The 137,865-nt window shown below is 43.5% G+C and overlaps 13 protein-coding genes across 23 annotated transcripts in view; 6 read left to right on the forward strand and 7 right to left on the reverse strand.

Annotated features, from left to right (window-relative positions):
• Window positions 1-4,304: 4,304 nt before the first annotated feature.
• On the forward strand, window positions 4,305-8,796 carry taf5 (TAF5 RNA polymerase II, TATA box binding protein (TBP)-associated factor). Its single transcript, XM_047579613.1, has 11 exons — window positions 4,305-4,746; window positions 5,173-5,404; window positions 5,496-5,811; window positions 5,910-6,073; window positions 6,261-6,396; window positions 6,516-6,636; window positions 6,732-6,861; window positions 7,022-7,186; window positions 7,318-7,495; window positions 8,004-8,181; window positions 8,276-8,796. The coding sequence occupies exons 1-11, from the start codon at window positions 4,329-4,331 to the stop codon at window positions 8,488-8,490; spliced, it is 2,253 nt and encodes a 750-aa protein (XP_047435569.1). The 5' UTR covers window positions 4,305-4,328; the 3' UTR covers window positions 8,491-8,796.
• atp5md (ATP synthase membrane subunit k) lies at window positions 8,795-10,284 on the reverse strand. Its single transcript, XM_047579626.1, has 4 exons — window positions 10,156-10,284; window positions 9,206-9,307; window positions 9,013-9,106; window positions 8,795-8,915 (listed from the first exon to the last, which is right to left on the reverse strand). The coding sequence occupies exons 1-3, from the start codon at window positions 10,267-10,269 to the stop codon at window positions 9,017-9,019; spliced, it is 306 nt and encodes a 101-aa protein (XP_047435582.1). The 5' UTR covers window positions 10,270-10,284; the 3' UTR covers window positions 8,795-8,915; window positions 9,013-9,016.
• A 107-nt stretch (window positions 10,285-10,391) lies between these two features.
• On the forward strand, window positions 10,392-33,932 carry pdcd11 (programmed cell death 11). 2 transcript variants are annotated; one of them, XM_047579606.1, is made up of 36 exons: window positions 10,392-10,435; window positions 10,835-10,957; window positions 11,115-11,261; window positions 11,402-11,566; window positions 11,681-11,842; window positions 11,920-12,040; window positions 12,172-12,347; window positions 12,471-12,575; window positions 12,697-12,909; window positions 13,010-13,134; window positions 13,241-13,301; window positions 13,851-13,997; window positions 14,143-14,394; window positions 14,497-14,622; window positions 14,714-14,908; window positions 15,026-15,196; window positions 15,285-15,498; window positions 15,622-15,771; window positions 15,978-16,090; window positions 16,212-16,702; window positions 17,800-17,862; window positions 18,023-18,119; window positions 18,268-18,357; window positions 18,474-18,576; window positions 18,689-18,866; window positions 29,960-30,016; window positions 30,104-30,226; window positions 30,388-30,510; window positions 30,789-30,957; window positions 31,204-31,335; window positions 31,427-31,573; window positions 31,716-31,966; window positions 32,115-32,283; window positions 32,410-32,563; window positions 33,010-33,175; window positions 33,368-33,932. In XM_047579606.1, the coding sequence occupies exons 2-36, from the start codon at window positions 10,856-10,858 to the stop codon at window positions 33,537-33,539; spliced, it is 5,430 nt and encodes a 1,809-aa protein (XP_047435562.1). In that variant the 5' UTR covers window positions 10,392-10,435; window positions 10,835-10,855; the 3' UTR covers window positions 33,540-33,932. The 2 variants fall into 2 exon arrangements, with proteins under 2 accessions (XP_047435562.1, XP_047435563.1); XM_047579607.1 differs by having other exon boundaries at window positions 31,430-31,573.
• zgc:175214 (uncharacterized protein LOC557610 homolog) lies at window positions 33,924-40,732 on the reverse strand. 2 transcript variants are annotated; one of them, XM_047579625.1, is made up of 7 exons: window positions 40,545-40,732; window positions 39,455-39,631; window positions 37,927-38,080; window positions 36,742-36,784; window positions 36,182-36,223; window positions 35,491-35,573; window positions 33,924-34,778 (listed from the first exon to the last, which is right to left on the reverse strand). In XM_047579625.1, exons 2-7 carry the CDS (start codon window positions 39,477-39,479, stop codon window positions 34,658-34,660), a joined length of 468 nt encoding a protein of 155 aa, XP_047435581.1. In that variant the 5' UTR covers window positions 39,480-39,631; window positions 40,545-40,732; the 3' UTR covers window positions 33,924-34,657. The 2 variants fall into 2 exon arrangements, with proteins under 2 accessions (XP_047435581.1, XP_047435580.1); XM_047579624.1 differs by having other exon boundaries at window positions 39,455-39,816; window positions 40,014-40,732.
• A 1,437-nt stretch (window positions 40,733-42,169) lies between these two features.
• On the reverse strand, window positions 42,170-46,324 carry LOC125004749 (calcium homeostasis modulator protein 1). The gene is made up of 3 exons (XM_047579621.1): window positions 45,441-46,324; window positions 44,252-44,845; window positions 42,170-43,219 (listed from the first exon to the last, which is right to left on the reverse strand). Exons 2-3 carry the CDS (start codon window positions 44,795-44,797, stop codon window positions 42,710-42,712), a joined length of 1,056 nt encoding a protein of 351 aa, XP_047435577.1. The 5' UTR covers window positions 44,798-44,845; window positions 45,441-46,324; the 3' UTR covers window positions 42,170-42,709.
• A 57-nt stretch (window positions 46,325-46,381) lies between these two features.
• LOC125004745 (inositol 1,4,5-trisphosphate receptor-interacting protein) lies at window positions 46,382-50,561 on the forward strand. Of its 2 annotated transcripts, XM_047579615.1 has the most exons (3): window positions 46,382-46,530; window positions 46,814-46,987; window positions 47,060-50,561. In XM_047579615.1, exons 2-3 carry the CDS (start codon window positions 46,823-46,825, stop codon window positions 48,629-48,631), a joined length of 1,737 nt encoding a protein of 578 aa, XP_047435571.1. In that variant the 5' UTR covers window positions 46,382-46,530; window positions 46,814-46,822; the 3' UTR covers window positions 48,632-50,561. The 2 variants fall into 2 exon arrangements, with proteins under 2 accessions (XP_047435571.1, XP_047435570.1); XM_047579614.1 differs by having other exon boundaries at window positions 46,383-46,530; window positions 46,814-50,561.
• A 1,079-nt stretch (window positions 50,562-51,640) lies between these two features.
• LOC125004750 (ras-related protein Rab-40C-like) lies at window positions 51,641-56,608 on the forward strand. Its single transcript, XM_047579622.1, has 6 exons — window positions 51,641-52,345; window positions 52,439-52,499; window positions 52,591-52,651; window positions 52,735-52,812; window positions 53,850-54,072; window positions 54,725-56,608. Exons 1-6 carry the CDS (start codon window positions 52,192-52,194, stop codon window positions 55,024-55,026), a joined length of 879 nt encoding a protein of 292 aa, XP_047435578.1. The 5' UTR covers window positions 51,641-52,191; the 3' UTR covers window positions 55,027-56,608.
• A 147-nt stretch (window positions 56,609-56,755) lies between these two features.
• On the forward strand, window positions 56,756-60,202 carry wfikkn1 (WAP, follistatin/kazal, immunoglobulin, kunitz and netrin domain containing 1). The gene is made up of 2 exons (XM_047579616.1): window positions 56,756-58,147; window positions 58,260-60,202. Exons 1-2 carry the CDS (start codon window positions 57,881-57,883, stop codon window positions 59,775-59,777), a joined length of 1,785 nt encoding a protein of 594 aa, XP_047435572.1. The 5' UTR covers window positions 56,756-57,880; the 3' UTR covers window positions 59,778-60,202.
• Window positions 60,203-60,323: 121 nt separating this feature from the next.
• Window positions 60,324-62,780, reverse strand: mettl26 (methyltransferase like 26). The gene is made up of 6 exons (XM_047579623.1): window positions 62,434-62,780; window positions 62,077-62,239; window positions 61,156-61,215; window positions 60,998-61,065; window positions 60,663-60,741; window positions 60,324-60,551 (listed from the first exon to the last, which is right to left on the reverse strand). The coding sequence occupies exons 1-6, from the start codon at window positions 62,625-62,627 to the stop codon at window positions 60,495-60,497; spliced, it is 621 nt and encodes a 206-aa protein (XP_047435579.1). The 5' UTR covers window positions 62,628-62,780; the 3' UTR covers window positions 60,324-60,494.
• Window positions 62,781-63,227: 447 nt separating this feature from the next.
• Window positions 63,228-80,200, reverse strand: LOC125004739 (girdin-like). 4 transcript variants are annotated; one of them, XM_047579602.1, is made up of 29 exons: window positions 79,801-80,200; window positions 79,628-79,719; window positions 78,045-78,150; window positions 75,759-75,828; window positions 75,341-75,399; window positions 75,166-75,249; window positions 74,866-75,006; window positions 74,469-74,647; window positions 73,435-73,516; window positions 72,612-72,770; window positions 72,290-72,436; window positions 71,963-72,107; window positions 70,891-71,526; window positions 70,603-70,808; window positions 70,334-70,528; window positions 69,499-69,629; window positions 69,255-69,393; window positions 69,004-69,177; window positions 68,663-68,824; window positions 68,260-68,537; window positions 67,917-68,060; window positions 67,623-67,809; window positions 67,333-67,478; window positions 67,024-67,116; window positions 66,356-66,567; window positions 65,683-65,763; window positions 64,902-65,144; window positions 64,714-64,779; window positions 63,228-64,433 (listed from the first exon to the last, which is right to left on the reverse strand). In XM_047579602.1, the coding sequence occupies exons 1-29, from the start codon at window positions 79,861-79,863 to the stop codon at window positions 63,334-63,336; spliced, it is 5,520 nt and encodes a 1,839-aa protein (XP_047435558.1). In that variant the 5' UTR covers window positions 79,864-80,200; the 3' UTR covers window positions 63,228-63,333. The 4 variants fall into 4 exon arrangements, with proteins under 4 accessions (XP_047435558.1, XP_047435557.1, XP_047435559.1 ...); XM_047579601.1 differs by having other exon boundaries at window positions 69,255-69,396; XM_047579603.1 differs by lacking the exon at window positions 65,683-65,763 and having other exon boundaries at window positions 69,255-69,396.
• Window positions 80,201-81,895: 1,695 nt separating this feature from the next.
• On the reverse strand, window positions 81,896-96,150 carry pld5 (phospholipase D family, member 5). Of its 2 annotated transcripts, none has more exons than XM_047579618.1 (10): window positions 95,759-96,150; window positions 88,710-88,846; window positions 87,400-87,577; window positions 87,074-87,182; window positions 86,468-86,595; window positions 85,224-85,421; window positions 84,378-84,529; window positions 84,032-84,197; window positions 83,849-83,939; window positions 81,896-82,704 (listed from the first exon to the last, which is right to left on the reverse strand). In XM_047579618.1, the coding sequence occupies exons 1-10, from the start codon at window positions 95,915-95,917 to the stop codon at window positions 82,442-82,444; spliced, it is 1,581 nt and encodes a 526-aa protein (XP_047435574.1). In that variant the 5' UTR covers window positions 95,918-96,150; the 3' UTR covers window positions 81,896-82,441. The 2 variants fall into 2 exon arrangements, with proteins under 2 accessions (XP_047435574.1, XP_047435575.1); XM_047579619.1 differs by lacking the exon at window positions 95,759-96,150 and adding an exon at window positions 90,700-91,066.
• A 3,888-nt stretch (window positions 96,151-100,038) lies between these two features.
• cep170ab (centrosomal protein 170Ab) lies at window positions 100,039-113,424 on the reverse strand. 4 transcript variants are annotated; one of them, XM_047579609.1, is made up of 19 exons: window positions 113,291-113,424; window positions 111,617-111,762; window positions 111,411-111,500; window positions 110,574-110,652; window positions 110,333-110,391; window positions 109,811-109,982; window positions 109,322-109,459; window positions 108,775-109,197; window positions 108,311-108,681; window positions 108,099-108,221; window positions 107,837-107,969; window positions 106,193-107,662; window positions 105,758-106,001; window positions 105,462-105,570; window positions 105,170-105,331; window positions 104,414-104,502; window positions 103,920-104,013; window positions 103,019-103,070; window positions 100,039-101,808 (listed from the first exon to the last, which is right to left on the reverse strand). In XM_047579609.1, the coding sequence occupies exons 2-19, from the start codon at window positions 111,719-111,721 to the stop codon at window positions 101,546-101,548; spliced, it is 4,176 nt and encodes a 1,391-aa protein (XP_047435565.1). In that variant the 5' UTR covers window positions 111,722-111,762; window positions 113,291-113,424; the 3' UTR covers window positions 100,039-101,545. The 4 variants fall into 4 exon arrangements, with proteins under 4 accessions (XP_047435565.1, XP_047435567.1, XP_047435566.1 ...); XM_047579611.1 differs by having other exon boundaries at window positions 111,617-111,759; window positions 113,291-113,388; XM_047579610.1 differs by having other exon boundaries at window positions 111,617-111,759; window positions 112,978-113,373.
• A 1,941-nt stretch (window positions 113,425-115,365) lies between these two features.
• Window positions 115,366-137,865, forward strand: part of LOC125004742 (B-cell lymphoma/leukemia 11A-like) — a 33,787-nt gene continuing 11,287 nt past the window's right edge. The window contains exons 1-2 of the mRNA XM_047579612.1: window positions 115,366-115,842; window positions 118,580-118,975. Coding sequence (XP_047435568.1) covers window positions 115,788-115,842; window positions 118,580-118,975 — 451 coding nt within the window. The 5' untranslated portion in view covers window positions 115,366-115,787. The remainder of the gene's footprint in view (window positions 115,843-118,579; window positions 118,976-137,865) is intronic.

The raw sequence follows: 137,865 nt of genomic DNA on the forward strand, positions 1-137,865 counted from the left end.
CACCTTAAAGTTTAATCTGTGCAGTAAATGGTAAGTCTTAAAAAAACAGAAGCAGGTAAAATATTGCTGCTCTGTGTACCGCCTCTCGTCAGTGGCATAAAATGGAATGAAGACATGACTCCCCTTTGTTGCAAGCGGCTACTGAAAGAGAGCTCACTTCTTACATCACCGCATTTGCTGTTTCACTTTCACGCCTTACTTTGCACCTGCCTGTCGCCTCTACATGTCACGGGCACAGTATCATCTAATCTTGTCCTCCTGGCTCTCTTTCAACCGTACATCCTCTGACTTTAAGGTACCATCATTTCTGTTTTGTTTTTTTTACCGCTCCCCACACAATGCCCCACCCCACCAGTTACCCTGACCAACTCCCCATCCCAACCACCATGCTGCCTTCCATCTCCATCCTCCCTTTTTCTCTTCTTTCATCCTCTCCTCCCTCCCTTCTTCTTCTCCTCGTTGGGCATTTTCCATCTCCTCATGAATTAATTACTTGTGCCTCTCTGTGTTTTTTTTTCTTCCTTTATATGTGCAGGTAATCGTTACAAATCCTCTCTTTCACATGCTCACTACACGACAGGCTGCTGAGCACATCTGCTGTAAAACAGTATCAAAAAAAACTAAGCAAGGATTAACGGTGAAAGCCAGGGAGGCTCTGAGACTTAAGTTCGAGGGCATTCAAGGTGGAGTTGAATGATGTTTCTTTCATGTAAGAAGATTTTTGAGGGATAATTTATGGGAATGTGAATATAATATTCTTCCATAGATAGTGGATTCCTTTCAGAGGCTCTGACTGCAACATTTCCTGCGACAAGGAAAAACGTGGCATACGTGAAAATGGTCACATAAAAAAAAAAAAAAAAAACCTGTGAAAGCAACTAGAAAGCTGCCACACCCCACCCTGCACTCCCAGGACTACATCACCCTCTGTTTCCTCACAGGAACGCGCACATGCATGATACCCCACAAAGCGACGCTCTTTAGATTAACTGCGTTTACCTTATACACATTTTTTTTGTTAAATCCAATCACCCTAAAGTTTACGCCTGCACGAACATTTCTCTGAAGCCATTGATTTTTATTGTGGAGGGTGGAGGTGCCGCCACTTCTAATTAGCACATCAAATCCCCAGTATTTTTATTAGCGAGGGTTATGGCTTGAGGGAGCAGCACGTCTTTTCCTGCCGTGCATTAACCATGTAAACACACTGCAATGGGCTTTTAATTTAAACTACTGATGCATGTCGGTGGTGTTAGCATTCTGTTGGAGAGTAAACCACAACAGCTGACATGATCATGACATACTGCTTCAAGCCAAAATTGCATTTCAGGACATTTCTGCATTAGATTGAATTGCATAATGCACTTTTTTGTGTGCTGCTGTGCAGCAATATGAATTACGTGCATTAAAGTGTACACTGAAGGATGTCTTTCTCTTTGAGGGTCTGTGTGCGCTCTTACAAATCTGTCTCTGCTGGGGGAAGCCACACCCTGCTGCTCTCCTGACAGAGCAACAGAGGGAGAGGGAGAGGGAGACAGAAATGGGGGATGGTGGGAGAGTCCTCCAGCTTCCACACGCACACACGAACTGAGAAAAATCACCGCTGAGGTGTGAAGGGAGGAAGAAACAGAACACGCGTCTCCTCCATCACCCATTTCATTACCATTAACTGAATTTGAGAGCACTGTATCACTCTGGGGGCAACAGAACGTTGGAAAAGTGGGGCTTTAACTTGATTTTGTTTAAAGAAATACATCTGGGAAAAGAACAAGAAAAATAAGCAACCTTGAAAAGGGGAAAGGGCATACTTTGAAAGAGACGAAAATGACATGGAAATGGAAAGATTCTTTGTTTGGTTGAGATATGCTGGCCAAATGACTCAGGTGGTTAGAAGGCATGTAATAATATTGCTAAAAGTCCTGGGAAAGTCTTTCACGGAAGCAGTAACAATACTCTTTCTGTCAGGCAGTAAAATACTGGTGCCTTATTGTAATAGCATAAGGTCGGGTGATGCAGGTGGCAATGAATGCACCGTAATGTAGCCATCAGATATATATAATTTGAGTAAAGTTTAGTGTAAAGTACAATATGCTCTGGTGTCGGTTATAATGTGCCACCAAATAAACGAGCTGCCATTAAACATTAAAGCAACAATAAGAGATTTTTATTGTATTTCATTGTTCTGCCATTTCAAAATAAAAAACACAAAAATTTTGTGCAGTTATTAAATGCAAAAGCTCATGTCACTGTTCTCCCTTGTACACAAAAACCCTCTCGCAGATCCTACAACAATAGCCTTTAGCCTGACATGCACGTCAGCCCCGATCATCTGCATATCCACAATGACAGGGAGACAAGATGTCAGTTATATTGTTGCCATATTTATACATCAGAGAAGGGAGCACGCTCGCTCCCTAATTAGCAGCTATACAGTGAGCTGGCAGCGACGACCACGCCCTGTTTACATGCATGTCTCCTACATCCACCAACTAACCCCACCCCCATATCCTCACCGCACAGAGGGATGTAGCCGCAGTGTTATACAACGCCCCTCTGCATCTGCCGTGAACCCTTCTTTTGTCCTTACCGCACACCTCAGTCTGCAAGTTCTGCTCAGGTGCTGCTCTCAGGACGTCCAGAGTCGAGGAATACGGCTTTAAGAGCAGATGTGTGCCCCTATACTCAGTATGGAATAGGATGCTAAATATACAGGTTCATGGACAGGTGGAAATACTGATAAACACTGATAATATGGGATATCAATCTGTTGGATGGAGGATTTGAATTTAACTAATGCTGTTAAAGAAAACTATCTGGAAGTAAAATCAAATGAAACACTGTTAAATTCATATTTTCTTGTAACTTTCTCTGTGAAATGAAAGCAGATGCTGTTCTGACCTGAAGGATATGAATGTCTATGACAGTCAGTTTGAAGACAATATTATTTACTGTATGCATGTCCCTCACCATATTTTCTCACTCATCATTTGGCACTGAATATTTATCTAAAAAAAAATAATAAAAACTGTGATATTATGAGGAGAATAGCAGTAAAACAAAGGTGATGAGTCCTGATTTATCTGAGAAGCCTTATAAACTTACCATTTAAGACGACTACAAATTTTTCTAACAAAATAAATAAATAAATCTCTGGGGTGTCCCAGTGAATCAGCGGATACATGTATACCATATACATTAACTTCTCTGTCTGTTTCTAGTGTTGAAATAACTTTAGATTTTACTCCACAGATTATTCAATTAGTTGATCAACAGAACTGTATTATTACTACAAAATTCTCAAGAATTAATATTTTCAGGTGTTAACTATTATTTGGACAAAACGGGAGATACGAAGGCGTGGCACAGGACACTGGGAGTTTCTGATGGGGATCTTTTTCAAATTCGCCTTAGGATAAAACAAAAATTTCAGTCAGAGCAATGTCAGATTCTCCAATAGGTGTGATACTGGGGAACTGGCAGGGTTTGTATGGACGCGAGCTGCCACCACCTGGCACAAAATGGTACAGATCCCTATTATAAATGAAACAGCTTTAAAGTACACAGTGAAATTTGTAAAAGTGTAAATATCCTACATTTAAAATAGAGCTAAAAATATTAACCGGTTAACTGATAAGAACTGCATGAAATGAATTTATAATTGCTCATTTGCTCGATGCTTTGTCTGCAGGGTGGTCTGATTTCTTATTTTCCAACAGAACTTTCCATCACAATATTATAACGAAGGCCCTGTTTACTGAGAATTTTCTGGGCATATGATAAATGTGCCTATACACTGAATTACCCGTTCATCAAGTATACAAATGGATGATCATGTTGGAGGATGTAGTTTGTGGTGCTGTCAAACTAGACTGAATTAAACAATGAAGTGTGTCTGTTACTTTACCCAGCCCAGTAACTAAAATAAGACAGTCAAAATAATCTAAACATGTGTTGGTACAACACAAAACAATTCAATTAGTCAGTTAATACAGTACAGTTGAACCAACAGCTCTCAGTTATTTCAATTGCTAAAAAATCTTCATGAAGCTTACATTTAGTGAAGGACATCAGAATGCATGTGATTTAACTAGTTTACCAAATTAGCTGGTGAGTATGTATAGTTTAAGCGAGAAAACCTGTTTAAAGTATAAAACATAAACCCAGTACTATGATTGATTACTAGAATGGGTGACAATAGATGAGAAAGAGGCGGGACTTCTGCGCCACTCTGGGTGACGGGCACCAGTAAGGACCAATCAGATGAGTAGTTCTAGCACATTCAATGTTTTCCGGTTTTCCGGTACGCACATGCGCAATTCATTTTGAAAATGGCGGCCGTACAAGGCGGACAGAGCGACGCGGTCGAAGAAAAAGACATAAAATCAGAACCAGCAACAGATGGCTTTGGAAATAATAATGCGAACGACGGCAGACTACCCTCGGCGTCCCCCGGCTCCAGCGCTCCGGCTGGAAGCAACAAAACCCCGGCCGAAGCTCCGGAGGACCGGCAGACGCTGCTGGCGGTCTTGCAGTTCCTCAGAAGGAACAAACTGAGCGAGTCCGTCGAAATATTACGTCGTGAAGCGGGTTTACCGGAAGAGTCACTGGACCAGAAAGGAACGGATCCGTCCGGAGCAGGCACGGGAGGTGCTGCGGGCGGTGTGGACGTAGAAGGCGGGGATGCTGGCTCTCTTCTCAGCCGGGTAACCGTCTCTGCCCCGGTCGCAGTTCAGGCGCCAACTAAAGGTAGAGCACAGTGTGTGTACTGTCTTTTTAAAGTTAACAGTGCATCTTTTAAAATCTTTCATTTAACAGTTACACATTCATAGAACTAAAAGTTGCATTATTACATTAATAATGTGCAACATATATAGTTACGTGTAGCAATAAATAAAGTAAAATAAAGTTTTTTCTGATTCTGATTAAAACTATACAATATCAATTGAATATAACAGTGTTTCTAGTCATTCCAATACAACTATTCATTCATAATATTAATAAAAAATAAAAGATCAACACTGATGTGATCTCCAGAGATGCATATTATCATGCATGATCTGTAAAGTTACATATTCTCTGAAGTCATGTTCACAGCTGAGATGGTGTTAAAATGATAAGACCGACCCCAATACACTGTCGATGTAACTGAAAATCTCACCGTGACTTTTCCAGCTACAGCTGGAGAAGATCAGCCGGACGTCAACGTCGTGCTGTCGGCCTACAGCCAGCAAGGAGATCCGGCTCTGTACGAGGTTTACTACAGCGGCCTTAAGAGGTTCATAGAGTCAGTTTTGGATTGTCACAGAGCAGAACTGTCCCAGGTCTTCTACCCGCTGTTCGTCCACATGTATCTGGAACTGGTGTACAACAATCATGAAAGTGAAGCCAAGGCCTTCTTTGAAAAGTGAGTCTCCCTAAACTTTCTCCCAGATATAGACCACAGCATTCTTTCTGCATGCATTAATAAACCACCCTCTTCCGTTTCTCTCAATCAGATTCAGCGGGGACCAGGAGTGCTACTATGAAGACGACTTGCGTGTTCTATCCAGCCTGACGAAGAAGGAACACATGAGAGGCAACGAGACCCTGCTGGACTTCCGCACCAGCAAGTTTGTCCTGCGAATCTCCCGAGACTCCTACCAGCTCCTGAAGAGACACCTGCAGGAGCGCCAGAACAACCAGATCTGGAATATTATCCAAGAGCACCTCTACATCGACATCTTTGATGGCATGCCACGCAGCAAGAGCCAGATCGATGCCATGTCTGGCAGCTTGGCAGGAGAGGCCAAGCGAGAGGCCAATAAGGCAAAGGTGGGGTTCATACACCATACATATACTGCGTTTCTGCCACACTTTTCACAGTCATGTTTTTACAATGCTTGGTCTGACTCTCATTCAACCTGCTGTAGGTTTACTATGGTTTACTGAAAGAACCAGAAATCGAGCTGCCTCTTGACGACGAGGACGAGGAGGCTGAGAATGAGGAGGGTAAACCCAAGAAGAAGAAGCCCAAAAAGGACAGCATGGGTTCCAAGAGCAAGAAGCAGGACCCCAATGCTCCTTCACAGACTAGGTAGGGATTCTTCACACAGCTGTGCACTGCTCGCTAGAATATATACAAAGACGGATCTAGCTCAAACGTTTCAGTATATTTCTGTCGAAAAGCAACTTGTGGCAGTGTCCCTCTCATACAGAGTGGAGTGTGCATCCAGTTATATACAATCCAGCTGATAATAAAATGTGAATTTGTTGTTGCTTAGGATCCCCCTGCCAGAATTAAAGGACTCAGACAAGCTAGACAAGATCATGTACATGAAGGAAGCCACCAAGAGGATCCGTCTGGGACCAGATAACCTCCCCTCCATCTGCTTTTATTCTTTTCTCAACGCGTACCAGGTAAAACATCACGACCACAACAACTCGCTGCATGTTTATTGTGTCGACACATCAGTGCAGCTGGGCAGTTTGCCGTAAAGTCAGCTACAGCAGAACTTATTTCGGATGTTTCTCTGCAGGGCCTGACTGCAGTGGACTTCACTGACGACTCCAGCCTGGTGGCCGGGGGCTTTGCTGACTCCACAGTACGAGTGTGGAGTGTCACGCCAAAAAAGCTGCGCAAGGTCAAGTCTGCAGCAGGTAGAGTACACAGAATGAAGGCATCTTTAGTTGCTATTTCAGTAAGTTTTGTTCATTTGTCCTCGTTTTCACCAAGTGTCCCTTTTTCTCCCAAGACTTGAATCTGATTGACAAAGAGTCAGACGATGTGCTGGAGAGGATCATGGACGAGAAGACAGCCAGCGAGTCCAAGATACTCTACGGACACAGCGGGCCCGTGTATGGCATCAGCTTCAGCCCGGACAGGTAGAACTGGACTTAAACTCAAATGGCCACCATGCATCTGTATGAAAATGCCATGTAGTAGAATTAGAAAAGCTTTAAGTTCTTCTGACTATAATTATTTCTTTCCCCTAACAAATTATTGTTAACACTGTTAAAAAAAAGGACTGTTTTTACTTTTCAGAAACTACTTGCTGTCAAGTTCTGAGGATGGTACAGTCAGGTTATGGAGTCTCCAAACATTTACTTGTTTGGTGGGCTACAAAGGCCACAACTACCCGGTGTGGGACACACAGTTCTCTCCCTACGGATACTATTTTGTCTCTGGGGGCCATGACAGAGTAGCTCGGTAAGAATCTGCAGAATTATTCTCACAGAATCATTGTACACCCTGTTTTCATATGTTTTTTCATGGTGTTGGTACACTGCAGCTCTTACTGGACATTTCTTTCATTGGTCTGTTTGTGGTTATTCCAACAGTTTGTGGGCGACTGATCACTACCAGCCTCTGAGGATGTTTTCTGGTCACCTAGCTGACATCACTTGCACTCGTTTTCACCCCAACGCAAATTACGTGGCCACAGGGTCGTCCGACCGCACCATCCGCCTCTGGGACGTCCTAAATGGAAACTGTGTCCGCATCTTCACTGGTCATAAGGTCAGAATCCTTCTATTTGGAAAAAATAAAATGAGTGTGTCATGTCAGTGCATGACTCTTTGGTTAGGTGGGTCATTTAATAGACAGTTCTGTTTGTTAAGGTTGGATAAGTGGTATAAGTGGTTGCTACAAGATTTAACATATCATTGTTCATTGTGACTCTTAAAGACACTAGCTACATTTAGGTCAGGTTTTGAAACATTTAATCAGAAGAGGGCAGAAAAACAATAAAAAAAAAAAAACATGCCAAGGCAACACCCTGCAGTGAACTAGATGTGGTTTAGGCTGCTCTACTAGTAATGCTATTTAGGGAAGTTTTCTACTTAACGAGGGGTCAGAAATTTTGGAGTGTGTGGTTTAGACAAAAATAAATGCCATTTGAATTCTGTTTAGTTCAGCATGTGTGCACTTTAAAATTCTGTTTAAGACTAGAGGAGGTGCAGGTCACACACACAACTGAATGTTTCTGAGACAACTGCTGATCCAGTCATTTATCTTCATCCTCTAGGGTCCTATCCATGCACTGGCTTTCTCTCCCAATGGAAAGTTCCTGGCCTCGGGAGCCACTGATGGCCGAGTTCTTCTGTGGGACATCGGCCATGGCCTGATGATTGGGGAGCTCAAGGGCCACACAGATACCATCTATTCCCTAAAGTTCAGCAGGGACGGCGAGATCCTTGCCTCTGGTCGGTCTCTCACTGTGCAGTTTCATTAATCTCTTGATGGTGGTTTAAATTATATAAGGTAACAGCAGTGACTAAGTATCATTTTGCTTTCTAGGCTCAATGGACAACACGGTTCGACTGTGGGACGCAATTAAAGCATTTGATGATTTAGAGACGGACGACTTCACGGCAGCTACAGGACACATCCATCTACAAGATAACTCCCAGGAGCTTCTGCTCGGCACCTACATGACTAAATCTACACCCGTTATACACTTACATTTTACTCGGAGGAACCTGCTTCTTGCCGCCGGAGCCTATAATCCTTGAAAGAAAATATCCACATAAGCTTGAAATGATGCAAACCTTTAATCCCTAAACTCCACAAGTGACTCGGGAAGTCTGTGGTACAGTGGGAATAAAACAAAACTGTATTTTTATCAGTTAATATCTGGCTGTGAATAAAATTATGTTAGCCAACTGTCCTGTCTGTCAGACGGACCAGGGCCTAGCAGACGGAGGAGGATTTCTATAAATCACTGCCATGTGTTAAACTTCACTCAGAATGTGGCTGACTTTTCTGTATATTAGTCTTTTATACTGGTACACACTGTAAATAAAACAAAGTGTTTTCTATGTTTGGACATACATTTTCTTTATTAATAACATAGGGAAACCAAACAGACATATTTTATTACAAGCATGTCCAGCTGCTCTATCTCCCAGCTGTTTTTAATGGTGGGTCAAGGGGAAACCTGTAAGAAGAAAAGAAAGTTTTGAGTTAATTGTAGTACAGAGCAATACTCTATTACAGTTTGGAAACAAACAGCGAAGTGGTGTTTATGTGCTTACATCATCACTTGTCTTTGACGGCAGCCTGTTTCTTGGGCTTCAATTTGTAGAAAAGTGCAATGGCTGCTATGGTAGCATATGTGGCCAGAACACACTACAGGGAAAAAAAAATGAGGGCATGAGAAAATCTGAAAAGTATGACATTTTGGGAAGTAGAGGTTTCAGCTGTTGACAGTTTATGAACACAACTCACATTCCTCCTTCCCGTGATTGTGTATGAATTGAAGTACTTGGCAATCCCAGTGAACTGGTGACTTCCAGCGTCGTGGCCACCCATGATGGATAATTTACGGTCCTGCAACAAGAAAATTTGTGAATTAGTCAGTAGCATAAAATATATGAGCGAAATTAGGCTTGACCTTGAAAACAAAATAATTTGAAGCTGCAGCGTTTAATTCTTAGAGTTGCACGTTTACCACGCTCATTGGTATTTTCGAAACTTTTGGTTTTATGTGTGTGTATATATATATATACACACACACACACACACACACACACACATTCTGGCTTTGGGACAGTAATGAATTTTGTTTCGCCCATTTTTTCTGCTTATTCATAGAAGAAATTGTTTATTCACAAGTTACATGGAAAGCAGCGGGCTGTGGCTAAACCGAAATGCCCTTCAGTACATGTGGGACACAATTCAAATGATAAACTTAAAAACACTACTTTAGATACAGGACATTAAGCACACCATTAAGATATTCTTGAACGCAACGCTTATTTTGCAAATGTAAACCTGCCATTGAAGTTAACATTACTAGCAGCGTTAATACACAAGAGTCTGCAACCTGTATAACGTTAGTGGTTAGCTTTACATGCTACCTAGATCAAATGAACGTCAACAACATGCTTTCGCGCCATGTTACACTGTTTTTTTTTCTTTTTCTTTTAAACTGTCATGTACTTTAGTTGCAAATGTTAAGGTTTCATTCGGACATTTAGTCTTTAGCAGCTTGTTGGCTAGCATATCCTGCTTGGACTTAGCTTGTGAGGTTAGCCTCGTAACTAATTCAATGTTTTAGACTATTAACTAAACAGTGAACCGTCACAGAAGCGCTTTGAGGCCAAATTTGACTTGACTGACAATCACTGAGACCAAAGTTAACCTGCTAATTTAAGTCCCAGAGTGTACCGGCTTACCTTTAGCACGACCCTTGCACCAACAGAGTAAGACAGGCAGGTGTCCTTCAGCAGAGGCCGCAATGCTACATTTGCTCGGAAGTTCCGCCTACTCACGGCTATCCAGATGTGCATCGCTATTGGTCCAAATAAATGTCACTCAAATCCAGGGTCAAACACGACCACTGAGTGGCTAATGTTAGTGCCAATCAATGTATCTTCTCTTCGATTGGACAAGCTGTAACCCGCCCACATGAGTTTTTCTTCCGGGTTGAGATCATGGCGTGTTGCTGAACAACATGTGAGTTTTGGGTTTTACACACCGGGGATATAATGAAAGGGAATGTTAATGTCTCTGGTTTTATATTTAAATTCTTGTGTACATGTAGTTATAGACTATCTGGATATGTAATCTATCACGTGGTTAACTTAGGCGTGTTTGTTCTATTCAGCTTTAGGTACTAGTGCCACAATGTGCCACCGTTAGCTCAGTATACGTGTAGGTACATCAGATCGTTTTCAGTAGATTTGGATGGGTTTTCCAGGTTTCTATAATTATATGTTTGGTGCTTTTGCATTAGTAGCTTTATAAGTAACAACTTATAAGGAAGAATCAGCTGTGCCGACTATCTACTCAAATCTAGTCACCACCTATGTTTAGAAGTTATCTGTCGATTGATAGTAGCTTTAATTTTCTTAGACGTCTTAAACAACAACAAACATGGCATCAATGGAGGAGGACTTCCCTCGAGGAGGGACAGCGAAGAAGCCTACTCAAAGTAAAATCGTGGCGCAAAGACCAGAAGTGGACAATCTATTTCAGGTACAGTCTGATCATTGGGAAATTACTTTGTATGACTGTTGCATAAAAAGATCATTTACTGTGTAATCTATTCTTCTTATTTGCTCTAATGTATTACTTAGGGGGACATTTATTTGACATCAGAGGAAAAAAAATAACACACTTTCTTCTTGTGCAGTCAAAAGAACAAACAGAAAATAAGAAAAGAAAGGGGGCTGGCAAAGGTGATGCCAAGAAAGGCAAGAGGCAAAAGACGGATGAAATAAACAAAGTCAGTCTGACACTCAACGCAGCAGCCAAATGTGTGGAAATCCTACATGTCAAGGTAATGCATTTGTCAATAACTAACATGATTTCTAATTAGTGTAAAATAGATTAATTTTTCTCAGTTAAATAATATCACACAGAGGCACTTTTCAACATTTGATCAAGATCTGAAGCGTGTGTCCGTTTTCCTTATCCCAGAATGTCAAGGAGGGTATGCTGATGCTGGGCTGTGTGAAGGAGGTGACAGACTTTGAGGTGACAGTCAGTCTGCCTTGTGGCATGCAAGGCTTCCTCAGCATCAAGAACATCTGCGACTCTTACACCAAGCTCCTCACTGAGCAGCTAGATTCAGGAGATGCAGAGGTAGGCCATGTGTGTAGTAATGATTTGAATATTGTGGATTCTGTGAATTGGGCTTAGCATCCTTTACACATTCCTTTACACCTTCAGAAATATTTCTGTACTTTTACTTCACAGGAGATCTGCTCCTTGCCACACCTCTTCCACACTGGCATGCTGCTGAGATGTGTGGTTGCTCGGTTGGATGTGGCAAAGGGAGGACTGCTTAGCATTCAGCTGTCAGTCAATCCAAAGCTGGTCAACAAGAGTCTCACTTCAAGCTCTCTGAAAGCTGGCATGGTGAGCCTTTAACTAGCAGTCATCACTTTTGAAGCATGAATCAAGCTGCATGATTATAAATGTTACCTGTGATTTAGGTCTTGAGTGGTTTCGTGGAGAGTGTAGAAGATCATGGCTGCATAGTTGACATTGGTATCAGTGGAACCAAAGCCTTCCTGTCCATGAAAGCCATAAAGGCCAAATACAACAATCCTGAAGGTATGAAAAAGAATTCTAGGCATACACTTGTATAGTAAAATGTTGCCGTCACCTGGGTTTTGCATTTGTTTCCAGTTTTTACTTAACACATTTTTGTCACCTGACCATTTGCGTTTTCACTTGGTATCCAGAGTTGAAGGTGGGTCATTACGTGACTTCTCGAGTAGAGGACATAAAGAACGATGGTCGAGTGGTCCACCTCTCTGTGAACACCTCCACCATTTCCCAGGCCTGTGCTGAACCCAAGCAGGGCTGGAACCTCACCAACCTCCTGCCTGGTCTTCTGGTTAAAGCTACCATCAAAAAGGTAGACATCTTTTTCTTCTGTCTTCTGTTGTTATATGAAAATCTCCTTGTGTCCAGATCTGCTCAGTGATGCTCTGTCAATGTCATTATCATGACTCTTAAAGCCTTTGTGTTGGAATTGCAGGTGACCAAACATGGTCTGCTCTTGGACTTCCTGTCCTCCTTCAGTGGCCAGGTGGATTTTCTGCACATGGAGCCAGAACAGGCCGGCTACACCGAAGGGGATCAGGTAAAACTGACCTGACTTGTTCTTTTATTTCAGCTGTCTGTTAACAGACACTTGCCTAAAATGCATCTGTATCAAATCTTGGAAGAATGTTCCCTCTTACTATACGCCTCCATCCACCCAGGTACAAGCATGCGTGCTCTATGTGGAGCCGTCCACCCGTCTAGTAGGACTGAGTTTACGCAGCTACCTCGTTCAGCCCGGGATGACACTCGACCCGATCCCTGCTGGTGGAGACCGAATTGGTGAGGTGGTCAAAGACTGCAAGTTGACCGCTATGCACCACCAGTCTGGAGCCATGCTGGAGATGCCAGACAAAACATTGGCCTTTGTACATGTGAGTGATGCTTTTATGGGGAGATAATTCAAAATAATAAATTCTGTCTGTAAGTAGCTCAACTTTGGATCAATACCATTTTATTGTCCATCCTTGACAGAGGAACCACTTGAAGGAGCCTAATGAGACAGCAAATGAAAACCGATTGTCGGCCATGTCCGAACACACCTGCAGGATCCTGAACTTCAGCCCAATGGACCAAATCCATTTTGTTAGTTTACGAAAGTATGTAGCACTTGCATTATTACAACATTTGTCTTGTGTCACGGCAAACATGGACCTCGCTCTGATAATTATTTGTATTGACACCCTTTTATTGTCTTAATTTCAGGAGCATCATTAAGAAGCCTTTTTACAGATACCAGGATCTTCAGGCAGGTCAGGTTGTAGAGGTGAGACTAAACCACCAACCAACCACTGTCAAACACATGACATGAATTTAACCCTTGTAATGTGTTTGAATGATCAATAGGACGTAGATCTAATTCGAAAGAACAATCTATTTGACTTTAGGCAATAGCAAGTTATTTCTTGACTTTCAGATTAGCAAAAGTATAGGATGTTTTAATTAACACATCATATGTTCATTGTTTAATGTGTACAAAGACCAATATTTAAAAATAATGTGCAGCACTATTTCTTGGCCAAAGTTTTGTTGTCACTCTTTGGTTGCCTTACAACTTAGATTCATTTATGTAGCAAACCATAAATGGACACACACTGGTAAAGGTTTAGGTAGTAAAGTTTTATTTTGTCTGCATAGTGGGACTATAGCTGCTGAAGTTAGACACAGATGTAGAGGAGGTTTACATTGTTTAATATTGGCAATATATCAAAATATATTTGTCTTAAAAACTCAAGAGCAGAGGCCTGTGAAGTGAACCTGAAAGCGAAAATTAAGTTGACTGTCTCACATACCTTCATGTGTCTCTTCCTCTAAGGGGACTGTGTCAGTCCTGCTGAGTCATGGGATGGTGGTGCATATCTCTGACCACATTAAAGGTCTGGTGCCCCGAACACACCTTTCTGACATCGTGCTCAAGAACCCAGAGAAGAAGTACACTGAGGGCATGAAAGTCAAATGTCGGGTCAGTCCTCGTCTGTACTTTGTTTTAAAGCAACTGAAAAAATAATTGGAATGAAATCTACGTTATTCAATTAAACTATATATATATATATATATATATATATTACCTTTCATGTTTGTTGTATTTATTGAACATGTGCCTTCAGGTGCTGACAGTAGACGCGGAGAATAAGAAGCTGTACCTGACCAGAAAGAAGGCCCTGGTTGAAAGCTCCCTGCCTCTGATCCTCAGCTACTCTGATGCCCGACCTGGCCGGGTGTCCCACGGGACCATCGTATGTGTCAAAAATTTTGGCTGCATTGTTCGTTTCTACAACCACGTCAAGGGTCTGGTGCCGCTCAACGAACTCAGCTATGAGCCCGTCCTCAATCCGGAGGAGGTCTTCTACGTTGGACAGGTGAGGAGATCAAACAGCATGGATGGATAGAATACGTTGTTGATGTGTTGGACCAATTCTTTGGCTTGGTGTCTGATTTTGTTGTTTTGTTTGATGATCTAGGTATTAAAGACTAAAGTTCTTCAGTGTAATCCTGAGAAGGCAAAGATGATTCTGTCATTCAAGGCAGCGCTGGAGGGAGAGATTGAGGAAGCTGCCAAGCCTCAGTATGAGTGTGAGGTGGGGAAGGTAAGTTGAAGTCTCTGAGGGTGGGTTTATTTCTTTATCTCTGTGGATCAGATTTTGCTCATCTTTTATCTGTATTTTCTGTTAAATGTAGAGTCTGGAGGCAAAGGTGCTGAAGAAGTCGGTGAATGGTCTAGATGTGGCCATCCTCCCCGATGAGATCCGTGCTGTGCTACCCACGGTGCACCTGTCTGATCACATATCTAACTGCTCTATGCTGTGGGAGAGCCTGCAGGAAGGAGACGTCATCTCAAACCTTATGTGCTTCAACAACAACAAGCAGATTTTTGTATCCTGTTTATTTTGCAACTTTGCTTCATTCAGTGTATACAGTTTGAAATAATCAGTGAATGTACACATCTCCAAAAGCAGGAAAGTTTCTTTCCTTAGCTACTTCTTTTTTAAGACTCTCACCAAGAAACCAACTGTGAGATGGTCGCTGGAAGAAGGAGTGGTCGCCAAAGATTTCTCCGAGATCACAGTTGGACTTCAGCTGGTCGGCTGGATCAAGAACATCATGTCGTATGGCGTCTTCGTAGAGTTCCCATACGGCCTTTTTGGTCTGGCACCCAAATCTGTGAGTAAAGGGCTATCTGTTATAACCAGAAAATCTTGAACAGCCTCCATTTTTTTTTTATAATAAAACTATCCTTTGCTTTTTAAAGGCCATGACGGACAAGTTCATCAGTGATACGACGGCTGCTTTCCAGCTGGGCCAGACAGTCCTGGCTAAAGTCACCAACCTGGATGAAGAGAAGCGGCGATTCTTGGTCACACTGAAGATTTCTGAGGTCATTTCTGCAGAGAGCAACGTTCAGACCAGACTCATCAATGGTCTGCAGGAGAGAAGAGCTGTGTTTGAAATGTTGGCTCTGAGAGGTATGTCTGAATTGCAGACTGTCTGGGACCATATTCATAAAACAGTAACAGATATAACGTTTTGCAGAACATGTGTAACATAAGATCTGTTGTATTCAGTGGCTCTTGCTTCTTTACTTGTAGATAGTGATGAACTGCGCCAGCAGTTGGCTGCTCTGACTGTTGGTCAGAAGCTGATGCTGACTGTGGATACTGTGAAGGACGACGGGGCCACATTTAAGTCTGATGACATGGTCGGTGCCACCATTCAAGCCACTGAGCACCAAATAATGGGTAAGACTCATACAAAATATTGTAAGACTTAAAGGATGTTATTATGAAAGCTTGTGTATTTTAGTGTGTTTTCACACCAGTATTTAGTCTGTTAACAATCGCTGTTTGTAGCTCTATGGTTCCATGAACAAGTGAAATCAGCAGGTCTCTTGTATTGTCTTGAGTTCTCATCAGCAAATATAAACCAATTTGTGGTGCATCCTCAGGCGTCAACCTCACTGCAGGACAGAAAGTAACTGCGGTCATCCTTCATGTTGACATCTTCTCTGCCTGTGTCCATGTTTCCCTCCTCTCCAAGCTGGTGGGGAAAAAGAAATCAGTGAGTGTTATGTGTCTTTATGTGCTATGTGTTTTAAGTAATTTTGGGGATATAACATCCTTGTTTGTAAGTATTCACCCCTGTAATTGTTGTGTTTTTTTTGTTTTTTTTTTCCCCCTAGCTGACTGAAGGATCGAATTACACAGCGATGGTACAGTACGTAGACAAAGAGTTTGCTGTCATCTCACTGGATGATACGGCGCAACTGACAGTGATCCAAGTTACCAGCCACCTAAATGAGATCTTTCCGATGAAGCTGAAGCCGGGCATGCCTTTGGCAGTTGAAGTTATAGAGCCAAGTTGCAAAGAGCTTCAAGGGCTCCCCTTGGTGTCTTGGGACCGCAGTGCATCAAAACGACAGCGCACCACCTCAGAGAACCTGACGGGGTCCAAGGGCCACTGCTTTGGTGAAATCCTACGCGGCAAAGTACGGACCGTGAAGCCGACCTGCATCCAGGTTGTACTAGAAGATGGGAGCACGGGCAGCGTGCACGTATCTGAGGTGTTGGAGGCTGCAGAAGTGTGCCTGGGATCCTTCCCGACGTCTACAGTGAAGGTTGGCAGCGAGGTCACTGCTAGGGTGATCGGAGGAAGAGACGTCTCCAGTCACAGGTAAACGTTGTTTTTGTCCTTCATTTAACGTGTTTGAACAGACCACTGACTGTGTATAAAGTAGAGATCGACCGATGTATCGGCTAGCCAATATATCAGCCCATATGTGGGTACACTGAAGACCCGTGCAGCCCATACATTGCCCCTCCCCCATTAGCAGAGTACGTGCAGCTGGAAAATGCTTGTGCTCTACCTCTGCTTACTGTTCGTTTTGTATGCATAAGACCATAACATGTGTTTTTATTATGTCATTTTTATCATGTAAATGGAGGGAGAAAAATAAGTATCGGCTCCAAATATCATCAGCACGTATTGGCCATCGGTCAAGCCTCATGTAAAAAACAAAAACAAAAAAAAAAACGGTATCAGCCCTAAAATATCCATGTCGGTCCATCTCTAGTATAAAGATAGACAAACACTAGATGACATCACCTGTAGCTTTATCACCTGTTCCTGAATAATGTTTTGAAGCACAGTGTGATGACTTTGGCCATCTCCATTTTCTCAGTGCCTGACTTTGCCTTACTCGTGGCTAATTCAAAACTGGGACAAGAGGTGGAGCACAAGTGCAGCCTTGTGCTTTTCTCAGTATGTGTTTTTGTCTGGATTTGTTCCTGTTCAAAGTACGACCCAAACTCCTGCATGTATTCTTTTATCGAGAATACTTCAGGAGGTAACTTGTCTGGACTTGAGACAACCAGGTATCCCAGTGTGACTCTCTCAGGTGTCATCAAGTTCACTACCGAGAACACAAGTCCAAAGTTTACGTACTTTGTAATGTTAAAGTCCCCTAGGCAGACTGCTGGTGTGTTGTAAAGGCACCCACCTGTCACTCAAAGTAGCCATTCCCTTAATTATTCGTAAGGACGATATACAGCATTTACATAGGCAACGTACAGTATATCGAAATTCACAAACTAGCTACGGAGACTAGTTCTTGTACCAGGCTGTAAAGATGTTTATTTCTGCTGTAGAGTTGCTGTTTAACATGTAGGTCTATAGAGACTGACATCCTCCAGTGGTCATTGTTATTACATAAACGGACAAATGAACACTTTTAATTAGATTATTTGATTAGTACTTTGTTTTTCTTTCAGATTCCTGCCTTTCTCTCATCCCAGATTCAGATACACTGTGTCTGAGCTCACTCTAATACCCAGGTACAGTACAGTACAGTTTATTATACATTGTACTGGCATCATTATCTCGATATACTGCACTATATCTGCATTCTTTTATTTTATTAAAACACAGCACAGTGATTAAACTGGGAAGTGAACTTATTAATATATATTTCTTCTTTCTTTTTTCTCCCTGTAGCAAACTGGATCAGAGTGTAGATTTCAAACCAGTTACAGTGAAAGAAAAACTGAGCAAATATGAGGTCGGGCAAGAACTTACATGCTTTGTATCAAAGGTAAGCTTTGAAGATGGTGTTGATTTTACTGTTTTCTTGAGCACATCACGAAAAAAGTAATATTCATGTTGTAGACACCAGGATTCAAAATTACCATCCAGTCTCTCTACAGTTTAGTTGTTCAGTTATTTTGTGTTTCTGTCTGCAGTTTAATCCAGATAGGAAGTATTTGGAGGTTACCACTGATCCTTGTGTCACCGGGACGGTTGAACTGCTGGCCATGATCACGGATCCTAAAGTAAGCTCATACACTTGCTATGTTTTTTTTTTGTTTTATTTTTTTTCACGCATCAAAATACAAAGGTAAAGACTAAATCTGAAGATGAAATAAGATGATATAAACCTCTTTTTCAGGATGCCAACCACCCAGAGAAGCTGTTCAAGCTGGGCCAAGCAGTCCGTGCTAAAGTGGTAGACGTGAGCTCCAAGCCTCATAGACTTGCGCTCTCGCTCACAGGTAAGAGCAGCTCAGACTGTGTAGTGTTATTATGTCACTTTTGCGTCGCCAACTTCTGTAATATTTCACAGAAAGCAGTTAATCGAAGAGCTGGTTTTCATTTGGTTCCTAGGTGTCCATAAACTAGAGGAAGGCACCACCACTTTGGGAATGGTCACTAATAATCAGATGAAGTCTGGCCTCATGGTCAAACTTCCCTTTGGGGCAATGGGGATTGTTGCCATTACTGACCTCATGGACGCTTACAAGCCAAACCCTCTTGAGTTGTACAAAAAGGATCAGCTGGTCAGGTCAGTAGATCAAATGGGTGATTATTCTTAAAATGCTGAGATGGGATGAATCCACAACTTTCCTCCCTTAAAGCTACTGTTTCCAAACCTTTGTCTCCCCCTTGTGGCAGTCTGGGCTAACTACACCAACATTGTCCACACGTCTGTCTTCCTTTCTACACTCTCCAATCAAACAAATAGCAGTTAGCATCCATCCTCACCATTAGGCACTCTAAATTGTAGTCCTTCCTTCCTGTAAAGTTTCTTTTTGTATCTGGAGCATCAGAAATGTTTCTTGGGCTTCCTACATTGTATTTGACTCTTCCAGAGACAGTTCATTAATTGAAACACAAGAATCTCTTCAGACACTCTGCTTAGCACTGCTTAGTCAGCTTTTCGTGAATTCATTTTGCTTGTTAACAACAATATGGCTTTATGGTATTTGGTATTAAGTACGTGTTAATCCTGTGTTACGCTCTCTGTCTAAACCCTCCTATAGTGTTCACTTCTCCCTGCTCACATCTAGTCTGAACTAGCCGTGACTCTTCGACTCACTTACTGGCTCTACTTGCTTTGTGATATTTAAAATTTTTTTATAAAAAACCTTTTGTTTCAAGACTTTATTATATGTTTACGCAAGTCAATGGTTGAGCTTTTCCTATTATTGGAACAGCATCTGGAAGTCGCACTCATTTCAGCTCTCTGTTAAACCAATATGTTCGCTGTTAATTGAGTTGTATGTGGGCGGTTACAAATCAAATGAAGTAGAAGTTAATTTCAGTTGCAGTCTGTAGTCCTGTCGTAAAGTTCAACCTTTCACCTTATGCAGAATCCAATCAGAGGCAACTAATGGGTGTAATATTAGCAGCCATCACACTTCCATTAGTTTTTGGCAAAATAAAAGCGATATTTCCGAAATTTCAGTGAAATACACTTTATGCTTATCAGAAACGCTTTCTAGTAAAGTCTCGTCTCACGAGATCCCATAATTCTCTTAAATTCACGTCACATGAGACTTCACTTTGAGGAACATGGACACGTGAACCCCTAGGCCGCTTTAATGCATGGGCTTACCTGGGCTGAAGCCCAGGGGCATACCAAGTTCAGGGGCCTATCGATGAGCTGGCAAAGTCGCATTGTTTTGTTACTTGTCAGGTTTTCTGTCAATTACAAATACGCACATTGTGGCTGCTGATTGATCCAAATGAACCCTTCACGAAGACCCACCCCGCAGCCCCCGCTCCCTTTGGTTATTGTTACTATGTGTACCACACCTTGAGTGACAGTTGGAAAATGACGGGGAAAAACTAATTTGAGAGTGGTGCGCATAAAAAAAAAAAAAAAATGGGTCGCAGGAAAGAATCTAGGGAAAAGGAGTTACTGAAGAGCATCCCAAAGCTCACAGGATTTGTTAAACGACCTGCCACGGATGATGGTGGACCCACAAAAACATCAGTATCTCACTCACCTGAGGCAGAAGACGAGGCGGGACTCATGCAGCAGGTAGACATAACGGGAGAGAAAAAGAGAAGAGGAGCAGAGGATGAGGAAGAGGGTGAGGAGGAGAAGATGGAGGAGGAGGGGAAGGAGGAAGAGGAGGCAACAAGCAGTGACTCGGGCCTCTGGGGAAACAATATTGACCGGCAGGCGCGCGCTTTCTGGGCAAAAATGGGGCCAAGGCGTGTCAAAATAAAAGTGCCGACTTTTGTGCATCGGAGTGCATAAACACCAGAGAACATTATTCTCAAGAACACATTTCAACCGTAAAGTGACTCAGATCAAGCATGCAACAAGAGAGAATCAGTAACCTCACACTTGCGTCCATTGAGCACGACATCCTTCATGATTTGGATTTCAAGGACATAATGACCAAAGAAGACCAGACGAAGCACTTCTAAAATGACAATGCTCGGCCCTTTGCTAGCCTCTGCAGGTTTTCAGTTGTTGTGGATGGCTAATTGTTTGATGAAGAATGTTGAAATGTTTAGATATCAGTCAGTTTTATCTTGTGGAACCCAGCATTAAAGGCTATCTTACTATCCATAGTGCTGAGTGTGTGTGTGCAAGTGTATGTGCAGGTGTGTGTGTGCAGGTGTGTGTGTTTATGCAGTCAGGGCCCACCAAAGCCAGAAGAAGCTCATTCTGTTCGGATGGTGTTTTACAAACTTTCACCCATCTTGGTTTTAAATAATCAGCATCTTATCTATCTTATGTATTGCTGTTATACAACGTGCCTTTTGTGTTTCTGTAAGTTAATTAGTAAAAGTATGCTGGTGTTTTCTGGCAAAAGAAGCAAAACTCGCAGTTGTATGTCATGAAAGAAACTGATGCATTTTGTGATGTAGATTGGTACGATGGAGTAGGGCCTACAAAACCTCTCAGTCCCAGGGCCTACCATTAGGTTAAGGCAGCCCTGCTTAATGCACATTACTGCACCTTATTACACACATTACTGTACGTTATTACACGGTACTGCACCTTATTGCACCTTATTTCAACTTATTACACCTTATTGCACACATTACTGCAGCTAATTGCACCTTACTGCACTTTACTGCACCCTAATTCAAATTACTCCACCTTGCTGCACCTTACTGCATCAAATTGCCCCTTATTTCACTGTTGTATATAAGCTAATTTATCTATTTTTTCTCAGAATGTCGATGTTGTATCTGTTTTATTTTGTCTTTTTCCTTTGCATTTTGTTCACTTAGATTTTTCATACATACATTTCATATAATGCATAAATAATTTTTAATAGTTGGATAGTACCATAATTATGGACTTTCATTAAGACAGTAGAATCAGCCATCTTGAATCTTGAATCCTGACCTCACCGGAGCGATCACATGGCCCTGTGTTGCCATGGTGATGATGTCACAGAGTCTCTGTGTTGCCATGGTGATTACGTCACGCAAGTTGTTGTAATGATGTTGTTGTGATGATGTCACAAGATGGGATAGAATCTCCTAAGCCCCGCCCACAATTAGCGGAGATCAAAGGCACAGTTCCTTTGAGATCAAAGGCACTGTGCCTTTGATCTCAGTGTCACCTCACAGAGACCTTAAATAGGAGCCGATTCATCAAAGAGTCATCCGAGATTCACGAGAGATTCACGAGAGATTCACGAGAGATTCACGAGAGATTCACTAGAGATTCACTAGAGATTCATCAGAGATTCATCAGAGATTCATCAGATTCATTAGAGATTCATTAGAGATTCATCAGAGATTTATCAGAGAGAAGAGTTAGATAGTTAAATCGCTTGATCTTCGCTAAAAAAGCAACGCTTTCAAACCCGTCAACCTACACTCAAGATTATGTATCGTAATAAGACACCAACAACAAGTCCAATGGACAGAGGAAACTATTCCCAGACAGAGGTGATCGCACAGATCACTGTGGACACAGTTTATCCGCTGATCGAATCCTTTTTCAGGAACATCACACCAGATCAGTGGGCATGTTTGAGTTTAGGTAAACCAGACGATGTTACCAGTTCTATGCTGGCACAGCTGCTGTCAGACTTGATAGAGCTAATTTCCAGTTCCTTGCTGGAGAAAATCAAAGATAGGCGTCATATTTCTGAGGAAGCTGTCTTGACCAGCGTGGGCGACACACTTCCTCAGACCTTTGCTCAAGTCCTGGACATTAAAGAAGAGGTCCGCTCTGAGAGCTCAGAGGTGTTGACCAGCTTAATTGCCCAAGACGTGGCTGAGAGCATCAACTCCATCCTCTATGCTGGCGTGGACATTGAAGAGCAGGAAGTACGACATGTCACTCCCAAAAGAACAATTAGACGTATGGTTCGCTACATCAGCAAGATGTTGGAAGAATTTATTGCAAAGATGAGGCACAAACCCAGAAAAAATCAGAAGAAAGAGAAGAAAAGTGTGGTCTCCCCACTAGAAGACGTTGACAAAAAGTCAGAAGATCTGGGGTCTACAAAAACTAAAAGCAGCACTCAATCATTGTACACATACACCCAGGAGACAGCCTCCATAGGAGACAAGGAGAGCTGTAAGATTAAAACACCAGAAACTGACACAGACAGAGAGGAGATCCAAGGAGAAGCAGTCCCAGACTCATCTTCTCTCAAGGCTGAAGTAGATGAGAATGAAGCTGCTCAGCCTGGAGATGAAGAGGTCCAGACTCCTAAATCCAGGACATGCAAACTGTCCCTGAAGAGAATGGGGGGCATAATTCAAGGGTTCTTTGTGAAACCTTTATTCAGAAAGCCTCGTGCTGGAGTCACAGTGGCATCAATGCAGTCACCAGATGTCCCACAGCTGAACTCTGTGAAGGTCACTGTGCCTGAGCAGCAGCTTTCAGATGTTGCTGCTGTGGTGCTGGTTGTACCTGAGCAGCAGTTTCAGACAGGCTCTGCTGTGAGGGTGGTTGTACCTGAACATCACATACCAGACGACGGAACACCTCCAGAATGTGGACACCAGGAACCCTCCTCCCTGGAGATCATAGTCGTGGAAGATGAAAATGCTCAGTCTGACGAAGAGACCAAGAGCTTCGCAGTGAGCCAGGCTTCAATTGTTTGCCCAGAGTCCAAGAAGAAACTGTCTTTGAAATTCAAGACTAAGGGCTTCTGTGCTAAAAGGATTTTCAAGGTGCGACCTGCTGTAGTCAGATCACCCTCTATGAAATCATCAAAAGTTGCCTCTACAGATAGAGTTGGGTCTCAGCAGCAGGTCACTACTGTGGTGGTCACTGTTCCTGATGAGCAATTTTCAGAGGCCATGGCTGTGGTGCTCCTAGATCCTGAAGTCAAACCAGCCCAAGACTTTGAGCAGCTGGAAACCTCCTCTCTGGACAGAGTAGTTGAGGACAGCACTGCTCAGTCTGAGGCTGAAGAGGTTCAGGTTCTGAAAGAAACAGGTCCAAAGTCGAAGAAGAAATTGTCTCGGAAAGAAGTTGGAACCATATGTAGAGGCTTGTGTGTGAAACCACTTGCCCAGCTCTCACCAGAGGCCACCACTGTGGAGATCCCAGTACCTCAACACCAGTTACCGAAAGACAAACCAGAAGATGTGGAGTCTAGAAAAACTAAAAGTGACATTCAGTCATTTGACACATACACCCAAGAGACAGCCTCCATAGGAGACAAGGAGAGCTGTAAGACTAATACACCAGAAACCGACACAGACAGAGAGGAGATCCAAGGAGAAGCAGTCCCAGACTGGTCTTCTCTCAAGGCTGAAGTAGATGAGGATGAAGCTGCTCAGCCTGGAGATGAAGAGGTCCAGACTCCTCAATCCAGGACATGCAAACTGTCCCTGAAGAGAATGGGGGGCATAATTCAAGGGTTCTTTGTGAAACCTTTATTCAGAAAGCCTCGTGCTGGAATCACAGTGGCATCAACGCAGTCACCAGATGTCCCACAGCTGAACTCTGTGAAGGTCATTGTGCCTGAGCAGCAGCTTTCAGATGTTGCTGCTGTGGTGCTGGTTGTACCTGAGCAGCAGTTTCAGACAGGCTCTGCTGTGAGGGTGGTTGTACCTGAACATCACATACCAGACGACAAAACACCTCCAGAATGTGGACACCAGGAACCCTCCTCCTTGGAGATCATAGCCGTGGAAGATGAAAACGCTGAGTCTGACGAAGAGACCAAGAGCTTCGCAGTGAGCCAGGCTTCAATTGTTTGCCCAGAGTCCAAGAAGAAACTGTCTTTGAAATTCAAGACTAAGGGCTTTTGTGTTAATAGGATATTCAAGGTGCGACCTGCTGTAGTCAGATCACCCTCTATGAAATCATCAAAAGCTGCCTCTACAGATAGAGTTGGGTCTCAGCAGCAGGTCACGACTGTGGTGGTCACTGTTCCCGATGAGCAATTTTCAGAGGCCATGGCTGTGGTGCTCTTAGATCCTGAAGTCAAACCAGCCCAAGACTTTGAGCAGCTGGAAACCTCCTCTCTGGACAGAGAGGTTGTGGACAGCACTGCTCAGTCTGAGGCTGACGAAGTTCAGGGTCTGAAAGCTACAGGTCCAAAGTCCACAAAGAAATTGACTCATAAAGGAACCATATGTAGAGGCTTTTGTGTGAAACCACCTGCTCAGCTCTCACCAGAGGCCACCACTGTGGAGATCCCTGCACCTCATTACCAGTCACCAAAAAACAAACCAGCCCAAGACTTTGAGCAGCTGGAGACCTCCTCTCTGGACAGAGTAGTTGAGGACAGCATTGCTCACAACGTCCCACAGATCACTGTGGACATGGTTCGTCCACTGATTGAATCCTTTTTCAACGGCATCACACCAGATCAGTGGGCATATTTGAGATTAGGTAAACCAGACGATGTTACCAGTTCTATGCTGGCACAGCTCCTCACAGACTTGATCACGCTAATTTCCAAATTCATCCTGGAGAAAATCAATCAAAGGCGTCATATTTCTGAGGAAGCTGTCTTGATCAGCGTGGGTGACACCCTTCCTCAGACCTTTGCTCAAGTCCTGGACATTAAAGAAGAGGTCCGCTCTGAGAGCTCAGAGGTGTTGACCAGCTTAATTGCCCAAGACGTAGCTGAAAGCGTCAACTCTATCCTCTTTGCTGGCGAGGACACTGAAGAGCAGGAAGTACAACGACACGTCACTCCCAAAAGAAGAATTAGACGTATGGTTCGTTACATCAGCAAGATGTTGGAAGAATTTATTGGGATGATGACACACAAACCTCGAACAAATAAGAAGAAAAAGAAGAAAAGTATGGCCACCCCCCTGGAAGATGAAGACACTGACAAAAAGACAGAAGATCTGGAATCTACACAAACTAAAAGTGGCATTCAATCATTTGATGCATACATCCAGGAGACAGCCTCCATAGGAGACAAGGAGAGCTGCAAGAGCAAAACACCAGAAACTGACACAGACAGAGAGGAGATCCAAGGAGAAGCAGTCCCAGACTGGTCTTCTCTCAAGGCTGAAGTAGATGAGGATGACGTCACTCAGCCTGGAGATGAAGAGGTCCAGACTCCTAAATCCAGGACATGCAAACTGTCCCTGAAGAGAATGGGGGGCATAATTCAAGGGTTCTTTGTGAAACCTTTATTCAGACAGCCTCGTGCTGGAGTCACAGTGGCATCAATGCAGTCACCAGACGTCCCACAGCTGAACTCTGTGAAGGTCATTGTGCCTGAGCAGCAGCTTTCAGATGTTGCTGCTGTGGTGCTGGTTGTACCTGAGCAGCAGTTTCAGACAGGCTCTGCGGTGAGGGTGGTTGTACCTGAACATCACATACCAGACGACAGAACACCTCCAGAATATGGACACCAGGAACCCTCCTCCCTGGAGATCATAGTAGTGGAAGATGAAAACGCTGAGTCTGAAGAAGAGACCAAGAGAATCGCAGTGAGCCAGGCTTCAATTGTTTGCCCAGAGTCCAAGAAGAAACTGTCTTTGAAATTCAAGACTAAGGGCTTCTGTGCTAAAAGGATTTTCAAGGTGCGACCTGCTGTAGTCAGATCACCCTCTATGAAGTCATCAAAAGCTGCCTCTACAGATAGAGTTGGGTCTCAGCAGCAGGTCACTACTGTGGTGGTCACTGTTCCTGATGAGCAATTTTCAGAGGCCATGGCTGTGGTGCTCCTAGATCCTGAAGTCAAACCAGCCCAAGACTTTGAGCAGCTGGAAACCTCCTCTCTGGACAGAGAGGTTGAGGACAGCACTGCTCAGTCTGAGGCTGAAGAAGTTCAGGGTCTGAAAGCAACAGGTCTGAAGTCCAAAAAGAAATTGACTCGTAAAGGAACTAAATGTAGACGCTTGTGTGTAAAACCATCTGCCCAGCTCTCACCAGAGTCCACCACCGTGGAGATCCCTGCACCTCAACGCCAGTCAACGAAAAACAAACCAGCCCAAGACTTTGAGCAGCTGGAGACCTCCTCTCTGGACAGAGTAGTTGAGGACAGCATTGCTCAGTCCATGGTTGAAGAAGTTCAGGATCTGGAGACACATGTTCCAGCCAAACGTCCAAGAAAGAGATGGTCTCTGAAAAGAGTGGGTAACGCATTTAGAGGCTTGTTTGTGAAACCACGTGCTGGAGAGGCATCAACGCAGTCACCAGACGTTACCTCTGCCCGCCTCTCACCAGAGACCCCCACCATGGAAGTGACCAAACGTCACCAGTCACCGAAAGAGAAACGAGCCCAAGACTTAGAGCAGATGAAACCCTCCTCTCTGCAAATTTCAATAGCTGAGGGCGAAAAAGTCCAGGATGTGGAGGAGACACCTACACCAGCGACAACTCCAAGAAAGAGATGGTCTCTGAAAAAACTGGGTAGCACGTTTAGAAGCTTGTTTGTGAGACCATGTGCTGGAGAGGCATCAACCACAGTAACATCTCCAGACGCTACCCCTGCCCGCTTCTCACCAGAGACACCCACCATGGAAGTCACTGAACGTCACCAATCACCAAAAGAGACACCTGGCCCAGACTTTAAGCAGAAGGAGCCCTCCTCTCTGGAGATCCCAGTAGTTGAGGACAACACTGTTCGGTCTGAGCCAAAATTTAACGAGTCCTCAACAGACGAGCAAGAAAGGTGCAAAACGTGTGTCAGCACTTTTGTTGAGTGCCTGGTTTTAAGGGCCTTTGCAAAAGCAAAAATACCATATGATTTCGACCAGTTTGAGCCCATCCGTTGCAGACTGTACATGAAAATCTGGGCTGAATTCCAGCGTGAGAATATTAACATCCCCACAAAAAGGTTCATGAAGCTCGACAAGGCCGTTTGGGAGGACCTGCTCAAAAAGTGGAAGTCTGCAGACGCTATTGTGTTTTTCATGGATCTGGAGCGACCACTAATTGACAAAGTGATTGTGGCTTCTTTCAAAGAGCATCTAATGAAGCCTAAACACAAAACCAGCTGGTTCTTCTGATCTTCAGTTCCCAGATCAGACACACGAGGAGACCTTCTGTTCTAGTGGTTTCTACAAAACACAGACCAATGGAGCAGGAGTTCCCTACATATATTATTATCATTCTTCTTCTTCTTTATTATTATTATTATTATTATTATTGTTATTATTATTATTATTATTGCTACTACTACTATTATTATTACTATTATTATTACCATTATTATTCCATTTAATTGTATTTCCTTCTGTTTAATGTAATTGTATTCCATTTTATCCTATGTCATTAAAAAAAAAACAAAGCATCAAAAAATAACATTTGACTTCTCCAATGTCTCTTCTTTTTTGTTCAAACCTTTTTTTCTGCTAGAAAACACTGTGTTGTTTTCAGGGTTTACTTTCGCGTAGCGTCTACACGAAAGAAAAATGGATGACATACAAATCATTAGCGCCTATAACAGTGTCTTGAATTGACATGTGCAAGATTTGAATGATGACTTTTCCTCGCCCGAATACAGAGAGTCTGTTTTTATTAAGGGAACCACTGTGGAGGATAACATAGCAAATGCAACCTCTGCTTGTTTACCCCTGAAACACACAACTACGTTTTGTATTACCTAGAGGTTAGCATTAGCATTAACATGTGACGAGATTCCCCTCAATAATGATTAACTTATTATGCCTCTACTTTCTCCACAAACTGAAAAGAGCCAAATCCCATCCCAGACCATGTGCTCATTTTACCAGAGGACCACCGACTGTCTTCACTGGCTGCATCACTGTGTGGTGCTGAAGGACACGGCACTGCTTAGTGAACACATTGCCAGTTCCCACCCCTTACATCCCCTTTTCCCTTCCCTCGGGGAAGAGGTACCAGAGCCTCCAGCTCCACCCGACTGTTGAACAGCTTTGTCCACCAGACTACAACCCACCAATCACACAGAGACTCTGCCTCACCTGTCTTCTTAGCACAAAAAAGAAACAAGGACTGTAGCCTGACAATTCTCTGCACCTTACTGCACTTTACCGCACCTTATTAAACCTTATTGTACAAATTACTGCACCTTAATGCACCAGGTTGCACACCTTATTGCCTAGGTGGCTTTAATGCATGGGCTTACCTGGGCTGAAGCCCAGGGGCATACCAATACAGGGGCCTATCGATGAGCTGGCAAAGTCGCATTGTTTTGTTACTTGTCAGGTTTTCTGTCAATTACAAATACGCACACTGTGGCTGCTGATTGATCCAAATGAACCCTTCACTAAGACCCACCCCGCAGTCCCCGCTCCCTTTGGTTACTGTTACTATGTGTACTACATCTTGAGTGACGGTTGGAAAATGACGGGGAAAAACAAATTTGAGAGTGGTGCACATGAAAAAAAAAAAAAAAAAAAAAGTGGTTCGCGAGAAAGAATCTAGGGAAAAGGAGTTACTGAAGAGCATCCCAAAGCTCACAGGATTCTTTAAACGACCTGCCATGGATGATGGTGGACCCACAAAAACATCACTCACCTGTGGCAGAAGACGAGGCGGGACTCGCGCAGCAGGTAGACATAACGGGAGAGGAAAAGAGCTCAATGGACGACATCCTTCATGATTTGGATTTCAAGGACATAATAACCAGGGCATTATCTGCAAAAAAGACCAGACGAGGCACTTCTAAAGAGACAATGCTCGGCCCTTTGTCAGTTTTATCTTGTGGAACCCAGCATTAAAGGCTATCTTACTATCCATAGTGCTGAGTGTGTGTGTGCAGGTGTGTGTCTGTGTGTTTATGCAGTCAGGGCCCACCAAAGCCAGAAGAAGCTCATTTGGTTCGGATGGTGTTTTACAAACTTTCACCCATCTTGGTTTTAAATAATCAGCATCTTATCTATCTTATGTATTGCTGTTATACAAAGTGCCTTTTGTGTTTCTGTAAGTTAATTAGTAAAAGTATGCTGGTGTTTTCTGGCTAAAGAAGCAAAACTCATAGTTGTATGTCGTGAAAGAAACTGATGCATTTTGTGATTTAGATTGGTACGATGGAGTAGGGCCTACAAAACCTCTCAGTCCCTGGGCCTACCATTAGGTTAAGGCAGCCCTGGTGAACCCCTGCGTGATCTGAAGTGTTTCCATTGCACTTTTGCAGTACATCTGAAAAAATGAAAAATGTTTCAGCGATATTTGAGATTTGATTTCTAGGGGTAATGGAAACGCAACAAGAAGTCAATAAAGAATGTAATCATTTTTTGTCTCCTTTTTCCCTTCAGGTGTTACCTTCTAGGTAATGAGAATGGCAAGTGGCAGTTGTCTCTGCGTCCATCCAGGTACGAGATGACATTGTAAAAATTGGAATCGTGACTTTTTGGAGCACAGTCAGACCTCTCATGTTTTATTCATGCAATCTCCCCCAGGCTGAACCCAGTGCAGGCCAAGCAGGCAAAAGACCCAGAAGTGTTGTCTATAGATGAACTGAGGGCTGGCCAGATCATCAGAGGCTACGTCAAGTGTGTGGGAGAGCAGGGGGTTTTCATCAGGTAAAGGAGACAGTCAGTCAGCTCTGGACAGAGTTGAAACTGCTCAGAAACACAGGACCTTCTGCTCCTGACTGCTCTGAGAAATTTACAGCAGGTTCCCTGACACCTCCTTTGACATCCTCTCTTCTTAATCACCCTTATTCTGTGTGTTTTTCCTCCAGGTTGTCAAGAAGCATCACCGGAAGAGCAGAACTGCAGCAGTCTACCAAGTACTTTGTTAACAGCCACAAGGTCCTCTCTGAGCACCTGCTTCCCAACACCCTTCTCACCACCAAAATCCTCAGGTAAAATGTCACACTTAAGCTCAAACTCACCCTTACATATCTTTTATCTTCTCCAAGGAGACACTCTAATTTAGTCTAGTTTAAAGAATTTGACGATAAAAGGCAAAAAGTAAGTTACTGGTATCAGAAATAGATTTGGACAAACGGGAAGAGTGTCGCGGCACAATGCTGATGGGATAAAAATCTGTCCCGATGCAGCTTCAGGTAACATCCATTTATAGAATCCACACCGTCATCATGTTATTTTTAGTCTGCCACTCTCCTCTTCTTGTCCTCAGTATTGATAGAGAGGAGGAGTTTGTCAATCTATCTGTGCTCCCTGCGGACACCGGGAAGCCAGATGTCCTTCCAGAGTGTCTCGGCCTGCCCCTGCGCCTCACCGGGGAGGAGAAGAAGAAATATGACACACAGAAGAGCAAGAAACGTAAACTGTCTGAGAGCGAACAGGTAACAAGATCACTCCAGTTTCCGTTCCCTCCTACATCAAACTTTCTATTAAAAAACTGAACACGTGTAGATGACTGGCTACTCAGCCTGTTAGCTTTTTATTTTTGCTTCAGGTTACTGGAGAAAAAAAATCAATGCCACCATCAGTTATCATTCATCATCCATTTCTCTCACAGTTAGAAATACTGTAGTGTATTTATATGTGCTGCTGTAGTTTCTTATTGTTCTTTAATTTGCCAACAACAGACCCAGGTCCAAAAGAAGAAGAAGAAGAAAGCAACAAAGAAAGCAAAGACTGATGACAGTGACAGTGGCGTGGAGGTGTACTTCAGAGAAGAGGAGGATAAGGAAGTTGAAGAAAAGCCAGGTCCTCCAAAAGTAAGCATCTGATCTATAACTCTTTCTGACCCTGGAAGTGAATTCACCGTCCGCAGCCTGAAAATGTTCATTTTCTCCTCTTAATCTGTAGCAGGCGACATCCAGCTCAGACGGTCCTTCCAGACTACAGGTGGCAGCAGGTTTCTCCTGGGACGTGGGCCTCAGCTCCCTGAAGCCTGCGTCTGCTGCACAGGAGGATGATTCCAGTGATGAAGAGGACCAAGATGGAAGCTCGAAGGTGATGCAACATAAAATAAAATCATACTTATTGATGGAAGACCGTTCAGCATAACAGTTCTTCTCACAAAAGTCCTTGTTGTTTACTTTTATCCAACTATTTTTTTTGCTCTGTCTCATCACTCTTTCCACTAATCTGCCAGGCCCAGAAGAAGACTCGCCATGAGCTGGAGCTGGAGAAGAAGGCAGCGGAGAAGGCCCTGGTACAGCGAGAGGCCGAGCTTATGGACCCGAACCTGCGGCCGCAGGACGCGGCTGCCTTCGAGCGCCTCCTCCTAGCCTCACCCAGCAGCTCGCTGCTTTGGCTCCAGTACATGGCTCACCACCTGCAGGCCACACAGATTGAGCAGGCCCGTGCTGTCGCTGAGAGGGCCCTCAAAACAATCTCCTTCAGGTAATTGCCCAAACAACCAGTAATCACCTTCAGACACCTCATCTAAAACTTAGCTTTGATGTAGCTTCATCAGCTAAAGTTGTTAATCTGTGCAGCTATGTTGGTAAGAGAATTTTTTCTGGATGTTTTCATGTTTGTGAAATCTCAGGGAGGAGCAGGAGAAGCTGAATGTGTGGGTGGCCCTTCTGAACCTGGAGAACATGTACGGCACAGAGGAGAGTCTCAAGAAAGTGTTTGAGCGGGCTGTCCAGTTCTGTGAGCCCATGCCTGTGTACCAGCAGCTGGCTGACATCTACGACAAGTCCGGCAAAACCAAGGTACGACCAGCTGGGAGTTGGACCAAAACTTCTTCTCTCTCTCTCTTTTTTTTATATATATATTTAGGTCATATAACATGTTCTTTAGCCTCTAATATTCTACGTGTAATTTTTGTTGGTATCCAGGAGGCGGAGGGAATATATAAGACGATGGTGAAGCGCTTCCGTCAAAATAAGGCTGTGTGGTTGAGCTACGGGACTTTCCTGCTCCAGCAGGGTCAGAGTGATGCTGCCAGTGCTCTCCTGCAGAGGGCGCTGAAAAGTCTACCCTCCAAAGAAAGTAAGAGAACCTGGTCAAAGAGACATACACTAGTCAGCCACAACATTATGACCACTGACAGAAGAAGTAAATAACATTGAACATCTTGTGACAATTCAGTGTTCTGCTGGGAAACTTTTGGACCTGGCATTCATGTGGATGTTACTTAGACGTGTACCACCCACCTAGACCAGACCAGACACCCCCACCCTCACCCCATAGCAAGATCCCAAACTGATCAAGTATCTGTGGGATGATCCACAGAGGCCCTTCCCCTCAACCCATAGGACCTCAGAAGGCCCACGTCCATTCTCTGATCAGTCACAACTGGTTTGGAGGCACAAAATATAATATAATATAATATAATATACACAGTTTATACAGCATAGACATTCAGATTGCTTCCATGTCCCAGCTGTGTATCTCCACAGGATTTAACCTTTATGCATTGTCATCCCTCCTCTCAGGTGTGGATGTGATCGCCAAGTACGCTCAGCTGGAGTTCCGTTATGGCGACGCAGAGAAAGGTCGCAGCATGTTTGACAAAGTCCTGACAAGCTACCCAAAACGTACCGACCTCTGGTCCATTTTCATCGACATCATGGTCAAACATGGATCACAGAAGGAAGTCAGGTGAGCAAAAGCTCTTTTGCCAGTTTGGATTCTTCCTCACACTTGATACTCGTAACACATTTTATTGCATGCAGTGGAGTTTTCTGGTCATAACCGGGTCAAAACAAGTAGTGTTTCGGTTGGCTTTACATGTAAAGACCAGTTTTCTCATAATAAACATCCTTCGTGGTGTTTTCCATCTTCCTCTTGCAGGGCACTCTTCGACCGAGTGATTCACCTGAGTGTTTCCGTAAAGAAGATCAAGTTTTTCTTCAAGCGCTACCTGGAGTACGAGAAGAAGCACGGCACCCCTCAGAGCATCCAAGCAGTCAAAGAAAAGGCTATGGAGTTTGTGGAAGCTAAAGGCACCGAAGCTGCAAACTAAAGACCAAATATACACAGTCTTATGCACACTCTGTGTATGTGGGTGGACTGCAGTGGGCTCCACTCGATCTGAAGCACGTTTGTGGCTTCAGATGCACCTACTGGACTGTTGAAGCTCAAAGTCTCTGTTTGATGCTGTGATGTTGCAGAACACCACAAACCTTTGTAAAGTAGATTCTATCATCTATAAATGTTAAAAACTAATATTTAACATTTCAACAGCTGACCATTTTTAAACCATTTTGTATGATAAGAGGAAGGAGCTACAAAGAGACAAATCAATGTCACAACTGTTAGTTTACTGTATTTTTTAAACTCCTTCCCTAAAAAACCATGTTTGAAGTTTTTCTATATGTGGTTGAGCTTTCAATAAATCTAACACAAGTACAATACATTACATGAAGCTTTATTTAAAATACAAAATAACAATATATAGGGAGACATTTACATACAATACATACAGGCAAGACTAGTCTATCAGTCTTTTTTTTTTCTTTTTTAAGGAAAAGGGCCTGGGACACACTCTGTAACAACATTGTCTATGTAAGTTATCGGTTGTAATCCAGCTGGTCTTGGTTTCAGCCTTTGGCTGCTGGAGCGGTTCTACATTGGCAGTATTGAAGATGCATGTGTGGCACAGGGGTATAGGGTGATTGACATGGTTTGTGCTGGCTGTATTGGTAACACCCCTGAGATAATAGAGGTATCCATACTGATCCTGTGTTCTCATGTCCTGCTCAATGCCTTTAGTGTTTGTCTCTGGCAGTGCTGCACTAGTCGTCCAGTGACAGTGGCAATGATATCCAGCACTCTAATGCGGCTCCTTTTCCTGCCTTTTTTTGGTGAACAGTGCATCATGGAAGTAGGTTAAGGAGCATTTTTATGAAAAGATCCTATTCATCCACCCTCTCTGACTGATGTGACCAGAATGTGGGTGCTATCAATATGCAATTCACCTCGAGGCATATTGCTCAAATGTTGGCAGCAGCCGTGCCACTGGGGATCATTATCAACATTTCCTGTGAGATGTCTTAAAGATGACCAAAGTTCATCGTCTCTAGTGTATTTAATGTGTGTGTTTTCTTTAAGGGAAGTCCGGTTTCTTTTTCCCCAGCTCTCTCACACCTCCTCAGGGTCCATAGGACCCTCGGCACCCTGGGGCGCGTCTGTGTGGAGCCGGAGGATGGGTTTGTTACACATGGGGCAGACGCTGCGGATCTCCAGCCACTTGAGCAGGCACCTGACAGGACAGAAACAGTAACGACTTAATAATAATACCACTTGACAGGGCACTGATTTGTTATTATTCCGTCTCGTAAACAGGAAGTGTTGAGTGGCAACTTAATTTAAAGGATCAACGTGGTTGGAAGGAGTATAAGGAGTATTCAGCTTGTTGCAATCTGCTAATTCACCACTAGGTGCCCCTATATGCTAGACATTGGTCCTTTAAGATGGGGAATCTTCAAAAACCTCCAAAGTACTCAAACACAAAGTGCACTGCTTCTGCTCAATGATCACTTAAATTGATTAATTACTTAAAATAATAATAATAATAATAATAAACTAAATAATGCTGGCTATAGAGAGCAAATAAAAAGTTATATCATTCTCTGTAGAGAGTGAAAATGTCTTATACAAGCAGCTGCTGGCTAGTTTTGCATATCCTAAGGTGTGAAAATCAAGAACCAGCGTCTCTAAAACGCAGCTCTCATGCCTCATTTGTTTATCATTTAAACAACCCATTGTGGTTTTGCTTGGTTATGCAAACCATAATATTAATAGTATAACTACAGCTTTGTCACAGAACCAGCCAGGATAGGGGAAAATCTAAGTGTTTTCATGTTCCCCCTCATGCCAAACTACAATGAGTTAATGCTGTATTAAGAGTGGTATTAACAGCTGGGAAGCAAATGCTGAACTCAAAAGGCTCGTGTGCTACTGTTTATACTCACTTCTTGTGAAATGCATGTGAGCACGGACACACTCCAAGTTCATCTCGGGTCCTGAATTCTTCCAGACACACTGCACAGGTTTGCTGCACGGACAAAAACAACAGCAGTGAGGTTAGTTAATGTGACACTTTTATGTACTGTTCTTTGGACTTGAATCTCACCACAGCTTTGTAGCTACATCTGAGCAGTAAACTCATTTGAATTCAAAGCAAAGTGTGTCTTAACTGTGTTAGGGCTATTTTAAACTCATATTGAGGGATTGGGCATTTTAAACCAAAATCACACTTAAGCCTTCGTTGAAAAATAAATTTGATTACTGAGAAGAACCTAAGAAAGCAGTCTTTTTTGTAATCACATGAGACACAGAGGAGATCTTTTTATAATGCATTTTGAATGAGTGCAGTTATTCCTGGAGTCCTACTTTCAGCAGACAGTTCTCAAACTGACTTTTTTTTTTTTTTTTTAAAAGAAAAAAAATGTTTTCAGGACATCTCCACTCTGAGTATGTGCAGCATGTTGATCACATGTGAGAGGAGACATTGATTAAATTAACCAGCTGAACACTCCCAGCTTGTAATGGATCATCTGAGCTGGCACGGAAACAGCGTGGGCAACATGAAATGTGCACAGCTGCCGTTGTTTAACACATGCGTGACATGCACAACGTTTTGCAGAAAGAGGAAATACTTACTCCAAGAAGGCTCAGTTTCTTGCTTGCTCCCTTCAACACAACCTATAGAGAGATACATTGATTTGTCAGTGTTATGGTTCTGCTCTCATAGTGCACTGTTGCAGAAAAGCTATAAAAAAACAAACAAAAACACTTTATTTGGGTTCAATGTGTTGACAGCTGCTTTGAAATCTTCTGGGAAAGCGATGCGCCCTCTTTTCTTTCCTACTGCTAGAGAATGTAAGAAGATAAAACTATGCATACATGTAGTGCAAATAGCTGTAGTGTGAGTTCAACCTTCCTCGAGGCTGAAAACATTGTGACCTACTGTCAACACACCGAACTGTCACACCCTGCTACCTGTTCACCACATGAAGCCTTTGCACACTGCAGCTGGATTAGCATTTTAAAACCAGAGTGCAGTTAATGGCACACGGATGGAGTCAAGGTCATCTATAAAGGGCGGTGTTAGGTTTCACACTCGATGAAAGTAGTGTGAAATGCTAAACTAGTATTTATAACGTGCCTCTGAAGCTGGTGTTACATGTTCACCCACAGTGACAGATACTGCAGTGACATACCTCATTGTAGCTGAACTGCTCCCTCGTTCCTTGTTGTTTCAACCTGAGAAAAACAGAGAAGGCAACATCTGTACGGTGCGTGCAACATCAGGAAAAAATTTGAATCTTTTTTTTTTTTGCTCACTTTGTTTCTTTTTAGTGGATTTTCATTGAGTGTTAACTTTTAGTCAAATGGAGCAATCTGTGATGAGGAGATTGTTCCTTGAACTGCTCATATTTCCTAAGACTCCACTACAGTCTGTTTATTCTGCTCGAACTGGCACCAGTCTACATCTGTGGACACTTTGTGGCCAGTAATCATCAATATTTGAGAGAAATCTCGTTGCGAGATTGATTCTTTTATGGAGTTGTTTTTAATCAAAGCTTTTTGAGAGTACATAATGAGCTACTGTTCCATCAAACTCTGTTTCTTTACATTAAGCTGTAAATGCAACACTGACATAATACCACAAGCTGAAACAGAGCAACCTTTATTTGAAATAATGTTTGTGAATTAGAAACTAAGTTGAATATTTCTTTGGTCTAGTCAGCCAGTCACCTAATTTGTTCCAAACTTAGCCTGTGGGCAGTTTGGTGCCGTGCATGTAATGGACACGAAAGCCTTTCACTGCTGAGGATCACTGATCAGAGCCATGAGGGGGAACCAAAACAGCAAAGTTATGGTTGTAAATCAAAACACTGGGCTGAGAGATGCTGAAACACCCTGTGGTACTTGGATAAACGCAAAGATTTTTTGAACCATGTCGTCATTGTTAACATAAAAACATCTAATGCGCCTTAACTGGCTTAATACGTGCAGCAATGTCTCACTACATTTTGACTGTTCTTATTATAAATACTTAAATACCTACAATAATCTAACACTTCACCATATAAAGTCTAACTCTGTCAGCCTACTTTATTTGTTGAAAGGCCTTGCTCTTGCCCCATGGACAAATCATATGCTGTAACACAAAAATTCAGGCATAAATTTGCGGTTTCATATTGTGAACTATATGTCGCAACCTTGACAGCTCTACAGGGCAATGCTCCATAAATCTGCATCGTGATTGCTATATGATTGCCACAGCTTAGTCCCAGCGTAGTTATGGATTTATCTGAACCCTGCTGACACATACTATGATACAATACTTGTTCAAACTCTGAACTACTGGACCGACCATCTCCCAAACCTCGTCCACCTACCTGAAAAGATAGCAGCAGAAGATGAGGCTGAGCATGAAGACAAAAAGGCCAATGCCCAACACAATGACATACACATTGAGCGGGAGGTGATAGATGTCAGACGTCATGCTGCAGTAGTGTTCAGAGCGCTGAGAACCCAAACCACACAGGCATCCTGCCAAGATAAATTTGCAAATACAGATAACAAACTTTGCCACCTTGCAAGGTAAAGAGCCAACTTATTAGCTTAACAATGTTTCAGAACCAGTCCTTGTTTTCATATGCGATCATTAGGAGGCCCATGACACTAAAACATTTCCAATCTCACAATGTTGTTTATTTTCTGTAGTCTTGAGCATGTATGGTTCAAGTCTGTGTGGTTGACACAATTATTACTGAGCAATTTGTGCCGACAGTTGCTTTGTTGTGAGTGCAGACCGCAGTTAGGAAATAAAGCCATTTCCTTTTCTAAGTGATTCGTGATTATTCTTGGAACTCTGTAAACAATATCTTTTGAACAGACAGAATAGACATAGAAAGAGATGACTGATCATTAACCTGCAGAGACACCACAGGCTGTCTACAGACGTATCATAATACATTCCACATTTCAGTTCATCTCCAGATAATCAAAGGTTTTGCTGTCAGCATAAAATACGTGATGAAGACATATATGTATTAATTGGCTGGGTGGAGGTTTGTCTGGGGAGCTGCGACTGGCACCGTGGTGGCAACTGATACGCTCACAGGACTGCGCTTTAATTGGCTGTGAACAAGACAAACATGAAGGACAGACAGCACTTCCGCCACGCCACCATCTGTTCCACAGACTCTATAGAGGTGACTGGTAGAGTGTGAGTGCATCAGTGTGTGTGTGTGTGTGTGTGTGTGTGTGACAGCACTGGGGGATGGAAGGGTAAGGCTGTGTGGTGTCTGTGTAATACGATAGAAATGCGCGCGGCTGCAGGTGGCAGGGAGGTGGGGTGCATTAGGCAGAATGAACTCCAGGGAAGGGGGCCATTTGCTAAAACAATAGCGGAGGAAGCCCCACTTCCACCAACCACATGTGTTCCTATTAATTTGCAGCGAGGATGCTCTTTGCCAGCCTCTAAATGTCCATGTGTCTCTCTTTAGAGTCAGTGAATGGGTACAGCTTGCACACTGTGGGGGGTAAGGGTTGGATAATTTGACGCGGCTGGGGGTTGGGGGATTTACAAGAAGCGGGTGGCGGTGCAGGGGAGATCTGTTGTAGCATAATGAGAGATACAGTTATGAATTAAGTCTGGTCGCACAAGAGTAATTTGGAATAGGAGGTAAAATAGTTTCAAATGTGGTTGACAAAGCTGTCAGAAAGCCTGCGTGCCACTTTAAGTGTCGTCTCAGGCTCCAAAACACAATCTGAGGCCTCCACTCCCTGAGTAACTGACCATTTCATGACCCACTGTGTAGACGTCATTAGCTGGCAGCCAGCGACTAAGTAACTAAGTTTTTGAAGTAAGTACATGTGCTCCCACCTCTGTTTGGAAGATAGAGAAATCCACTCACTTACCGTTACACCATTGGAATGGTTGCATGAAATTTGACTCCCGAGACAGCACCAGTAAATTCAGGCTGGAGACAAGCCAAACTCGTGGGTTGGAGCTTCGGACACTGAATCTGTTTTGGAGCCTTGTGGTTCTCAGTCACCCCGAGCTCGGTCGCTCTTTTGTCGGGGCTGTGCTAGCTCCTGCAAAAACAACCATTAAGATTTTCAGATTTGCTCAGATTCCACAAATCCTCAGGAGGTGTGGTTTTGTTGGCTCAGCAGTCTGTGTTGCCCAGCATCCCTCAAATCTGGATTAACCACTCCGTGTTAAGATGTGGAGATTTGGGCCTAAGGGTTTGGGCCGGGACCTGAGACCTCATGTGCTCCTGGATCCCAGTGGTAATGATGTCATCACAGGAGAGTAGGAGAAGGAGTAGAGACAAAGAAATGTTGTTGTGAATAAATGACTGTTTTTCAGATGCCTCATGCTACGTGCAATTCAGGAGTTATTTATAGAAGCAGAATCTCACTTGATCACAATGTTGTAAACAACCCAGGCTGCTTGTTAACAGGAAATACTTACATTTCCAGCAGAGAGAGGCCTCTTTGACTCCACTTTGTTCCTGCAGTGTCGTCCCTCCACCAAATTCAGTGACATCCAGCGTTCAAAATGACAGTCCTTGCCCAATGAAGGTAATAATCTGACATTAATCTGTGCTTTGTCTTCCTCCTAAAGCTGCTTTTTTAACAGAGGATTGTCACAAGTCTCATCCCCCTCTCGTCTCCTCCGCTGTCTCCTCCTCCAGTCCTCTGATCTCGCAGTTTCCTCCTCAGTGTAGAAGGCGAAGATGTGCTTCCCTCAAAGCCCAAACAAAGTGAGGACAGCTCCATGCAGTCAACAACAGTCCTCTTGCTGGGTTTGGTGTTTTGCTGGCGAGTGTGTATTTGTGTGTCAGTCAGTGGATGTGTGTGTGTATGTGTGTATGTGTGCGTAGAGGGGGGGGGATCCTACTCTCCCTCTAACCATCTGCTGCTTCAATTGAGGAAAGAAAAAAATCAGAGACAAAGGCGCTGTGTGTGCAAGAGTGTGTGTGTCGCATTCAGCCCCTCGCACCTCCAGCTGGCTTTGTCATGGCAGGCTTCCCCTCTTCCTCTTTCAATCCATAATGGTGCTCAGAGTAAGCCTGCAGTTCGCTTTTCCCTTCCTCCCCTAGCTCTTGCTCGGCTCTGGGTTTGTAAACAGATCTCTGCTCATGTGACCATCCGTTTTGCCTCGCAACTCTCCTCTCCCTCAGCCCTCCCTCGCTGCCTCTGTCCTCCAATCTGTAGGCAGAAGGAAGGCAGAATGAGCCAGACACTGACGAATAGGGCGCCTGCAAGCATGCTGATGTGTGTGTGTCTGTATGCGCACGCCCCTGTGCATGTATATGTGAGAAGGAGACAAGAGAGACACTTGCAGCAAAGTCAAGGGAGGCCCCGGACAGCCACATGCGCACGGCTGATGTCCTGACAACCAAAACAAATCCGTTTGTGTGGAGTTGAGGTCAGAAAAGGAACCATCGCTCGCCATTTCTTCCCTTCAAACACTGTATTTTTAGAGTCAGAGCAGAATATCTCTTTGTGTTTGCTTCGTTTGAGCTATATTTATATAAATGTCATGCCACTGCTCTGCAGACAGAGAACAAACAGACAGAAGGAGGACAATGAAGTAGCTCTGCACAAGATAATATTAAAGAATATGGTGGGAAAAAGTGCGAGAGAAAAAAATCACAACCTGGACAAAGACGCTGCCTGCACGTCCACCCCCACACCAGCAGTCCTGGCTGAGGGAGAGAACAGCTGCTGGGCCACTGGGCGAGCTGTGAGACGGTCAAGGGGAGCGCTGCTCCACTAATCCCCCAGGGGCAGGGAGGGAGAGAGGGAGGGCGAGGCTTCAGTGGGATACGTGCCATTTTCATTCACCCTGCACTCCTCGCTCCTCTCTCCCTCCCCCCTGCTCTAGTAATGACCCCAGTACTGAGGAACAGCTGGATTGACTGCACAGATGCACAAATAGAGCCCTGAATAAACTGCATGCTTTGCTGGGTGTCTGCAGGTCTCTGTGCGTGCTGTGGCTACAGGGCTGTGTTGTTGTCGCTGGCATGCGAAGGGTGCTGGTTCTGGTAGCAGCACGCCCCCTTGTGAGATACAATGGGAAAACACCACTGTAGCAGCTTTAGAAATGTTCACAGGTTATACTCATCTCATCTTCCATACCGCTTAATCCCGCACTAAGGTCGCAGGGGTTGCTGGAGCCTATCCCAGCTGGCATCGGGCGAGAGGCAGGGTACACCCTGCCAGTCTATCGCGGGGCCACATGTAAAACATATTGAACAGTTTGTCTTTTTTTTACCAAGAGAACTCCTCATTGTTCGTGAAAAAGATTTTACCAAGCAGTGACCATCAAAAGTAGGGGCCAAGCAGGGAAATCAGAGAGATGCAAATGCTGACCTTGTTTTCTTAATGACATGTAAATCGTTTTAGCTGCCCCAACCTTTCGCTTTTACATGAATCGTAGCTTTCCTGCTTGTCAGTAGAGTAGCACCGAGGGATTATCCGCCCAGAACAGAAAACTGCCTCAATAATGCCATTTGCGCAGGAAGCTCAAGTTCATTATCAGAATACCGTTCATGCCAGGCAAAGCAAAGCTGAATGCACAGAAGTGAGTAAGAGTCATTGCTCATGAGTTCATCTGCCGGAGGAAGGTTGTGTTATGTCAGTCCTGCATTAAAGCAAGGAGCAATTAGTGTGTGTAGCTGATCCTTTACTCTCATGACCCATGTATTTGTCTTATGCTTTGGGAATATTTACAATGGGCCCGCACTTGAGATCAACACAAACATTTATTAGCGTTGCTATCAATGAGAACACTCCAGTGTGCTGTAATAAAACTCTATTATCAGCCCGATACAGCAGCCTATATTAGCAGCAAGCTCAGTCCCCTAGGGAGCAGCGACAAAGTTTTCATTTTTTAAATGAACTGAAACAGTGGCAGATATATAACCAGATATATGTTGACAGCCTCTGTTTTTTGGGGGGATTTTCAAGTATTATGGAGCCTTCAGTCAAACTGCCTCTTGCTCTCTGCATATCATATTTATTCACAAAATAATGTGCATTGAAATGTATCAGAATGCAATATATTGGTAACTAACTTTCACAAAGTCTAAGTAAACACAATAATTAACTGCAGCTCTGAAACACAGTCTGATGGGAGCTTTTCTTTTCCCTTTGAACTCTTCAGACCTTGCTGTAATACACAGCCCATTCCTTTTTCTCCACGTCATGGGTGTGTCCTTTGACAAACCCATTTGCTGCTCCATTGGCGGTCCCATTCATTTTGGCATTGTTTTCCCCGTCTATTTGGTCTTTTCTCAGAGCCAGGGCTGGCTTACAGGCGTGCCAGTTCCACAAAACCTTGTTCATGTCATCCTGTGCCCTGATACCCAAGAGCTTGTCCTCGTCGCTCATCCTGTTGTCGTCGTCGTCGTCGCTGTCGTCCCTGTGGGAGCGTCGGTGGTGGAAGGTCTGCATCTCTCCGCTGACGTTCTGAAAGTACTGCTGGATGCAAACCTTGGCGAAACTCTTGGCGTGCTCCTTGCAGGTCTCGTCGAACATCTTGCGCTCGATGTCGATGTAATGAGACCAGTACTTGGTTTTGAGGAAGGCGGCCTGCGTGAAGCATGGTCGAATGGCCCGGATCAGGAAGGCAGTGAAGGTCATCATGAGCAGAAACATCCATCCACATGCCTGAGAAATATAGACATCATTAAATTTAATATTTGAGTATGGTGTTGCCAGTTGGTTAATCTTAGTTTAATCAAGTCTGTCTATGTTCCACGACATAATGAAGACAGTGAAAGCCATGTTGTCACATGTGATGAAGAAAGCATAGCAGCTTCCTGACAGTTTTCTGGCTCATTAGAACAATCTGTATATCAACAGACGTTTTATGGACATGTTACACTGAAGTCTGTGTAATTAGCCAGCAGATGATCAAAGACCCAAATAACAGCGTGGGTGTCTTTGAAAGGACTAGGTCCCAGTGCCATGAATAATAAATTTGGAGGCTTATCTGTCCCTTTAACAAACGAAAGATTTAGCAAGCTCCAAGACCCAAAGTCTAGGAGATTTACGTTAACTACATTCACCAAGGAACAAAGTGAGGACATTAAAATACTTCAGTAGAACGACATCTAAGAGGTCATGAGAGCCCACAAGGCACATTTTTTATATATTTGAGGAAACTCCACTTGACACAGTTTTAATCCATGGGATTATTCATACTATTTAGGAATGCAGTTACATTTTCTGTCAATTTGAAGATGTAAATGCCAACTCTAAGTTCCTGTGGGGAAACTCCAAATCCCCTATTCTTCATTTGGGTATTGATCGGTTAGTTGAGGGTAGTCATTTATTCAATTTAAGCAAATTCAGCTTTTACAACAGACTGAATCATGCAATCAAATCAACCTGACATACTGACATACAAGTGGTGTCAGACATCTCGCTCAGTAATCTCAGTATTTCCACTGTAGATAATATCAAAAACTGTGAAGGCAGCCAACATGGCGCTGTATCATGCGCAGTAGTCAAATAGAGAGACAAATATTTTCAGATAGTGCCTTACAGTAAACCATGATCCATTTATCCATTTATTTCACAGAAAAAAGACAATGTTTTGTAAAACTGGTGCAAGATAAGACAATATGTCAAATCTAGATAGATAGATAGATTTGGCTGCTTCCTGGTTTCATCACAAAACAATGCTGTAGAAACTACCTGTGATATGCACTTGATGTATCTTGTTGCCGCCATTCTTATTTCCTGATTATCAAACAGTTCTTTGCAGGGAATCTTGGCAAGCATTTTTATCTTCTCTGTCTCGCTCATCCCTTTAAGAAAACTCGTATTCCCAAATCTGTCAAGGTCCAAGTTGACGCTGAACGCACAGAGGAAGCTCTTCCCGTCCATGAGAGTGACCGACACCCACACTGCAGGTGCTATCAGGGATCTCTGTGTGATTGAACAAAACATGTAGCGAAGGACCGTTCGATCCTTTGTCCGTTGGCCAATGGGTCGTTTCCACTCCTCGGCCAGCACTGACACGTTATTGTTCAGTACAAAGCCTATCAAAAAGAACCATATAGGAGGAACAATGAGCAGTCCGATCCCGTAGGTGTAGTTGTATTCTGGCATACAGGGGCAGCTGAACTCAAACACTGAGTACATCTGGGCACTGGCTAGAGCCATGATACCACAGATTCCATTCATAAAAGACTCCTGGTTGGACTGGAGGAACTGGAACATCATACGAAACTTATCCATCTTGTGAGATGTGGTGGACCTTTGCTTTTGCTTCGGATGTGTTTAAATCTGTGAAAAAGTACAGTAAGTAACATGGACAGGGTGGCATAACATGCTTGAGAACCAGTGTGTCTTTTCCTGTTTCTTTTAAGAGTAAGGGCTGCTTTCTGATAGGAAAAACAGGAAGTGTAACTAATGGCTTTATTAATGATTAACAAATGATCTAACTAATATTTTATAAATCAGCTATAAATCATTGAAACTGGAACTACCACTGCCAGCTTATAAAGTATCTATATGGTTGCAGTTAATGGAGTAATTGACTTTGATTAAAGCCCAATACAGAATCCAGTCAAAGGTGATATGTGTTAATAAATCACCAAGTTTGCAATAATTGCCTTTTAGTTGAAACAGAAAGCCTTCACAATGTGAAAAGTTTGGCCGCCAGAGAGTTTTTGATCCCCTGCAGGGAGAAAGTTGTTCTTTACATCAATATTCATTAAAGTTATGTAAATGATTTGTTAATGGCTTATTAACTTTAAATAAGGTATTTACTTTGTCTAAACTAATTTTCATGCAGACCTAGTTCTTAAACATATGATGAAAAGCAGTGATAGAAGAATATAAGTAAAATAAATATAAAATTAAAATCACAGTAACTTACCTTTTTACATAAGAGTTGAGGAACAGAGAAAACGAAACAGTACAAAACTATAAAATGACAATGTCCATAGTAAATAACTTGTAGTTCCTTATGTACGTCACAAACATTGTAGCTCAGACCGAGTGAGAGGCATTTCTCGAACTCTCCGGTGATGTTCAAAGGCGACCAAATCGTCTGTCATCATGCCCCTCCCTTGACAGGCACCTGCGTAGATGTGACAAAAGGTCCTCGTTCAGTCCACGCTTTGTCAGAACTAAACCTGTTACAGCACTCCGAAAACAAACACATTTTACACTACTTTGCATAATTCGCATGAATGCGCATATTGGTTTTTTTTTTTTTTTTTTGTTAAATGTTTTGATGAATGTATTATGTAGCCCTGGGATGCGGTGTTGTCCGTGTGTTACCATAACAACAATCCAGGTATGCAAAAATGTACTCCAACCATTCAAATATGTGTGGCTTTGGCTGGGAAATGTGGCTGTCGTCAGAGAGGTGAAGCGTGAACTAGTTTCCACTTGCTCAGTCACTATCTAATCAATTAAGGGATAATAGATTATCATGTGCAAAGTGTGTCTATTATTAAATGTATAAGGAATTTGTTAATTTATTTCATATGGCTCTTTGAAAACACCTGGACCTGCTGAAAGAAACAGCAGGAAAAACCAGTTATAAACTTGAAAGAGGATAAAAGGCCCTCACTTTTCTTCTTTTATACCTACACACAAATAATTTTCTTCACAGTTTTGGTTTAATCTAAATGTGTACTGATCTCCTTGACTTAGTATTACAAATGTTTCTGTGACTCATCATCGTGGCTCAACTTTTTTTTTTTTTTTTTTTTTTTTTTTTACAGAGGTGCAGTTAAAATTACAGGAAGTCTCTTCTATCTTTTTACGCCTGTGTGCTGCACAGGAAAATGTCATAGCAGAACACATGGGCAGGGTGAGCAGGAAACAAGTCACGAAACGTAACGTACATCTAAAATAGGAAGAGCTCTGGGGCTGTGCAAGGCTGCTCTCTTGTTTCCTCCTTTCTACCTACTCTGCTGAAACATCGCATTCTCGATATAATAAATCACTTATTTTTGGTACGTATCCTTCTTCCTCTCCTTTAAAGTTATGCGTATCAAATTAAGGGCTTCATTTTTATTACAAACACAGAGAGTAATAGGTAATGTGAATCGAGGAAGTCACTTCTCTGTGGCTTTGCAGCCTTGTGAAATTGGCCATTAATTTCTCATGAAATATTTTTGCACGCAATTGGAATTCTTCTTATTATTCTTCTTATTCAAATTTGTGTTTTTCTACATTTATCAGACCGAAAATTCACTTTTTCAATCCACTGAACATCACGGTTTCATCCATTTACAGAAAGTATAGATGATGCAAGACTTCCTGCTGCGAGTGTTTGTGGTGACTCTGGGCATCCTGACGTATCCCAGAGAGGACCCCGGGTTTGAGGAATGGGGCGATATCGACACAGTTGGGGTGCAAGACGAGAGGCTGCTGAGAGGGGAACAGAAAATGGAACAGGAAATTGCACCTGTGAGTGACAAAATGACGCACGCTGACAACATGGGGCCTCAAGATAATTTGAAGTATGTTCCTCACAAACAGAATCAGTCTGATCAACGTGTCACAGAGAAAGATAACATGTCAGATCCGCGTGTCACCGGAGAGAAGACAGGAGACGATCACAAATTACTGCAGGAACATTTAGCTACAACGGATCCAGGACAAGACGGTCAGACTGATGGGTCCTTTAGAGAAAAGCCTGAGAGGGAAATGTTAAGCTCCAGAGAACAAGAAGAGCCTTTTTCACACGTCAAGACATCAGACAATGACACTTCAGAGAAACTTGCAGAGTGGGAGAGAGATTACCTTTGGTACATTTGGAACGCATACTCCATCATTTCTATCATCTGCTTCCTCAAGAAATACCTGAGGAGAAATTCCCAAACGATACAAAACAAACTCAAAGCATCCTCAGTTACGTACACTGTGGATGGCGTTCAGCTTCCGGACAGTCGCACTCTGCAGCAGTTTCATGCTAAATATGTTCGTATCCCATCTGAGAAGAAGTGGAGGGAGGAGGAGTTTTTGGAAGGATTTGCGTATGACCTACTGGAGGCCATGGAGAGCATCTGTGATAAGAATGGCGGTATGATGATTGAGGACTTTCAGATGGGGCAAGACTACAACATCATCGTCCCTTTTACCCCACCTAAGCCATATAGTTTTCAGTGTCAGCTCTGGAACAACCAGCCAAGCGACACGTTGTCAGATATGCAGGTGTGGGGCCAAATAAAGCTGGTGGAAAATAAGAAAATCCCAAATGGCTGCCCCTGTCAGTCAGCTGACATCGATGATGACACCGTCTGCCTGCTGCATGGTGAGAATGAGAAAGTAAAGACAAAAATAACAGATGTTTCTGATGGCCTCCTTTGCTCGAGGGGCACGCCTTTCCTTTCAAAATCACAGGTTACCAGGTGGTTTCAGAGCACCATCAAGGAGGCATGGGCACTGATCTCACATAAATACGAGTTTGAGCTAAACATTCGCTACATTGACGCTCCCGGTTCTCTGGTCATTCGCTTCAGATCAGGAAAGAAGATTAGCTTTACTATGAATCCTGTGGTTAAATTTGACACTAATGCTCATTTCTTCATTACACCTGAGTGCTCGAGCAACACCGACATTTTCTGGACACTCTCCCTGTCTACGTATGAAGACCATCTCTTAGAACACCTCTCTAAACGCCTGCCTGAAAACTCTTGCCACATCCAAACTCTTGAGATTGCATCCTTCCTTCATCAAAAGGAGACGGTGATGTCAGGAAGTAGCGTTCTGAAGGATTTCCATTTCAAGGCTGCGCTAATGCACCTGCTTCTCACCAAAACCCCGTCACAGTGGAAACCAGATGAAGTGGACTGTAGGCTACGCGACTTGCTGGCCTTCATGGAGAGCAGCCTTGAGAAAAAGCTGTTGAACCACGTTCTTATTGGCAACCCTTTGGCTGGGGTTATTGAATTGCCTGCCGAGTTTAAAGCTAAGTCAATGAATCTCTTCCATCCCCTTGTGGTGCACAACTGTATGTACAGGAATGCTGTGAGCCATTTCCAGGAGATGCTTAGAAATGCAGACTTGCTTATACACGATTATGCTGAATGTGCAAACGATTTCATCTAAACTTGTGTACCATTCAGATGGTATTTTACTCATTAGACCACAAGCAGTTGTGCTCTCCTCATATCATGCAACAGAAGACGACCAGAAACAAAGCAAATCCATTTATTAATTTAACATATCATTTCGAAAATACCGCTGTCTGAGGGTCGACCTCCTCATGTCCAGCCTTACTCCTAGCATTCTGGTGTTAATGTATTTAACAAAAAATGTCTCAGTGTCAACTACTTATCAAACCTGCAACATGCTGGATGCGTCCACAGTGGATTTCTGGATCATCTTTAAATCACCAGAGAGGATATTCAACTGACATTTCCTTGCCATGACTCATGCAACTGCAGTTAAGAACACATGTTAACTAAGGCTACAAGTTAAACTCAGCTGTGTTCTAAAGCTGTTTAATAGAATGTGAAGTGTTTCTGTACTTTGGCTGTCCCGTGGTGTAAGTCTTGGAGTCAGTGATTTTGTTTCCTGATGCTTCAATAGGATGAGAAAAAGTCAGTTATACAAAGTGGGCAGATCATGTTACGAATCCTCTCTGTCTCTCTCTCTCTCTTTTATTTTGGTTATCAGGGAGACTTTTATTTCTAATATCTTTAATCAAACTATATCCAAGAATTCCCATTCTTCTGGTGGGAGACAGCAATGTCTGTTATAATATTGAATGCGCCGCATTCTGTAAATGATCTATTAGTTGGTTCTAAATAACCCTCTTTATTTAATAGCTCTTTTGTAGTTTAATTATGGAATCTAAGTTTGATTTATAAACAGTTCCCCAAACCTCTACACAGTGTTGTCATGGCATTATCAGTGAAGTATATAATAGATACAGCATAAGCTTTTCTTAGTTAGTAAATGCTTTGTTTTATAGAGAATAGCAAGTGACCTAGATCATTTTCGCTTTATGTATTCTGTATGTGGTTTCCAACAAAGTTTGTGATCTATTATAGTTCACAAAAGCTTTCATTTCCAGTCCCTTTAAATTTAATTTTATTTCACATTGTTTTCTAGCTCCACTAAACAATGTGTTTTAGTTTTATTTAGTGACATTTATTCTGATTAAACCACTGATAGCCAGTTTCCTTGACAACACGTGTACACTGAAGCACTTAGCTGCTATGATATAATAAAAAAAATCCTTTACACCAAAAGTCGTGTTCCTTTAATTTGGAAATGCAACTTCACCATTGTTGCTACTTACATTGTCCAAAATCTGCAAATGTTTTGGTTCATATCCAGAGCCAATGTTCAAATATTTCTTTTCGCATAGCCACTTTACACAACCTCAGAGGTCTGAAGCACATTTTCTGCCATCAACTGTGATGTTTAGTTTCTAAAAGTTTGATAGTTCAGACATTGCTGAGGGGCTGCCACTTGCTCACACTGATTTGATTTCCTTAATACTGACTGTAGAAGTTTAGCATGTGAACAGGAGACCAGTCATAACGTAAAAGCATACCATCTTGAGGTGTGACTGTGAAAGTTCACTTTGTTGGAGTAATTTCTTATCTGTGCCTTACTCTAGTTTGGGCCGACTTGATAGGAACGAAACAACCTGCCACAGCAGTCAACGGAATATTCATGAACAATTTGAATTTCGAATGAAGCCCATTTTAAACTTTAATAATGTAGGTCAAAAACAGAAAATCCGAAGTCTTACCAAGTTACCTGGGAGATCTACAGTGCATAGGAATGTGGCGCAGGGAGCAGCCAATGTTCAATGACTATTTGTTTATAATTGAAGCAGTATGCTCTGCTATTATCCGATCTATTAATGATGTACTGAAAACAGGAAAGGTCCAGCATTGTGTATTTTGGGTGTTTTGCCAAGAAAGTCTGGCCTATCCTATGTGGCCTATGCATTTTTATTTATTATTGTTTTTACCTTTGCTGTTATTTCTGTCATTTTGATTAATAAAAAAGTTAATAAAAAGTTAAATCACAAAAAAGCAGTATGTATTTCAGTGTGTTGCTGATGGCCAGCTGATCTGCATTGCTCTGGAACACAAACGTTTGTGTAACTGCATTTGTCAAATGAAGTAAGAGGTTATTAACAACTTTGCTCACCTCTTTCTTGAATCTATGATCACTCTTCAGAAGGTACAGAATGTAGTAATGTGGACAAATCAATAAAATAACAAAGCATACAGTACATTAAGAATAGAAAAAACAATAGGAATAGGAATGTGCAGGAGGAACCAAAAAAAGACCATAGGGGCTTGTCAGATGGACTTCCTCAATGACAAACGTTCAGCATAAACAATAAATGAAATAACTCAAAATTCAGAACAGCTAGTGAAGAAAAACAATTCGTGGTTTCAAAAGATGAAAGAAGGTATTTAGAGGACTGGAGAAGATAAAATTAAATATTATGGAAGTGGATGGATTACAAATTTGCAATGCACAATAAAAAGATGTATTGTTTTATATACTGTTAATCTCTCTTTTTTTTTTTTTTTTTTTGCTCCAGCAGCTGCCTCCTGATTTACTCCTCATCCAAACAAGAATATATATAATAATTAAACCTTCTCACCATCCCTATGGGTAAAGGATATTAATATTATAATATAACATTGTCTGTTGTTGATTTGCCCAGAAATGTACCTTACATAGAGTAAGAGCAACGGAATCAAGACTTCTATCGCAGCATTCAATTATATATATATATAAAAAATATATTAGTAATATAATAATGCTTTTCAGTGTTATTAGTCCTATTTGTATCAGTGGTTATAAAATAAATCTAGACATAAAATTACAATAAAACTGAAATTATATAGTTATCTGACTAAAATATTTTTGATATAGCAGATTTATTATTATTATTTGTATTTGTCTCCATTTAATTTCCAAAACGAGATAAACCAAATTAAAAAGGTTACGAAGATTTAGAAATTCAGAAGAAAATAATACATTTAAAAAAACTGAGTAAACATGTTGATGTGAAGCGCTATTTTCGTTTTTTTTTCATGATGCCAGGATGTGACGTAACAACCGACGTCACAGCTAGGAAGTTCCAACGCAGTTTCCCAGTTCACTTGAACGTTGTGTTCGGAAGCTGGATAAAACCTTGTTGCCCTTTTTCTTCATCAACGAAGTGAAACAGTCGCTATTTGTTGGGTACAGTACCGGTATCTGCTGGATTACAGAGCATCGTTTTTCCTTTGCACCCTAAGTTTGTGCTAGAATGTGTTACTGTCGTTTATGTTAGCTGACTAGCTAACAAGACAACTAGCCGCCAAGGTTGTTTTGATTCTTGGTGTGAACACCGACGTTAGATCGACGGTGTGTGGGCTCCGCTTTCAGCGCTAAAACACTGGACGAAACTTCCATTAATTGCTGTGGAATAATAAAATCATTGTATGCGTTAGCAGGGACAACATAAAATAACATTCCATGTGAATCGCGGGTAGCGCACAAGCTAACTAGTTAGCTGACGTTCACGTCAAACGGCAGTCCCCTCGCTTTCTCTGCCACTGTCCTACCGGGGACCGTCTCGTTTGTCTTCTCCTGGATCAGTGAACATTTGGCGAGCTGAAAAAGCTCTCTGTGAACCGGACCCAATGCGCGGGATCATGGGGACTCAGAGTAGCCCTGTCAAGAGTTACGATTATCTCCTTAAATTTCTTCTGGTGGGAGACAGCGATGTCGGGAAGGGAGAAATCCTGGACAGTTTGCAGGACGGATCGGTGGAGTCTCCCTATGCCTACAGCAGCGGTGAATATCCCCCTATTCTCTGCTCTACGGTTGTTTTCACACGAATCAATAGTTTAGATTAACCAACTTTGTGTGGGTTGTTTGTGATCTTAGGGATCGATTACAAGACCACCACAATTTTACTGGATGGGAGAAGAGTGAAACTGGAGTTATGGTAAGATTGTGTACTAATATGTAATAATATAGTCAATAGTCACTGTAATAATCAACAGATAAATGTATATGTTTGTCTGTCTCTTTAACAGGGACACATCAGGGCAAGGCAGATTCTGCACCATCTTCAGATCTTATTCTCGTGGAGCACAGGTGACTCTTAAAGGGGTTTAATCATGTCCTCTCACTGTGAAGGTCTTAGGTTTTAGGTTAACTTGGTTGTTTTCATTCCACAGGGCATCCTGCTTGTGTATGACATCACTAACGGCTGGTCGTTTGACGGCATCGACCGTTGGATCCGGGAAATTGATGAGGTAATCCCCTTCAGCATATGCCTGCACCCTTCGCACCACAGCGTTAAATTGCGGCTTCACATGCGTTTTGAGCCACAACTTGAGATCCGATCATGATCAGATTCGTGCTCTGTGTACAGCCACGCACCAACATCATTTGGGGACAGCTTAATTAGGCTTATGCAGCAGGAAATTTGAATCCAGGTAACAGACTGTATCAATACTGCATATCCCTTTCCAGAGTGTGATATCAGCCAGCTGTTCTGTCCTTGCTAATTTATAAGGCTCGATTATAAATTACAGATAGATAAAATAGGTAGCGTAGCTCGAGTGAAAATGAAAAAAACAACAACATTTACTTAGGAGATAGTGGGAAAAGCTTTTATTTTAGGTCAGTACTCATAACGTATGGTATTACGTTGAAGCCATTATGGTTGTATGCATTTTGAAGCAAAATATAATTTCTAACAGTAAATTACAGGCTTGCAGCTTGAGTGGTATACTGTATGACTTTGTATTGGGACTTGTACACAAGAAGGATTCACTGTTTAACTCTGTTATTATAAGATCAGCAGAGGGTAACAGAAGTCAATAACTTCACATAGTGCAAAACAGCAACTTAAAAAGTAAATAAGACTTATTTAATGTCATGGTTGTCTTACTTACAGTGATGGAGGCTGTATAAATAGGGTGATGCATCTTCAAATGCTATATTTTTCCGAGCTAATTTGTAGCCACAGGTCTTGTGGCAGCTTGCTGGCTTTGATAGTCTACCATCAACTGCCTGAGATCACCATAACTTACGGAGGGCAGTTATACGACCTACTCGCATCTGGTCCCTGTGTGATTTTATCACTCATGATACATATTAATCGCAGTTTTGAACAGGGCAACAGAAACAATAAGAACCACTTGAAGATGGGGTATATCTTGTGTCTGTATCATCCGAAACCAAGAAAGAACATGTATTTCTAATTCTGGCACAGAATCAAAGACTTTGCCAAGTTACAGCTTGGTAACTTGATGTCACAGCTATATTATATATGTCTTTCCATCAGCATGCACCAGGTGTGCCCAGGATTCTTGTTGGAAACCGGCTTCACTTGGCTTTTAAGCGGCAAGTGCCAACGGAGCAGGCGAGGGCTTATGCAGAAAAGAACAGCATGACTTTCTTCGAGGTCAGTCCGCTCTGCAACTTCAACGTCATAGAGTCCTTCACGGAGCTTTCACGCATTGTGCTGATGAGACATGGGATGGAGAAATTCTGGAGGCCCAACAGAGGTGAGCTGGTTTCCACCTGATTCACTCAAACAGCCTTAGACAAGGTCAGCTGACAAACAAAATGTTTGCAGAAAGATTCTGTTTTGTTTGTTGAGACTTTCACTATCAAGTTTAAATAGACTGCAACCTGTTTGCTCAAGCTGCAATGGCAGTTTGATTAGTCATGTGGCACTAACAATAACCTTTAAATGCCTCCTGCCACCCTGCGTAGATATGAACAGAATTCCATTTGTACATTTAATTAAGTGCGAATTTCCCGAAACAGGGTGCCAGTAATGTTGGAGCTATTTTCACTGGCAGTCATCTCCAGTGTCTATTTGGTTTCTGTGAGGATTCACTACTCTTGTTAATAATGTAATATCTTTTTGCTGTTCAGTTGCGGTTTCAAGGTACACAACATAGAAATTCACAATTTTTTTTTTACCTTGTTCTCAGAATCCAAAAAATAAATTCCACACGAAACCCGTCCTCTGTATCTATTTTCTTGAATAACTTTTACCTTTCAGTTTTTTTGCGAAAGACAAAAAAAAATATTCCAAAAATGTAAGAACCGTAGTCTCATGAAACACACATTTGTCACACAGGCGCGTGTTACATCAGCTTGTTCAGCACGCTTAATTAAACTGATGACACGTCTTTTCTTGCTCCACAGTCTTCAGCCTCCAGGACCTGTGCTGCCGCTCTATAGTCTCCTGCACACCTGTCCACCTCATCGACAAACTGCCCCTCCCCGTGGCGATCAAGTCCCACCTCAAGTCTTTCTCCATGGCAAACGGCATGAATGCAGTCATGATGCACGGACGCTCTTACTCGGTGGCCAACAGCGCAGCCTCGGGGGGTAGCGGCGGCGGGAGCAAAGCCAACAGTCTGAAGCGCTCAAAGTCCTTCAGGCCTCCACAGAGCCCGCCAAAGGACTCTTCGTCGTCCTCCAAGGGGAACTGTAAGATATCATAGTGAAGGGCGCGGACTGGTGGTTGCCTCCGTAGGGGGAATGTTAAAGGTGTGCTCCAAGAGGTCACAAGGCCAGCGGAGAGCATGCAGGGCTGCAAGCAATCTTCATCAGCCACGGATAGCTGTGAACTCATTTTGACCTTCGGGAACCAACTTGGGTGGTTGAATTGGTTTCTGTTCTCTTTGCGCTTGCTGGTGCCATCTTGTGGATGTTCGTTTACCTGTACTCTTTACTACAGAGGCTCACTGTGATCAAGTAGAACAAGCTTTCCCTGGGACCAACACATGTGAATCAAGGGTTGCTACCCGCTAACACTACAAATGAGTGGAGGGACGATAACTAACTTTTATTCGGAAAAAGATTGTTTACTGGTATTTAAAGTTGGACTTGAAGTTGTAAATATACTGTATGTGGTGTTGTGTTTGGTGGTTGTCTTGAGGGAGAGGCGCTTCTCATCCGTGTTTTGTCTTGAATGTTTTGGGAGACCTGCTTTGGCGTTGTGTGTTTTTCACTCACATTGAAACATTCTCCTTGCACCCTCAAGAGTGGCGAGCTAGTGATTCAAAACTCAGTTAAGTTCAGTTTTAAATGAGACTGGTTTAAATTGAATGTAATGAGAAGAGCAGAGCTGATGTTATTTCCCGGACGGAAAGACACCTTCAGGAGCTAGGCCCTTCTCCGTCTGTGAAACTGTCCAGAAACGCCAGGCCAAGTTTGTCTTGGGTGCTTGACGCCCAGTAGTACCCCTAGATTTCCCCCCAAATGAATTCACCTTCCATCTCCATCCATCAGTCAGACATCTGTTGACTTACTCTGCCTCGACGTATTCTTCGTTGCGTAAACCCTCCAGAGCATGATGAGTTTTTTTTGTTTTTTTTAATTTGTGGCAATGAACCAATTGTTCGGTGCTGATGAGAAAACCTTGTACAAACACATGTACAGATTGTTTTTGGCATTTTGCCCTCACAATGAATATTGATGGTGGATTATTTTAATTGGTTGCCTTTGGGATATTCTATGTATTTATGAATGTAAAACAATATTCATCTGCTATTCTTCTGTGGCCACGCAGTAATACGAGAGACTGTAATAATCGGAGGTTGAAAGCTATCAGGTACATCTGATTTTGTAGTAATTTTATTCGGATTCGCTGCTTGTTTGAGTATTTGTACTTAAGTTTATCCCGGCCTTTTTAAAAAACTGTGTAACAGGAGGGGCGACAAGAACCATAAGACAAAGTCATGTAATCAAAATATTGTTTCAGTGATTGAATAATGAACTGCAAAACGTTATTCTGATCTTCATTCATATTTTTGTTCCACCTCTGATGTCCCTCTGATATTCCCTCTGTGTGTATTTAATAAGGTCATAGAAGGCATAAGAAATTGGTGCATGTTTCCATGGCGCCTGTTTTATGTGTTGTATTGAGACCAGAACAATAGGCTAACACAACTCTCCGGTGAACATTTAAAGCACTATTTGTAAACGTTGGATGATTGTTGCTGTCAGAGCTGTGTTTCTAAAGGGTTGGATACGGCATTGTCATTTTGTCTCATCCATCAAAATAAATGGTGAAACTACAAACTAGTCTTTTATTTTCCCCAACGTCTGCGCTAGATTACAATATATTTGTTCGTTTAAATTTACCAAGGTCATTGTGCCAGTAATTTTTTTGTTCCTTTTGTCCGGTCCGGGGCCGCCGGTGCTGAGGCTCAATAAAGCCCGTGGGGGTGCTGAATTGATTATGTGCTCCCTCGGTATTGGCCAGATTTTGGATAACGGGCAACATCGCCGCAGCGCATGAATGCGGCGCGGTCAGAAGTCACCCAAAGGTTGCAGGGTCACCTCCGATGAAAAGATGAGGGGAGCTGCTTCTCATCGCCTCCGAGTTGAGCCGGGACAAAGATGAGTCGCACATTGTTGAAAATGTGGCGCTTTACGTCTTCCCACCTGACCGTGGCATCTCTGAGCGCTGCGTGAATGAGGGACGGTGGTAAATTGACCCACGTCTAGACAAGGAGGACGTAAACAACATGTTTTGCGAGACGAGCCGTGGCACGCCCCGTGTTTGGGGTTTGCGCTTTACGCGTTTACGTCCCGGACGACTTTTTATTTTATTTTACTTTTCACCCTTTGAGTTGTGCACCAAAAACGTGTGCAAAACATCCAAAAGTACTATAACCTGTCCCCAAATTTAAGTCACAACCAACAGCTATTTGCAAGAAAGCAGCACGCAGCCTTATTTATGAATGACACCTCTATAAATGCTGTCTGGACGCATTTAACATTGGATTTCTCACCGGAACGTGTAGCTCCGTGCGCAAGGTTGTTGAGACAGCTTGCAACCACTGCCCCACGTTTTCTTTGATGTTTTTACAATGTTTGTCCAGTTGCTTAGCGCATGGTGCTGCTTCATAAAAGTTTCAGACACTGGACGACCATGGGGGCGGTCAGAGTGGGCTGCCCTTTCCACCTCCATTCACACTCTGAAAGGCTAATGTTGCGTCTTTCTTTCCCATTGTGCAGTTTTCGTTCGCTTATTTCGCCCGTCCGAGGATGTCGACTTTGCTTACTCTTGCAGGAGTTTTGATAACCAAGGCGGATATTTCATGCACCTCGGAAGATTTGGTTTACTTAATACCGGAATATATTTTGTTCACTAAATGTCCAGTGCACGGGAGCTCGTCTTGATCGCTGGACATACAGCCTTTCTCTCTGCGCACAGCAAACGGACGCTTATGTTTGGGCACGAAACCGAGGGACCTGTTTGAAAAGCGACAATAGGCGTCTTCCTTTTCTGAAGGACCCAAAGAGGAATGGAATTACTCGGTGGGCGACTCACACAAAAGAGCAACAATGTATAAAATCCCCCCACTACTCTTGGAGTGTAAACATACAAAGGGTACAAATTGGCATAACGCGCACGGCTCAAATAAACCACCGTTCGGATGGACACGGGCGTATTTGTTGGTGCTCCTGGTTTGCGATTTACTCGAACTTTCTTTGTGTGCAAGTGTGGCAGGGCCCGATGTTAAGCACGAGGGACTTTGTCCTAACAAGTTGAACTCCAATCTGTGGGTTGATGCGCAAAGCACCTGTGAGAGGGAATGCAGCGTAGACGAGGTGAGACAATTGTTAATAACGCACCAATGAACAATCAAACGTGCATATTTATATATATTTAAATAATTTGTTCTTTTTAAGAAACTGATCTTGTATGTTTGTGTGTGCTCAGGACTGTGCTGATTTTGAGAAATGCTGCACCAACGTGTGTGGCCTCTACAGCTGTGTCGCTGCCCGTTTCTCTGATGGCACCCCTGCCGGGCCAGGTGGGCAGGGTGGAGGCGACGGAGATGCTGCCCCCACCTCCACAGCTACATGTGAGGGCTTTATCTGCAGCCAGCAGGGAGCCACCTGCGACATCTGGGACGGACAGCCCATCTGCAAGTGCCAGGACCGGTGTGAGAAAGAGCCCAACTTCACCTGTGCATCGGACGGCCTCACATATTTCAACCGCTGCTACATGGACGCAGAAGCCTGCATCAGGGGCGTCACTATAACGGTGGTCCCCTGCCGCTTCTACCTTGCTGGGCCCCACACCAGTCCACTGCCTCAAGACACTACAGTTAACCCCACCCCAACATCCTCCCAAGAGGACCCCTTGCCTCCCACGCTGTACTCCAACCCTCGCCACCAGTCCATCTATGTCGGAGGCACAGTCAGTTTCCACTGCGATGTCATTGGGGTGCCCAGACCTGATGTAACGTGGGAAAAGCAGAGTGAGCGACGAGAACGGTTGGTCATGAGGCCCGACCAGATGTATGGCAATGTGGTCATCACCAACATTGGACAGCTGGTCATTTACAACGCCCAGGTGTGGGACACAGGTATCTACACTTGTATTGCACGGAATACCGCTGGAGTTCTTCATGCAGACTACCCTCTGTCTGTAATTCGCCGCGCTGGCGATGATTTCTCTGAAGATCCTGAGATCCCCATGGGTCGGCCATTTTCACCAGCAGACTGCCTGGTTGAGGTAGACTTGAGAGTGTGCAGTGCGGAGCGTCATGTTGACTGGTATTATGACAGCAAGTTGGGCTCCTGCATGACGTTTAACAGCGGAGGATGCGATGACAGCCGCAACCGATTCGAGACCTACGAGGAATGTAAGGCCTCGTGTCAGAGAGAGGGGATGGGGATCTGCCTCCTACCTGCTGTTCAGGGCCCCTGCAAATCTTGGGAGGCGCGCTGGGCCTGGAATTCTGTAATGAAGCAGTGCCAAGCGTTTGCCTATGGCGGCTGCCAAGGTAATGCCAACAGCTTCCGCACTAAAAAGGAGTGTGAGGCAAACTGCCCGCAAGCCAAAAAGAAACCTTGCAGGACCTGTCGGGTGAAGGGGAAAATGGTGCCCAACTTGTGCCGCAGTGACTTTGCTATTGTGGGCCGGCTGACAGAGCTGGTTGAGGACCTGGACTCTGGGTTGGCCCGGTTTAGCTTGGAAGAAGTCCTGAGAGATGAAAAGATGGGCCTTACTTTCTTTAATACCAAACACCTAGAGGTGACGATTGCCAAGATAGACTGGAGCTGTCCCTGCCCCAACATCACCATGGAGGAGAACCCTTTGCTGGTGATGGGTGTGGTACAGGATGGCATTGCCATCATCCAATCAGACAGTTATGTCAGAGCCATAACTGAGCGCAGACTCAAGAAGCTGCGAGATGTTCTGAACAAAAAGACTTGCGAGGCAGTGTAAAGCTATCAGGACCTTTGGACACATTTCAAACTACAAACAACAGACTTTAATAAAAGAACTCAGATTTAATATTCCTTTGCATCAAAACACAATACGGCATGTCAGCGAAGCTATAAGAGATCATTTCTATGTATTCATTTCAGCGCAAGTTTAAATGCATTCCAGGTGTGTCAGGAGCCCATTTATAGCTGAATAATGTTTTAAAATAAGTTTAAATATTGATTTCTTTTAACATGTACTCGGTACGTTTGTACTGTGAAAAATATGACAGCAGCCTGCAAAAGCTGTAGATAAAGAAACATTACTAGGTCTTTAATACATGTATTTTTTCAATGAAATGTAAAATATATTCTCGCTTAATTGTCTCCCTCTGCAAAGCACTTCTGCTAACTTAGCTTCATGAATAAAAAATGAAATGAATAGATGACTGAATAGAAGACTATTCATTCATGAATTGTAGAACACGGGCAACATTTCAGAGTGCCTGATTAATTTTCCTCATGTGTGCAATACGGTAGGTAAATAGTGTATTAATTAAAGTACAAATCAGATGAAATCTTATTTTATTGCCAGTTTGTATAACAATATGGAGAAAACATTATTCTCTGTTCGAATTATTTTATTAAAAATGTATCTGGGCTTCACGTTTAAGTTAAGGCGCTTCCATCATCCAGCTCCAAAGCGGTTCTTTGTTCAGAAAAGGTACATGATGATACTTTACACCAAACTCTCCTTCCTGAACACAAGACATTTGTTGTTTGCTGGCATGTCGACCTAAGAGAGAAAATATTCCATCAGTGAACCCACACGCTCTCATAGCTGCACTGTTTCTGGTCCTTTTGAAATTAAATAGGAGTTGTCCACTAATATGTGCTCATTACTTACCATTTTCTCCAGAAATAAACCATTTCTTTGTGCTATAGAATTGAGGAGCGAGATATCCCTGAGGCCCCAGTCTGGGTTCCTGCAACATAAAGCAATAACTAAAATCTTTTGCTTTTATTACGTAGCAGACAGAAACATGCAAAACCACTTTTCTTTATAGTGTGTACTTAAAGTATTAGCGTCACACATCATTAAAAAAATAAATCATTAGAAAAATAAAGGAAGGTTTAAAGATTTTCAATAGCTATGACGGCACAGTTATATAACACTTTTTCATTAAAGAATTAACAAAGCATAGGACGTGTGAAAGAGTCATAAAACATGGAGCATTTTACCTCTGCCGTAGGCTGTAGTCAAAGTCAACATTACTTTGAGGAGTGATCTGACCATTCACTGCGTAGGGCTGTGAGAAATAATAAATTGTGTGTGATTATGAGTATGTGATGAATGTGTAAAGTAAATGTTCAGGGCATTAAATGGTCTTTTCACTCACCCCATATGTCATTAGGAGACCCTGCGGCTTCAACACTGCTCCGGCGCCTTTGAATAAACCCTGGAAGAAAGCACAAAGCTCAGAGCCAGGCCACTACTGAAGCATTGTTGTTCTTGGTGTCTTTAATGAATTGAAAGACGTGATACTGAAAAGAACCACAGCTTAGACTTACACTTTAAAGATCCATGAGAAATGAAATGACTTCATCACAGTAGCTTAGTTGCATATAATAGTAACACTCTTAAAAGCCACAAGATAAAATAACATTAGATGTTAAAATGTATGCACTGAAAATATAAGTGTAACATCAAGTCAGACTAGGGCGATGAAAAATAATATTGCTCTATCAAAATAAGAAATTATTTTTTAGCAGTGTAAGTCAGATAAAGCATTTAATTACTCACAGCAGGTTATATTGTGCAGTAGTGGTGCGTACATTATAACCAACGAAATACATGAACAAACTGTGATAAACTGGGCCATGACTCCAAAGGGCACTAAGCAGTCACACGCCTCAGTAGTTTTCAAAGGACTTTGCAGTCTGCACATGCATAAGTCAGCCACAACATTAAGACCACCTGCATCAAATTATAGAGGTCTGTTCTGACTCCTCAGGGAATGTGTGCGGGCCTTCTGAGCTCGTAGTGGGAGCCTTTAGGTCAGCCTGGGAACTGAGAAGTTTAGAGCTCGGCTCTGTTGGAGTTCGGGCACATTGCCCTATAGGGGGTGGCTGCTGACATCGGGGAGTGTCGTTGCTGTGCGGTGAGGATGCCCGGTCAGCAGGAACGTTCAGGTGGGTGGTACGTGTGACAGCAACACCCACATAAATGATCAATGTTATTCACTTCACCTGTCTGTGTCAGTGGTCTTAATGCTGTGGCTGATCGGTGCATGCGTATCTAAAACTAGCAGCCGACCCACCTCCGTACAAGCCAGGGGGGAAATGTGGATCATGTTGATGTTGAGCACCAGGTCGAGGCTCTCTGGCTGGATCCCTCCCCAGTACTGATGGGGCTGAGAAGCGTCCAGGTGGATGGCTGGCTTCACATTGGGCAGCTGGTAGTGAGCTCTGTACGCTTCTATGCTGAGAATGGAAACAAAAGGTGTTATTGTTAATGCAGGCAGCACTCAACAAAACAAGCCTGACCTGCACAGTGATTACCTGCATCAGTAGCATTGTCTTCTCAATAAAGTTACACTGCCACTTCATTGTTATTACCGATATCTCGCTTATGAGCTGTTGATATGCAAATAGTGATGCACGCAACCTGTTTTTACCTGGCCAGAGACTGGCGGTCATACTCGGAGGGCTGCCAGGTTATATTCCGCAAGGCCTGAGCGAAGTGTGTGACATGCTGTCCGGTCCCGGAGGAGATCTCCAGAGCCTGCAGGGCTCTCCCGGTGTTCACACTCTCCCGGAGCACCGCCAGGATGGGCTCCTTGTTCCTCTCCGCGGCGGCGGCGTTCAGCATCGTGCCAAACCCCGAGAACAACTGTCGACTTATCCGGTACAGCTTATGAAACAGCTCCAGCACATCCGAACAGCGTAGGCGAAAAACTGAGTCACTCACCACCCCCGAATGTTTTGCTTTATCGACTCAAAAAAATCGACCCGTTTCCGCATTTTCTCACGTGACTATATTCGCGTCCAATGAGAATACGGGGCGGGCCCAAGCGAAATAAACTGCACACTATACACAGTTTCTTTATTTTTCCTATTTTACAAGATATACACATCTTTATTCTCACATACGAACATCACAGTCAAATATAAGAGACACAGAAACAATACGGTTTTGTATTTAGTGAAGGAGCATAAATAAAACCACGAAAAGGAACAAAATGTTTCTGCAAATGCAAATATATACATAACACAAGATTGTCAGAGCTGCAAATTAAAGGTGAGCAGCACCAGTCTAATTATTAATGGGAAACGGAAGAGATCCATCTACATATAATTTAATTATATTAAACATCACTGTGCAAAATCAGAACAAGGATGGAAATCAATACTGTATGGATCTGGATCCATTGCTCAGGTGCTAAAGCAGAGTGGAAAAAACACAACTTTCAGTAGAAATGTACACTCAAGCAGAGGTCCGCTTTATTTTAGATATGTGTATTTATAGATGTATATACATCATATGTCTCTTTGTAAATATAGATATATGGTCCCTTTCATACAAGTGTGAGTGCCTTGTCCTTCCCTTGAAACCCATCTGCATCTTCTGCACCTTGACTCTGCTGGTTTTCCACATTGAGCAGTGTCTGTGGTGCGTGCTCAGCAGATTCCTGGCTCTCAAGTGGACAGTTTTGCAGCAGAGACGGATTCGGGGAGAGGGAGGTCTGGCTGGTGTCAAGCACATCCAGACCAGTTGTGGCAGGGGCCACAGACTCACTGAAGATTGTGTTTGAGAAGACAGTGTTAAAAGTGAACGAGGAGCCAAAAAGGGACTCCTGCACAGGGGGTTTGGTGCTGTCTGTTGGAACAACAAGCGCTGGGTCTCTTGGAGGTTTGACAGGTGGCATTGTCTCAGGTTCACTGTTGTTTGTGTCTGGTTCTGGCTGTTGTTGCTGACTCGCCGTGTCCTCCTGATTATTGCTCTCCTCTGAAACCTGGACAGGGAGTGGATCAGCCTTGACCCTGCAGTCGCTGCTCAAACTGGAGCGTCGGGATGAGCCCTCTGCTGTAGAAATGACACTGCTAGCGCGGGGGAGGCTTTTAGGGGACTTAGGTACTTTCAACCTCTTGTCTTTGTCCTGAGGAGTGGAAAAGCAATTGAGGCAGCCAGACATTGATGAGGACTTACCCTGAACATACAGCACTGTGATTGGTGAACACGCAGAGGCTCGTGTAACTTCAGTTTCCTTAGCAATTGATTTTGAATTTATCCCATTGAGCCCTTGGTTAATTTTCGCTGTGCCTCCTGAATCTGATGATCGACGAGTAACCTTTGCTATCGACCCCTTTCGTATGCTTTTAGTACCCCTGGTGAGCCAGAACTCCTGAGACAGTGCAGCGTCTTTCTGTTTAGGTGTAGGCTGGACATCTAAAATATGTCTGTTGGTAGTAGGCATTGTGGAGGATTTCTCTTTGTGCTGCTGCTGCTTTGTGCTATGCTGAGGAGTGGAGGTATCACTGGGTGCCTGATAGGAGGAGCGTCGTGACGGTGGCTGCTGGACGGGGCTGCTGCCGTTTGACCACGGCTCATTTTCCATGCTCAGGCTGAACTCACCGCTGCTCTCACTTTGGGCCCGACTCTGGACCCCATTAACTCCTGCAAAGAGATTACAACACAGTAGTACCGTATAGACAAATACAATTCTTCAATCATGAAAACTTCTGTAGCTTATTATTATATTAATAACATGATATTCTAAATGGCCAACAGGGGGCAGCAGACTTGAGCCTTAGTGATGTGGGCCTTGGTGATCAGCGTAGAGATTAATATGAAACAAGGTCATGTTTGCGATTTGATGGATTTATTCTAATTCCTGAGCTGGTTATACATCTGCATGCTTGCCGAATCCTCTAAACGAGAATCCAGAAGGTTTTACCGTGATTTTGCAGCTCGTCATTGTCCTCAAATCCACACGGCACAATCCTATCGTTTGAATCCTTGTCTGCGGGGCATAAAAAGAGAAATCACTGAGTCGTTACAGGAGATTAACACTTTTCAGAACTTCGAGTTTCTAATAAGGAACACAGAGTCAGTGTTGTAGTGTTGTATCATGGATGACTCTACCTGTCACACAGAGCTCAGAAACATCTGGAACAGTGTCAGTGATGTGGCTGGTGGGATGGCCAGATGTCAGAGTGGTGGGATGATGAAGGTGGAGGATGGATAAGATGGAGGTGGTAAGAGATGAGGTCAGTGGGTGTTTTTTGCCCTCATCCACATCAGCCTCTGATCCTTCCAGCTGCTCTGAACTCTCAGCCCATTGGTGGGCCTTAAATGGGACCGGGGGACAGGATAAGCTGCTCAAGGCTACATGGGTGGATGAAGGAATGGAAGGAGCAGGAAGTGGATGAAGGATAGTGATAGACATGTGAAATGACTGCAGGAATTACAAGGGCTTTGTTTTGAGTAGTTTGGTCATTGTGACAGAGGCAGATAGCCTATACTCATTATATTATTATATTATACTGAATCTGGATCCGTCCTGCTCCTGGCAGGACACAGCTTCTGCAGCACCAGTGTCTTCCTGCAATGCAGCATTTCTTTGACCTCTATAGTTCTAATAAAAAAAAGCTCACACGGTTTAAGTTTAGCAACACAAAAAAATAGTTCTGTAGATGCAACGAATAAGTTAGTGTCGTGAGATGAGTTTGCCACTGATGGAGACACTGCTAGCATATTATTCTTAGTGATTTTGCATCTTTCTGACCGAAAAGAATCCCACTCATGCTAGTCTTATGTTAGCATTATGGAATTTACATCAAAATAATTAATCATGTTGGTGCGAGTGAAAAAAAAAAGACAAGAGTTAAGATGGGACCAGATACTGGGCCACAGTCTTTCTTACACATAGAACGACGGAAGAGGGACTTGACTTTGTCTCTGTCCTTCAGCCTGTTCCTCATACGGGGAAACATTTTCAGAGTGGCTTTTTAACATCAAGCGCGTTCACATGTAGACAGAAATGATGGGAGAGAGGGGATTGATGCAAGCAGAGAGTACGGGAAGCAAGGGAGAGAGAGGAAGGAGGGAAAAGACAAGGGAAAAAGGGAGGCAAGGGCATAGAGAGGAAGGAAATAAATACATAGAGACAAGGATAAGACACAGTGAAGACATACTGAGGATTGTTCACACATCTCATGTACCAGGAAGAATGATTCTTTGGACATGGCACACATTTGCTTGAATTTAAACACATTAAGACATGCTTCTGATGCTTCTGACACAAAAACTTTAAAGAATACTATTTTTCTTTCCTGTAGTCAAACACATTTCAAGCAGCTAAATTATCCCAAGTAATAAAACAGTGTGGAGGTTGTGGACGATGGACAAACAAACAATAACGGCTGTAAACAGTTTTGAAACAGGCTGACTATAAACTGATGTGAGTTATCACATCTTCTTTAAAAATGCAGAGGTAGAGTGGGTGGTTTTGTCAAATCTCAGGAAGGTGACTATTGGTTCATCCATGCCTCTTTGTACACTTGATCTGTGTGTGAATTTGCGAAGGATATACTCACTGCTGCTACGCCGGGGTGAGACGACATCACCTGCTGCGGTGGAGGTTGAGCCTCCGTAGCCATCTGAGCTGATGAAGGAACTGTTGTCGTGAGATGAGAGGCGGGACACGGGAACGCCTGAGTGTGTGGGGGTGGGTGGGCGATCAAGTCCATGGTCACGGCTATTGGATTTCATCAGCTTCTTCAACTTTAGAGTTATCCAGTTTCCACGTCTGTGGAAGAGCAATTATACAAGAGGAATGACCAGAAATATATATACGTATAGGAGGGGAAAAGTGGTCAAAGTGGAGTGGGAATCAAGCAGTAAGATGAGCTAGAACCGTTCAGTGTTCTGTGTTCCATTGTCTGAAAGGAAACCTGAAGCAGTTATCCTCAATACTCCTCTGTTAATAAAGAACTACTATATCTGAAATGTAGTGACAAGCGCATGAAGGAAATTTGCAATTCCCTTAAGTTTTATGGGGAGTTTTGGCTTCAGGTTTGGTTTTCAGTTCAGCCCCAAACAGTATACCAACTAGTAAGTAAGAAAACCCTTGATAAGCATTTTCAAATGAATGCATTGTTCCCTTCAAAAACAGAGTGAATAAAAGTTGGAAATACAGCCATATATAGATGAATACTAAAGTTGTTGTGTAACTGGTAAATATGAAATTAAAATGATAACTTACCTGCGTGGAGGCGAGGGCTCATAAAACTTATACTGGTCCATTATCTTTTCCTCCAGTTTCTCCTTCTGCCTCCTCAAATCATTAAGCTTGTCACTGAAGCGAGAAGAGTAAAGAGAGAAGATGGACAGATCCTAATTAAAACTTTGGGCCTGCTTGTGAGCAGGGTGTTTAGTGTCCTCAGCAGTGTAGAGTACTGTTTGTACTTATCAGGCACTGAGCCTTTATGCATTAAGAAAATACTGTAACATGTTCTAAATCGACAGATAAGACCAGATTGAATTTAACATTATCTTGTCACGGTGTGCTTACATATACTGTCGCTCCTCAACATGAAACAGATCCTTGCTTTCCATTGTCTGCTCCAGCAGGGTCCGGTTCTGTAGCATCAAGGTTTCAATCTGGCAGAGCAGGTGGCGATTTTCCTCCTCAAGGTTGCCCTTCAACTGGCCCAGCAACTAGATATCACATAAACATGGAGGCATACATTCACATGTTCCAACATATATTTAAATTAAATAAATCTCAATCATGAAAACACAAAGCTACAATACAATGCATACATTCAGTTAATTAAGACTGTCCACTCTGCACATCCATACCTCACACTGGTTGGTGAGTTTGGTGGAGGTAATGTCCATCTGCTGAAACTCCTTTTTGAGCTTGGAAAAGTCAGCCTCCAGCCAGGTGTGCTCCAGCTTGGCCTCATTCAGCTGGCTCTTGAGCTGCTTGTGATCTGCTGTCAGCGCCTCGTTGTCGTTAACAAGCTGACGGTGTGTCTGGTTCAGCCTTAAAGACACGTCCAGTGATAATCATGCTCTTCTCTAAGCCATGGGTGATCTTGGTGTGTGCTGGTATGTTCGTATGTTGTCCAGTGTGTGTACGTGCTTCCTCACCAGTCCTTCTCGTCGCGGAGCCTGCAGCATTCGGCAGCAGTCGTCCTGTGCTGTTCTTTCTCCAGGGCCATCCTCATCTGCTCCTCCTTCAGTGCTTTCTCCAGGTCTTCTAGCTTGGTCCGCTGCTGCAGCAGGCTGTTGTATCTAAATGTAACAGAATACAAGGACACACATGAACTAGCAGACATTTTGTATGACATTACATAACCGCACCTGCATAGAGGCTTTGAATTGACCCTTGGGCATCTTTTAGTTTCAGTGCTTTCATCGTTCACTCACCCTCATAACTAGTAAGTGAGTGGATTTACGAAATTTACAAAAAAAGCCTCCTTGTCTCCCCCACCTGTCCTGCAGTGTACGATGCTCCAGTTCCAGGGTGCGGTGGGCGTTTTTCAAACAGCCATGTTTACCCATCAGAGTTTCATACTCCATGGCTTGCCGCTCATGCAGAACTGCCAGGCGTTCGTGATCTCGCAATAGCTGCTCGTGAACCCCACGCAGTTCTTCGCGTTCGCGTGTGGCGCTGTCCCGCTCACTTTCTGTCCCAGCCTGCTGCTGCTGCAGCAGAGCGTTCTGGGCCATGAGGGAGGCGCTCTGTGAATTCAGAGTAGACTTCTCCACCTTGAAGGCCAAGAAATGACTGTGTCATGCGTGTGCCGATAGGACAATTAGAGGCTCACAGGAGAATGTTAGAGGAGGCGTTAAGTGAAGGTTATTTTAGAAACTGCTGTGCATTGTAATGTCACCTGCAGGTTAGCGTTCTGTGTCTGCAGGGCTGTGTTGTTCTCCTGCAGTGAGGCAGCCTGCCTCTGCAGGGCAAGAATCTGAGCCTGCTGGCTGTCAGACTGACTTTCCAGCTGTTTTAGTTGGGCCTGCACAGCCTGACGCTCTGCCTCCAGTGTCGCATTCTGCACAAGGAGATGAGAAAGGAGAGTGGAGGGGAGGAGAGGAGAGGAGAGGAGAGGGAAGTCTAGTTAGCTTTAGAATAATCTATTTCGAACATTATGTCTGTTCTGTTCTGTAAAAGGACCCACAAAATTATTAAATACCACAACATCGTACAGGTCATCAGATGATTGCTACTAACATTTCTCTCCACTTCAATAAGGTGGTCTTTGAGCTTCAGTAGTTCCTTGGTCGCCTCTTGGCTTTCACGCAGCCATTCGCTAACAGTTTTGCCTGTCTCGCTTGGAGGGGTGGAGCCTGATGTTGTGGACTCCTCCTCCAGCCTCTGTTGCAAGGCCTCAAAGCTCAGCTTCACCTGGTGGAAAGGGATCAAAAAGATGGATCTCGGAACCCAACGGACAGAGCAAACATTAACCTCGTGATATGACTTACCGCCTTCAGCTCCTGGCGAAGCCGCTGGTTCACGGATGAGGATTCCTGCAGACGGGCTTCCAGAGCAGCCATCTTGTCATCTTTAATCTGCAGAGACTTTTTAAGAGATTTCTCCAACTCGGACTCCAACATCTTAAACCTGCTGCAGAGAGAAAAAAGAGGAAGAAAAGAAAATCCTCCTTAGTTGTGACATTCTCTTGAGTTGTTACGGGACAGAAAGAAGGATCTCTAAGAATGTATGAACCTGTTGTCTGGCGTCTCTTCTTCAGTTGGCTGTCCACTCTCCTGGTTCAGAACCTTCATCTCCAGTTCATGTGCAAGCCTCTCCAGTTCATTATCTCTCTGCTGGGTCTTCAGCTTCTCACTCACCAACTCCTACAATGGGACAGAATATTCAGGTCATACTAAATCCAGAGTAGCAACGACTTGAGGAATGACAGTGTCATTAAATTGGTCCACCTTTATACTGAAATATCTTTGCATGTATTGCCACAAAATACAGCACATATATCCATACTCTCCACTAAACTGTTATTATCCAATAGTACCAAACTTATTTTGTCTAATCGTCATGCCTACACACCGATGGCTAAAACATTAGCATTTGCCTCAAAGCACCGTCATGCCTAACAATATTCTCATGAAGCATTTTATTGAAAGTTTAATTGTTCTAATTGTTGGATTAATCTTAATTAATGAATGTTAAAACAGTACGACAGTAAGGAAATGCTAAGCAAATGTTGATGTTAAGTGTAGAAGTCTGTATTTTAAAAGCACCTTTTCAAAACGTTTAGGCCCAAATTATTCCCATACCTCAATATGTAAGCTTAAAAAAAAAGAGGACTATTGCTTTAGTGACATTTGGTGATGATAGAACATAAACCTGAACGAGACCTACCACCATTCAGGTGGTCCAAAAAAAAACTTTTCTTCATGTTGTTACTTTAATTTAAAAAACAAATATTAATTTTCAGCGTGTGTTTAAATATTTGATTTAGACCAATATACACATGGAATTCACACGCAGTAATAAAATAACGGACAAATTAAAACAGATTATATATTTGGTCAGTCCTGACCTCTCTGAGTGTTGCCAGTGTCTTCTGGTCGATAGCAGATTGCTTGGTCAGTTCTCTGTTATCTCTCTCCAGGCCTTTGACCCTCTCAGCAGTTTCTCTTAACCCCTCCACCTCCTTCACTAGAAAACGCATCTCCCTTTCCAAGCTTGCCATGCAGACATTACTGCTGTCTAAGTTGGCTTCCTGGATTTCAGCCTGGAACAGAGGAAGGTAAAATAACTGTAATTTTATTCAAGCGCAACTGAAAACTAGAAAACAAGGTTACCTACCTGCTGCCGGAGACGTCGATTCTCTTTCTCCAGCTGCCTCTTGTCTCTCTCCAGCGTGGTGGTTTCATGCTCCAGGCCTTGCTTCTCTGTTTCTAGTTGCTCCAGACGTCTTGCGGATATCCGAAGTTCCTCTAAGGTGGCTTGCAAACTGTGGTTCTCTGCTTCCAGCTCCTGAACTTCTGCCTCCAGACGCTGGACTTTTCGCTCTTAAGAGATGAAAGAGGATAGTTAGGAATTACTGCATTACGTGACTGCATATAAAATGTTTAATTGATGCACAGAACCCACCAGTGTTGTCGAGGGAAGCCTGTAGATGCTGATTAACTGTGTCCAGGGTCCTGCACTTGGCCTCCAGTCGCTGTGTGTGCTTGCTGGCATAGGAGGTACGTGTTGGCAGACCTGTGAAGACGCTTTCATGGCAGGGACTGCTGCTCCTTGAGCCAGGAGAGTGAACACAAGATCCGACAAAACAATGGAGCCTATTGTGATTGTTTTCTAAGACCTCCAGATCAGACATAATGTCTTTGAAAGAGTCTCCACTGCCTCCATCCTCGAGCTGTCCTTTCTCCTGAATATGAAGGTCTGGATTATCTGTGAGGAGGATCTCACTCTGGGCTCTTTTTTCTGTATGAAGCTGCTGATGGCAGACTGAATCTCCATTCACGATCTGCTGAGTTGCTGTGCTGAGGGGGAACACATCAGTGTGATTTTCTGTGGAGATGTGAAACACTGGGGACTGATCTGTTGATGAAGTACAGTGGTTGGGGCTGCACACTGCCTGGTGGATATGTTTGGTTTGTGTGCTGTTGTTAATTGTAGCCCTGAGCTCCTCGATGGTCCTCAGGAGGCTTTGGTTCTCCTTCTCCAGCTTCAGCATCCGACTACGGGTCCTCTCACTGACCTCCTCGCTCAGAGTCTGCTGGCCTTTAGACAAACACACAATTGCGGATAAGTTTCGACCAATGACAAGTTTAGTTTTGGGAGAACAGGAATATTTAGAAACACAGTAAGTATTCTTATTTCTCTGATAATCCTGAAATTAAAATGATGATCATTTTATATATTAGACTGGTACGTTTTTACTTAAATCAGGTGTATATAGGAGAACTTTTAAAGTGTATTTTCCTTCATTTGATTGTTTCTGATTCTATGTAGACAAACCTAGACTAATTATGACATTAAACTATAACATTAATCACATTAAAAGCATCTTTGGAGTCATGGTCTCTTTAAGTAATTCTAATAGCTAAAAGCAATCACGCATGCACGTACATCATTTACAGACTCATTTCCTTATCTACCCACTTTTAGCTACCATTAACATTGCCTCCCATTACTTCATCATAAAAACAGTTGTTACCCTCAGAGTTTTCTGTGGTCTTAGCAAGTTGCTCTAACTCCCAGCCCAGATGTTGCGACTCCTCCATGCTCCTCCTCTGCGCCAAACACAAACCCAGATTCTCCTCCTGCAGCTCCTCAATGCGCCTCCTGTCGGCCTCTCGTTCCTAATGGGAAAACACAAAGTGTCAAAGCACAGGCTGACCATTAAATTGAAAAGAGGGATCTGATGCTGAATTCTATGTTGCAGCTACATCTCAAGCAATCTGTGTTTCTGAAAGAGGGTTAATACCAAACAGCATGAAAATAACTGAACAAAAAAAAAAAAAAAGACGTAGAGACGTTTGACCTGTTCCATGTCATGGACGCGGGCATTCAGCAGCAGACTGTGTTTCTCCAGTTGATGGATTTTATCTGAGCGAGCCCTCCAGCCTTCCAGCTGATCTTGCAATACCTCCTTGGTCTCCTGGAGCACCCTGTTATCCTCCTTTAGCTCCTAAGACACAAAATCTAAAAGTTATTACGCTGCATTTTTGTTACGGTGCATCAAGTTTAATAATCTTATAACCCGTGAATATTTAAAATCTCAACATTTGTTTGTAGTTCAAAGCAAATGTGATTAAAACTCATGTCTCAAAAAATCACTGGTAAAATATTTGTCGGGCATGGACCTCCACTTTGGCCTTGTAGAACTCTATCTTGTGCAGTTGCTCCCTGTAGCGTCCCACTTCGCTCTCCAGCTTGTCCGCCTTGATGGCTCTCTCTCTCAGGGCATCCAGCTCGTCACGGTACGTTCGGGCTGCGCGCGCATCCACGAGCAGCTGGGAGTTCTGTTGAAGGTACGGACAGAGGCGTTTCATTCGTAGCATACCTATGTCTGCAGTGGGAAACCTCTTCCACCAAATTGTCTCTCACTGTTATTGCGTTTAAAATATTTAAAGCTGCACATCAGCGTCTGCATATTAAACAATGGACAAAATAGAAAACCATAGTTCCTCTTAGGTCTACTGTACTCATTAGTGTCTTTAATCTCATTGCTTTGGTTTAATGGGCTGCATTTCTAGATTTATTTATACAAGCTGTAAAAGTGTGAGGTTGCCAAAAACACAGATGTTGCTCCCAGCAAAGAAAAGAGAAAGAGTACAGATCTTAGCAGACACCTAAATGATAAATAAATACATTCTGATGTTGCTCAGAGTATGTTGTTGTTGATAACATGACTTGTTCTATTGCCCCCACAAGGATAAAATGCGGCCATCTAAGCCACATGTCAAAAACTAAAAATACAAGCAGGGATCTCCTGTTCAAACAAATCCATATGAGGTTTAGTTGTATCTCTGAGTCTGTGTCCAGAGGTTTAATTTTGCTGTTATTAAGCACTGCCCTGCAGCAAAGTGCGGTGTTCATTAATCTGCATAAGCTGCAGAGAGGTCAGGAGGTTACTGTGTGTCGCCATCACGATGATCTGCAGTGTGTTCTTCTCTGATTTCAGACCTCCTGCTGGATCCTCTTCAGCTCTGCCTCCGTGTTCTCCAGTTCGTGTCTGCTGTCCAGCATCTGCTCACTCTTCTCCTCTCTTGGGTCAGATGAGCCGTGCAGAGAAACAATCAGGTGGATAGGTCAGCTTGCATTACTACATTTCATCACTTGGATCAAAATTTAAAAACATAATTAGACCCTCATTAACACTAACACTTTATTGACACAAAGGTGATTAAGCACCTTTTAATTCTCATTCCCAAGCACGGTTAAGAAAACAGATGTGCCTTATCATACACAAACAGCATCCCATACTATGGTTTTTGTGAATAAGAGAACAGTTTAAGGCCTGGGCCATTCAACGGTTCAAACTCAAGCTGTGCCCGATGGCTTTATGTGATATTGTGTTTGCTCAGATGCAGCAGTGTGTGAACCTGAACATTACAACCGAGGACAATACAGCAGAGAAGAAGGGATGGAGAGGAAGGATGGATGTATGATCGCAAATGGATGGCTATATGTGTGTGTGTGTGTGTGTGTGTGTATGTGTGGTAAATGCAGAGCAAATGTGGGTCAGTGGTAGTGCACAGCCATGGAACCTGCCAAGCTGTAGCGGGCAGGCTGTAATGTGGGCCAAACTCTGTGGGACATCGCTTATCCTGTAGAATCTCTTTCTCTCTAGCTCCATAGAGGAGAGGCATTCATCACCATCTACTACCCTAAACAACAATTAACTCAACCATCCTTTTATCATGGGAGTAAAGGAACTCAGGCGTAACTCTGCAGCCTCTATCATGATCTCACTTGTTCTTGACTCAGTTAAGTATAATTGTAACATGAAAAGGTGTTTTTGGTCCCATTTTATTTGTATACGTCACAATGCAGCAATTTCATATGCATCAGTATGTGTGCTGTGAGACACCGTTCACTGCGCACTGACATTTAATAAAGTGAAATATTCCTGCTCTCCTGTGTGTGTAACATATGGCTTTAGCAAAAAATAAATAAACTATAGTTTAGTTTTTTTTTTTTTTCATCTAGGTACTCACAGCTCTTGTCTAAGTCGCCTGATCTTTGCCTTGGAGTCAGCCAACTCTACCGCTAGATGTTGCTGCGTCCCCACCTGCTGCTGCTGCATGCTGGGAGAGTAGCTACCGGACTGCGGGCTGGAGGGGCTACAGAGCCAGCTAACAACACCGTCTTTTTCCTGCATTAGCTCTGCTATAGTCTGCAGGAAGAAAGGGATAAGCAGGTTAGGCATCAGAGTTTCAGAGAACTCATATTCAGCTTAATATCTTTGTCCTTAGTTTAAAATGTAAAAAAAGAAAGAATTTCCTGTAAAAAGATTTCAATTTTGCATCCAAAATTCAACTATGTGAACAAAACATGGACATGTTTAGCAAATTTAAAGAAAATATGCTGTATTTACACATATAATACAAATACCTCCAGGTGTGTGTCCCTCTGGTCTAGCAGGTGCTGCAGGTGTGTAGCCATGCTCCTTGCTACTGCCTCCATGTCATCTGGGTGCACCTCACTGGAATCCAACCACTGAAGGTCCAGCAAGTTCTCCTGACTGTGGGTCAACTGGGAAGGTCAGGACAGTCAGCATGGTGTCACAAAGAAGGATTCAATATCAACCGAAACAACACATGGATTTGTTTGGGTTGATATTGAAACATAGTATGGATTTACTGTACAACAGTGCCGCGGCATTCAAAGCACGGGTCACATAAAGTCAGATACCTCCTGAATGTGTGCAGCTATTGCAGCCTTTGTGTCAAAATCAAGCGTCTGGATCCTCTCGATGTACTCCTCTTTCTTCTCACACTGCAAGTAAGCAACAACGCACAGAAATTTGGCACAGCACCAAACACACTATAAATGAATGTGTTGAGGTTGAATGTCAGTCAGCATTTACCTGGACTGCACATCCCAGCAATAATAGCAACATTTTCCTCATTTCATCCAGACTTTGTTCTACAGAGAGTTAAAAAAAATAAATAGTTAATGACCTGAAATGTGATCTATTGGACTGAAGTCTAAAGCACTATTGGCACAGATTTAAACTGGATAGAGTGCTGGCTGGTGAATTTGGGTCACCACTTGGCAAAGCTGTGTCATCACAAGCCAGTGTGGTTATCAGACTGATAGTGTGCAATTGAATTAGAATGGTTTTGCAGTTTTCTCCACTCAATTAAAATCTCAATAGTATATTGCAAGGGTATTTTTTTTTATCTTATCTTTTTTATCATTTTAGATCTAGCAAGCACATGACACTAAGTCTGTAAACATGTTCTAATATTTCAACAGAAGAGAGTTGTATCAAAAGAGTATACCACAGTACGGAGTCCTGACAAGCAGCAACACGTTGGGCAAAGGAATCATGATCAATTGTCTCAGATTATGCTGCAAGAAAAGATAAAGAGAAAAAAGAGATGGGTTGAGAAAAACAAGATAAGTACTTTTTTGTTGTTGCAAAAGTGGAACACAGACAGAACTCTTCTTGCAGTCTAGTCAAAGTGCCTGAGTCGTCAGGAACGTATGTATGTACAGCACATAGCAGCTGCTTAAACACATGAATAGAAACGCAGCCAACGAATGCTCTGAATGGGTAGATGGCAGAGCCAGTTTCCCTGGTGCAGCGGTGAAATCATCCAAAACTGTTCGCCGCAGTCTTGTTTCAGGCTTCATTCATGTATGTGCAACGTGCGTGTGTGCAGTGTCATAGGGATTGTTATTAAATCCTCACGGTCAACAGTGAGTTACTAGTGTAGAGCGTAGACAAGCAAAAGTGGAGTGGAGTTTAGCCTCATAAAAGCGAGTCACAGCTTTTAGTAGCAGCGACTGTGGTCCTTTAAGTAAAGTTCAGCTGAATAGAAATTCATTTCTATGTGTAATAATAGAGTGCAAGACTGACATTCTTCTTTTAGTCTACAACTTTCTTCTTTGCCTTATTTAGCTGCGTTCAAAAAGATAGATACAAACACGCAATGACTTGAAGTTATAAATAAATAAGGCTTTGGTGCTGCATTGTAGAACTGACAGTGTTTTTACACAGGATGACTGAGAAGGCTCAGGGGTGCATGGTGGTTAACCATGCTAGAGAGGTAGTTAGATTGAAACAGTTAGCTTTGACCTTAACTGGAAAATCTTTTGAATGGATTGCTGGGGATGTTGCACTGACTTCCTGTGTATTGATGATCCCCTGACCTCCCTCCAGTTCCACCAGCGGATGAGAAACAAATCCAGTAATTCTAACATTAGTTGTTTGGATTCACACTGTTTTTTGAAGGCTACCATGGCCTCGAGGATAAAAAATACTGACAATACATTATCGCTACACTTTGCACATCTGAAATTGTTTGGTGAATATTCATGAAATGTTGTTGGTCCCCAGGCCCTTTTATGATCGCTTGACTTTTTATTTATAACCTTCATAGGGTCAAAAATGTCATTTGTCTAGAGCAGGGGTTTCTAACTCATTTCAGTTCAGGGGCCACATTCAGGCCTATGTGATCTCAAGGGGGCCGGACGAGTAACTTAACAGTGTAGTAACCTATAAATAACAACTCCAAATATTTCCCTTTGTTGAAGTGCAAATATGAACATTCTGAAAGTGTTTATATTTAATCAACCACACTATTACGAGACATGTAATAAGCAACCACATTTCTTACGAAAAAGAACTGTAAGTTCTGTTAAGCTCTGGATCTCAGTACTGTGTTATGTCCACAACTCTTACTAAAACTGTGTGAAACCTGAAGCATCCCATGGGCCAGATTAGTTATGTTGTTTGACACCCATTCTTCTCTAGTTAGTAGCTTTAAATTCCACTTTACGTCAATACGGTAGACATGCTACCTGCAACACCTTAGATTTTTAGCCTTGTCACTGAGAGTATGGTCACACACAGATATTTGCATTTGACTCAAAGTCCCCCCTGTTTGTCAGCCAGTGGAGCAGTCAAGTCCTTCAGCTGACCTTAGAGAATAAAAATAACAACAGTGAACTGCAGCAGTTCAACAGCCGCCCTACATGTAGACTACTTGGTTAATGAGAATCATTTTAACAAGGCCAAAATCAAGACCTGCAGTCTGCCACAAAGATAAGCCTGAAAGCAATCAATTGTTTCTCTTTCCATTCCATTATGACCACAGCGTACTGGTACCACAATTAAAAGAAGCCACAGCTCTTTCACTGTGCTCATCTGTGGAACTTGATTGTCCTCTGTGAAATGAATTATTTGTTCTTAATTACTTACTGTGACACAGAAAGAAATCTAAGATTTCAGCACCGCTGGTGTCTGACCAAGAATCTTGTGACTTTATGTGTCAGTCCAAAGCTCTGTCTGTCTGCCTGTCTGCTGGGCTCTAACCTCATTGCTGTGCTGATTACACAGATGTTCACATGGCCGATATTTAGGCCATGCATCTTAAGAAGAACTAGTTCATTTGCTGGGACACAAGTGCTACCAAGTGATGCAGTGTGTGCGTGTATAATGGGAAGTTGAAGTAGAACTCGGTATATCATAATCCGATGTAAAGAGAGAATCGAGAGCTTAGCAGCTTGTAGGTTTCATACGACATACATCATGTGATATTGCTGAGAAATCCAAAACTCACCAGATAATACGCTCTGATTCTCTGGACCAGAAGGTTTAGGTTCTGGATCCTCTGACTCGGATCCCTGCTCGCTTTGTTTGCACCCTCTGGAGCAGCTGAGGGATTTCTGCAAATGAGAAACAGCATAAAGGCATTTTACTTGACGTTTCTACCATTCCCAAACAAACAAATGGCTGTCACTGGAACAGAGGGGAGAGGAAGCCGCAAGCTGCTAAAGGTCTTGGCTCAGAGATCGGCATGAAAACATGTCTGAGGTCGCTATTCATTCCTAACTTTAGCCCGCCTGACGTCATTTCTTTCAGCCACCAAACGGGAGTGTTTTTGAGCCAAATGGGGTGGCATTAGACTTTTCTCCCCAAAGAAATGCTTTAGCTGGATTCTTGGACTGTTGGCTGGAGTCTACTGTAGTCTGGGGTTGAACTGTCAAAGCGTTATCACTCATGGACTTCAGTGCTGTTAAATAGGTCAGACTTCACCTCGGTGCTCAAGACAGGACGCTTGATGTGCATAGACAAGAGCTTGTAGCAAACAGATTGAGGACGGGATGGACCAAATTTCAAAATTAATTATTCCTCACCTGGGGAAAAACTTGAGAGACGTAATAGAAGAAAAAGTTTGCCCTGTGCATCCTTTTTAAATTTTTTTTTTGTCTGCCCATTTCCCACTCAGCCCTATTTTCCTATTTGTCCCATTCTGGTACTCTTCTTCCCTCCCATCTGTGTCCCACTGGCTCTAAACGCCAGGCCCTAATCCCAGAGGGTCTCCCAATCCAGGAGATTATCCCGCCTCTTCCCCTCTGTGAGCGCAACATTGCTTTGTGTTTAGTTATTGTGAGTCTGGAGGGGGTAAGTGGGATTGGTGTAGGGTTGAGGTGGCCAGACAGAATTATCCACAAGTGCACTGGGTCATCACTTTTTCCTGGTCCTTTGCAACTCTTCAGTTTCAATCTCCTGTCGGTATCTGAAGAATTATTTTTTCTAGCATGAAGACTCAATGCGTGAACTCCATTGGTCTGTGTTTCTTAAGGATGAGGGTAATTCCTTCAGAACATACGGCAACCAAATGATAATCTTTTAAGTAGCATCTTGACAGTATCTATGATGCCCTGCATGTTTGGGCAGATTTTTTTTTACCTCCAAACTGGTGTCCCTGCAAGCATCCACACATAGTTTTTATGCAAATTCAAAGATTTTTGTGGAGAAAACTTAACCTGCAAGCAATGGAGAAGTTGCATTTAAAGTCTGCTGCAGACTACAAAGAGCCCTTTTAGTGCTGCAGAGTGACAAAGCCGGTACTGTTGGTGGCTGGGTAAGAATGATACTGTATCAGCGGCTGCTATCGATGGCATGAGGTGAGAAAGACACTGACTATGATTTCTGTCTCAACCATGCACACATGTCCAGGTAAATGTCACCATCCAGCACAACTTAATAACAAACGCAGCATTAAATCTCTAACAGACAAAAGCTTCAAAACACAAGCAGTTAATCTGCACATCCATCTGCTCACAACCTAGACTGGCAAATGTGTGACAAACAAACCGCTGGCTGCAAGAATCAAACCGACAAAAAAAAGTGACTTACATCTGAGTCATGATCTCATTTAAAAAGACTCCATCCAGCAATTCAGAAAAATCCAAGTGCGTGCCCCCATCATTTGGCACAAACGTCTTCACCTGGACAACAAAGACAATACAGGATGTGAGGTTGATGTCAAGGTTTCTCTGGCAGGAAATCGAGTCTTCTGCATTACTCACCCAAGTGACAAGTGGGCTGAGCATGAACTGATCCAGGCAGGGCAGAAAAACTCCACTTTCCATCGTTACCACAGTTGTGAGGGACTGTTGTCAACAGATCATCCAGGCTGTTTTAGTAAGAGGAAAGACTGGCCTCAGTAATACATTCCCTTACGTGAGTGGGGGTGAGTCTTGCAGAAGTGCACCGTTCAAGCCGTCCCATCCATCCCATCCGGACCAGTTGAGACTGTCCTCCTGATACTGCGGTTTTCGGAGACGAGGTGTTTTTCCCTCAGACGCTCATCAGATCAGGCAGTTTAAATGTCGCCAAAACACTGTTCAAACATATCCGCATTTTGTCCCGCAACACTACAAACACATCCTCCGTGGTCCTCTCTGCTGCAAAGGCATCTGCCGTCAATCCTCCCAAGCCCTCCCCTTCCTCCCCCTCCTCCTCCTCCTCGTCCTCCCACCAGCCTCCCTGCTCGTCACACGGATTGAGCTCGCTCTGAAGTATCAGTTAGTTTGAAACGGATAAGATAGCAGTATTATTGCCACATCCTCAACAACAACTACACATAGTAATAACCTCTCCCTTTGGATTTGCAGTTTGAAGCCACTGCGGCAGAAGCACTAATAGAGCGATCCGAAATAGCTTTCTCTCTAATCTGTTACCATGGTGACGACGCACCCACCCCTTCCCCATAATTAACAGCTTTTTTTTTTTACATGACAACAGAAGTTTCAGCGTTAGTCACCGAGAGGACAGGTCATAACAAAACAACGTAAAGAACGGTGGCAACGAGTCTTAACGTGTGTTGATATGTTTTACCTATTATATTTATTTTCTTTCGTTTTAAATGACCTAATCAACCACGTGTTTAATCTTAGGGACAGCTGTTGGTCTCTAAATGTTAATTAACCGTCTCATGCAGAAAGGTAGCCATAAAATGAATGATGCTCTTAAATTAGAATGCAAAACCTCCAAAATCACAAACTTTGACAGAGAGAGGAGAACTTGTGATGGTACAATAGTACCACCTCGTGGTAAAAAGTGGGAGTAAACCAAATGCTGTCAATTGACCATCTTGTAACAATTCAATGTTCTGCAGGGAAACGTTTGGATCTCACATTCATGTAGATGTTACTTAGACATGTACCATCCACCTAGATCAGACCAGACACCCCCACCTCATAGCAATGACACTCCTTGATGGCAGCAGCCATCCTCAGAAGGATGCAGCCTGACACAGATACACACACATAATAACATTTAGGAACAACAAAAAAAAATAAAAATAATAATAATAAAAAACAAACAAACATGGAGAACAGTACAGGGTGTTGACTTGGCCTCCATATTCACAGTCAGTTCAGTTTATTCTCAAACTGATCAAGTATCTGTGGGATGATCCACAGAGGCTCCTACCCTCAACCCATAAGACTCAAAGGCCCCCACTAACACATTGTGTTTCACCCAGTGGTGTCCTGTTACCAGACACCACAGGACACCCTCAGAAGGTCCATGTCCATTCTCTGAAGAGTCACAACCATTCTGGAGGCACAAAGGAGACCTACACAATATTAGGAAGGTGGTCATAATGTTATGCCTGTTTGTGTATAGTATGTCTTTATACAAATTATATATTTATCAACATTAATATCATTATTATGTTTAATATGATATTATCTAAATTGAATGTCATTTTCTGCTCAGCCATAAAATGGTATTTTAGGAAGCAAATTAGACTTTTTTTCCCCAAAGAAAAGTTGTGCAAAAGTCAGTTTTGTAATAAATCAAAGTATATTAGCTGCCATAAATGACATTTATGTAATGCACATAGTGAACCCTTTACAAGTCTTTAATTACACAAAGACTTGATTTGAATCAGCTCAAGTGTGGCCTCCTCAGCAAAGAAACTAGCAGCTTGTTAGTGGTGTTAATGGTTGATTGGCACTTCACCAATCAGTGCTAATGTCGCACAGTAAATAAGGAGGTAAATTAATAGTCCTGAAAGTCTTACTGTTACATGTGTCTGAATCGCCTGACCATGATTTATTAGTATTTGTCTACTGATCTATACTCTTCAGCATGCTGAAATAACCACTACACAGATTTAGGAAAAATGAACATTTTATAAAGACAGATGAAAACAAATGATAATCACATGTTAAAACTGCAGCATAAGCCTTTGTGTGTCATTCCAGAAACTGACATAATTACAATTGCAGGCAATATACTATAACATGGACTCTCTCTCTTTGCTATGCAAATCTAAGTGCATTAAAAAGGTTATAAAATACATGTGAAAATAAAAATAGTGCATTGTCAGTAAATGTAAACGTTTTTGGTGAGTTTGACAGGACATATACTGTTTATAGACATCATATATGTAGCATGTTGTTTTTGTAATCATCACATAACTCGTCCTAGTATATAGTTGGTATTTGAATATTGCTTTCAATATTCATGCAGCAGCACATGCTAACAGTCTGTAATTAATTAGTTAGTTGGATGCTATTACTGAAGCATTACTTTGGCTCAAACATTCTGCGTGTTAAATTAAGTGTCATTTTACATTCTTATACGTGTACATGTTTGTAAATCTATAGTATTCAAGCATACAGGGCTTTATTTAAGATGCAGAAAGACATTCTGTGCTTATAAAGATAAAGGGTTGTTCCATTTGTTTCCCATCCTAGTTTCCATATAATTCTTTGTGTGTTGAAGGTTTTTGTACTTTCCCTGTTGATCTTTGCTTCCCTGTAGGTTTTTAGCGTAACGCGACCTCCAGTCTCTCTCAAAAGCAGCTGTCAGATGCTCCAGTATCGTCAATCCCTCGTCTTCAAGATCACCTTTCTTCTTGATCACCAGCCCAACTCCTACATTCAAGGCAAAGTCACTCCCAACCCAGTCATGGTTCCCTGTAGACAATAAAATAAAACAAAAATCAAGCTATCTAACTTCAGATTTTGGCCTTGCAACACTTCAACAGTGCAAGATAATCAGCCTTGGGTTCCAGTGTTTCACATTTTTAAAATGTGTATACTGTGTATCAGTGAGTATAGGTCACTTTGCAACCTCAGTGTGCAGGTAAGATGCCTCCCTAAAATGCAAATAATAGACTTGTGTTTACAATATGGGATATCGAAATGCTTGGCATAACATTGACCTTAAGTCATGTGGCTGTATGTCAACAGTTAGCATCTAGACGCTAACAATTTAACATGCAAACAAACTAGTACAGGAATGCAAAGTCATACTCAAAATATGAAGCTGTTGGCAATATTAGCGTTATCCTTAGACACTGAATAAAATTAGAAAGACAGCCCTGTATATTATCGTGGACTTCACTGATTTCCACTTCCACCTTCTCTAAAGAAGGCCTCTCACGCTCAAATCTGGGAACTCTGGGTGTTCAGGAAACTGCCTGAATGTTGAAAATGTGCATACAATTTAAAGGAGATGTTCGCATGGGCTCATCCTGTGCACACAGCAAACACAAGCTCAGTTGAAGGCAGCAGTAATCTGTAACCTGCGCAAACTGTACAACAGCTTTTAGCCAGCAGGCAAATGAACCACCGACCTCATCTCTGTGTTTAGCTTCACCTGACTGACAGAACTCACAACAAACAATTATTTTAAGTCCTTCTTGTGGTTTTCATCCAGTTTTTGCTGAAGTTAAAACATTTTCTTTTCTTCCCTTTTGCACTTTGGGCAGTGATTTTTGTGCCTAGTTGTTATTCGTCCTATTTTGTACAGAAAACAGAATACAACGTGTAAGCTTCATGGGTTTTTTTCAGGTACTTGTGTTACCTTTGGAAGGAGCCAGGCTAAATGTATCCCTCTTCCGCCTTTGTGAAGGTATATGTCACTCACTGTAACTAACTTTGAATTTAACCAAGAATATGAATGTATTTCCCAAACTGCTGATTTATCCGTTTAAAATGCACTTAGTAATGTCTCTAAAATAATAATGTCTACATACATACTCAAGACATACTAAGATAAAATGTTTACAGCAAATGAAAACCACATAAATAGCAAAACACATTCTTCATTTCTTACCGATGTAGGCAGCATTGTCAGTCACCATGTACTTGTTGTGGTTGAGCCCTAATTGAATGTCGTCCTTCTGCTCCTTGTGACTAAAAAACCTCTAAAATAAAAAACAAATTTCATAAGCCATGTGTGAATCAATAAGTGTGTTTTCAATGCAGATATGAAACCACATGCCAATTATTTACGCACCACCTCTAGGGAGCAGTTGTGAAGCTGCATGCACAGCGACTTGAGCGAGGTCACAAAGTTAAACGTGAGGGGGTGAGTCCTCTTCCAGAAGCTTATGAGCAGACGAACTCTGACTCCTCTCAGTACCACAGCCTCCCTGATGACCTCATCAATAGGTGACCAGTACCTGGGGATGGAGCCACAGTTAATAGGGAAAAGCATTGAGGTCTAAGGCCACTATGCTGCAATCACCAACTTTTCATAGACGTAACAGCTCTCTGGCACAGGCACGCATGTGAACATGAACTGACCTCTTCAATGCTGCCATGAAAAATAGATTTGAGAGTCAAAACTCTTGTGTGCACACCTCGTGATTGAGGTTCCTCTGAAACTCCTCTTCACTAGAGGGAGGTAGTCTGTCACAGAAATGAAGACGAACTTCTTTGCACTCTGGATGACTTCATAGATGGCATCTATATCTCTGGTGCGGTCTTTGGAGCAGAAAAGATTGGGAGAGGTCTGCGGGAAGGATACACCATTCAGACAAGTTTGGAAAAACATAATTACATGAAGATTGATGAGTTTACAGAAAGACTTAGACAACATTTGATGTACAGCTTGTTTCAGCTCAGGAAAGGAGGAGTTGTGGACAGTATATTTTAATTTAACTAGGTGAAAAATGGTTTTATGATTTCCCAAAAGCTGCGGTGCAACGCTCTGACAAAGCAAAGGGCAAGAAAACAACAAGCTGCGTTTTCAGAGCCATGTATCATCAGTGGAAGAAGCGAGGCATATGAGCAGGTTGGAGCTCCCAGCAGCCTGTGACAGCATGGCTCCATTAGATCCTATAGGATGATAAATGTCCTCAACGCAACTGATAAGCGTCTTGTCGCTTAGAGGGTAACAAGATTCATTACTGTCAAATTAGGCTCAGCTACTGACATATTCAGACTCAAGATGTTCCTCAGCGTGATGTTAACATGATTAATCACCCCCCCCCCCCGCGTGTGTCTGTTATTAGTTTGTAATAAAAGTTTTATAAAGACATTCACCATCCAGGCAGGAAACTGGTGCCTCGAGAGGAATATAAACCAGCTAATATGTAGTTTGTGATTTTCTTTACTGTTGCAATTTTAGTCTTGGCACGTTGCATGTAACTGATTTATGAGTTAACATGCGCTTAATGCTGGAACATAACCGAGGTGTTCCTCACAGACACATAAGCAGCGGCCGGGGTGGCGTTGAGCTGCAGCTCCAGGGCCTCGTGCCTCCCGTAGAGGGCTGTAACTCTCTTCGACCAGATGGAGGGGATATAGTCCCTTTCGTGGAGCTGCCAGTAAAAGGAGAAGACTCGGTGGAGGTCCAGAGCCAGACAGCTGCAGTTATATACCACCACTCCCAGCTCTTTCCTCTGTGGGGGTTTAGAAAGAAGCACAGAGCAAGAGGTGACACAGCAGAAAAGTTGCAAAATCCTTCGATGTTGGTCTGTTCATGGGCAAGTAGAGTAAAACATTTGAAACTTTTATTTATGCATGAAGAGCAAGTAAGGGTCTCTGCAGCTATTCAGCTGAGAGCATGCTGATGTTTAGTGAACGTAATGTTTTCTGTGTTCACCGTACTGTGCGCACACACATAATGCTTAAATATAGTCTTGATGATAAGCTTTATCCTCAGGGCGGCATGGATACAGTGTATGTATGAACTGAGTCTATGACAGGAAATCACCAAAGAGTTAACAATATTAGCTATGCATGACTTAAAAGAGAACAAGAGACAGCTGTCCTAAATATATTCTCTCCTGGTCATTAACTACGGTGCAGAAATTCAAGTTTTGTGTTTGTTCTATTTTAGTATGTGACCCAGAAGAAAGAGCACAAAGGTTTAAATCTTTTGTGAATTTCTCCCTTCCACTTTTTTTTTTTTTTTGTCCCCCTTCTCTCGTGCTCCTCTGTCATCAGTATGCATATACACCGACATGTATATACTGTATGTGTCAGTTTCTTTCTTTCCTCTGGCTCTTTAGTTAATTACACTCAGCAGTAGCTCTACCTCCAGCCGGCGCTGAAGCATCAAAAGTGCCAGATAATCACTTCAGGTTATGGTATGCTAAGGCTTCCTCCACTGTTGTGAATTACAAACCAAATGAAAAGTGAAATGCTACTCGCCTTTCTGGACGCTCTTAGACAACAATCTTAAATCACGCTTGATGCTCATTAGAAGCTGCTGGAGTAAATGCATAAAGAGGTAAAGCTGTGCTCTGAAACTACCTTGCGCTCCGAGTTATTTTGCAGAGGCCCCTGTGTGGTGCAGAGGCTATCATTTAATTTAATTTGTGAATGTCAATTTTTCATTTCCTTCAAGACCAAAAGCTCCCTTGGACCCGACCACACCTGACTGGAGAAGCTCATTTATTTACATTTTAGCCCGTAGGCTCCTGTTGTTGATCATTTTTGTTACCTTGGAGAGCGACCTCCAGTCCATATCAGCGCTCCCGATGTAAATGTGCGTCCGATCCACTATCCAGAATGAGGAATGCAGTCCTCCTCTGGTAAAGGCTGTCATATTAACAAAATGAACCTCTGCACCTAGACGGTGTGAGAAACACAGACACCCGGAGTGGTAAGAGTGTGAAAGGAGCGCTAGAATGAGATGGAGATTTGAAGCCCTGTCTGACTGACATGTGGGCACCCGGAGCAGACAGCCTGAGAGGCAAAATCTTTGGCAGGAAACCAGTCAGGTACATTTGCACATGCAAAGCTTTTTGACCTTGATTGTGAAGCATGGAATATTCGAAGGCTGACACGTGAGTTACTAGATGGTGCTGCATCTGTTTTCATCGAGGCAAATAAGGGATGCACTATATACACTCTGATGGTGGACAGCCTAAAACAGTCTGCTAAGTAATTTTCCCTAAAGCATAAACCACATAATGAAACAGCATCTTATCAGAAATAAAAACTAAGAAATGATGTCAGGGGGCTGGCGTTTTGGAGTGTAAATTATTGTTAGCTACACTGACATTACAAATTCCATTTGTCAACCGAAAATGTGGCAGCTACTTACTGTGTTCTGCCAAGCTTTTCAGTTCACTGGAGTTTGTCAGACTGCTGGCAATCTTCAATTTAACCCCACGAGATTTCAGGCTGAGCAGTCTCTGGAACAAAAGCTGACCCTGAGGAAGAGAGCGACGTTGTGTATTAGTGTAGCTGAGCATCGGGGCAGTGCTTCTGAAGTCTCTTAAAAGGGCAACACCTGTATCTCAGCAGGACTAACCTCATTAAAGGATGGCGTATAGATTTACCAGAAAATAATTGGATTTGCTTCTACAAAACACATGGGACATGCAGTAGGTTCACGTTCTGCAGGAAATGTGTTCTGTGTTTTTGTACCTGTTTGGCAGTGCTTGGTATTGTTTGCAGGTTCCAGGGGTTTAAATCCCAGACAGATGACACCACCTCAACTGAGTACTTTGCCTGGTCCAGCAGTGTGTGAAAGCCAGCAGAGAGGGGAAGGCTACCATCCATGGAGAGAGAGAGGTCGTCTGGAATATTCTCCACAAGCACAATGCTGAAAGTAACAAGTTTTGTGAGTCTCCGGGGCATTAAATGAGAAGTCCAACTACACAGCAGAATCTGTTTTACCATAAATGAAGTTTTATGTAGCAGCACCAGATGAACCTGTACAGTACATTTTCATACTAAATTGTCAGTGTACTGTTACAAGAGTGTATAAAAATTTGTCCCTATACTCAGTTCCCAGTTTCCATGAAATGGCTCGTGGAGCACTATATGTTTAAGATGCTACCCCAATTCACAAACAGCTACCTTGATACAAATTGAAGTTTGCTTTGTAAAATTGTTTAAAATTGTGAAGGGGGGCATTGCTTTCTGTCAATAATAAGGATGCGTTGGTGAAAAGGAGACAGAGAGGGGGAGGGAGGGGCGTTTGAGAAAGTGTTTCATTGGACACAAAACTTGTATCCACCCCGGAGATAAGTCATCAACTTTATTGCCAATGTAGGGCCAGAACAGCACAAGTGCAACACATTTAAAGAGACTGATTATAGACTAGACCATTAACTACACTACTAACTAAATCAGGACCCCTACCTCCTTTATGTGTTCTATATTAAACTCTGCCCTATAAATATACATTATTATTATCATTTTGCATTAAAATATTAAGATAAACATACCTGACGTAACTGACTTAAAAATAAACAGATAACGTCCACCATTTATCCCTTTACTAAAATAGCTCAGGTTCATGTTAATATGCATTTAAAGAAATTTAAATTTGTGGGGGAAAATAAAAAAATATATATATATATCTATATATATGATAAAAATAAAAAATCTATCTATCTATCTATCTATCTATCTATCTATCTATCTATCTATCTATCTATCTATCTATCTATCTATCTATCTATCTATCTATCTATCTATCTATCTATCTATCTATCTATCTATCTATCTATCTATCTATCTATCTATATATATTCCCCCTGCATTACCTCCACGGACCCCTGGGGGTCGATGTTAAATTAATTAATACATTTCTACTAAACAGTTGACTATAATGTTTAGCTAGAAAACAGACTTAATATTATTGTCACGAATCATTATAGCATGGAAAATAAATACATACATGTGTGCAATCTCCAATACTTCCCTTCTTCCTGTGCTTTACGTCTTACCGGCAGTCATTGCTGCAGTTTTCTTCTGTGATTCCATCCTCGCTGTCCCCCCAAATGTCCACTGATGAGAAGATCAGTACCAGCAGCACAGTGAAGCAGCACAGAAGGGCAAAGATGGCAATGCACTTCTGCTGCGTCTGAAATGCGAATGGGAGACACACGCACAGGTGAACAAATGTCACACATGCCGTCTTATGACTGGGCTTTTGTGGGGAATGCAGCAGCAACTCTTCTCCACACTGTCACAAGAAGGAAATGATCAGCCTTTAAATGCTAATGTCCTCAGTCAATATCATCGATTAGAGGTTAGGATTCATGCTCAATACAGCAACTACTATGTCGACAACAGAAACCCTCAGTGTGGCGCTCAGTCTGCTGCAGAATTCAGGGGCAGCCTCGACAATCCCACTTTGTTGCACACAGCCGAGGAGAAGTGAAGCGGAGCGCTCTCCAGCTAAAGTCAAATTGATACAGTTAATGTAAAAGGAATATTGGATGGCTGGTTTATGCTTCTGTGTATATAGCCTGGTTTTCTGACACTGCATGCAAGTCCCATCTGAAATGAACTTTATGAGCTCTGTGCCACGGATGAATGCAGCAAATGCAGTATTTATGATGAGCAATATTAAAGTTTATATTTGTGTGCATATAGAGGCTGTGATGTGTGCATGGAGAGACAGGCGGTGTGGTCAGAGGTTATAATGCAGCAGCCCTGATCCAGCCTGAGGAGTTTTGATTTTCACTGTTTTAAAAGTGCAGAGAGGCACTTCTGTTTTGCTCACAACAGCACATTTCCACCATCTCATTCCGTGCCCCGTTAGCTTTGTCGGCTCGTGAGCTGTCAACATCACATTACATATTCCCTTTTGTTGTGCTCAATCAGTCTGATGAGTTGCATCCTGCCAAGTTTGGTAGCACAATCATTAGTTTTTTTTGATCAAAAAACGTGACCCCCAGCTCCAACTTTTAGAATTCCATGATTAAATGATGTGAAACCACGCAATTCAGCACCAGTTCACAGAGAGGATGTGGACTGGAGCACGTTTGTGGACCCAGTCCTCACTCTTCTCCACACCGCCTGTCTCGGTCAATGAGGCTGAAAGACTGGTGCCAGCGTGATGCACCTCACACTCCACTGCCGTCCACTGAGACCACTGAGCTCTTGATTACGCTTGGCAGACTCAAGGACCATGTCTGACCTGAGGATGTGTGAATGCTTCGAGCAAATAAAGCTTCATGGCACTGGCAGCGAGAAGCTGTTCAGTGAATTTGAGCAACTGACGCAATAAGACACAATATTTGCTTTCCTTCAAAAACGCAGCAACACACAGCGGCACCAAGCAAAAAAACGCCTGACATGGCTGACACGGGGAGAACAAATCAATTTAAAGATTTGGAAAAAACGATTTGGAAAATCAATAGAATTGTTTAGGAGAGAACAAACTTCTCAAAACGATGCATTTTAAAATACCTATTTGTTGTTCCAATAGTTTGTCCAATAATAGGCTAAAGGATGAACTGAAATTTAATTTACAACAATTCTGATAATGAATAGATTCATCTGAGGAATTTACAAAACAAAATACCATTAGTGGTTGAGAGGAACATCTCCTTATTTTTCTCTACTTTTTCATCATTGCAAAGTATTTGAATTGTGTAAATGTAGAAAATGTTAGAAAAGATGCAAGTCTGACTTCACTGCTTTCTGACGATTTCTAGACTAAAAAGGTTGACTAATTAATCAAAAAAAAAACATCTCTGAACTTCTGGCTTTCATTTTATTGCACACATTTGCACTTTTAGGTTAAGCACATTTTTAAAGACATGAACTAAATGAACTGAAAAAAGGCTTTTAATTAGAATATTCAGACAGTGAAACATGAAATGAATGAGCGAGACAAACATCCACTCACGGAAAAAGTGAAAGTGATAAAGAATGTCAAATAAGAAGCAGGGTGAAGAGAGAGGAGTTAACTGGTGGAAACATCACCTTCACAGGCTCCTGTGTAGTGGTCGGTCCTGCCATGAGAACAGCGCTCCCTCAAACTTCCCTGACAGCAGCTCAGTCACACATTTCTGTCTGTCTCTCTGCCTTCATCACTCACACTCAGCCTCTTCAAATCTGACGTCTGCGCTCCTTGTCGCTGCCTGCGTGTAGCTGGTTCCTTGCTGTCCTGGAAGGTTTTTGCGTGCAACTCAGCTCCTGGTTTGTGACTTGTCCTGACATGGTTCCTCCTGCCTTGGACTGTCTGTTTGTGCTGGAACTGTGTGTGCTGCTGCTGCTGCTCTCTCTGCTTTTTTTTTTAGTGGAGGTGGTGAGAGAGATGGAGAAAGACCAACCCCTCTTGTTAAAATGCCCAATACAGAGCTTTAGAGGCACCAGCAGCTCCCCTTCCTCCTCCTCCTCCTCCTCCTCCTCCTCCTCCTTTCCTCACTTCTCTTCCTTTTCCCTCTGTATGTATATCCCTGTCTTATCTTGTGAACAAAAGTAATCAAGCAGAAAGCAGCTGGTCTTGGCTTAGACAGGAGGGAACTGAAATATGTCATTAGTGTGTTGCAGCCAAACTCCAGACTTGACTTGATTTTATTGCACTCAGTAGATTGGACCTGGCTGTTTTCTGTATACAAACACTTAGGCACACCACGCTCGCCGCTATACACAGAACAATGTATGTAAACTAATACACAATAGCTCCAAAGCTCCCATTCATAACACCTGATGACATATGTGTAAGTCAGCAGGTCTGTCTGCTGTAATTGTAAATGCGTTTTTCAGTAATGTATTCCTGTGCACGCATTCACTTCTTCTCTCCATTACAGCATAGCTTCGGTCTTAAATTCCTGCCTTTTCTTATTGCACTGAAGCACATTAAAGGGCCTCTGAGGGGAAACCATATTAAACATGCAAACCCTTTCTTCCACCACCCTTTTAATTTGCCCCAAACCCTTCGTCACAAATGAACATAGCATAGCCCGCTGGCACAAAACAGCATATGCTGCTGACTGGAGGCGAGCTGCTGCTGTGTTTATGAGTCCAGAAAAGTATAGCAAGGAGAAGGACCTGCAAGGACAAGAGGGAAATAAGGGAACTCATTTACTTGGCTCTGAAACAGACAGCAGCCTGCACTATTGTGTCTGGAGTAACCTACTGGAAAACCTTTCAGGAAATGTGGTTTATACGCACACGTTTGCTCGAGGGAGGATTGACAAGTGGTCCATTTCTTGTAGCACTTTCATCAGGTGAACGTGTCCGATTTGCACAATAGTTGATTAATACAAACAGTACAGACTAACAGGATTCCCATCTGCCTTAGTACCAGAGCTGCGCTACTTAGCAGATGCTGACACGCAAGCACGCCGAATGACAGACACAACGAACATGTCAGCAAGCTAACCATCTCTATTACGATACCAAAAATAGACAATAACGCCATGTGTGAGAGAGTTAGCTCATCGCCACAATAGCTTAATCTTTGTATTGTCAAATTTGACCTGTCTGTATCACATCATTTGATAAATATAAATGTGGTCCCATAGATTCTGCAAAGAACAAAGTACAAAATACAGCAAATAACTACTATAGAATTTGGCTAACAATGTGTAACACAGAATTATATTTTAGGCTTGAAACATGGTGAAACAGACCGAACCATTTTTGACCAGTGGGGACAAAAGTTGCATGGTCGAAGGGAAGACAATACGAGAACACGCAACAAGTCTAAGTTATGTCATTAGTATAAATACAACATAAAGAGATCCCAGGAATCAAGAAGTATTTTCATTTTTCTATTTTACTAATGAAATACTAATATACTCAGTCATATACTGTATATTTAAATAGATATTATGATCTGTGAATGAAGTTTGAATTGTAAAGACTTGTGGAATATTTCGATAGCAGAGGAACAGAGCCATCACAAGCAAAGCTGCTGTGTCTGTCTAGGTGCCCTCTGCGCATCACGCTGCATGTGGGAGGAAGGAAAGAGGGACAGAGGTGACAAAAGTATTTGAGGTGCTCCTAAAGTTGCACATATAGGAGTAAAGGAGAAACATAGTGATGTATTGAATTGGACTTTCGCTCTTTCCCTGACCCACATGCACAAAGGACCTTGAGATTAAACTGAAGCACAAGACAATTTTTAGCTGAGCAGTGATGTGAATGAGACCCCGAGCTATCGGTCAGTGACGCTCGAGCCAGGAAACTGTTGACATATACAGTTTACAACTGTACGCTCACACCAACCGTGCAACTATGAATACAAATCTGTAAAATACAGTTTCATCTTCCACCTATAGTGTCCCTCAGTCTGTACACACTGAGTTCAGAGGGTTCAGAGGTTGTAGCAGACATTACAGTTCAGCGACGCTCACTCCCTATGAATGAATAACATCATTCTCCAACTCTAGGGATTTGTTATTTCTCATATTTAAGAGTCACGTCAAGAATTTAGACTTGGTATTTATTTAGACAGCTCTGGTATTTAGAGTGTGTGACTAAGAAAAAAAATGTAGATACAGTGGATGAAATACCTGTCCTTGCTGCATTCAAGCAAGATATTCACATTACTTCTCAACACAGTTATATGCATCTCTGAGTTAACCTAATCGCCTACCCAGTCCTCTCAACCTTATATTTATCACTACGCAACATGACATTTTGTTGCTATTTTGTTCTGTACAAGTTGAGCCAACCTCCCGTCCCATCTAAACTCAACCCCGTGAGGGCCCATGAAGGACGCCTCAATGTGTTTCACCTTCACACCAAAAGCTCGACGGCAGGTTTCCAAGTGTGCACAGGACGCGGCGCTTGATGACGTCACGTTCGGGGTGGTATGTGCTGAGTGAATGCTGACTGGGCGGCGAGCCACCAGTGACAGCCGGGCCTCATGCCAAAGGAATGATGCGGATGAGGATGGCATGGGGATAGGGATCCAGCCGTGAAAAATGATCCTGTTAGTTCGTCTCACTCCATCCGTGAGTGTCCCCACAAAGCAGAGCACAAGGTCTCCGCCACAGATCTCTATCGACAAGCAGAATGAAATGCGCATCTGATTGTTTGATAACAGCTGTCTCAGTGACTAAATGCTCACAGGATCTGAAGAAAGAGCAGCAAACATAACTAAAAAGACCACGGGAGTGGTAATGGCTGCCAAGTTCTCTCCTACTGTTCTTTCCCCTTTCAGTTCTGTACGTAATAAGAAAAAAAAAATGAAATGCTCTTCTCCCAATCTACTGCTGATATGTGATTTTGATGAATGTGATGGAGAAAGACAATTACTGCAAACTCCCACTATTACACAGTCTCCAGAATATACAATGAATGTGTAGTAATGATCATTTTAATTCATTAGATTTTGTTGCAACGATAAAATGCCTTCAGATACTACAGGATTTGATGTGTATATAATAACTGGCTATGGGAAACAATATGCCTTCTTAGTTCAGATCATTCTGTGCCTTTTTCCAGGCTCATTGGAATTTTACATAACAATATGGTTGAGATTGAATTTTCAGTTTCTTTCATTATGATTAGTACAGACTTCCAGCTTAGCGACAACCACATGTCGTTTTTTAGTTGAGCTAGAAAAAAAGATAAAGATGCAAAGCAGGTGGCCAGTGGCCACGTCAGGGAACCTAAAAAAATAATCTGTAGTCACCACAATAATGCATAATAATAATCTACATACTAATTATGAAAAGCCAACCAGTCAGTTTTCAGTTTTTCTTTGAGGTACAGATCAATAAGCTCTCCTGGAGCTTCCTGGAGCTTTCCTTGATCTCAGGAGGTCACAACAGCCTTCACGGTTCATCTCCACTCCCCACTGACACTCCGTATGAGGCATCATTATCTGATAATGTACAGTGCTCCAACACGAGAGACCAGTTAGTAGTGCCCATCTTTAAGAGCCACTCTGCAAGGCATACAGAGAGTTTAACCACTAATGAGGCTGCATGTTTCTACTTCTTTACTGTACGATTCCCAGCATGGCGCCTCCCATAGCAACATTTCAGTTTTCCAGTAGCAACTGCTGCCTTCTAATAGTCTTATCACGGCCGTGTTCATGAATAAACTTTTGCTAATGCTCAAATTTAGCCGTTGACATATTTAAAAAAAAAAAAAAAAAAAAAAAAAAAGCTGTTGCAACCTGTTGCAAAAAAACAAAAAACAAAAAACCAACGGGGAAGGCGGAACTGGAAAAAATGGGAAATTAGAGGAAAATGTTTACACCATTCTCTTTACCTACACCCGTTTATAATACACTATGGTGGGGAAAGCTCAAGAATGTTTGTTTAATTGACGAATTTACAAAGTCAGTGAATGCATGCCCCCACAGTCCTGCAGTTAGCGGTGTATTAACTGACTGCAAAGACCAAACTCAAGAAGTCTTAAATCTTGTCTAAGAAGATTAGATTATGATTTTAAATCCTGTGTTATTTTACTATTAATGTGAATGATGCAACGCCATAAAATGAAACAGATATTTCAGCTGACTTGGCACAGTCCAGATGTACAAGAGAACATTAGCTATGGCTCAGTGCTCCACTGATTAACTTTATTGTATTCACCTGAGCTTTGCCCACTTCCCCCAGTCGAGCATCATTTCAATTAATATTTTGCAGCAAATGCAAATAGCTACTCTGCTTTAATCAACATATTGGTAAAGGCTAACAAAGCTCACACTCAAAAAAATTAGGAATCTTGGATTGCTGGTGTTTTCTTTCTTGTGTTTGTGTGTGTGTGCAGGGGCTGTGGTGATGAAAGTGGTGATCAATTCTCACTGGAGGCAACCGAGCTGCTGTACACTTCTCTCCCTGCAGACCTCCAGCCTTGAGGCTGAGACACAGCAAGCATGCAGAGTGGATGGATTTCCAGTGAATGGAACTAATGTCTTCTGCGTAACCACACACTACACGCAGTGTGCAATACTCTTCTGCATGCACTTGTAGATACTAACATTCTGAATCAGTTGCTGAAGTTCATCCCTTTACTTCCCAAAAAGTATACACAGTTGCCATGATGTTTCAGATGTACTTGAAAGTTGGCTCACCCGTTCCAGCTGGTCCTTGCGCCGTAGGAGGACGGATGCTGAGTAGCCCGGCTGCAGGACTCCACTGTAGCTGCTCCTTTTCAGCTGGGACACGCAGGGCAGTGGAAGTGGGGGATCCTCGTCTGGCACCCTCGACCTTGGATCCTCTGACAGTTCCATGGGTGACCTGCGGGCGGCTGCTGCTGTCTGCTGGGGTGCAGACACACTCTGACGCACACACACATTCACAGTCAAGCACACACAGAAATGCTGTCACTCCGGTCTCCCCTGTTTACTTTTCCTTCTGTCTCTCAGAAGCTGAATCAGCCCCTGTTGGTCTCTGTGCTGCATGGGTTACAGTGTGTACCCTGGCTGTTTGTAGCCAGAGAATCCTCGCACTCTGACAGAGTCTCTGGGGAAGGTGAGTCTGTGTGTGTGTCTGTGTGAGCGGTACAGTCTCCCAGGACGGATGGGAGGGGCAAACGATGGGGCGTCATCCGGACAGGGCGGAGGTGCAACAGGAGCTGGTGGGTGGCTCCACCGGACAAGACAGAGAGCAGAAGACAGTGAAGGAGAGTAATCTATAATCTGATTGAGGAAAGTGTGAGGAAGCTATCAGACACGCACACGCACACACACACATGCGCACATGCTTTCTCGCTCACACAAGTTTCGGAAATTAGATTTCTCCCATTTACACCTCGCATGCAGAGCACTGATTCTGGCAGAGACAAAACATCCTGAAGTACCCTAGCTTCACCTTAAGAAACCTTTTGTACAGGTTGGGAGAGGCACCATATGTCTGCTGTACACGGGGCACACACACACACACACAGTCAAGATGACTGTAGATTTTTTATAGGATGCATAATTCACTTGGATATAAAAAGGTGCCGGTGCAGGAAACAATGACTTTGCCCCTCATCTGCTCTACCAAATGACATTGAGACCACTGTGCCAGTCCTACCAGATTAGTCTTTTAAACATCATCATTTTTGTCTTTATCGGTTATTTAGCATAAAATGGTCATTATTTTTGTACCTCCATTTGTCATGGTGTTCAGTGTTCACATGTATGCCCTGAGAGACGAAATGTTTTTGCCCAAATCCCCAGTCTGATCTGGGACTGGGAGTAGGGAGTTGGTGAGTGAGTGGACGTATAAAAGACTCAGTTACCTAATGTACCTGACCTGTGCTATGGTCAGGTCTGAAATACACCAGTGTAGTTACTGTTTATGTAACACAGTTGACAAAAGTGGGTTAACCTAGAAATTTAGTTTTAAACAGCTTAGTTAGATTGACTTAAGTTTTAAGCTTTTATTTTGTTATACCAAAGGGATTTACCTGAAACCTCTGTTTTGTTAATTACTTCCACTCTCTAGTGGTACTGACAGATAACTGACCGTTGACTTCCTATTTCACAGACTGAAAAGAAATTTGAGATGCAGAAAATAGTTGCATGCTTGGGGGAAGCCTTGAATAAGAATGGGAGTATTGTATAAGTTTGGAAAAAATGTTGAATATAGTCAGCTCTGATACTGAGAATTTAAAATCTAGAGCAGAAGAAGGTAACGATTCATTTCAGTGCCTGTGTGCACTCTGATCCATCAGACTTAACTCACTAGATGTACAGTATTTTGACATGTTTGAGCACAAGTGTTACAGATCAGTTTCATGAAAGTGGGGAGTAAAACAACTCAGAAAAAAGGACACAGAAACAGTAACTCAGCCACCCTTAAGAAGACCGCTGCCATTGTCACATTGAATATAAAACTATTGTTAGAAGCCAGGCAGCTTAGGTTAGCACAGAGAAGAGGACTGGGGAGAAAAAGTGAAGCGGCTTGTCCCAAATGAATACATGTGTCCAAAATAACATGCTCCACCGTTCTCTGCAGCTTGTCGAGGGACAAGTACAGTTACATAAGCAGTGTGTATGTAGACTTTATATCTGAGTGTATTTTCCAGTAACTTGATGGGCATCAGTGGGCGTTACCATTTGCAATCAATACTGAATATGGAAAGTAAAAAGAAACAGCTGCCGTCTGTAATGAACCTATGTAAAGCAAGTTTAAATTTACTTATGTAACCTAAGTTCAGGAACAAGTCTCACAAAGTCCAATTACCCACATCTACCTACTGTATATGGGCTTCCAGAGACATGCCCCCACCCTGAGTCTTACTCCCTGTCTTCCTCTATCTGGAGACCTTCTCCAGTCTACATCTACATGTACTCTCTTATCCTATCCCCTTGATCCTTTTAATCCCATCTTTTCCTCCACTTTCCAACATTTTCCCTTAATAAGGTGAATTGATAAACTTTTTTTCCCCCTTACATTCAGGAACAAGACCACTCCACATGTTATTCTATTTCTCTTGCTCACCTGGTATGGCTTACCTCTGAGTTCCTAACCCTCACCCTTTCCATCTCTCTCTTGTCTTCACTTCACTTCTTTTTCCCCTTTTTTCATTAAAGGAGCCAGAAGGACAAAGACCTGAAGCTTTCTTGAGATGTGCCCCCACTCTTATTGGGGTCTCACTTCCTGGGTTCCTCTATCATCATCCATTTGATCATTTCACCACTTTCATTCCCTCCCTTTGACCGTGTTCATTCCCTTCTTTCATTCCTTCACCCCAACAATTCTGCTGTTGGATTACACCAGCCTAACAATTCAATGTGAGGCTTATTTCTGCTCTCGTTTCTGCACCGCCCTCATGTGATGTAGATTTAATAATTGATACACACGGACAATGCCGCTACATAAACAAGCCCATCAATGAGGAGGAGCAGAGTATGTAAATGCCTCCAGTGTTCTGCACGCACAGATACAGTGTATCATCCTACGTCTCGTTCTCTGCGACGCAGTACGGGTGCTAAATCATCAGTGGCAGCTCAAATTACACTTGGGTGCATGTATCACCTGACACATATTTCTGTTGATATGATTTTCGATGTGCCTACAAGAGCAAATAGACTCTATTTTACAGAGGACCAGATGGCACCAGCTAAACACGCCGCAGTGATATGAATATCTTATTTATAGTATGCAATATATACCAGCGGTGTGAGCGGTAATAAAGCCCGCAGGGAACCTGAACTCAGTAAAATGTAGTGGGAACAATTCAGTCAAACTGTTGCCTACTACTTCGGTGAACACCTGAGAGAAGCATTTGAGGTGTACCAGCAGCCGCAGTCAGTGTTGTCAAGGGAGAATAAAAAAAATAAAAAAAACACAGCTTTAAAGGATTAAGGAAGTGGAGCAGAATATCTGGAGACATACAATTAGCAGCACAGTGGCCCTGGCAGTGTGGCCCCTAAAACCTCATTTATCGTGTGTACTTCTCTCTGCAAAGACAGAGAGGGGGATTTGGCCACTTGCAGTGGGATGGTAGCACAGATCAGAGTCTGTGGTGATAAAAGAAGGGGGAACTTAAATGGAGTAATTAGCTTTCACTATAGAGTTTGACCTCATATCTGATTTAATAATTATATTTAATTATTACTTATTTCATTATCAAAAGATTGAATACTGTACTGGAAGAGTTTTTTTTTGGTTTTTACTTCTGAGTACTGTAATACTAAAAATTAAAGTAATAATACTGAACTCCACCAAAACTAAAACAGTAGCAATTTTGAATGAACACTGGCTTATTATAAACTTTTAAGTTATAATAAGCCAGCTTTCTCTAACTGCTTGTCCTCCAGGCTTAAGACACCACAGGACACCCTCAGAAGGCCCATGTCCATTCTCTGATGAGTCTCAACTGTTTTGGAGGCACAAGGGAGACCTACACCATATAAAGAAGGTGGTCATGATGTTATGCCTAATGGGTGTAAGTCTCACTCACTGATTCCTCCGTCTAGAGATCATCTCCAGTCTCAGCATCTACATGAACTCTCCTTTGCTATCCCCTGGACCCTTTTCACCCCATCACTTCGACCGCTTTCATCCCCAACTTTCCTCTCTTACTAAGGTCAGTTGAAAAAATTGTAGTGATATCCATTCCACTCAGTAATTTCAAACTATTTTAAGGTGACTCTCCCTATACATTTGCAAATAATATTGCAAATAAAATTGCATTATAGTATAGTCACATAACATGAATGTAAAACTCTACATTCATGCAAATGCTTGGAAAAAAAAGTACACAGATCACATTCTAAGGACACAAAACTTTTGTAAACATAGTCAAAAATAGAATAATAGAAAATGCAAGTAGAAGTGTGAAGTGCTGTAAAGCGGTAAAATGCAAACCGTGTGCTACTGACATTAGACTTGATATAAAACAAGCACAGAGAGTAGCTCGTCATTATCATGCATTTTATTGGAAATGAGACAAACAATACACAGATATTGCAAGGTCAACATTTATCCTAACATCAATACAAAGAAAGGAAAAACTTCATACAAAACATCCAAACAAAAAAGAACTTCTGCTCAAAATGCTCAAACAGAATTCAAGACAAAGTATACAGAGAACAAAATGCAATTATTTGTCTTTATTAAAGTTGTTTTGGCTAAAATTTGATTCAACAGTTCAGATCAGGTTACATTCATGTGTAAACATTGGCATGAGGCAAGACATCGGAAAAACCTACTGTCATAACACGGTCCATCGTTCCATTGCATTGTTAATGATAGACTTGAGGACTGGGAGGTGATCCCTGTCTATGCTGGTTCAAACAGAACACTGTGAAAGTACTTGGAGAAACCATTCATCTACAGACAGCTGTTTTTTTTTTACCCTGCTTTTTTTTTTTTTTGTCAAAGACTTAAACATGATAAAGGTCTTTGGGGAACATCATGTCCTGGTCCCTTAGAGATTGATATTGACATGTATTATCTTTGAAATGTGCAAAGAAAGTGATTTCATCTCCTCCCATCCATCTCCTATACATTGCACCGTCCATTATCTCTAGCTGTAATGATTGTTTGATCCAGGGCACTTGTGACACAATACATTTGGAAGAGGAAAACCTTTTCTGGGAGCTACATTTGATTTTATAGTTTCTATTAACACTCAAAGTCTATCTTTGACACACTGGCTTGATATGACATCGGCACAAGGGAAAAAAAGGCATGGACGGAAGTTTAAAATCTTACTGTAATAAACATTTACACCGGTACATACTGTACACACCCAGGTCTTCTCCGAACCGATAAGCACCACGGCCGTTTCTGAAGGAAAGTCATATCTGAGACATTGCAAACAGGACAAAAAAATATTTATTTTGATAAATAATTCTGCGGCGGGATAGAGCGACCTTACCTGTCACACACTCATTTGTTTTTGACACCATTGCACCTTCCTAGTTTGGGTTTCTGCTTTGGCCTTAAATCTGAGTAGCTTTTGGGTCAGTCTCAAACATTTCAAGTTTAAGGTCATTTCTAACTTTCCTTTAAAACTAAAGCCAGTAACATGATAAGAAAAAGGGGTTTGGAAAGCTTTAATAGCACGACTTGAAAAGTTTTCTGATAATGAATAATAAGAATGAGCTGCAACACAAACACACTGATGGGTTACTGTATCTGATGCCATAGCTTTTTTTTATAAGCCTGGCATATAATACTGTAATGTATTATATAGTATATTTGTCATCCCAAGAGTTTCCCTTAGGCTTGTTGGACATACAGCCTCAACATGACTCAGTTTGACTGACAGAGAAGTCAGATTTTCCCATGGAAAAGGTGTCACTCTTCTTCCTTCATCTTGTCTAAAACCAAATCCAAACAAATCATTTAACCTTAGACCAATGTCTGCTCCAAGGGCTTCAGTATATGTCAGATATAAAGGATATACTCTGAAGTATTCACTTGTAGGATCTAGAGTTCTGCTGGGGCGCTGGGCCTCGCTCTCCCATGTCTGCATGGTCTGAGGACCCATGGTGTTCAGTGGACAGTCCTTCAGACCGGGAGGCTGACTGTGCGCCGGACGAAGCCTCAGCTCCAGGATGCAATGCTAACTCCCTCTGTCGAGCCCCGGGGCTGATCTTCTGGTCAGCCAGAGGACTGGTTATGCCTAAGGTGGTCAGGGCATCTAGGGTACCATCCGGGTCCACCATCATGTCAATTACTGCAACACGGAGCAGAACAAACATACAAAGTGAGTCACCACCAAACGTTGCACTAAAGTAACAAAATAGGAGTAGTGGAAGCTGGCAGCCAAAACAAACTCTCCCCACTCATAACAGCTCTGTTGAGATCTGATTTTACCCCAGTGATGATCTGCCAGGTCAAGCACATCATAAGGGTGGGTTTTATGAGGTGATATCAGGAGAGTAACAGTGATGTAGTCTTACATATCCTTGGAGTTTAAGTTGTTTACAACAAAATGGTTCTGATTGGCTGTGTGCAGAGGTATTTTTTCCTAAGTATCGATTGTAAAAAAACTCCATAATGAAATCCAAATGGCTCGTTACTTGATTCATATTCTGATAATAATTGAATCTGGCCATGCAAGACATTATCAGAAAAACAGCGCTGTCAGAATACAAAGGCCTTGAGTAACCATTTCAATTTGACTGGAGGAATTTTCATTTGGATTGACTGAACCTATTAATAACCAGATAACCACAACTGATGCAATTGTTTACCTGTAGTTGGAATAAATACATTTGCCTTTTTTGTTTTGCTATATTTGCGGAAGAAAAGACCCTCCACAGGTTGAAGACAAAACCACTTTGAGCATTTAAAAAAAAGTTCTGTTCTCACTGATGTTTTGTGCCCTGTAAGTTGTGACTGAATGGACATGGGCATGGCTTTCTGTGGTGTGTGGCAACAGGATGTTGTTAGTGGGGTCTTTGGCTCCTATGGGTTGAGGGGAGGCTCCTCTGTGGCTCATCCCACAGATACTTGATCAGTTTGGGATCCAGTGAATTTAGAGGCCAGGCCAAGACTGCACCTTGGTCACCTATGTGTCACCTATGTGACACCAACGTCAATGTCAGGTCTAAAAGTTTCCCAGCAGAACACTGAATTGTCACAAGATGGTCAGTGTTATTTCTCCTGTTATGTCAGGGGTCATAATGTTATGCTTGATCGGTGTACATTTGCTCCATGTGGGGGACCTTCTTTGTCTTTCTGTGAATTGAGTTCTATTCTGAGGGATGTTTTGTGCCACATATATCTAATCCAAACATTTTATCTAGCATCTAATGTCAGTCGGTTGAAGAAATGTTGTCCATGTGAACGCAGGCTGAGTCATAGTTCACCGTGGTTGCTCAATTGCGAAGACTTCCATCCGTTTTTGTTCTGAAAACTTATCAGAAGCATCAGACCCATACCTATCAGCTGTCTCTCCACTCTCTTCAGATCTTGAATGATGGTTGAAATCTCCTGTTAAGAGAACGTAAATAAAAAATGAGGACCGACCCAGTACGTGATTAAGTAAGTGAAAGCTCATGCACCGCGTAAATCAACTCGATTAATCTCCCCTTTGCTGCAGGAATAAGTTTGGAGCCGAGCCCTTTACTCAATGCTTTATGAGCCCTGTGACTTGTGCCACGGCCAGGCATATCTCTTCAGGAGTTCAGATGAGGCCAGAGTGGGTTAAGGGTGGAGATTTATGACACCGTCCCTGAGAGAGACAGAGGTTTTGTGGAGATAAGCTTGTAAGCCTTTCTTCTCCATTAAACAGCCATATTTGCTGGGATTTCTCCTCTAAAATAAACATTTGGATAGTAACAGAAAACACATGTGTCAGACTGAGGTGTCATTAATTTGATCCCTAAACAGCTGTAACAGTGTCAGTCCTCACTGAGATTGTTTGTAGTAGTACATAATAAGATATTGTGTGGTTTGCAGGTAGTTCATGCTTGAATTAATATCATTCAATGCAATGTTTTATGATTATTGATATAAATAAATTAACTATGGCTTTTTCAGTCTGTGCTCTATGCCCCAATACAAGTACCATTGTTTGGTGGCCTTATGAGAAATTCATCGTCAAACATAGTCATGATAAACACAAGCACAGACACAGACGCGTTAACTCTTTTTTTTCTCATGTCTTTTTTAATTTAAAGTATTTCACCCTGGGCCGAAGGTGGACTGACTCACCAACAAAATAATGACTGATATTGTCAGCCCCAGACCTGTGAGGCTTGTGCGGTTAGAAAATGTCACGTCTTGTCTTTTTCACAAGGCAGATAAAAGCAAAGTGTGACAAGAGAGCATGTCCATCACCTTGTTGGAGCTCTTGAGCAGTAAGGATTCGTGCTCCGCCTGCAGTTTGGTCTCGATCTCTTCCCATTTTCGTTCCTTATCCTTGAAGATCATCCTGGAGTTGTTGCAAAAAATAGATGAAAGTAAAAAAAAAAGAAAGAAAACGTAGAAATGTGCTTAATATAGGGCCTGATGGAAGTATTAGCTGACTGCTGAACTGATTTCATTGAACTACTGTCTTTAGACTGCGGGAGTGAAAACAGGCCCTGAGGTGTCATCCTAATGAGAAAAACATGCAGCTTGTGGGGCAGAGTGAACCTTTCTGATGTGCCACTCAAATGGTGCTAATTGGCCCAGTTTCAACATAAAACACAGAAGTCTCAACACACTGTATATTATGTTCACATGTTGACAATTATGTACTAATGTTGCTCTCATCTGAATACCAAATCAAATTAATATACACATATTACAGTAACAGACCAGTCTCTTCCGTGATGTGTTGCTGCGCTCACCTGATTTTGCAAGTTGTTTTGTCGACAGATTGACGTATCCTGGTCGAGAGTTGATTCACAGAAGCCAGTAGTAAACTGTCTAACACCGCCTGATGTATAGTGAAACAAAACAACAGATCAGTAACATACAGTGGCTGGAGAATGCACATAGATAGAGAGTCTACCTCAGCCTGTTAAATGGTGTTGTTAAAAGTAGCCTAAACATAGACTAAGTAACCAAGAAAGGGTTCTCCCTCATCAGCTTATCCGCTGGATTTGAACCTGCCACAGGAACTGTTTAAAATCTGTTGAGGTGTGACTATAGTTTGATGCACACAACTCCCTCTAGTGGCAGACTGAGGCACCAACTGAAAAGTTGATCTTTTGCGGTACAGTTGTTACACAAACCACAGGATATTTATGTGAACAGTAAACTACTGTCACAAATAACCAGCCCCGAAGTGGATGTAAAAACCTTTTTACAAACATGTGCACATCCGTTTTCAGATCACCATTTACAAGAAAACAAACTAATACACAGAAAACCAAGTGAAAAAACAAGTGCTGCAGCTATGAAGAGTTATGAAGTATGAGATGATATTTTAATTTTCTCAGACCAAATTTTATGCAAACTTTCAAAACATAGTTTCAGTCTTGGAGAAACCATTTGCAGTTTTGAAACATGGCTTGATATGAATCCCATATTAGCGCTGTATATTGAATACTTGTGCATATTGAGGTCTAAGTTGAAGCTTTAATACCGAAGCACAGACTCACATCGTCTCTGTTCCACGTCTGTCGGCGGATGGACCGTGAACTGTGACCATCAGAGGCACGGGGTCGAAGTTCCACAGACCGACCGTTGGTGCCTTGCATGTCACTGGGCTCTGTAGAGTGACCGCCCAGGTCCAAGCTGTCGTCAAATACACGTTCCTCCAACTAAAACAGGATTAAAAGAAAGAAACAAATGTGATTTTGGCCAATCATTAATCATCATGCATTTCATTAACATTAGGGTGAATTTGGACTGCAGCAAATAGTGGTTGCTTGTTTAATGTGATGACTGTACCAGAGCTCCAGGGTCAGTGGCTGCAGGGCTCACTGAGTCGATCTCTCCTGCCACATCATGAATCTCTCTGGCGAGCATGGCGAGGTCTTTGGCTAGATCTTGACTAATCCTGATGAACAAACACAGGCATTATATTGCTGTCTGAAGCCACATTTTCATCTTTTCAAATTTATTTTCCACGCATCACACTTGTAACGATCAAATTAAAAAAACGGAAACAAAAATAGACCTGAACTTCAAGGCGGGAGAAGTGAGGTTAGAATTGCTTTGTCATGACTCACTTATGACCTACGTACCTGGCTATTTCCTCACTGTGTGCTGTCCAGTCTCTCATATACTCATCCTGTTCCCTGGAGTGCTGCTTCAGGGCAGTCAGGCCTGCAGGATTAGGGGTTGCTGGAGCTGAACCTCCTAGCTGGGCTACCCGAGTAGAAGGGAACGCTCGCGTGTGACCCTGCTTCGATATGTGGCGATTGGAGCCGTATTCGTCCTCGGAGGTGGAGGCATACTCCACAGGCACGCGACGCCACCGAGTGCCAGCTGAAGAGGGAGCAGAGTTGGAATTTGAGGAGATGGCTTAAAAAGCAGGATGATATGTTCAGCTTCTCAGAAAGAGCTGGTTCTGGTCATTACAGGTAATGGTACAAAGCATCATTTAGAACATGACAAGGCTAGTATGTTTGACAAATATGATTTCAGATAAGATTTCCAAAGAAAGTAATTAAGCTTACATGCAGGTGTGACATTTCCATGTGTTCCTTTACTCTTGTCAGGCAGCTTGGAGGCGCTATTAGCTCTGGCTCTGGGTCCAGACATTGAAGTAACGTTGGAACCTCTCAGTCCTTGTCTGACGCCATAATCACCTGCAGCACTGCGGGCCCCCAGACATCTACTCCTCGTCACAGTAGCCTCAGAGTCACTCTGGGCAGATGGGGAGCCTACCCTAGGCCTCCTTGGCTGAGCCAAAGCTTCTATCCTGGACATTCCCCTTCTTGCCATCCCTGTCCTGGATGTGGAACTAGCAGTGGAGGCCTCTGATGCCACCGACATCCGGTCTAGATCAGCAGGTTCGGTGTCTGATGAATCCCCCAAGCGGGCCCGCCTCAGTATGGATGCCCTGGTGGGTCTGGGCTTGGGTACATTGGTGGTTTTACTGGGTGCAGAGGAGGCTGGTGCCTGGCTGATCTTAGCCCGACTAGATTTGGTGCTGGCCCCTACTGTTGTGCTGCCTGTCTGGGCTTTAGCATGTGAGCTTCTTGATTCTTGTGTGGACGTGGGCTGTGAATCGGAGAGAAGTGAGTTGGAGTTGACGTCATCATCGGTTAGGTCCAGGGAAGTCCAGTTACGGCTTTGTTGGGGTGGGCCAGATGTTCTGTTTTTGACCCTCCTCTCCTGAGTCTCCCTGCCTGCAGCGGGGCCTTTGCTGGATGAACACACTACTGTTCTCTCCTTTTGCTGTCCTATGAGGGTCCGGCGTTTCTGGACTACTTTCCTCGCTCCATCGGCCTGGCTTACTGTGCTTGTTGTGTCCACGTCCGACTCTGGTGACATGGAGCCTTCAATGGACTGGCTTGGAGGATCACCTTGGTCTGATACAGTGTTCTCCAGAAAGGCTGCCACAGCCTCTGAGTCTTTCTGCAGCGTGGTGGTGTCGATGCCGGCCTCCCTGCTCTGAGTTCTGCTGCTCGATACCGCATCTATACGCGGTATGAGCTCAATGGGCACGTTGGAGCTTGGTTTCTCCACAGTAAAACTCTCTTGCCTCAACAATGGTTTGCCGCTGCTTTCCCTAGCTTTCTCCTCTTCCTTTTTCCTCCTCCGTGCCTCCTCCATTCTCTTCTCCCCACTGGTCAATGGGCGAGGGGGGAGCTTCGTCAACACACCTGACTGACCTGACCTCCCACCACCACTGTCCTGTGACTTGGCAGGTGAGGAGCGACTGGGGCTGCCAGTGTGACTACCCACACCTCCAGTGCTGTGACCAGGAGGATTCACTCCTCTTGACGTCTTCACCTCCTGGTTTTCCTTCTCCTGTAGCTCAGTGTCCTGTTTCTCCCCCATATCTGTACGCAGGCCAGAGCCAGGGACCCTCCTACCTAGACTGAGCTCCTCTCCAGGCAACTGGGGAAGGGTTCTCCTCTTACGCTCTGTGTACCCAGAGGAGGCAAAGGACGCAGAGTGGCTGGATTCACTTATTTCAGCTGAAAGAAGGGAAAATCTTTTGTAAGTAACGTGAGTTCAGACTCAGCACTTCTCTTTGTGCTTTAACGAACTGCCAAGAAGTGTATCATTTATACTAGTGCTGAAAAATGAGCAGAGGCCTGCAAAAGAAGTTTCATCAACAACTATTCGTTGAAAAAGGCTAAACCAAATACCTCTGTCCTCTGTAACCATGGCGTGGCTGTCCCCTCCTGATCCCTCAGGGTCTGTCCTAATGTGGCTGGCAGCTAGAGTAGCCCACTGAGACACCCAACGAGGACCACCCACCATTAATTCCTCAGACAAGACCTAAACCAAGGTAACATGGCAGATGCAAGAGAAAATATGACAGTTAAACAGAAGAACGTGGCAAATGCTAATCTAAACCAACATACCATCAGTGGCTTGAATTTTGAGGAATTCAATATAAAAATGCACCTCTGTCTCCATGCGTCCAGGTTTTCCTCTGTCACCAGTGCCTTGTCTCTGGGAGGTAAGCCTCTCTCTTTGGTCAGCAACACTCAGCCGGGACACACACCCAGACTCATCCACACCAAACACCTGAAACACACACAAGTAAACAAGCACATGCATACATGAATGAAATGAATATAACAATGACTGAAGTGATTTCGTGTAACTTTCCTTACCTTGTCAATCAGTTTTCTGGCCTCTTCTTCCTCACGATCTCCATTTTCCACCTCAATGGTGTAAGTCCCTCTGTCACTGTAATCATCTCCATGGTGATAGCACTCGTCATGCGCATTCTGTTGATGTGGTGCCGAACCACGGCGCCTCTCCGTGAACCCACTTCCCACTTTGGGGTTTGAAGGCTTGCGGCGGCGTGCAGGACTGTCCTCCTCAGCGAAGAGTCCCTCGGGTACGTTGGCGCGACCTTCTCTGATCTTCATACCTGCACCACCCCAAAGTCCCCACGAACGCTCCTCCAGCGCTGCCGCTCTGCGCTGCTCTCCTAGTGCATTCTCAGAATCACTCTGTGTGCCGTCCTCATGTTTACTGCCTGTAAGCCAAAGAGGAAGGCAATGAGTCAGAAAAACTAAACACTACATGTCATAATGCATATTATATCATCCTACGCATCACATTCACACACCTTTAAGACTCCTAAGATGCACAGGTACATCGCTCTTCACACTTTCCCCATCATCCTCTGCAACTGTGTCCTTCAGAGCCAACGGCAGCTCATTCTGGGCCAGCCAGTCGGCAACTTTGACCTCCGCTGCTACCATGGCAGTCTGAAGTGGACTCAGCTCCTCCCCAACAGCTCTTTTAGGGCGTGGCCTGGTCTCTGGTCCAACCTTTGCAACTCGATCTTTCACAGTGACTTTACCTGATGCTCCAGGGTCAAACTCAATAGTGAAGGAGGCATGGCCGTGGGCTGGCTCTGCTGCAGCAGAACCAGTAGCGTCTTGTTCTTGTGAGGGCGGCTCTTTGGTTGGGATCTCAAAGTAGCTGGGCTCCTGATTAGAAGTGGTTTGCTGGGCAGACTTTGGCATCTCTGCACTTTTCTTGTTGTCTGTCAGTATAAGTGCAAATATACAGTGTATATTTAGCACTACAAAATTTACTGGATGCAAAGGATTTGTATTATAACTAAACCTATTAAATACAGGTAATTGGCAAATGTGTGAAAAATTCACCTGTTTCAACTTTTTCTCGCTTTCGCTCTGCGCTCTTCTCCTCAGGCCTCCCTGGTTGTTGGTCATGAGAATCTCCATCTCCCCACCAGGCAGGCTGGCCATAAAGGGGGGTACCCCTGTGCAACACTGCTATGTCCCCTGGTAAAACCAATCCCTTAGTTAGTGTCACTACTTAGGATAAAACACCTGCGTTTATCACAGCTAAAATGTTTGGATCAACTCGCAGAAACAAGGTGACAGAGGGAGAAGACTATCAAAGGGAACGTCCACATCATTTTCATCTTTCGCTGACAGCCTTTGACTGTCCACTTTGCAATAAAGTAACAATTAATGAGTCTGTTCTCAAATCACAATTTCCCAGTACCAAAGATGAGATCTTAAACTTGAAACCTGTTTGAACTTACTTTTGAGTCGAACCTGCCAATGTATTGTTTGAAGACCCAAGAATTCTTTAGCCTGCTGGTAAAATCTTTCGATTTTCTGGCTCACCTGTTGTCTTGTCGTCTGGCCTGCTGCCTTCGGGGGCCTTGGCAGCGGCCCCCTCACACACTGATGTTGCTGCTGCTGCCGCTACCTCGGAGGGTTTCACCTCGAGTTTGCATGGTTCTGCGTCTGGCGGTTTCTTCTGGTTCAGCTGAAGCTGGCTGCTGAACTTTTCATGCTGATAAATAAAGAGCACCAAGGCAAGTTTAAAGAAATAGATGCTAGAGTCATGAAACAAATGAAAATGCTTTCTGAATATTAATGCTGAAATTCGTCTAACACTTTGAGGGGAAATACGAAAGTTTCTGCAGCTACCAGGGCAGTTTGCTGTGATGAAAGAGCAGATTCATCAATCCTGAAATATATTTTTTTTCCCTGTTCAGCAGGACCCTTTCATCTCTATGACTAACATCTACCTCTCAGGCTTTTTTTTTAGAAAGTAATGAAAACCCATACATTATTTTTCTGGTTGTCCTGTTTTGAGCAAACATATTTACTTATTTTCCACTTCACAGAATGCGGCCTAACCTTGAGGGCCTCCTCAGGAATATGCATCTCTCCTCGAACCACGGTGAACAGGTTGGTATGTGAGGCAGGTTAAGGTAAAAGACAGGGGTGAGAAACGTGCACTGATAGTCTCATGTATTATGCAGCAGGCAGAGCAGTCACAGCTATTCAACAACAGATATAGTTACAGGCCTCGTGCAGTGGACTTGCGTTGTTTGTCACTGGGTTCAACCAATGATGCAAGAACATGTTCAAAGGATATCGTATCCAAACCTCAATTTGTCATCAATTTTCAGGGTGACGTAAATTTGCTCCTGTATTCGGACATCGTTGACAAACGTCTGCAAACAAATGCAAAAGACTGTGGTTAAGATCAAGACATGGGTGGTGAGATTGTGTACTGTTTTAAATGTACTGTTTGTGCAACAATGGTTCTTTGTGCGCACAGTGCTGAAAAACAACGATCAGTCACAAACTGTGTCTCGCTCCTTCACATCGTTTGTACCCGATTTAAAATCAAAAGCTATTTAGTGAACGTTGTATTAGGCAAAATAAAGATTCTTTTATATGAAGACCTGGACATTTGTAGATATACTCACACTCAGCTGAACAAGGAATAAAATTTGTATGTTTTGCAACAAAACCTGTGTAACATACTTGTGCTAAAACTGAAAAAGATATCTGTTCTTTATGTCGTTTGACAAAATGGTTTACTCAGGAAAAAGCAACAATATTGTATTTGCAAATAAATTAAGCTACTGTTAAAGAAAATTCAATCAATATTGCGTGCACTTAAATAACATTTGGGGGTCTGAGAGAAACAGATACAGATTATTAAACTGGAGCAACAGAAGCCAAGACTTCCTGGCTTGTACCATATAAGCCCCACCCCCAAAACTGTACAGTATATCCTACATTTCCCATGAAGCAACATCATACAACATCATCATCATCATCACTGCCTTAATCCTATAGTTTCCCACAACCCCAGAGGACATGGTTCAAAGTTCACGACATATTGACATACTTGTTACAGAAATTGATTTAAATAATCCCAGAGAGAGCCCTTAAACAACATGGGAATAAACAACAGACTTACCCCATTCAAGCTGCCAAGGTCTTTAACTTTATGCTCATCTGTGTTTGGCTCATAGTTGATTACAGCATGCTGTTTGTCCACACTGCGGGACTAAATCACACATAATCCAGTCAATCACTGTAATCCATGCTAATCTGAGTGCTTCAGGTGATAATCCTGCCAGATGAAGCTCGAGGCTTCTGCCTGAATGTACTGCAATACTTCACCTGCAGCATGAGCTCGCAGTCGTCCCTCCCCACGAAGATCATCTCCCTGGGGAGACGATGGCGTGTCCCCCCACCGCTCACCAGGAACCAGGAAGTCAGACTCATTTCTGCCTCACTAGGTCACCTTTGACCCTCAATGGATCCTGCTGAAAACAAGAAGAGGTGCAGACTTTGGCTGAGCGCTGTCCATCTAACGATGAAGCCATTGGTGAGTCATGTTTTGATCAGTGAAACAATAACAATGCCTAAGGGCTGAATGATGCTACCGCATATGTTTACAGCACAAATTACTTCAGCACCAGCGCGTGTGCTTTTGCACAGCTGCTATTTAAGTGATCACCTGAGGACACTGACATGCATACCACGCCATGTGGAAAAGTTAACACGAAGGAAAAACTACTCCACTACTAATCACCGTGTGAGAATGGAAAATAGGCCTTCTACTGGATTTACAACCAGAGCCAACTGGTCACCAAACCCACAAGCCAAGCCAATAAATAATAGGACTCATTATACACTGTTGAACAGGAAGGAAGAAGAAAACATGACATGGGGTAGAGAAAGACAATGATAATGATACATGCATTAGGGATGCTAATTAAATCAGATGAAACGCAGAAAGTCAGTCAGAGCCAGACACGCACAGCACACAAAGACCAGAAATAAGCAGGAAGTGAGAGAAAGACACAATGAATATAATAGCATCACCATCTCCGAGGAAAACAGCCACGTTTCCCATGATTCTCTCATATGATTTCCACGCAGTTGACAAAATCCCCATGCACATTTAACAACACAACAGCTCTTTTCACTGAAACAAACAGCTAGTCCTCCCTCTGCAGCAGCAGCATCGGCGCACGGGCCTTGCTGACTCACGCCCCGGAGGAGCCATAGGTGAATGTGTGGGATTTAATTACGCACACTTTGTCATAGCTGGGGCTCCAGTTGGAGCGTGAGTCCCAATATGACTTGACAGCACCCCCGTTCCCCGTGGAGGAGGACTAGACGGGCTTCACCCAGCCCAGCCACTGGCCTGCCTCCAAGTAGCCCACATTATCTCTTCAGGCGCTTGACCACGCACGGCTTCGTCCACTCTCGTCCACGAATCTCCTTTGCGAATGACAACACATGAAGTGAGCCTGCGAGCCGCGGCAGCTGATGGGCTGTAATCGGCCAATGACAGAGCCGGAAAATTAGCCCAGTTAGGCCGTGTCTCGGTCCGGCGTTTGTCATGGAGCCCTTTAACAAGGATACCACTCATAGAGAGGTATGCTGGGTTAAATCAACCTCCTGCCATACAAGAATCATTTACATTATAAAAGCCTGAGCTATAAATAAAGCTACAGCTACAGTGAGTTTACCGTTAATTGGCGACTTGTCATCTGAAGCGTACATTGATCCTTGTCGCTCTGAACATCGCTTTACCCTTTAAACCAAACACGGGCTAATTCAGGCAGATTTGCGAAAACAGCTATCACGTGTTTTTAAAGCGGACTGAAACGTCGTCCAGCCTGGTGATGTGCATCCAAGGATCTCGACCATTACGGACGACGTATGGGCTTGTCGCACAGACAGCGATGCTCATCTCATCGTCTCCATCCTTAACGCGGGGGACGCAGCCAGAGGCATCGGAGCAGGTCTGCTGTAAAACACAAACAGGTAAACGTGTCTCACCAGGTACCCTTCGGACAATCAGCATCCGACATGTAGAAGATCATGAACAGCGCTGCTGCTCCTGCAAGCCCGCTGCCCAGCCCAGATCTCCTTCAGCGCTACTGTGTCTTGGCCTCACGGTGGCGCTATGCGCCCATGAAGGAAGGGAAGGGAGAGGTTATGTAATACTGAGAGCAAACCGTGAGTGGCCTATAGTAGTCTGGTGACTGGATTTTGGATGACTCCAATTATGGGCTGGTACAAAATATTATTTTGTTTCTCTATATAGCGTGATAGTCAGCATATACATGTATTTAATGAGATTATAAAAGTCTAAAATAGAATCTATGTATTATATTTGGCCAAGAGGTATCATGTTTGTATCTGTGCTTTTAAAGGGGTTATGTAACAGTGTGTTTTGTGCGTATTTAAGTTGGACTTGGAGGGAAAACATCTGTGTAATTCTTTATTCTTAAACTCTCGATGAGTAGGCCACATTTGGATATACACGAGCTGTAATTTTGCATTCAAGGTCAATCTCAATTTAAAACGCTAGAGGGCGCCAAAGTATTGCACTTTGATGTAGGGGCAGGCAGTCATACAGACTAGTTGTTGAGAATCACGAGGCTAACAGCAAAAACGAGTAATCTAAAATAAAATGAATAATGAACGCAAATTAAAAATGAACAAAAGTGAACTTTTTTCAGAATACTTACACTTGAGTAAATAATTTATCTGTCTGTATTGTTGTTGTTTATTGGCCCTCATCTGTTGTTATCTTTTATGAGGCTATAATCTCATTGAGACTCGATTATTTAGTTTGTGATGCCGATATGAAACCAGATATTTCAATGAAAACATTTGATTTCACCCTCCACACTTGTCATTCTATGATTATCCACTGTAGGTCAATTATCCACTGCAGAAACACAGAAACCACAGAAACCCTACCCTCCACCCCTAGCTGACGTTGGTTGTTTTAACTGGACACCCTTTTGAGGTCCCATTACACTCTAATTATCCTTTAAAATGAAGGCACACTTCACTGATACTCTGTGGTCGATGCTGCCGCCCCCCCCCCTTTTTTTTCTTCTGCTATTATATAACATTTTACATTTATTCGTAGCATTATTGAAACTATAACACAGGTAGAAATACGTTTGTTTGAATGATGTTTCCATTTTATTTATTTATTTATTTATTTAATTTTTTATTCTGTTGCTGTGCACCCAGTTCTAAACAAGAGAGGGAAGAGGCCAATTAATTGATTAATATATATATATATTATCTATTATAAATCATATTAGAGGCCCGCATATTTAAGAAAAATCTAAATAAACATCACTTAAAACTGTGAACGTTATAGTTTATGCTGTAAAGAGACCAACGTCGTCCGCAGTGTTCGTTAATATCTCATTGAGTGAGGTTTTTAGTCTTTTGTAGCACCTATTCGAGACATTTTATTTACAGAGGTGTTTCTGCTCCTTCTACCTACCAGATAATATCCGAATTACCAGATTATTTGGTAGATGAAACGACGCGGACTCTTAATTGAAATGGTTTGTGTTTTCTTATTATATGTCTTTCAACAGGCTGTTTAAGCCGTGTGATTTTTTTTACTCTGATATTCACTGTTTGAAAGCTGATTAAAAACAAACAAACAAACAAACAAAAAACTGAGTAAGACATCGTCTGTGAGGCACATCTTCGGGTTCCTTTGCAGGAATAACATCAAAAAGGTGAAATGCAAAAATGGGTCTCAGCCTTAAATTCGTTCCAGTTTAAACAATAATAAAATGGCAACGTGTTGTAACGCTTTCTCTCTCCTTCGTGGTTTCATAAGACGGCATCCAGTCTGCTCTGTACATTTACATAAACGCTGCATATTCATATGAGCCTGAGTATAAACTCTAATAAACATGAATCTTTGCGCTGGGTATTTCCTCCTCTACATCCCTGCCACATGCGTTCTTCGGTTCATGCGATTCTCCTGCTGGTCTCGGTGGACATCTCTCTCTCTCTCTTCTCTCTCTCTCTCTCTCTCTCTCTCTCTCTCTCTCTCTTAGCCCAGCCCCCTTGATCCCCTTCGTCCATTGGTGTCTTTGGGGTCTCTCTCTCTTTTTTTTCTCCCTCTTGCATAGGTAGTCCATAATGACTGTCCATTGGTTTTATTATGCCTTGTCCCCCTCCCACTGGCCGGCTTCGCCCTGCCCATGTTTTGTATGTCTCAGTTCGTCCACCGCCTGACGTTCAAGTTCGCAGGAACGTCACGTCCGCACTTGAACTTGCAGCTCAGGGGGGCTTCACCGTACCCCCATCACTCTCTCTTTGCGAAAAAGTCATGAAGAGCTCCGCACAGCCCGCAGCGCGCAACGCCTCAGCCTCTGTATGATCCGCAGCTCCCCTTTTTTTCAGTTTGGATGTCAGGCGCATCAATGAAGATATTTCATTTGGAGTCTACCTTGTAGGAACGGATTTCCCAATGTGAACTCAGCTGAAAAGCCGCCACTAAATCGACATGTCTCGCCGCAAGCAAGGCAAACCCCAGCACTTGAGCAAACGGGAGTTTTCGCGTAAGTGAAGATTAATCACATTTTGTCTATTTCTGTCTCTCAGCGACCCACCTTTTGATTTGTTTTTATTTTGTTTTTTTTTGTTGTTGTTGTTTTTTTGCGTTGAGGGCAACTTCCTAGGAGGATTTTTAATAGGCAGGATAGAGCCACGGACCCACCGCTGTCCGGAGCGAAATTACAAAATGCAAACATATCCAAGACCACTGCGGGTTATCTCTAAACTGGTGGTGGCGAAACCGGTGAAAGTTTTCAAACAACGTGACAGGGAGCTTCAACTTATGTTAGTTAACGCGTTGTATAACGCAGCCTTCAAGGTTTCTCTCGCCATTAAAGGGCATGAGCTTTATGGTCGGAGACCTTTGCCTATATGAAGGCAGCGCAGTCCCACCACTGCTGCTGTCCACTGCTAAGTTTCCAAGTGTAGATTGTGAAACCGCCACCACTACAGCCTGTCTTGTTTTTTTTATTATTATTATTATTCTAACAATGTATTTACAGAGGTTTGAGCTGGTTTGGACACGGGGAAGTGGTGTTTACATATCCACTTGTCCACAGCGCAGAGACCTCGTGTGCGTTACCTAGAAGGAATGCTGGTTCTTTGCAACAAATTCCTCCCGGCTGATGTTTAAACAGTGCGTATTCATTAAGCCGTGGGTTATCTTGTGTCATTAACAGATATCCGACGCATAAATACACACGGATCTCCGTGCGCGATACTGTTCTGCGACCACGGAGGAGAAAAGGAGGAAAGTCGTTTTACGCGCGCCTGTGGAAAAAACGCAGGTCATTGATTCAGAACGAACGGCAGGGTTTTTATTTCTCACTGCAGAGGCACATTTACGTTTGTAGGAGAATTATTCCCCAGCATTCGTCGGATGACAGCAGGGACTGCTTTATCAATACGCTCTCCGCGCGCCAGTGAATGTGGAGACGTCTCCAGATCTCCACGTTGCTTTAGTGGGAGTTTAAGTTGGAGATTAAAGGCGAAAAGGTGTTTCATTTGGCCTTAGTTCTTCATGTAGGAAACGCTTCTCTGCTTCATGTCCCCATTTCGATCGAAACCAATTATGCTCTTTCAACATGTATGCCTTCATTTGTGGGATAACTGTCTAAAGGTTTGCCAGTGGGGGGCGCAATGCGATTGTACTCCTATAGGCTACTTGTGAACTTGAACTTGATCCACTTTATCCCTTTGCTGTTTGACCAAGCCATGGTTTCAGCTAAAATAAGTGATTGTATATTTTATGTCCCTTGTAATGCTAATTTTAATTATTATTATTGTTTTCTCCGAGGGACTAAAATAACAAATTCACAGATAATTGAGCTATGAAGACATTTAAATACAGGAACAAGATGCATCTTTTTTCATGAAGCTATTTACAAACATAAAAATAAATGCATGTATTTTTTATTTTATTTTACACTGTCAGATGATTCATTTATGGCCAATATAAATTCTACATTTGGCATATTCGGTGTGTTTTTATATCTGGTCACATTATTAATTTGATCACGTAATTTGAATACTGCGTAAGAACACTTATCATAATTGGGCTTTGTGGCCTTATCATAAGCTGTCATGTAGCAAATAAATGCTATTTGACATATCTATAGTCAGAGAGACTACTTGATATTTTGATATATTGAATATTGATTTTCAGTTGAAAATGAAAAAAAAATAAATAAATAAGGGAGTGAGTGTGGGGAAAAAAATGAAATTGTTATTCTACTGTTATTTTAGTGGGTCATGATCATCAAAAATGGCAAACTAAGAGGCCTAATGATTTTCCTGAAACAGACCTGCTGCTGTAGCCCAGTGGGAAACACTGGCCTAAACTACTTTAAATTCTGGCGCAGTGAGATGTCTGAAAAAGGGATTATATTTTAGTTTTCAAAGTTATTCACATCGCTCTTCCTCTGCATCAAAATGAGATTATTTGGTTTGAAGAAAATCTTTCCACCCATCCCAACCTCGCACACCTTGCCTATGTCCAAGGCATAAGCTGGTTAAGATAAGCCCCAGTAAAATAGCCGCGAATTCCCTCATCTTTAATGCAGTTGAACATACAGGTAACAGGGTCTATCTTGCATAGTCCCTCACCGCCTTCTCATCTGACCCGATATAGAATTAAAGGTTGAACCAGCGGCAAGAATTCATCACATCTTATCTCAACATCCCAGTCGGGGCGCCCAATGTCGTTTACCATGTAGCTAGATTACTTCTTTTAAAATGCTCTATCCCTCTCTGTCTCTCTGTCTCTCCCTCTCCTCTCTCGTCTCTCTCTCTGTCGGTACTTCAGGGACCTACTCCACATCCAACCCCTCAATGTCTAACCTTGGTTCACGAGATCCCAGCACTTTTAACGAAATGGGGTCCAATCATCTTGAACTCAAATTAGAATCTATTTTTTGATTCTCAGAGGTGTTAGGTTCATTAAAAAAGTGAGATTGGCAGCACAATAAAGAGGGTCAAGCAACTTAATCGTTTGACTGCCGCCTGCAAGCTGAACATGTCAGTCCTTATCGAAGCAGTCTGTGTGCTCCTTTCCCTTTTTTTTTTTTTAAAGAAAACGTTGTATATTTTTTTTAACACCCTGACCTTATTCTTTCACGTGTCTGTAAGAATGTGTGGCAGCATTGTGATCTAGGCCTTTCCACTGTGCCTCTTGACGCATTTGTTTACCGCCTTCGCGCAACTGCTCTGTTTGACGTTATCACTTTCTTGTGTGCTTTCCAGCTGAGCCGCTCTCGGGCATTTTACCAGAAGAAGACTCTCAGGACTCCCCCAGGCTGGGAGTGGCTCAGGGCGAGCCCCTTAAAGGGGACCAGGACCTGCTGACCTGCGGCCAGTGCCACTCCCGCTTCCCCCTGGCAGACATTCTGCTGTTCATCGAACACAAGCGGAGGCAGTGTCACGGAAGCCTCTGCGCGGACAAACCCCTGGACAGGCCGCCGTCCTCCCCGCTCGCCTCGCCCCTCTCCACGTCATCCTCACACTCGCGAACCCACCATCAGCCTCACCCACGGAGGGTGCGGCAACCTGTGGAGGTGGCCGTTCAGGTGTCGCCGCAGGACGAGGATTGTTTATCTGCGCCCATGCAAGGAATAATCCCCAAGCAGGAGAATATCACAGGTAAACACCCCGGGAGCTTAAAATGGCTGCCATGCACGAGTAAACAGATGAGCAGAGAGAGGGGGAGAGAGAGGAAAAAGTGTGACGTACGTGAGTCTTTAAGGTCTAGAGGTGTGTGTTGAGTGGGCCTCAGAGGAGAACAAATGCGCTCTCCGATTTTCTTGGTGTCGCCGCCTGTAGTGGGGATGCATCCAATCTGCATAACCAGGGTGTGAAATATCTGCTGCTACATTTAGGAGCTGTGAATTCTCCCTAGTTGAGTCATGAACCCACATGAAGACCAGCCGTCCTAAAAATGATTGTGAGAAAAGGAAACGTTCTCAGACAGTGAAAAATACACTCTCGCACACACACACGGACAAAGAAACAGATTAAGACAGAGAGAGAGAGAGAGAGAGAGAGCGCGAAAGAAGACACGGATTTCTCTTGGTCTGCTGCTGCATCACAGATGTGCTCAGATCCTGTGGACTCCAAGCTCTCTCTCATGTGGTGATGAGAGATGTATCGCCATCCCTCCCTGTCTTATTACACTGCCATATCTCTTGTACCCTCAAATATGCGCCTGCGAAGGCTCACTCTGATGCTAAAATTAAAAAGAGATAGAAGAGAATGTAATTACGCTGATCTGTCAAGGAAGAAGTGTTTATTTGAGGAAATCTGCGGCCACTAATTGTCAGTGTTTTCCTTGATTTGAGTAATTAAGGACTTCTTAAGGCGGCTGGTTGGTTTGTTGGTTGTCCACGGGGGCTAAATGAGGCTGTAGTGAAAACATGAGTTGCTGTGCAAACAAGCATGGGTCCCTCGTGACTGGTTTTATGGAGTGGGGTTTGATTCTGACCAGCCCATTTGAATGTTCATTCATTTCCTTCAACAGATCCGATAGCGTGTGCCAGATTGCGCTGATTGTCTGGGCAGTTGTGATTTAATTTGAAGCCAATTCAGGCTAAATGCATAGAGAGTAGCACTCAATAAAGTGCTGTGCTCTACAGTATTAGTCAGTGCTAGAGCTTTGCAGATGCCTTTGTAAAGGGCTACTGTTATTTGCTCTCTCCGTTAGTTGGCCCGCTGTCATACAGAATGGCCACTGTTCATTAGTGTGCAGTTTGCTAAACATCTGCGCACGCATACGCGCGAAAGACATGCACACACGTGTCCTCGCAAACACACACTCGTGCACATCTGAAATGCCTCCTGGCCCTGTCAGCTGTTCGAACATGCTTTTCTTTTCTCATTTGGATCATCATGCAGCGGCGTTCACATGATATCATAAGGTCATTGTGAGCAGAGTTTTATTTATAGGCCTTTTGTCACTGGACATTGTGTAATAGTCCGGATTTGCTTGGGTTAATATGTGGAGCGAGGCGGTGTCCTGTTGTAACACCTCATAGGATTCCATTTCATCAGAACCGAAAAGGGAGAAGAGTTTTCAGCCGATTCAGCTACACATCCGTCACATACTATACGCATATAAGGCGGCCTCCCCCCGCTCGCGTTTTCTTCGGCCAAGATTGATGTATCCAGACTGGCAGTGCCAGCGCGCCACCCCATACTCCATATGCTAGCTGCCATGTTCTCTCCCGCTGCTCAGTTAGAGGGTGACACTGAGCTGAGGCATCTCAGTACACAGAGTCACTACGCCTCCCTTATGTCCAGTCCGCCGCAGTGGCGTGTAAGTGTGACCGTTAAACATTTTCTATATCTGCAAACACTCAATTGTATTGGATGCATGTCCATATGGGTGGTGGTCTATAAAGGCAGGGGCTCAGACTAGGAAGCTGCTGCAGTTGAGGGAGTTCACACACTGAACGACTGAAGGTGGGGGAAATGGGGAAAGGGAGCGAAAGGAGGAGTTTGGGGGGTGGGGTGGGGGTGGGGGGGTTAGTCTGCAATAGACCCGGGACTAGAGATGTGCCTCTCGGTCTCTGTCTGGGGACAGCTGAGGCCGTCTGGGAGTCTCACGACTGCAGCTGGGGTCGGGGTCTGCAGTCTGGAGCTCTGGGCCGTTAGGAGAGGGCCGAGCAGCCCGCGTACCGTCATTTGCATGATAAACAAATTAAGATATGCATAGGGGCATCGTAGCTTGTCTACAGATTATGGATGGCCCAGAAAAAGAGCAGATGATGGTTTCTCAAACAAACTATGTAACTGGACTGTAAAACTGCATTTATCTCATAGGGCACACTTAATACTACAGAGGCGTTCTGGTGAAGTGGATTCATCGCTTTTACTTACATTCACATTTATTACTACACGGACTAAATGTGATGGTTATCATGGCGATAAATGATTGCTCTGGTCTGCCTACACTGAATAATCGGAGCAAGATGTTTTTATGATTTAGGATACACACCACTGTATATCGCCGTCTTCATGTCCTATATACCATAATTAGTGCTTTTTACAAATCATTTGTCTTCGCTAGATTTTATGAGTAGGTGCCACATGTTTTTTTTTTTTTTTTTTACCCTTGCAATGCTAAATTATCCTGCCCTGCATTTATCTGTCCCAGCATTAGCACCTCTTGCATTCTCGCCAGTGTAGCCACGTGTGTTAATGAGGCCATTGTAGCCGTGCAAATCGACCACCATCCCACACTCTCGCTTCCCTTCTAGCGCACAGCCTCCATTGTAACCTGGATTCCGAATCGATACTAAGTCAATTATGGCAGCCACCTTTCCCCCTTTCCCTCATTGAGGAGGAAAACATTCTAACAGAAGAGGAGTATTTCTTCCAACACCACTCCGCGGCTGTAGTGCGCCTTCCAGCTGCAGCTTGCCTGTCTTGTTCCTCCCTGTGTGCTGTGGAGACAAAGGTATTTAGCAGGCTACGTATTGGCGCCGTGCCACCTTTCTCCACCCCCCAATCACATACATATACACACTGGGTATATTCTGTCAGGCAGAACTGGGGGGCTGGGCAGTGTGTGGCGAGTGTGTGTGAGAGGCTCCGTGCTAGTGATATCTTTTCCTCTGTCCAGTGTGCATGCAGGCATATGGGTCACTGTTCAGTGTAAACGGGGTGCCTTTGTTCCGGTGATCACTTTAATTGATAGTGAAAAGGCACAGATGCACACTGCTGTTATTATCAGACACCGGCTAATATTTTAACAGAAGCACTCCATTGTCTGTTAAAATTGAGTGTAATTTGATCCTACAGACGCTCTTGTGCTCTGATAAAAATCAGTCCTATTTTTGGCAGCGGGCTCCGCTAAGTTTTAATGAAGGTGAACAGAAATGGTTTTAAGGATAAATTTTTCATAGCGCACCTCTTTTTTTTTTTTTTTTTGTATTCTGCAGCCAAGCTCCAAACACCCACAAATGTTGTCGGTGGAGATTCGTCGGCCTTTGTTGTTGGATTTAGTGTTAGTGGCTGCGTTTTGGGTGCCGAGTCCCAGCGAGTGTTTACATCTCGAGTGGGGCTGAGCGGCGTGAATCTAATGTACTGTACGTGCATATGCGTGCATTCAGTGGTTTTAACCACTTAAACAGTTTATAGTTGTGTGTGTGTGTGTGAGAGAGAGAGAGAGAGAGAAAGGGAGAAAGTGTGTGTGTGTGTGTGTTGCTGTTTGTTAAAGCTTTACTAGGCTGGGTGTGCAGGCTGAACATGAAAGAGTCTTTGACTTGGCAAGCCTCGCCCGAGGACACCCCTCCGCGGACCATGCCAGGCCATACTTGGCACACAGCGGTGGGCCCGAGGGACAGGCTGGGCCTTAATTTGTGTGCGTGTAGAAGGGATGTGTATCTGATTTGCGAGTTTAGCAGGCAAAACGTATGGCGAGGTGGTGTGTACGACTCACAACTGGGCTGCGCGTGTGTGTACTTAACGGTAGGTATGCAGTAGAGTGTGTGTGTGTGTGTGTGTGTGTGATGTCCTTGGGGGCTCCTGGCTTGGGCTTCCTGTGTCTCTGTTTGTCTTCTAACAACCCCAGCGCCACAGCCTCGGGCCATTCAGGTGGAGGCTAGTTGAAGTATGCACGCACACACACAGGCTCACACCAACATGCGGAGGAGCACACAAAAAAAGAGGCTCACACAAACGTGTGGACGCACCCGCAAATGTGCACAGGCGCGCACCTGTTTTCTCAACGCAACAGCGCACCCCCCTCTTTTGCAGATGCGCACACACACACACGTATAGTGTAAATCCCCTCCTGTGAACCCGTGTTTTGTCTGTAATGAAAGTGTTGTGGCAGAGGCCCCATGATGTGTTGTGAGTTGATGAGATCTGTCAGAAACATATGATCCTTATTTCAGCCCCCTCCCTTCGCCTCCCTTTCCCTCTCGCTCCTCTTGTACTCTCCCCTGTCCTTTTCTCTTCTTCTCCCTCTCCCGGCCACGCTCTCCCTCCACGCATCGCTCCAGTAGTTCGTCTCGAGGGGCTGGAACTGAAAGTTTTGGCTACATTAGCGTGTCTGCACCTCTTAAAAGGCTTCCAACATCCACTCTAGAGCTCATTCTCACTCTCACAGATTTGGCTGCAGATCGAGTCAGACACAAACACAGACATTCACACACACAGACATTCACACACACACACACACACACACACACACACACACACACACACACACTGACACACTGCCTTTCTATCCCCTTTACCTGCTGTCAGACCAAACTATACGACAGAAACAGCCTTGTTTGTCTACAGCCACGTCACGCTGGATGAGAAGGTATCCTCGGAAATAAGCGCGTCCTGCCGCTGTCCTGTCAATAGCAAGGCAGGCAGTCGCATCACGGGGGTCAGGGGTCACCTGACAGCGTCAGGGCCTGTCATGCCAGCCGCCGGCTTCACCACCTGCAGGTTAATGACTTTATTTTTAGACAGAACAGAAACTGAGAAGAAAAAGTGTCTTTGATACAGCTGTAGCTCAGGAAGTGGCAGATCAAATCAGAAGTGTTATTTTAGGAAGTTTGGTGTGAGAATGGGAGCAGATTGTGACGAGGTAACTTTGATGTTTTCGCAAAGAAATCGACCCCATTTTTGTCATTATCCTGCAAGTCTTCATTTAGATCACTGAGACTGGTCTGGATTTTATTGTTTTATCTATCCAAGAGTCTGTATCACCACACACAGAATGTCACCTCGACCTGTGCTGTATCTATTGTGACTCTAGTGTTTAAGGCTGCGGTTGTTGCTTTGTCTTTCTCACACCCAAGCTGATAATGCTGAGGCCATGGGAGAGCTGCAGTGACGAGGGCATCGCGTTAGTCTGGACCCGCTGATCCTAGTCACTATCTGCCCCTGTAGTGTTCCTTACTCCGCTCTCTGGACGGCCACTGCGCTGCACTCGCCCTGTCAGAATTGTGTGTCTTTGGGGGTGTGCGAGCCTATTTGTATCTTTTGTATGTGGGTGGGTGGTCGTCTACAGCTGCGTCTCGCCCGCCTTATCTCAAGCAGAGATATGGGACAGAGAGGGCCCCTCTGTCAGACAGTACACTTGTGAAAACTCTCAGTCCTCTGGTTGTGTGTGTTTGTGTGTGTGTCTGAAAGTGTTGTCCGTGTACATGCAAAGCATGTCTCCTGCTGCAGCTTTTCATAAATGTATACTAATAGCTTGCCTCGTTCCTCTGGGGATTTTATGTTCAAATGTTCACCGGCTTCCTAATAGCTCAACTTAACTGTACATTTGATCTCAGATTCAGATCCCATATCCTTTTTTTAAAATGATGATCAGAAGTTAACGACTTCATTCATTTTTGAGAGCTCTAATTAGTCATTCGATTCACTCAAGGCTGCATGGTCACATTGGTGTACTGCAGTTTGTTTTGGACAAAAGCATGCAGACACAAGCTGCCACCAAAAATGAGACTGACACACTGGCACACACGGCGATCACTTATGCACGGATGCATGCACATACACACCTCCACTCCTTCCCTCACACCAGACTGACCTGCAGCCCTGACTCCACACACACACACACACGCACTAATAAATGCACACTCCTGTCCCAGGCACCCTTTACTTTTGCAGGCTGAATCTCACTGATAACATGCTGGCGCCCTCATTTAAATTTGAAGCGCTTCTTTAATCTTCAAAGGCCTGATTGCTTTATGAATATGCATGGACTGAGCTGACTCTCAGTTCATTACCTTGTTGTAAATTCTAATGACCATTAGGGCCCTGCGCGGTAATTGCCAATTGTTTTGCATTTTTGATTAGCCCATTACCGGAGCGCATTCTGAGCATGTCTGCCCTGCCTGCCTGCCAGGCCGCGGCAAGAACCGGAGGGAGGGAGAGCGAGATGAAAAAAAAAATAAAGGGAGAGTGTGCAAAGGGAAGCTATAGTGCGAAGAGCAGCGAAACACAGTTTAGGCAATGTAAATTTCGAAGCTTGGCTCTAAATGTTGTGTGTGGACTGGTGAGCTACAAAGACGAGAGCAAAAGACGAAAGGAATGTAGAAGTGGTTGTTCCCTAAACTCTGTCCGGCTTGTTCCTGTGGACCTTGAGTGCAAGAGCGTGTACCTGGCTGCATTTATGTCAGTATGTGTATTTGTTGACTGTGTGTGAACGTCTGCTTGACTGTGGGTACATAGTTTGCGTGCAGTTTGGTGAGGAGGATGGGGCGGGTGGTGTGCTGGGAGATTCTGGTAGTGCTTTCCCAATGTGCGGCGTGTCTGGGACTTATGAAAGATTGATGGTTCCCAGCAGAATGGCATCACCCTGCTACAACTTGATAACATCTAATGGATAATTTAGCGCTCTAAAACCTGCAGGCCGGTCCCCCTCTCTTAAGAGGTTGGAGAGGACGGCAGCCGCTGTGGCTCTTTGCTGGAGAGATATGTGAGGACAAGCAGAAAGACAGGGAGGACACAAAGTGCATAAGTGTTTGTGTCACCGTGACGTGAGTGCCTGGAGTGAGTTTTTGATGCTGAGGCTTGATTAGCCAGCTCCTGTCACAGTAGTTAGCCAGGAAACCCGCTCCTTGCCCCCTTACCTGCATGCATCTTAACTTGTAAATATTCCTGTAATCCTTTTTATCTTTACCTGCTCAGGAACTCATTTCAAGAAATTGTCCAGCACTGGTAAGGTGGATGTAAAGCAAAAAGCTGTTTCAGTTTCTATAATTGTACATGGATCAACATTACTGCCATCCATTAAAAAAAAAAAAGAAACAAACAAAAAAAAACACAAAATAAATGCATGGAAAACAGCACGTTGTGGAAAACCAGATTGCATCTGTATAATAGACTACCCAGATAATTAAGAGTCATAAATGTGGCAGCATCCTTGTGTGAACAAGGATTCCCTCTTTCTCTGCCCCCTTTCTCTCTGTCATGCACCATTCATAATCTCCATAGTGTTTACATAGAGCTCGGAGGCCTACTGTCAGTCTCTTATTCCCAGACTATTAAGCTGTTGACAGTTTGGTTAATCGTCCCACAGTTTGACCTAAGGGGTATCAGAGAAGGGGTCAGTGGAGTCCATCTCCTAGGTGTGGAGAGAAAGTGACATGCATGTGCGTGCTCCTCTTCACTCCGTGGCGTGTCTTCGTGTCAGGAGTTCGTCTCTTTACAACTGATGCGGGGGATCTGTCAGTCTTTTGCTGTAGTATTTGGAGGGGCCAGAAAAAAAAATGAGGGGATTGTCCAGCTGGGGATCGGCTAGTGTGAGTAGTTAGTCAGAGTTAGCTGGCAGGCTGGTCTATGTCCAGCCTGTGGGTGTTCATACTCACACACGCATGGGCAGAGACTGCAGCAGCAGCAGCAGCAGCAGCAGCAGAGCCCGCTATGGCCAAAGGAGTCTCAAGCAGACAGCATGATAGATGGCTTTGTTAAAGGGTCCCAGGGTGTCCCCTGAACTTGAAGCACTCTGTTTATCTTGAATAGGAGCAGCACAGAGTGTTGGGGGGCAGTGAGGAGGAGGAGGAGGAGGAGGAGGAGGAGGAGGAGGAGGAGGAGGAGCAGGACAGCGAGAAAAGGAATGATATAGCTTTCAGGGGAAGGGAGAGAAAGGGAGTGGAGAAAGAGGGAGAGTCTGTATCGAGCAGGCCTGGATGGGGGGTTGGGGAGGTTAAGGGGGGGTCGTGAGCAGGCACGGCTGCTGAAGAGAGAGGAGGGATAGAGGGGGATGGGGCGGCTCTCCTAGTAGCTGTCCATTAACAGATGAACTTGGCAATGATCCAGGCCTCAAAGGTCTTGGGAGACAGACACACACACAGATGCACTCTTCCCTGGTACCTGCTGACTGTGGATGGAATGCCACCATGGCCCTTTTTTTGTCCAGAGGCGAAAGAGGACACGTCTCTGGTTCACCTATGTCAGAACCAGTTCAGACCGGTTAGGCAGCCAGGCCGAAGGAGGCAGACGGACAGGCCTTGTGGCCCGGCCCTCCTCTCCTTCTCCTCTCGCTGCAGCTCGCCTCCTCTCGTCCTCCTCCCCTGTTTTCCAGGCTTTAGCGGCGGAATCACAGAGAACCTCTAACCTGAGGGCACAGGACAATGCAGGGGAGAGAAAAAAGAAGCGAGGGAGCGTGGGAACAAAGTGAGAGACGAATGGATCCGGTCGTAAACAGGGTGGGAAGAGGAGGGAAAAGTGTTTGGTTGTTGTTGGTGCTCTCCTCTTGATGGGGCAACATGAGCTTAACGCCACTGCTGCTATTGTGTACTGAAAACATTACAGCAAACACGAGAGTGGTGAAAACTGGGGGATAGAATTTGATATGGAAGATGCACATAATGGACTGTTGTGCCGTGTGGGCGAGAAGCCTCCTATTTGTGTCAGCTCTACATGTAACCATATCTCATACACCCAATGTACCTACATATGCGGCAGTAATGGAGATCGTGCCTGTGGATGTGGACGTGTTTGTGTCGTTGAACACTATAAAATATGAACAGAGCTTCTCTCCTAATTACGACTCGGATGTGTCCCTTGAGAGCAGGCTGCTCACTATTCCACTTCAAATGCTTTCAGCTCACACACAGGACCTGCCTCGAGATGGCAGATCAGAAAGCTCTGTCACATCATGGACATCTGAGGAATTCAAGGAGCCGAGGCTTCATCACTCCAGGACTGTAGAACTATCTGTCTGTGTCCTTATTTAGACTACAGCATTCATCTTAATTCACTTCTGTCTGATTAACTTGAAACGCGGTTACGGTAGCGAAAGCCAAAAAAGTAGCATGAAATTATTAGAGGACAAACACGTGCACTCCCAAGGTGAGAAAAGTGATTTGCCGAAGGTGTGAAACTTGCGCGAAAAGCTGTGTGAAGCCATGGTGAGGTTTATGTAAGAATAGGAGCGGATTAGGTGTCTCCTTTCTGACTAGTCTTGCAGGTGTCTGTGGCTTTCTCTTTCTGCGTGCCTGTCTTTCTCTCCCTTTCTTTTTTTCTGCTCTCGCTCGCGGCCCTGTTGATTATGACAGATGAACGCAAGACAAAAGACTTGAAGTTCACGTGCGGCCGAACAGAACCCGATTCATCTCGCGTCTCATTTGCATGAATCCCTTTCACTCGTTCGAGTTCGGTTCGGGTGATGAATGTCTATAAGCTGGGACGAGGGCTGCCCGTCAGAAGGTGCACACGTACATAAAATGAGGCTCAATCGGAGCGCGGTGGACAGATGCGGTGACATCTTGTGTCAAATAATGATGTTAGTAATCATGTATAAATTCATCACATCCTGCAGGGAAAAAAGTAGATCATCTGCGTCTGTGCGTGCATGTGTTTATGCCTGTAAATGCATGCAATCCCATTTGCATGTATTTCACACATGCCCACATTAGTTTGCAATTTATAAACAGGCTTCTTCTTTTTTATTTCTCCCCTTTTTCTCCCAGTCTTCCTGCTCTTGCTCTATTTCTCAGAAACATGTTTTCTTTTCCCAAACTCTTGCGCGGTTACTTTAGTGCGGGGCCTAACTAAATATCGTACTTCTTTCTCTGCGTGAGTGTGTGAGTGTGTGTGTGATGATGGCTGTTTTTATAATGCCCCCTGCAAATTTGCATATGTATATGTGCAGATTGTATGAGAAGAGCTCTCACACTTAGAGCAGTTGGATGGGGAGGGCGATGGGGGCTGCTGCAAGGGTTGTGTGCATGGTTTATGTGTGTGTGTGTGTGTGTGTGTATTAAAGGGGGGTGGGGGGGTCTTGTTGGCGCTTTCACCCCACCCCAGACAAAGCCGGCCACTACTCCCAGATGGTAGTCTGCTCTCTTCGGCCATGTGTCTGGTGTGTGTGCGTGTGTGTGTGTGTGTGCGTTTATGGACAGACACACAAAGACGGAGAGAGTGATGGAGAAATTTGCAAGCGAGAGTTCGTGTGCATGACATGCAGGCAGATGAGGCGGATAGACAGGCATAATGCGTGCATGCATATACATGGACATGTATGTGGGGAATGCGAGACCTGATGCGCTTTCATGTGTCCTTCTTTAGGGTGGCTCAGCATGACGTGACTAAAAGCACCCCAGTGTGGGCTGCCACTTTGTGCCGTGTTCTAACTGCATTAGAATACATAATTCAAGACAGATGGACAGGGAGAAAAATAGAAAGAAAAAAAAAGAGAACGTGTGGATTGACTGACAAAGGGAAGAGACTGACGCACGCATGTAAAGACTGGCCATTCTTTGTTTTAGTGGTGCTGACCTCGAGATGTCCATGGACGCCTTGTTAATGGGGTCAGCATTAAAGACGTGGGGAATCGGGATTATGTTTACGTCAACAGTCTCCTGGACAGTGAGACAATGAATGAAGGTCGGCACTGAGTGTGGAGAGCAGTGCAGGAAGTTTAACTTGATGCGTGTTGTATTACATCTTTAACTCTGATATCGTCCTGTTCCACTTGCAATTGTCTCTCAGATGTCAGGCGCGAAATACTCAACTTGGGAAATAGCTCGGACCGGTGTTACTATTCCAGATATTCAATATGAAATCCTGCCTAAGGGCACTGTCTAAATCCTGGTGTCCCTGAGGGTGTGTGTTAAAACAGGCCCGCAGCCCTGTTGAGACGGGGCTATCTATCGCTTGGACAGGGTCCAGCTTCTCTGACCTTGATGTTTGTTTTCCTTGTATCCCCAGACATAAACACGGCTCTCGCATCCAGACACACAGACAGACAGGAAGTCATCCTCTGATGTTTTTCTCTTGCATCTGGCTCCTCTGTGAGCACGGTGCAGATGTATCGGGTTTGCTGGTGTGTAAAGTCAGGTGAACGCAAAATGGTGTGCGAATGTTTCAGCGTGCATTTCTTCACCCCAACGCCTCCTTCTCTGGAAATTCTTACTCGCTCATACCTGTCCGACTGGTTTTCTCTCTCATTCATCGAAGCAAAGCCCTTCTCCTTTTTCTTGACCAGGTAGTATTTTGTTATCAGACAAGAAACCAGTATCCCTTATGACAAGCCCTACAGTTCAAAGTTCCAAGATAACCATTCCCTATTTATACCTTTATTGAGGCAAGTCCTCCTCTGCCAGTGTGCGCTCTGGCAGTGAGTGCTTTCCATGCTGGACATGCCCTGTTCTCCCCAGGCTCTGGTACTGCAGTGGTCTGCCAAGTCGCAGGGCCAGATTGCATGTAATAGGCCTGCCATTTCCCTCTCATCATCTGTCAGCACTCTGGATCCAACTGCAAGGTCCAAAGAGGGCTGCCACTCTCCAATTAAAAAGGTTAATTTGCCCTCGCCCATCTCTCCCGCCTCCCCCCTTTACAGCTTTCTATGTCTTCATTAGATCTCATTTGTGTCTGTGTTGCTTTCTCCTTTCCTTTTTCTCTTCCTTTTTTATTTATGTCGGTTGGCTTTGCAAACACCGTCTAGGAAAATAAAAATGGTTAGTATTTTTGGAAGACGTGCATTCATTACGTTGCACCCCCACTTTGATTAAACGGAACAGGCTCTGCCGTGGAAGCGGGGGATTAAAGGAACAGTTTGATATTTTGGGAAACAGAGTTAGATGTGAAGATCAATATTACTGTACTTAGCTTGGCTCCACTTTTATAGACTTACAAGAGGGGGAGCCAGCTAAACACGAGGCCTGTCGTCACTGTGAGCAGAAACTACAGGAAGTCAATTAAACTATCTGGCACATGCAGTAACCCCCCGGTAGAAAACATGTGGTTGTTGTTTTTTACACATGGATTAATCAAGATGTAGTAGGAGAGTTGTGTTACTTTGGATCGATCCATAGAAACCTATACCTGTGTCTATGCTAAGGAAAGCTAGCGTTAACCACCTATTAATTAGCAAGGCAGCAAAAACACATTTTTCTGTAAATAAAGTTAACATCAGTTCTTCTAACCCAGAGTTACAAGTTCTCATAGTATAACTGGAGGCCCGCACTACATGGTAAATCACCACTTCTCCGAACCGTTCCCTTTTGGGAAGACTCTACTAACTCGTCTAGCTCAACAAGTAACAGGGCACCTCAATAATTCTGAGTCGTGTGAATTTGACAGTGGAGGAGGAGGAGAAACACCCGCTCGTCTTGTGAGACAAGGAGAAACGTCGACAGCTCTTTCCATTTATGTCGGAGCCATGCTTCATTGTCATTATCCCCACACAGTGGTGTCAGTTTCTTAAGCCTAAGCCAAACCTGAGTGGATGAGCACTGGGCAAGTGAGACCTGCACCTGTGGGATATAAAGTCACCAGCTTACTTTTGTCAGATAGAGGAGAGGAGATCTTGACCAGACGGGCGGTTATAACTCACTCCCCCCTGTTTCTATCTCTGCTCGGAGCTTTGGTCTTTTCCTGCATACGCCCAGTTCATCCGTGATCTCCCATCCCCCTTTGGTTCTCCTCACCCTTGCCATCTTTTTATCAGGTTGAAGAAAAGAGGCCCTCCTTGCACCTCCTCCTCTTCCTCTTCTTTTTTTAATGCCTTAAGCTTCAGCAGAGGTATCACACAGCAAAACACTACACTCACTCCAACCCCCCTTTTCAGTTTATCAGAATAATATATAATAGGACGTATGTGGACTTGTCGTTTTGTGAACCCAAACCCCAGGAAGGAAACTGCCCCTAACCGCTGCCTCTACCGCTGTTTTCTGTCAGTTGCCACTGCTGTCAAGGCTTTATCCCTGTGTCAGGCCAGCACAGCTAGAAAAGTACTTTTAGGTATCTGGGTCTTTAGCTGCAGGAGTTGGAAGTTGGGAAGAATGCATTCAGTCTTTGATCATTCTTCATAGGTTGTTTAAAATTTTGTTTCAAGTCACAAAGTTTTTGGCGAAAGACCGACCTTGCAGGGTAGACCCTCACCCTCACCCTCACAAACTACATTTGAGCATGATCCACAAGATGCAAATGAGGGCCATGTCCTTGTGTGAATGTGTAAAATTTTAGTGTGGATCTGTCTGGTAAGAAGTTCACCCAAGTTAGCACACAATATCAGCTTGGCCACGCAGCCTCAATGAATCGTCTGCAGCAGCTGCGTCATCATCTGTTGTTAAGTACAGCGGCATACTAAATGAAATTGAGGGTCACTCTCGCTAGTTTAGGTGATTAACATAAGCTAATGACTCGGAGGGATGAACAGGAGGTGAAATTAAAGGGGGGAGAGAAGGAGGGAAGAAGGAGGATGTTGTTTGGCTCTCTCACCCACCATTAAGACCCCTGGACTGGGAGTACGGGCCAGTTTCCCATGCACCGGCGGCACAGGCAAGCCCTCTTTGGTTACACAAAATGTCTGCCCGTGCGGCCACCGAGAGAGATATTATTAGCATTATTTTTGCCTCAGTTATATGAGAGCACGGTGCTTTTAGGCCCCCTTGTTTGAGTGGCTGACGGACACTTGAGTTTCTGCAGCAGATTAAATGAAATTTTAGCAGCTTTTTCTTGGGGCCAGGCCATAAAACCACACAAAGGAAGCAGCTGCCACTAATGTAATCTAGAATGGAGTGCTGCAGTGTAAAGCTGTCCACTACTCTTTTGTTTTTCCCTTCTTCTCCTCTTCGCGGCTCTTTACGCCATCTTGACACCTTTCAGCTACACCCCTTCCTCTTCAGATAATATCCTTGTTCTTTCACTGCCTTTAATCCCTCTTTTCATCGGCTGCCTCTCTGTGTACTGTAAAGGTGATGAAATCGGACGAGAGCAATAAAGGGCATGTGTTTTAAGAGCAAACCCGTGTCTATATGTCTTTATATATCTACAGAGCAGTGTACAAAGGTACATGAAATAGTCATCTCTAAAGCATTGTCGGGCACTTTGACCTCTTGGGATTTTCTCTGTGCAAACGCCATATCAGCTGGACATGTATGGAATGAGCATATAGGATCTTTACAGTTTGACCTTACGCAAACAAAGTTGATTTCTCGGAATGCAACACAAGCAGTCCGCTGGGCTCAATGACCTTGTGACCCCCGTGTCGGTCAGGGGTTGTCAGCCCCTCTCAAAATGACAGGGTGGATCTTAGAACCTGAGTTCATGCTCGCAGGGAGTAGGGTTACATGCCTGTCAGGGCCGGGATTGTATACGTGACACGTGAGAGACCAGGAAAACCAGAGTGGACGAGAAAAGTTGCTATTCTGTAATGATTAGGGTAGGAACATCTTAGCGCACTGGTGATGCTTTACTCCACTGTTTCCTTCTGTAAATGAAGTTTCATAGTCTGTTAGAGAGGCAATGGCGTAAACATCTGGCCCATAAATCTCAGGTGGGGCTGCAGAGTTCAGTTTGACTAACAGGCTCTACCCCATCGCCTGAGCATTAATCTAAATTTCTACACTTCCACACGTATTCAGGTATGGTTTAATAGGTGGTTATCTTTCCACTGTACACATTGCATTGCATTCTGTTGTATACATATGTATTTGATATATTCAAAAGTAGAAAGAACGCACAGTTTGCAACATTGCTTTTGCAAAGAGACTTCATTATGTGTTGTAGTGTGTTCTTGCATTATGTCTGCCTATTCACTATATACATGTGCGTGTGTTTGTGCGTGTGGGTGGGTGTGAGTATGTCTTGCTAGTGTCTGGTGTGGAATATCTCAGCTCATGGGCCCTTCTTTGCATAGAAGACGTGGACTGAGTTCAACCAGTCAGTCAGTCAGTCTGTACATGTGTGTGTCCTGTCCCGCAGCTGTCTGTGAATAAATCCTTCTGTCACCAAAGGCCCACAGGCTTTCTTCACATGTCCTGTTCACCAACTCTCTTTGAGGTCAGCTCATTTTGACATTCTTCTAAGTCATGTATTAACTGTGTCTTGAAGCCACCATCCTCATTTGTCGTAGTCTCTCTCTCTTATGAGTCCTGTCTGTTTTATATTCATTTTCCTTGGTTACCTTTGGTTGACTCTTCCTTGTAGACTCTTCATAAAACTGAGATGAGTTGTGGTGCACCCCTGACTCTATATATACATACAACACACATGCACATTTGCACACCAACACCACATATGTTTACATAAACCTGATGACCCAATAGAAATAGCTCTTGTCCCCCTTTTGCCACCCTCCTTTTCTGCTCCTCTGCATTGGCCTCCCTCTTTCCCTCCCCAGGGCAGGTCGCTATAGCCCCCCTTATAAACACAGTGATCTATAGGAGCCCTAGACCCAGACAGATTTTTGGCATGGCTGTGCAGGTAGCATTCCAGCATGGTTTGAGATCTTAGGGCCCTAGCCTCGTTAAAAGCCTGATTTATGCTCTACAGCTGGGCACAAAGGAACCTACAGGTTGGCTACCTTAATTAATATCACGCTCAGTACTGCTTGGACCTATGCATGTTCCTGACACACCTCCTGGGAGAATGAGAGGAAGGATCCGCATGCTGTGTTTTTAACAGGCCACTGACAGTGTGTGTCTGCATGGGATGTAACTCGAAGGACACATGCAGCTGTGCGCAACATGATTTCAGATGATTTTTACAAGCACTAACGTTGCAGCAAGTCAAAAGAATCACTGGTAAAAATGGAAATTTCAGCTTCTGTCGGATAACAGGGTGGTGTAGCCTTTCTTTGGTGCATAGGTCCTATTGTCCACCATTTTAGCCATTTTTCTTTCTTTGCTGCAGCGGCTGATCAGACCACATGTCTTCAATTAGTAGGCAGGAATCTGGTACGGCGAGTCTTGAAGATGAAGAATTGTGAGGAGCGTGGCCTGCCATGGCCAGGCATATGTTCCATCTATCTTGCAGGGTGTTATTGATAGTAAACGCTACATGCACATTACCTAGCTGCCTTCACCCTCCTCTAACCCTACAGTCCTTTCTTCTGTGTGTGCCGTACAGTCTTGTGTCACTGGATGAGCGTATCCTGCGCAGTGATGTGCTGTCCAACCTTGAGTCATTTGATTTGAAGCATTTATCCAAAACGACACATGTCACAGAGGTGCAGCCCTGGTTGGTATCAATCCTCTAGATTATTCCTAGCGACGCCGTTGAGTTCCTGCACCGGGCAGAGGAGCACTGGAGGAACGCATGTAGGTTGCACAGGGTATCTGACCATTTCCTGTCTCTTACTGTCTCTGTCAGAATGTCTTGAAGGGCCTGAAATAGGGCTGAACAGGAGGCCATTTTGCAATTTTAATCAACATTTGGAATTTTTGAGCCATTGCCCAGCCCAGTTTTCTCCACTATAAATAAATAATGGAATGAGGATTTGGGGGTTGGATGAATAGATGCTGGTGAGTTGGGACACTAAGGTCTCACTGTCAGTGGCCGTGTCCATATTACAAGATCAGGGAACTTCAAGTTCATTGCGGTGGAGCTTGGTAAACTGAGGATATGTGATGCCAATTCATAAAAATTGTACTGAACTTGTGACAGCATCACCCTCTGACTTCCACCTTCTCCGTTTCCAAGGAAAATGGATTTGTGAGCTACATCTGACCCTGAGACAGCCCCTTGATCTAAAGTCTGGCTATTGATGCCTCCTTAACCACTCGACCACCGTGTGCACAGTCACACACACCAGATGGGACGCGTGTTAAACCCTCAGCCTCCACAGCTTCAGGCCACGGGACACTCCAACACACTGGCCCTCTTGTTTTAAAGTGCCATGTCCCTCCACAATGCCTTGAGGCTCCTGTGCATAACGAGCTGCTATGGTTGGCTCGAGCTCACATGCCCTGGTCCTCTCACCCTAAGGTGGTGGGACAGGGTGAAAAATAACTGCATGTTTAAAACAGCCCTTGTTCGCTGGTATCTAAATGATGCTTCAGAGCTTCTGGGGTTACTGCAAGGGTGTTCGGGAACAAATAACTTAGATCATCTGTGTGTTTCCTAACACTTCCCCACTTTAGAACCAGAACAAGAAAATACGTATTTTACCATTCCAAGCGCATCTAGATCCCCAAACCCTCTGCAAAGACCCCTCAAACCGCTCCATCCAAAGTAATTCATATGATGATGAATGTCATTATTTTTCTTCTACTTGTCCCATTTTATGTGGAAGTATTATTTACAGTGACTGAACACTTCAGCCAGAGGTAGGAAGGAAAAACTGTTTCTATACGCTGTCCTGATGGATGGATTTTGAAATTTGCCCACCACTAAATGAGTGGGTGGAGAAGATGAGGAGTGTATTATGACACAGGTGTTCATGGCCAGGTGGAGTGTCCCTTTGGACTTAAGACAAGAAGGACTTATAGAAGCTACATGCTTTGTGTGTGTTATAGGCCATGAGAGGGGAGGGAAGGGAAACAGGTGAAGGAGAAACCGTGCTCATGCCCAGTATGTGTAGGATAGCGTGTGTGTGATTGTGAAAGACGGACCCACTTTAACCTCTCTCGGTGCTGTCATCAGAGCATGTTAAGGAAATAGCGTGACAGAAGGAGGAGGAATGAAGGAGCATGCAGGCTGGATGAGGGACAGAGAGCAGGAAAGCGAGGGAATGACTCTATCCTCCAGACGGGCTCAAGTGTTTACTCAGTCCACACAGGCTCCCTGTGTGTGTGTGTGTGTGTGTGTTACAATGTGTGGGTTCGTGTGCATATGTCCGGACTTCCATCAGCCTAGAGATACCCTGGCTACAGGTCTGTGCCTGTCGATCAGCCAAAGCGTGCCTTCCCTTTTTCTTCCCTTTGACTCACCCCTCTGTTTTAAAGCCAGCTGCGTTTACACAAGTATTCCACTAATAATCAGAATGAAAATGCAGCATGAAACCACCTCTATCACAACAGACTGGCCTGATGACGAACTTCCAGAGTGAAATATTGCGCACGTAAACGCAGCACACCGAGCTCAGCCATGCCTTCTAAACTCATTTTAATTTTACGTCTGCTTTTTGTTTCACCCCTACTTTTGATTTATTATTTATGTCGTACGGCTATTTATGCAAGTCCGCCCGGAGTGCATGCTGTGTGTGAATGCAAATTCTGCCTGTTGGTGTATTCTTTTGTACCTTCTATACGATTTCACTTTTAACCGTCTCTTAATATGGTTAACAAAACTGCAGAAACACAGACATTAAATTAGCTAAATGTCAAACAAATGGACCTGTTGTTTGCTTCAGTTTTTCCTTTACTATAAGATTTGAGCCAAAACTAGAATCGCACTTAACAGGATTTATACTTCATATAAAGGTGTCGCAACATGACAGGCATGTATTAATTCAAGAAAATGGTCAGAGTATTCTTCTGTAAATATGCTGTTTATCTGTAGGATTTACTTCTAAAGCGCCTACTTCAGATCTTGATAGGCCTTTTCCATGTGGTGTTTGTGATGTTCTGTCCATCTCCCATCATGTCTGTGAGACAACTCAAGGAGGGGGAAAAGAGGAGAGGTCAGGCACAGTGCCCTGTATGCTCCGGTGAAGCCGAATATCGTCCTGGCAAATGGTATGCAGGCTCATAACGCGCTCCACTCGTCCAATAGCCAGAGACGAAACAGTTTTGACAGTGTCGAATGCCCTGCCCTGGGGGCCTTATCATCCACCGCTGCTTGCCTGCCTCCCTCCCCAGTTTCTCTTTTCCTGATGCTATCTATCTGGAGATTTATGCAGAAATGTGCAG

The sequence above is a fragment of the Mugil cephalus genome, chromosome 2, assembly GCF_022458985.1.
Source record: "Mugil cephalus isolate CIBA_MC_2020 chromosome 2, CIBA_Mcephalus_1.1, whole genome shotgun sequence".
NCBI classification, from domain to species: Eukaryota; Metazoa; Chordata; class Actinopteri; order Mugiliformes; family Mugilidae; genus Mugil; species Mugil cephalus.

Excerpts from the sequence above, each read along its gene's own strand:
- taf5 (XM_047579613.1), top strand. The coding sequence starts at position 4,329 with ATGGCGGCCGTACAAGGCGGACAGAGCGACGCGGTCGAAGAAAAAGAC. Across the intron at positions 6,074-6,260 it reads AATGCTCCTTCACAGACTAG|GATCCCCCTGCCAGAATTAA; the intron begins GTAGGGATTCTT and ends GTTGTTGCTTAG. Across the intron at positions 6,397-6,515 it reads CTTTTCTCAACGCGTACCAG|GGCCTGACTGCAGTGGACTT; the intron begins GTAAAACATCAC and ends GTTTCTCTGCAG.
- atp5md (XM_047579626.1), bottom strand. The coding sequence starts at position 10,269 with ATGCACATCTGGATAGCCGTGAGTAGGCGGAACTTCCGAGCAAATGTA. Across the intron at positions 9,308-10,155 it reads GTGCAAGGGTCGTGCTAAAG|GACCGTAAATTATCCATCAT; the intron begins GTAAGCCGGTAC and ends TTCTTGTTGCAG. Across the intron at positions 9,107-9,205 it reads CAATCACGGGAAGGAGGAAT|TGTGTTCTGGCCACATATGC; the intron begins GTGAGTTGTGTT and ends TTTTCCCTGTAG.
- pdcd11 (XM_047579606.1), top strand. The coding sequence starts at position 10,856 with ATGGCATCAATGGAGGAGGACTTCCCTCGAGGAGGGACAGCGAAGAAG. Across the intron at positions 12,041-12,171 it reads CAAATACAACAATCCTGAAG|AGTTGAAGGTGGGTCATTAC; the intron begins GTATGAAAAAGA and ends CTTGGTATCCAG. Across the intron at positions 12,348-12,470 it reads TTAAAGCTACCATCAAAAAG|GTGACCAAACATGGTCTGCT; the intron begins GTAGACATCTTT and ends TTGGAATTGCAG.
- zgc:175214 (XM_047579625.1), bottom strand. The coding sequence starts at position 39,479 with ATGCAACCATTCCAATGGTGTAACG. Across the intron at positions 36,785-37,926 it reads TTCTGCTGCTATCTTTTCAG|GTTGAAACAACAAGGAACGA; the intron begins GTAGGTGGACGA and ends TGTTTTTCTCAG. Across the intron at positions 35,574-36,181 it reads AGAAACTGAGCCTTCTTGGA|CAAACCTGTGCAGTGTGTCT; the intron begins GTAAGTATTTCC and ends TTGTCCGTGCAG.
- LOC125004749 (XM_047579621.1), bottom strand. The coding sequence starts at position 44,797 with ATGGATAAGTTTCGTATGATGTTCCAGTTCCTCCAGTCCAACCAGGAG. Across the intron at positions 43,220-44,251 it reads ACATCAAGTGCATATCACAG|GCATGTGGATGGATGTTTCT; the intron begins GTAGTTTCTACA and ends TATATTTCTCAG.
- LOC125004745 (XM_047579614.1), top strand. The coding sequence starts at position 46,823 with ATGATGCAAGACTTCCTGCTGCGAGTGTTTGTGGTGACTCTGGGCATC.
- LOC125004750 (XM_047579622.1), top strand. The coding sequence starts at position 52,192 with ATGCGCGGGATCATGGGGACTCAGAGTAGCCCTGTCAAGAGTTACGAT. Across the intron at positions 52,500-52,590 it reads AGAGTGAAACTGGAGTTATG|GGACACATCAGGGCAAGGCA; the intron begins GTAAGATTGTGT and ends TCTCTTTAACAG. Across the intron at positions 52,652-52,734 it reads CTTATTCTCGTGGAGCACAG|GGCATCCTGCTTGTGTATGA; the intron begins GTGACTCTTAAA and ends TTCATTCCACAG.
- wfikkn1 (XM_047579616.1), top strand. The coding sequence starts at position 57,881 with ATGTATAAAATCCCCCCACTACTCTTGGAGTGTAAACATACAAAGGGT. Across the intron at positions 58,148-58,259 it reads GGGAATGCAGCGTAGACGAG|GACTGTGCTGATTTTGAGAA; the intron begins GTGAGACAATTG and ends GTGTGTGCTCAG.
- mettl26 (XM_047579623.1), bottom strand. The coding sequence starts at position 62,627 with ATGCTGAACGCCGCCGCCGCGGAGAGGAACAAGGAGCCCATCCTGGCG. Across the intron at positions 62,240-62,433 it reads GACCGCCAGTCTCTGGCCAG|CATAGAAGCGTACAGAGCTC; the intron begins GTAAAAACAGGT and ends TTCCATTCTCAG. Across the intron at positions 61,066-61,155 it reads GTCTCCTAATGACATATGGG|CCCTACGCAGTGAATGGTCA; the intron begins GTGAGTGAAAAG and ends TATTTCTCACAG.
- LOC125004739 (XM_047579601.1), bottom strand. The coding sequence starts at position 79,863 with ATGGAAAGTGGAGTTTTTCTGCCCTGCCTGGATCAGTTCATGCTCAGC. Across the intron at positions 75,007-75,165 it reads TAGCTGCACACATTCAGGAG|TTGACCCACAGTCAGGAGAA; the intron begins GTATCTGACTTT and ends TGACCTTCCCAG. Across the intron at positions 67,810-67,916 it reads CTCCGCGACGAGAAGGACTG|GCTGAACCAGACACACCGTC; the intron begins GTGAGGAAGCAC and ends CGTGTCTTTAAG.
- pld5 (XM_047579618.1), bottom strand. The coding sequence starts at position 95,917 with ATGGAACTGTCAGAGGATCCAAGGTCGAGGGTGCCAGACGAGGATCCC. Across the intron at positions 86,596-87,073 it reads GAAAAGCTTGGCAGAACACA|GTGCAGAGGTTCATTTTGTT; the intron begins GTAAGTAGCTGC and ends CACACCGTCTAG. Across the intron at positions 83,940-84,031 it reads ACAACTGCTCCCTAGAGGTG|AGGTTTTTTAGTCACAAGGA; the intron begins GTGCGTAAATAA and ends TTTTTATTTTAG.
- cep170ab (XM_047579609.1), bottom strand. The coding sequence starts at position 111,721 with ATGAGTCTGACTTCCTGGTTCCTGGTGAGCGGTGGGGGGACACGCCAT. Across the intron at positions 109,460-109,810 it reads GCCAGACGACAAGACAACAG|GGGACATAGCAGTGTTGCAC; the intron begins GTGAGCCAGAAA and ends TGGTTTTACCAG. Across the intron at positions 101,809-103,018 it reads AGTGGAGAGACAGCTGATAG|TAATTGACATGATGGTGGAC; the intron begins GTATGGGTCTGA and ends TCCGTGTTGCAG.